The sequence below is a fragment of the Pygocentrus nattereri genome, chromosome 15, assembly GCF_015220715.1.
Source record: "Pygocentrus nattereri isolate fPygNat1 chromosome 15, fPygNat1.pri, whole genome shotgun sequence".
Classification (NCBI taxonomy): domain Eukaryota; kingdom Metazoa; phylum Chordata; class Actinopteri; order Characiformes; family Serrasalmidae; genus Pygocentrus; species Pygocentrus nattereri.
The window spans coordinates 24,245,343-24,367,238 of record NC_051225.1 but is presented as its reverse complement, the minus strand read 5'-3'; the positions used below and the strand labels follow the sequence as shown (position 1 = coordinate 24,367,238).

The window sequence follows — 121,896 nt, the reverse complement described above, 5'->3', positions numbered from 1 at the left end:
AGGCCGATCGATTCCCTGCAGTCCCAAACTGACGGAGAAAGATACCATTTCATCTTTTCCTTTCCTCATACGTTTGAAAACTTTCATTCACGATTCTGTGCATCTGTCAGCAGCTTGCATTCCAAATAAACAGCCTGTCAGATGATTGCAACACCTCAGGTATTTAAGAGGCTTGGGAGTTAGGCAAGCAAGTCATGAATACTCCATGATGTGCAAGCTGGGTTGTTATGCCTTCAGCAACCAATGAGCTTCAACTGTCTCTTCTAATGCAGGGTGTACATTATTACAGGGACAGTTATATGTTAAGGAATCACAGCCTGCCCAGTTCCCCATCGGTGGTGCCAAAGAAGGTGCTCCTGGGAGTGTTAAATCCTTGCTACATGATTCCAGCCTAATTCCAGGCTGCCTTTATCCTGAACTCGCTTAGACTGCAAAGCATCAGTGCATAAAAGGATTGTGCATTTTGTCTGCGTGGTTCGTATTCAAAGTCAACAGACCATCCAAACGCCAATGAAACCATTATTAATAAGTAAATGCTTCACAGCTCTTCAGAAAGCTCCTAGACAGAAAAGAGGCAAAGACAGCAAGGAGAATCGTTCAGATTTGGGCTGAATCAACATAAAACTGGATCATTAAGAATGACCTTGGACCTTAAAAGTAAGAAGTTCTGGTGAGAATAGTGGAACAGGAAGCCATGTCCTCAAATGACATGCCATCACTAAAACTCCTACAGTAAGACACATCTGCTCTTTTCTTCTTCATGCTAATAAAGCAGAACATTCAGAATAAGGTTTTTCCAAAATGAGTTGATTTAAACTGGGGATTGGCATTTCAAGTAAATTTGACATTCGATTTTGTAACCATTGTTTGAAACTCCTCGATGTTACAGACTACTGAACATGTCAGGTGGACTCTGCAAAAGTCTGACACCACTCAGCGTCTCATTATTGCTGCATTATATTAAACCCAGAGCACCAATAAGTGAAAAGTGGCTTGAAATTTACAGAGCCAGGCGTCAAATTCTTTAAGATGAACAGACAAATGCTAATCATGTTTTCAGTTACTGTTCCTAGTCTCATTGTATTTCACCTTATACCTTTTAACAGACAGCAACTTTGTAGAGTTAGCTTTCTGTTATCAAACATGATAAACTCACAATATGACACTGAAAATTTATTTCAGCTTGTTTGGAGTGAAAACCTGCCACACTCACCCCTTTGTGAATAAGATTGGACACCCCTGTTCCAGCGTATTTTATTTTTAAAAAACCTCTTCTAAAAACACGACTTCTAAAGTCTTATAAAGTCTTCACCCAACTGTAGCAACAACATTTGTTAAGCACGGCTTTTTTAATAAAGTGGGGTTTATATGCATGTTGCTGCTGATCGGCTAAAACCTCTAACACACCCATCATATGAGCAAAAATCTACCTCAAACAAGAGAAAACATACCCGTTGAACAAAATGGTGCGCAAAGTTTTGAGATTGAACACGCACCTGGTGTAAAGGGGCTCTTTGTGCTATAGCTGCACAGTGTTTCTCCTCCGATGTGCACTAGCCTTTAGGCAACCACAGTAGTCTTTCTACACTTCCTTCTCTGCTTTGCCTCCTTGTTTGGACCAAACAGATCAACTTCAAACAACCAAAGTGTGAGATGCAGTCTCTACACCGCCTCTGGTGGAAAACAGACTTCAGACATCTCCTGCTTCAGAAAATCTGCACATCAAAAATCCTACTTTACTATTCACTATTTACTAATTACATCTCTGCTTAAAACAACAAAGGATATGTGTAAAATCTGTAACTGCAGAAGCTCACCCACCCAATTTCTGTCCATTTCTGACTGTGAGCTCTTTTAGAAAGTAAGACTGAACCATACTGAACCCATAAGTGTTCTTCATTCCACATTTCAGTTTGCAGACTAAAACCTTAACTGCCTCGATCTTTCTCATCCTCTGCCTATAATCTCAGAACTGGGCTTCTGCACTTGGCTGAGATGGACTAGTTCCAGAGGAGCTTGATGACAGCCTTAGTAATGCAGACTCTGGGCTCTCTTTGCTCATCCGCTGCCTCATTATAGGGGTATCTTCCAGGACAATGGCAGAAAAGGCGGGAGTACATTCACTGAGGCTGGACCCAGCCAGAAGGCCACGGGCAAGCCCAAAATAACGAGCAGTGGAAAACACAGAGGAAGCTTAGTGCTTCCTGTAGTTTGGGGATACAGCTATGTTTTATAGAAGTTAAACTTTGTTCAAAACTGCAAGGTGTTCATCTTCTCACCATTTCCTTTTAGTGTGCTTAAGTGGCACATAGGAAGATAAAAGCAACTCTTACATCTGACTAGTTTCATTCTTTTACTGTCCTGTTGTGGCTTCACAGCAAAATTCAATTTTAAGGTAAAAATAAAATAAATCCTCTTTTGCAGTGAAATAAAGCTCTGCTGATCATTCAAACACAGTTTCAGCAATAAATGGTCATAAACGTTGGAGTTAATGTAGCCTATAACTGCTAATTCAACCTTTAACCTTGAAGGTTGGCATGCAGACTGCTGGTCACCACAGCAACACAGACAACAGTCTCAAGTTAGTAGATAACGACAAGGCAAAGAGAGATTTAAGATGAACATCGATAATTTGGCTTATTTGTTTATAATCACTCTTGCTGGTTTCCTGCTATGTTAATTCTGCAATGAGAAACTGTCGAACACTAGAAAGTCTTGAAGCTGAAGTCGGCTTCTTGTACGCCAGCTTGTCATTTGAATTTGAAATTTGCAACAGTTACATTGACACCTCAGGTACCATTTAACCTTCTATTGCATGAATTATTACTTAAACAGTATAAAAATGTTTTAATGTTTTTTGTTATTTAAATTTGCCACAGTAATCAATTTTTTTAAGTGGGGTATTTGGTAAATGTGCAATCATAAAATCTACCATAAAATCTATGTTCTCTTTAAAACTTCGCCAAAAAATACTTGAATACTTGAATACGAATACTAGTGAAATGTACTATCCAATGTGTACACATGCTGGAAATGAATACAATTTCAATTGGTATTTGGAATCTATGGTAATAACAACTTCACAATAAGAATTCCTGGTCATGTGATGTCAAAGTATTTGCTCTTTCAACATTTTTCCCCAGTTAAATGGGACAGATTTTATATTACTGCTTTTTAGTAAAATTGAGATAAAGTCATTGTTGCCATATGGCAACAGCATGCAATAGAGGGTTATGGTGGAACGGGAAAATTCGAGCAAGAAGCAGGTGAATGAGAAGCGACTTCAGCCTCGTGAAAAGTCGAACACTGAGAGACATTTTACAAGAGACTATTTTACTTTTAAGGAACTGCTTCCTGCCAGAGATGCGAGAAAAGCGGCTGTAGCTGAGCTAAAGCTTAAATCATTCTGTGTTTTCATTTACATTATATTTTTTAGTTTGTACTAGAACATTAGCTAGAACATATTAAGACATATTTTCATCCAAGATGGTAAAACATTACACCTATAAAATGGACAAAATGTGTTGTGGTTCCCAAACAGGTTTGACTTTTGTAAAAAGAACAATATTGCTGTTCTGAACATTTGGGTTGCCGACATCTGACATGCACTTACCACTTCACATGAACAAAAATCTCTGGTCCCCTGTCCCATGTCCTCCTCCTACCTTCAGTCCACAGCTGTGTTATGGAACTCCTGGATCATCACTGTGTAGTTCGTTCTCCTCGCTTTCAGTGCTGGAGTCAAAACAGCATGTTAACATTTACTATCTTGCAGTTTCACCTGTCTCTCTCAGAACTTAGCAAGCTTTAAATCTCAACCAAAAACATCACTGCATCTTTTTTAAGTGGGGGTAAAAGCTTTTCAAAGACATTGCCTGATGGAAGAAGTCACCAATGACATCCCCCATTCCTAAACAAGGCACTTTTGTGACAAAAGAAGCTCCAGAGACATTGCACTGATTGATTTTGCAGGAGCAGGGTGAAGACTGCGAACGGGCCGCCATATATTTTCCACACAGGTCGATCATGACATCCACTTAGAGATTGCACTTTACTGAATTTAGAAGCTGCTTTGTGCACAGATCAGGGTAGAATTTCAACTCCTGATGCAAGACAACCATACAGTTCACATGGAGCATATTTCAAGTTCCTCAAAGTCCTTGATCTTTGGTCATAAGCCTGCCCGTGGCTAGTCAGACTGAGCCTGATGGCGTTCCTTTGATTTCAAGAACATGTCCTTCACTTGCCCCATTACCTGCTTAGGATGCTTACCAAGAATGTTTACTCAACTGTAAAATAAAATGATTTCTGAGATCTGATTAATGTACCAAATCATGTTAGGACTTTGGGGAGCCCCAAATTACTGCCACAACATCAGTAAAATATGAAAACATAACATTTGCTGCAGCAGGAGCAGCAGCAGGAATTAAGGAATACAGAAGAACAGGTGTTCTCTTCAGAGCGAGGGGCTCTGGGAGTCAGTCAGGAAGAAATCCTTTCATTACGCATTCACACTTCAGTGGTTTGCTTGACCAAGTGGAAAACTGTGGAGACTTGCATTGTGTGGAACGACATGCTGGGTGTTTACAAAGGTCCTGACGTACCACATAAAGATACTCTCTCTACTGCTGGAGGATGGCTTTTGCGCACTCAGCCCATACAGAAGTCCAGGTTTAGATAAATTGCCATCATGCTTCCATGTTTTTTGATAAGGACTTTAACTTTATTCCTGAAAGAAGCCCCATACAGAAGCACTGTCCAGGATTATGCTATTTCACTAGTGTTGGAAAATCTTGGTAAATTCAGAGGAGAATGAAAAACATTCTTAACATATGTTAATGTAACTTTAAAAAATGGAAACTTTCTGTTGGGCCACTCATCATGCAATGATGAAACAATGTAAATGAGGTCAAAAACTGAAAAATTATGAGTTACATGGTATTTATATGGCATTTGTTTTCTTTGTCATTTAAATCATATGTCATAGTCATATATCGATTATTGCAGTTAAAATTGCAGAAAAACGTGTTGTTTTTTTTTTTGTTTTACCTCAAAATATGGCCTCAACCTTCACACATGGCTGTGAGAGCAAGGACTTCTTCTGAGGTCCTTTTTAAGTCTAAATAATCCATTTAAAAGACAGTATTGCTGAATTGATTACTCACACTTTCTATGCCGCTTCTCCTTCTGGGTCGCGGGGGGTGCTGGAGTCCATCCCAGCGGTCATCAGGCGGACCCTGGACAGGTCGCCAGTCCATCGCAGGGCAGACAGACACATTCACAACTAGGGGCATTTACCATGTCCACTTGACCTGCCTGTATGTCTTTGGACTGTGGGAGGACGCAGACACGGGGAGAACATGCAAACTCCACACAGAGAAGACCCTGGTCAACCGGATCGACCCCAGGCCCTACTTGCTGTGAGGCGACAGCGCTACCCACCGTGCCGCCGCAATTGATTACACAAGAAGGCGTAAGTGTTAAAATAACGTATTGTTTTATATTAAATTGTCTAACACTAACATGATTTTCAAGTGTAGTTTATCTGTAAGCGCTAGGGACACAAAAATGGACGTTACTGTAGAAGGACTCGTTTCCATTAACAGCTCAAGGGGTTTCTTCGTACCGTGGCGCAGTAATATATAATTCAGCTGCTGTGAGGCGGTCGTAGTGCGTATATGGTGGATTTTACAACGGCTTCAAACGCGGCTCAGCCAATCAGATTTTAGGACGGTTTTATAGTAGTGCATAAAACCTTCATTAGCGCAGATGATGTTTTTTAAAAGGCTGTTTTGGGGTTCAGAACTGGCCTCGGTCTCCGCACACATTTAATCTCTTTACTCCTCAACCTGCGAGAGTTTTAATGAATCATCCCCGAACGGTTTGTGTTAAAATGGGGTCGTGTTGTACTGCGCAGTGATACTCATACAGTAGTGATGGGCCACAGCAAAGGTGATCTCCTTACATCAGCTCTTCTCTTCTCTTCAGAATATCTCTGAAACCTTCAATCCTATCATAAAACAAAGCGTGACTCTAATCCGAGCTCCTTACTTTTTATTTACACATGCTGGAAACACCTCCTCATTTCAAATTCAGATGAGAGTCAGCAGAGAGTGCCCCCACAATAAAGCCTCTCCAGTCAAGGGCGTCCTGGCGGAACCTCGTTTTGTTGTGCTCAATTTTTCGCACTCGTTCAGTTCGATCTATCTGCCGTACGCCCCCCCCCCCCCTCCCCACCCCCCCGGGCCGATAAAAGCTAATGAGTTCCCACCACCACCGCAGTTGGAAAAGAGCTTGAGGATTAAATGAAGTTAAGTAAAGAGGGCAGATCCTTTCAGTGGAAGCAAACGCAATACCAATCTCTGCTTCATTAAGTGTCAACAGTTTTTTTTCCTTCCCAACCCAAACTTAGGCAGTTTAATAGGTAGTCACGTTTTAGCTCCACAAAGCATAGAGGGTAAAGTGGTGTATTGATTTACTGTAAGAGCTCCCAGGGACAATTTAGAACACAATATTGTTTAGTTAGCTAAATCCTCAAAGCTTGTTAGCAGATACCCAGTGTGAGACCACAGTCTTGTATTCCAGATCATTTAAAAAGAGACAAACCACTCAACTATAAAACCATGAAGTCCCTTGAGACACTTTGCACTGATGGGGCGAACAATTCAGCAGGTTGCTGTAAAGAACATCCATGCAAACCAACACAGGCTCAAGTTCGTATTCACCATTTGACCAGCGCAATATTACCAATGTCACATGCTTTTTGTATGAAAGCCTTTTTCTGTCAAGACATTTTTTTGTTTATTAAAAGCAACAAAATAAGTTCAAATGACATTCATCAAAAAGTTGTGTGACTAGTTCATTATAAAAAGGCATTCTTTTGTGAAAACAAATCATTTTGACTTATTACGTCGAAGAAATGAGAAAATAAGTAACTGTTTTGACTTTGTTTTTAGTTTCAGATAGGATGAGCTGAAATCACGGGAACTGTAACATCCCTGCTTAATTTCACAGAGCGTACCCGTGTTGTTTGGGAACTGTATGGTTTTGACCAATGTGCAGTACATCAAAGGATGACTGAAATTTCTGCAAAAGCGCAGTTAGAACCCGCAGTGCACATGAATAACAAAGCAACCAGTACTTGTTGGGACTGCAGAGCCAAACAGTTTACATATGACCTCATTTCCAAAAAAGTTGGGTGCTGAGCAAAATGTAAATAAAAACAAAATGCGACGATGGGCAAATCATTTAAACCCTATATTTAACTGAAAATAAAGACACTATATTAAATGTTCAAACAGATTTTTTTTCATTTACTACTGTGTGCCAACACCTCTTAACTGAGGAGACCAACTGCTATAGTTTTCAAAATATCTTGCTTGATATATGATTTCAGCTGCTCAACAGGGTCTCTTGTCATATTTTTGTTTTGTATTCATTATTTGCAATGGGTTCATCATCCGGACTCTTTACTACAGAACCATGGTGTTGTAATACATGCAGAAAGCGGTTTGGCATTGTCTTGCTGAAATAAACAAGGTCTTCTCTGAAAAAGACATTCAACATTAATGGTGTCTGCACTAATGCACCCATATACCATCACAGCTGCTGGCTTTTGAACTATGTGCTGATAACAAGCAGGATGATCCCACTCCTCTTTAACCCAGGGCATGTAGAGTCCATGTTTTCCCAAAAAGAACTTCAAATATTTAGTTGTTAGACTACAGGACACTTCTCCACTTTGCCTTAGCCCATCTTAAAAGAGCTTGGGCCCAGAGAAGGCAGCAGTATTTCTGGATCCTGTTTATACATGGTGTCTTCTCTGCAAGGTGCACTTTCAGAAAAAAGGTACGACACTGTCACTGGAGCAGTACCCCTCTTGCCACTGTGATGGGACCCTCAGTACTTTTAGTCAGGGAACATAACTCTACCAGAATCCGTTGAAATTATATTTTCTAAACTGTACTGACTCCACACCCCCCGTCTCGTCCCCAGGCTTTTATTTTATTGTTCTGATTTAAAACGTTTGGTTATGAAAAGGTACAAATATCTACTTTTCCACTAGGAAAAACTCATGTAAGGTACACCACTGGACCTTAAAACCACTGTTGTACCTTTGAAGGTAGACTTTCATTGTTTGTACCTTGATGAATGAATCATGTACCTGCATAGTATGTTTATTTCTAACAGTGTAGAGCTTTAACTTTTAACATATGTGGAAGCAGAGATGAACCGTGTTCACAGTGGTTTTTGACGTTCCTGAGCCCATGCAGTGATTTCCACGGCAGAATCATGACTTATTAATGCAGTGGTATTAATAATCTGTGGTACATAATATCATCAGCCCTCAGACGGCTGAGGGCTGATGATATTATGTACAACAGATGACGAAACCCGCAAGTTATTTGCTATTTTGTGTTTAAAAAAAGGTTATTTGAAGTGTTGCGATACTTGTTCATGCAGTCCTTCATAGAGTGGTAAACCCTTCCTCATCGTTCCTTCTGAAAGATGCAGCCTTTTTTTATACCCAGTCATGTTACTGACCTGTTGCCAATTAAGAAATGTTCCACCAGATTTTTTATTTTTTTAAAGCATTACACAACTTTACCATTCCTTTGTTGCCTCGTCCCAACATTTTAAAAATATGTTGCAAATGCAAATTGAAAACGGACGTATATCATTAGACATTTGATATGTTGTCTTTGGACCATTTTCAATTGAATATAGGGTTTAAATGATTCAATGACATCAGCGCATTCTGTCTTTATTCACATTTTTAGAACAGCGTTTTATGTGCTTTCAACAGCTGTTTGGAAAAGAAAACCCCTTTCAATTCATTTTTTTAATTTGCACTCAAATGCTAAATATTTTTTGAAAAGTTTGAGCATAACATACCTAACATTTGTAAATAACTACTTGGCTTGTATATAAACTTTGGCATGGAGCCATGGTGTAGAGCCTTTCTTATTGTTGTTGTTAGCCTGTTAACTTTCCAGCTAGTAAATTGAAGCTGTATCAGCAGTCAGGTATAAACCATGGAGCAGTTTGCAATGTAAAGCCCAGCAAATCAAGTTTTAAAGGTTTTAAATATTAAGCATTATAAAGGACTGTTATGCCATGGCTTATACGCAGCTTCGTATGCCATTGTTTTTGCATGCAATGAGGCAAAAGTGCAAACAGCACTGACCGCCCCTTTGATCTTTTTACTGGCTGCTAAAGGGACGTTTCACCTATTTAGTAATGCCAAAATAGTGTGACTGCATAAAACATTAGTAACCCTGTCCCAGCGCCCCTTCAGTAGCTGAGATAGGCCAATGAGGCTGCACAATGAGCAGCTGCTGTTTCACTGCCTTTGCTTGTGTTTCCTAATTCTCGAGAAACATGTTTTGGTCGCTATGCAAACCCCTCTGTAGGGCAGCCACACTTCTTTAGGTATTCCATGATTGTGGATTGCAGCTGGAGGGCTTCAGCAATCAGCAGCATTTGAGAACTTGGCAGCACTCGTCCCACTGTAATCAAGGTTCCACGTTTTGCATTCTGGCATTTTAATTTCTGCCAATCGACGTGAAACACTGGTGCACTTTGTTTAAGCCACAAATCTAGTGCTGTACTCATCAGAAGATCCAGATAAAAGGGAGACTTAAAGTAAGAAATGCAAAGAGAAGTTTTATTATCTGATGGGGGGAGAAAAAAAAACAGTTCCAGCTGATCAAACAATGATCTGACACCACAGCCCCTCCCTCGCCTACAACCCCCCCGTTACACATACTGCTAGTTAATCCTCAGCAAACATCCACAGCCTAACCCGACAGAGGTGAGAGAATGATCTTGAGCACAATGTGTGCGCACGTAAAACCGTTTCCCTGTCTCGCCAACGGGAGCAGCTGAAACAGAACATTCTTCAAAGGGGAAGTGTTGAGAGGAGGCGCCGGTTATCAGTCCTCTTCCCTCTGCTTAAGATGACGAGACCCGAGACATTTCAGATCTCCATCACAGAACCTAAATGAGTTAACCAGATAAAAATCAAGCCCTGCCTCCGTTTGGAATAGTGTGCCTGCAGAATGTTGATTTTTTTATTTATTTTTTTGGAGGCAGAAAAAAAAAAAGAATGTTTGTTTTTCCCACAAATGAGGTTGTTTGAGATATGTTGCTTCAGGAGAAACAGCACACTACAGAAAAATGTTTGTACAGGTCACACAGAGGGCGGCTTAACAGCAACGAAAGAGGGGGAATGACTTGACAACTCTCGCAGAGGAATATCCATTTTCGGGCAAGTAAGCCAAGATGCACAAGATGATGTTTACGAAGCACTGCACCCAGCACACAACCAGAGTAAAGTCAGAGGCAGTGAAGGTTCAGATCAAAGAGAGGGAAGTCATTCCCACTTGCACTGTTTGGGTGAAGTCAGACATAAAAAAATTAAGACATAGGGGAAAAAAAACCACTCTATTCTACTTTCTTGCTGTGATTTGACTAAATAGCCTATAGTCTCAAAAGGAGAACAGAGACTGTAAGAGCATAGTGGACAAAGGGGAAGGTCTCAGAGCACAACCTGTAGATTAAGATGATGCAAACAGGTGAAATGGATGAAAATCAGATTAAAAAAAAAATGAGAACAGTCAAAAAGCCCAAGTGATTATTTCTTGCCTTATTAATTAATAAGTGTAACTTTTTTGTGTGAGTTTTTATACAATCTACTCCAAAGTACAGCATCAAACCTGGCCTGAATCTTGAAGCTTAAAAATAAATTTATATTGATAACTGCAAAAAAAAAATAAAAACAAACATACTGCACATTGCATTTTCAACAGTGACAATAAAAAATGTCTGAAATGTACAGACATATGCAGAATACCTCCAGTCAAAGTGCATTTCATTGATTTTCTAAGTGAAAATATTGGAAAAAATAAAACCGAACATGTGCCATAACTTTTGCACAAGCCACATTTTATATTTTTTCTCCAATAAGTTTAATTCAGCCAATAAACAGTAACTGCATTCAAATGTGTAGAACTGTGATCTATGAAGAGGATGTGTTCTTATTGTTTTACCTAGAAAACCAATAAAACATGTAATTTGACCCAAACGTCTGCATACGACCGTGTGTGTTAGCTAACATTAGCTTTATATTTTGAACATAACACAGATGAAAAAGTGTCCAGCTGTAAAAAGCAGGTCGGAGGCTTCAAGTGCTGCCTATCCTCTATTAATACATAACATTATACAAAATCTGTTGGACTCAAATTAAGTGACTATTCTGAGCATAAAAAAGGGGTGCCGTCTCAAACAACACAAAATTGTGAAACTAATGATTTTCATACTGTTTGTGAATGAATAATTAATTAAAGTCCCTTTTTTATTCATGGATGTCCACCTTCCAACATGGTACAGCTCATCTCTGCTAAAACAAAGGCATCTCATGAAGGTCCTAATTAGGCTTGGTAAGGAGCTGCGTGGAGAACTCATACAGGTCTTTGTTGATTTTCTTCAGGGTCCTCACCTCTTCTTCCAACTCAGATACGCGAACCTTCGTATTCTCTCCATCACCGAACACACTCTAAAAAGAGACAGAGATAGAATGAGACAAATTCAGTGAAGCCCTCTGTCAATTCCCTTCAGATTACAGACTAGTCCCATTTTTTTTTTCACCCGCACCCCTTGTATTTGATTATCACCTTGGAACCAAGTAATGAAATTGGATCCTCAAATAAAAAGAACATTACTGCATTATCAGCTACTAGCGCTGCTCTGTAGGCGACCCCGTCAGTCTGCAGTGACAGCAGAAGAGGGTAAATTTCAGCTCCTCACTGCTGGGCTCTAGTGAAATATAGGGCATATAGGCCTTCAATTAGGGGGGCATTTATTTATTATTCTTCAGTGATATGAACCTGAAGTCAGCTATTCGCCAGCTTCTTGTTTGAATTTTCCCATTCCACCTTAAATGGAGCAGCAGTTATAATCTGGCACTTCAGGAATAAATACTAATGGACTATTTAAGGTGGAACGGGTAATTTAGCTAGCCCAACATTAGCATATTACTAGCAGCAGTTATAATCTGGCACTTCAGGAATAAATACTAATGGACTATTTAAGGTGGAACGGGTAATTTAGCTAGCCCAACATTAGCATATTACTAGTGATTTTTGATTAATGCTTGTTATGAAGGACCATAATTCATTGAAACGACTTTAAAGACAAAACTTAATTGTAATTTTTAACAGAGAAAATACATTTCTGTTTTTTTTTGGTCACCGACCGTTAGCTCCCCCCACCCCCCACCTCCATCTGTCTAGAGCATGTCTCTGAAATCCCTCGGTTTGGAGGGCCCCAACACTTCACCCTGCCCCTCTATCTCAACAAAGAACAGAACACCCTACCCCTAGACAGGAATGCCAAAAACAGAGGGCTAAGGACTAAGTGGTAGGGGCAAGAAGTGAAATGGAATTAGATGTAGGCTCAATGTTGAGGCTCAGTTCCTCTGTGGAAAGTCCGGAGAGAAATTATGACAAGATTATTATGCACTATTAACTTTTAAAACAGAAGTTTATTTTTCCCTCCATTACTGATCTGCCGAGGGTAAAGGAGCAGATAAAGTGAGCAATAGTTTATTTTCTTCACCCTGGAATCAGGCCTGGTACATAAAAGGTCACTTATATTTCAAGGAAAAGTGGGTAAACCCAGTGTTTGCCTGAACTGTGCCAAGGAGGAAATCTCAAACATATTATTGGATGGGTTTTGAGGGTCCCAAAGACCAATTCAGTACAAATGAGACTTTATTTTTCTATGACGGTGAAGAACTTGGTCCTCCAATTCAATCTCTATGACTTCTTGATGAGGTCATCAAATCTCATTTTAAAACATCCCTAATCTAGTGCGGCAGATATTGACGCTGCTATTGTGGAGAATTTCGCAGTGCAGGCAAACGGTGGATGACAGCGTTGCACATTTCCCACAGATTAAGGAAGAGGGGAGGGAGAGAAAACTCTCGCGTTCGCCATTAATTTATTTATTTACACATTTCTCCCAAATAAACACAGTGGGCTTTGGGCTCGCCTGCAGGATTCAGCTCCCCTTTTGACTGAGTGCAACTAATCCACTTAACAGCACTTCCAAGTTTTGGACAGAGTGGTTGAGGCATCAGAGCTTTTCTAAGTACAGGAGGAGGGGTGGAAGGGTGCACAGAGCCTGTGGTGACCCTGCCGTGCCATGTCACAAAGTGCTTCGACGTGGCCCAAAATGCCTCTTGCTCACACCGGTCAACAGTGAGTGAGGGAATGAGCCATTCTGAGATTTTTGTAAGCGCTCGTCTCTCGAGGAGACGTTGTGTTTCAAGTTTCATAACAGTGTATTTAATGCAGCTGGATTTTCACCCTCCATTATATCATCCTATAATCCTTGTATAGTCAGCAGGTTGGATTTGAAAAGACATACTTCTCATTGCATATGAATGCTTTGAGGGCTTATGTGCATCTTGAAAATGTGCCTTGATGGTAGAGAACAAGCATCATACTTAACTGTCCACTGCCTTATTTTTGTAACTGTTTTGTGCTGGCAATAGTGTCACAGCATTTATTTATGTATGTATGTATCTATCTATATCTATATATATATATATATATATATATCTATATATATATCTATATATATATATATATATATATATATATATATATATATTACACACACACACACACACACACACACTGCATTGCTAAACTTATTCACTCACCCGTCCAAATCATTGAATTCAGGTGTATAAAACCAAGCACCTAGGCCTGCAGACTGCTTCTACAAACATTAGTGAAAGAATGGGTCGCTCTCAGGAGTTCAGTGAATTCCAGCATTGTACATGTACACAGACCTCCATACTTCATGTGGCCTTCATAGAGAACAGCATAGAGAGCTTCACGGAATGGGTTTCCATGGCCGAGCAGCTGCACCCAAGTCTTACATCACCAAGCACAATGCAAAGCGTCAAATGTAGTGATGTAAAGTTCCGCCACTGCATCCTGAGCAGTGGAGACGTGTTCTCTGGAGTGACTAATCATGCTTCTCCGTCTGGCAATCCGATGGATGAGTCTGGTTTTGGTGGTTGCCAGGAGAATGATAATTGTCTGACTGCATTGTGCAAAGTTTGGTGGAGGGGGGGATTATGGTGTGGGCTTGTTTGTCAGGAGTTGGGCTCGGCCCCTTAGTTCCAGTGACAGGAACTCTTAATGCTTCAGCAGACCAAGAGATTTTGGACAATTTCATACTCCTAACTTTATGGGAACTGTTTGGGGAGGCCCCTTCCTGCTCCAACATGACTGCGCACCAGTGCACAAAGCAAGATCCATAAAGACATGGATGAGCGAGTTTGGTGTGGAAAAGCTTGACTGGCCTGCACAGAGTCCTGACCTCAAACTCAATAGAACACCTTTGGGATGAATTAGAGCAGAGAGCAGGCCTTCTTGTCCAACATCAGTGTCTGACCTCAACAAATGGGCTTATGGAAGAATAGTCAAAAATTCCCTTAAACACACTCCTAAAACTTGTGGAAAGCCTTCCCAGAAGAACTGAAGCTGTTATAGCTGCAAAGGCTGGGACGCATCATATTAAACCCTATGGACTAAGAATGGGATGTCACTCAAGTTCATATGTGTGTGGAGGCAGACGAGTGAATACTTTTGGCAATATAGTGTGTGTATATTATACACACACACACACACACACACACACACACACACACACACACACACACACACAATTTAAGTCAACGGAACCACATGTCCAGACGTTTTTCTAAATCATTTTGGTCTGCTTCTTTTGGTCCATTCATCATGTAATTTACATACAAAGTAAAGGGCAGCAGGCATTTTAAAATTATGTCAAAAACTGAAAAATGGAGAGACAAGGTTTTGTTCCGAAAGCATTGATATAAGTGTATAAACAACAGGCAGAGACCATCCTTTGTTTCATTTAATTTGAAGACAAAGGGCTCCCAAGTGGCGCGACCGTCACGAGTTCAATCCCTGGCAATGCTACAGCCATTGGTGGCTGGGAGTTCAAGAGAGCACAACTGGCCTCACTCTCTTGGAGGGTAGAACTGTCCCCCTTGTCCCCCATCACCAAAACATGATGCTAGTCAGCGCAGGCGTCTGTTTACTGACATAACAGAATGGGCGCTTGGCGCTTTCCACCAAGCGCATTTGGCAGTCCAACGACGGTGAGTGGCAGTTCGAAAAGATGGGGTGACACTTCACAAGTGTCGGAGGAAGCCTGTTAGCCTTCGCCCACCCAGCGCTGGTGGTATCGTGTGATTGGGGGAGCCTCAATAAGTACACTTAATATCAAAATTTGCAATCTTTAGTGTATACACTCTTTGCCTTTATTATGTTTTAGAAGAGCTGCAGAGAAGTTGATTGAAGTTTTTGCTTCTCACAGTCACACTAATCCCAAATACATTGTGATGTTGAGGTCTAGTGGTCAGTCCATTGCTCTGAGAACAAAAGCATCTTTTTGCTTTTTTCATCTTTTTTTGTCAATTTTCCTTTTCTTAGTAACGGACAGTTTGGTGGTCCACCAGGTATTGCACAGTTGGTATGAGTCCCATTTTCTCTATAACCTAATAATTTTTTTAACTCAAGTTTTGGACACTCCAGTTTTTTTCACTAATTGTCATTAGATTTTTCCCTTTGATTACATCATATATCTAATCTCATAAATATTTCATGAAAAATGAATAAACCTCTACTTAAGGTCTTTCTTGACTGGAAATAAAACAATCCCTGCCTTGTATCACACTGTATGTTAAATTTAAGAGCATTTCTTCTTCTCCATTTTGAGGATACAAAGTTTTGAGACACTAATGCTGGTTATTCACAGGAGAATGTGGTTGTACAATAAACCCTAAATTTGTGTCTAAATCTTGATTAGACTGTAGCTTCCAGTGCCAGCCGTGTCAGAAGAGGCGTTGCTGATATTTGCCCTCTAGAGTGACTGTGCTGCTTTCAGACGGTGGCAATCCCTACTTCCCTGAGAACTGACTATCATTAAATTGGCAGAAAAAAGGAGGGACACTTAGTTGCGCACTACAGCTGTAAAATGAGGCTGGCATGGTTACAGCTTTGACCCTCCCACTCACCTTGTCTGTGACAGCACACATAAGAGAATGGAGACGGTCTGCCTTCTCCAGATAGGTCTCCTCTGGGTCCTGCATGCATGCCGAGGAAACATAACATGACAAAAAGGTTAAAACACTTCATTATTAAAGCAGAACAATTCCTGTGAATAATGTCTATGAGAGTGTGAAGAATGTGGATGAGACTATAGATGTCCTGCAGGCACAAAGCCTGCATTGAGCGGGTCAATTATGGACCGGGGTTCAATCATGAACTAGCACCTCCATACTGACTGTTACTGACAGTGAGCAAGTGAATTGATTATGGCTGCTATAAAGGTTGACAGTGATTATAAAGACTGACAACACCATTACCAACAAGGTCTTTTTAATAGACCTGTCCAGAGCATACAATCACCCAAGTCTGATTCACAAGGTGTCACTCCAGATAGAGGTGTATTTACAGCTTCCTCCCTTCACTACTGTGTAGGAGTCACTGCTTGTTCAACTGCATGGTCGATAAAGCAGGCACTAATACTCAATGCAGTAAGGCAAGGGTTTCTATCCGTGGTGTGGTCTACATCAGGGTTTCTCAACCGCTGGACCACGAGTGGGCAGAAAGGCACTTTGTAGTGATCCAAAGGTCCAGATTCACGGGTGGCAGCAGTTCGTAGTGGGCCGGTAACAGCACAGTAAATCATGATAACATTTGTAAGTGAAAAACCAACAAGTTAAAAAATAGGCGATTCACTTAATAATAATACATTTTAAAAATAATAATAAATCACTAACACTTTACTGTAGGGTATGGTTCATAAGGCTACATGACACCTACATAAGCTTGTCATGACAACTGATATAACCCTATGTAAATGCTCATTCCAATAGGTGTCATTTGCTATAAGGGCTGCATTTGCAAATTTTGATCAAAGTTAGCTAAAATAGCTTTTATGACAGATAATGCCAATTGGAATAAGCATTAATAAGCATTTATGTAGGTCTATGTCAGTGGTCATGACAAGCTTATGTGGGTATCATGAACTGTACCCAACTACAGTACCTAACTACTGCAGTAAAGTGTTACCAAAAGAAAATCTAACCTCTTTATAAATTACAAACTATGTAAGTAGGAGTAGGCCGATTAAATGTCATCAATTTCAGAGAACACAGCTAGGGCCCACAAGTTAACATTAGCTAGCCAAAGACGGGGAATTTTCTTCAGCGTTTTTATAAATTCCTGGTTCAATGTGGGCTGAACTTTTTCTTTATTTTGGTCTACTCTTATGTGGTCCACCAAAAACTGCGGTTCTCAGTCGACTTCCAGATGAACCTGGTTCAGTTTGCTGCTGTGGGGACAGACGCATTTTTACAGTGATCCGCACCAAACAGAGGAATTCAACATCTTAGCTGCAACATCATAGTACGCTTTCCTTTTCTTGTTCTAATACAGCATCAGCACTGTAGCATGACAGGCCTGTTTTAGCATCTGACTCTTCACAGACGCTTGTATCGTTCATTGAGAGCTGATAATCACAGCAGACAAGAAATATAATAGATCCCCCAATGTTTTTGGCTAAGCATCAGTGACCTGACTTGTTTTCAGAGTGATAAAGCAGTCATAAGTATTTGATGAAAAAAGATTTCTTGTTGACTACTGTGCTTTCAAGTTAACAGGTAGTCTTTGAGGTGGAAAAGTTTGCAAACCCATGGTCTATACCACAGACCAATGGTGACGCTATTATTGGGCCCAGGGGGCCTAGGCTCACCCATTTTTATCACTGGCCCACCCAAAATAACTGCTCAATATGACATATTTAACATTTTTGACACTGACCAATCAAAATTTCACTGTGAGGGGTTTGATGAGCATTGCTCCACCTGAGCCACCAAGACTTCCTCAAACACCCAGCTAAAGGTTTCAGTGCTGAATCTATGCACTTCTCATGCATTTATGAGACGTTTATGCGTATAAGTTCATCAAGTCCTGGATGAGCAGCGAAATGTGGGGAGGACGTTACGTTGATTAAAGCACTTCAAGTGTATTAAGTATATAACACGTCTTGTGTTGAACACAGAAGTAGCTCACAATATAGCATTAGACAAACACAAACTGCAGTCCAAATCAGAACGTGACATTCATTAACCAGCTCATTAACACTGCAGCTATAAATGATTTAAAAAGCAGCATATTGAAATCATTTGTTATTGCTTCAGTGTCTAAAGCAGTACCGTGTTCTGGACGATTAGAAAGCCAGTGCTCTTTTTTCCTACTGCACTGTTTGAACAACACTTAACATGTCAGTTTAGCAGCGTACACACTATCTTGGCAAATGTGCGTTGCGCACTGCCCTGAAGAGCAGCACGACCAGACTGCTCCAGCGCTCAGGCAACAAATTCCTTCTTGGAGTCAAACACCCTAAACCCACATTTTGAATTGATTATTTTATGATAAAGGAAACCTGAAATATAGCATACACACTTTTTGATATTCTGCAGTAACATGGTGCCAAAAAAAAGCCTACAATCACCGACTGTGTGGTCGAAGGTCAATGCTGTGGCAAACTTATAACGATATATTTTAACTTTTTCTGTAATAGTGTGGACAGGTACAGGTACACCACATCTATATCATATGGCCTGCAGTACTGAAATTCAAATTTGGCCCATTGAAAAATTCAAATTTGCCATGCCCACCCAAATCAGCAACCCTGCTGACACTAATGTCATGGACCAACTGGGAAAACGCTAAAATGTGCATTTCCTCACTTAACATCAGAAACGTGGGAAGTATTGTCTGATGTTAGGACTGCAGCTGTTAAAAATAGTAATAATAATACAACCCCAATTCCAATGAAGTTGGGACGTTGTGTAAAATATAAATAAAAACAGAATACAATGATTTGCAAATCCTTTTCAACCTCTATTCAATTGAAAACACTACAAAGACAGAGATATTTAATGTTCAAACGGATAAACTTTGTTTTTTGCAAATATTCACTCATTTTGAATTTGATGCCTGCAACACGTTCCAAAGAAGTTGGGACAGGGGCATGTTTACCACTGTGTTACATCACCTTTCCTTTTAACAACACTCAATAAGCGTTTGGGAACTGAGGTCACTAATTGTTGAAGCTTTGTAGGTGGAATTCTTCCCCATTCTGCATTTTCATTATAATGAGCTGAAAACTCTTGGCCACAACACATGCAGGTTCAGGCTCAAACAGAGAAAGTCTATGCAGAGTTACAGCCCGGTTAAGCTGCCTAATGGTGTTTGTGACTTAAAAATAATCGTCTATCATAATAATGAAGTTTGTATCAACCGTTATATCTCCTGTGTGTGTTTGTGTTAAACCTCACTGTGTGACTGTGGCCACGACACAATACATTACAGCACCACATATCAACAATCTGATTGGACACTGCTCAGTTCATAAAGTTTGTCCAGAAAAAGAGAGCAGAGAAATGTGTGTCAGTGATTTGATGTCAGTTTTGATATCGTTATCTCTCACCTCATTACAGCACTGTATGACGCTTTCTGTTTGATGGAAATTACCTAATAATAATAAATAATCAAATTAAATAAGCCAAATCATCCTGCATAACATCATCAGTCTTGTCATGTATGCTGCTTAAAATTCCAGCACCCCCAATTTAAAACGCCTTCCCGTGTCCCTGCTGAACGTGCACGATGATGTGTAAGAATTTCACGTGAGTTTCTACATGTATATATGTGAAACTGTGAAGCAAGAAAGGAAATTAACAAATTATGCTACAACCCAATTCTGAACAACCATGGAAATGAAACCCTGTTGTCAAACCAACTGAAAACAAAACCTTAATCATAGCTTACAGGTAGTTATGTTAAGTTAGCTAGATGTAAGTATTTTATGCGTTTCAGCTCATCACTGTACACCCATTACTGCACAGGACTACACCATTAGTTTCTACACACACATATGGCTACAAGAGAGCACATTAAACACTGCAGCAGGCACTACAGGCTCATTAACAGCTTGTTCAACTCATTACAAAAATGTCCTGTTTCATTAGCCACCCTGACGATGGGATGTTTATCTGGACAGTCTAGGGAAGAGAATCCGGCATGCAAATAAACAACTGCAGGGTACAGATGCTGAATGAGAAGCTTGCAGTCTCACAGTTCCACCTCACTTATTACCTTCCTGGGAAGATCATAATCAATTCCATCTCCCAAGCAAGGTAATGACTTCATGCAGAGTTATCTACCTGGATTTCTAATTGGTCCCAACTTTGTCTCTGACCCAGGAGACCCTGCTCAATTAGCACAAAGACCCAGAGCAAGTGACCAGGTCAGAGTTGGCACAGTCAGGACCCTTCTACACTTTCCCCCCTGACCCCCATTTGGACAGACTCAGCCAGGCTGGTAATGGAGTTTTCCCCCCGATCGAGATGATGGTTCGTTTGAGGCTGAGCGTTGAGGTGCAGCGACAGCTGGCTGCACTACTGGTGGAGCATGCGGCTCACGCAAACCAAATAATGGAAACTATTCTGGAGGAGAAATTAATTTGGATTTTCAGAGTGACTCGCATTTGCACGCTGCGTGGGGCCCCTGATGAGTGAGCGCGTGTCGTGTGATGTTTGGCACAGCCCCGGGGTCGTTGTGGGAATATTGTTTTTTCCGCACCAGCATTAGTAATAATTCACTTATCTAATCATTTGTTTTAGGCTCTCTCAGCAAGCAAAGGTGAAAAAGCTCATTTTAGGAGAGATGACTGCATATTCCCAGGGACTGAGAGATTAGCCTTAAAGTAAATTTGACACAGAGAGAAAGAGAGAGAGAGAGAGAGAGAGAGAGAGAGAGAGAGAGAGAGAGAGAGAGAGAGAGAGAGAGAGAGAGAGAGAGAGAGAGAGAGAGAACAAGAGAGAGAAAACAAGAGACAGAGAGCGAGTGAGAGACAGAGAACAAGAGAGACAGAGAACAAGAGAGACAGAGAGCGAGAGAGACAGAGAGCGAGAGAGACAGACAGAGAACGAGAGACAGAGTGAGAAAGAGACAGAGAGCAAGAGAGAGACCCAGAGAGACAGACAGAGACAGATAGAGAGAGTGAGAGACAGTGAGACAGAGGGAGAGACAGAGAGCGAGATGGCAAGAGACAAAGAGCGAGAGAGTCCCAGAGAGACAGAGAGAAAGAGACAGAGAGAGTGAGAGACAGACAGAGAGAGTGAGACAGACAGAGCAAGTGAGAGAGAGACAGACAGTGAGAGAGACAGAGCGAGAGAGAGACAGACAGAGAGACAGAGAGAGAGACCGAGAGCGCGAGAGACAGAAGCAGAGAGACAGAGACCGAGAGAATGAGAGAGATAGTGTAAAGGCACTGAGCTGAAGAAATCACAGGAGGGACAGAAATGGAAGGCAGTGTAAACAATGCAAGTGCAATGGCTGGAAGAGTGAAAGGGGAAGTAAAAGAGTGCAAACACACAGCAGGTGGTGGGTAATTTCAACACCCTGAATAACCACTTTATTTATGGGCCTATAATGGATTTTGACATAGGAGGGTTTACCGATTGGCCACGAACAGCTGTTCTTTAACAATACTGTAACGTTTATCATACTCTAGTGCCCTGCTGGAGGTGAAAATGTCCGTATGTGCCATATACATTATAGTAAAACTCTTACACCCACTCTTAAATAAACAAGTATAGACAAACAATACGCTCATAATGATTATTGTCCAAGTTATATTGATCAAAACTGTCCCAGAGATTACTTTGGCTTGCGAGCTACGGGTGATCTACATATGATGCAAGTTTTAAGGGTGAGCTGTAAGGAAGCTCATTCTGTCAACAGGCTGATACTGTAAAACAGTGTTCATTTACTTGACAACCAACTACATGTTGCCAAACTAGCATTTTATATATCTATATTTGATCAATATCAATTATTGGCCCAAGGCCAGTTGTGATCATATTAAAGGCTTTGTTGATCTTCTGCCATTTAATGCTGTGCATTAAAGTGATGTGATCATATCCCACAACATGCCTAACATCACATTTTTTACAGTGAAAAATCGCTGTAATTTAGTCTTAAGTGTTTTACAGCTTTGTTATAGCACTTACGTAATAATAGATAACTATTATTATTAATAACAACACATTATTATTGTTATGGCTCCACTTTACAGTAAGACTACTCTTTATAAAATAAACATTTAAACCAATAGCTAGACAGACAGACCGATAAATATGTAGACTATATAAGAGTCCTCTTAATATAAAGTAGACCCATTATTATTATTCCTATCCAGAAATATTTTAGCAACCAACAGCACACTGTCTATTTCCTTTACCTGGCAGTTGTTGCCCAGTCTCAGACACGCTCCTCCCGTTCCGGTTCCCTCGCCCTGCTCAGAAGGGTTGAGGTGGCGGCTGAAGCGTGGCAGCGGCACAGCAGGCCGGCTATCCGGGAGGAACATGTTGGCAGGAGCAGGAATGATGACAGCGTTGGTGACCTGACCTGTAGGTAACAAAACATGACACATCTTCATATTAGATGGACTTCTGCAGGCCCTCAATTAATTTAAGTGCCAGGCAGGATTCCCATGTTTCATGCTTTCTCCTGTCTATAAATGCTGGCTCAGAATGATGGATTTGTTCTGGGCTCTGGCTTTACAAGGGGCTATGACTGGAGTCACTGATGCAGTGTGGAACTAGACCCAGTCAGGTCTGCACTCTTTCAGTTCAAACCATGAAGACTGGTCTGCTGCTTCTGTTCTGCTGCATAAATTAAGAAAAAAAAGCACAGGCATACAAGGACAAGAAACACCCTGATAGTTTTGCCCAAAAATGGAGCCAAACAACAGTCCTTCCCCTTTTTTGTGTTTCATCAGAGACCACCCTGTCAAAAGAGGTTTAATGGGAAAACAGAGCTGGATTTTTGATTTTCTTCCCTATAAATAAACACTCTAGACGTGGACAAAGTTCCAGAAGGAAAAGGTTAAGTGGAGAGTAAAACCATGGAGAGATGTAGATGTTCAGGTGTGAAACCTTACACACCTCACTGTAAGGAGGATAAATCAGGACAGAACATTACTGCAAAGCAATGCCCTTCAAATTTTATGACTGAAACACTTACACATGCTTTTCAACTGCTGAACTCAAAGTCAGGCTTCCTTTTTATTTGTCCATTACTGCCAGTCCTACATATATAAGCCACATATCATCTAAACTGCCCATCTGTGCAGAAACATCTTTCTCTGATGCTGGCTGCTGGAAAAGTCTCTTTGTCCCCTTCAGAAAGCCAGCACAATGTATCCTGCTCTCTCAGCATCAAGCATTCTGAGGAGATTAATGAACAAAATCTAAATTCTACTGAGATTTTGGCACAGACGGTTTCTCCCATGGGGAAGTTGCCTCATTTCAAAGACGGCATCAAGAACGATTCTCTGCACGCCTCAAAGCAGATCTAATAAAACAGCAACCATGACCTGCCAAAGATTCAAACGCTGCACCTTCAACGACTTCCTTACCGTCAAACAGCCATAATTATCTCTGCACCAGGCAGTAACTGAGAGACGTCCTCATATGAACCCTGGGACATCAAGTCTGTAAGGTCTTATAAAAATAGTAATACCAAGTACATGAGGGCGAATAAAGAGTTTTGGTGTTTGTTTTATTGATGACCCAGCAGTGTGGTGACCATTTGGCTTGTCTCCATTACACATCATACAAACCTTCTGACCACACAGTTTAATTAGAGTTCTACCCTATATTGTCCTTTCAGCGTTTTTTTTTTTTTTGCTTGTTTTTTTTTTTTTTTTTTATCATAACGATATCGGAGATGAGGACTCGACTCAGTTGCTAGGACTCGAGTCACACTCATGTCACATGCTGACTGTGTTTTGACTCTGACTTAACACATAAATAACTCACAAGATGGCTCATATTTAAAGGATAAGACATACAATTTCAGCCTGAATAGGAAAAAAATAGCTTCTTTAGCTTAGAACTGGAGCTGTGAGGCAAACACTACAACTCAATAGTCACCCAAATAATTTCTGTAAAAATACATCTCCAAAGCTTCTCTGAACCCAGTCAAACCAAATCCAGGTCTTCATTTAGGCTGGACAGACTTATCAGTGTGGTTTAGGACAGAGTATGACTTATTGTGAACTATAAAAATAAACAAAACTCCACTGTGTAGCTAAAAGATGTAGGCAGCTAGTTTAGACATCATGGTCTGTACACACAAACAACTAAGTGCTGATCTAGAATCAGTACTGAATCAGCTGGATTTTTGTGGATGTATTTTTACCAAAACTATCTGAACCATTTGGGTGACTATTGAGTTCTAGTATTTGTTAGCAACATTAGCCTTGTAGCTCCAGGTCTGAAGTTAAGAAGGAAAATTTAGACTCTAAGCATAGCTGATCGACTACATCTGGGCTAAATGGAAAAGTGTGTAAATTTGGTTTGGTTAACTTTTCCTTTAAAATAAAATAGGCACCTAAAATGATTGGCTAGCATGTAGTTTAGGTAGAAAGCATGCTAGTTAGCATAATGGCTAATTTAGCTGAAGTGGTCCACTAATATAGCCCAGTTTTAGCATGTTCCAGCTCATAGTCCATTAAAATTTGACATCATATGTACATCATAGGGCGGTACGGTGGCGTGGTGGGTAGCGCTGTCGCCTCACAGCAAGAAGGGCCTGGGTTCGATTCCCCTGCCGGGTGACCAGGGTCCTCTCTGTGTGGAGTTTGCATGTTCTCCCTGTGTCTGTGTGGGTTTCCTCCGGGTTCTCCGGTTTCCTCCCACAGTCCAAAGACATGCAGTCATTCAAATTGGACATGCTAAATTGCCCCTAGGTGTCAGTGTGTGAGTGACTGTCTGTGTCTGTCTGTCTGCCCTGCGATGGACTGGCGACCTGTCCAGGGTGTATCCTACCTTCCGCCCAAGGACTGCTGGGATAGGCTCCAGCACACCCCCGCGACCCTGACGGAGAAGCGGCTTAGAAAATGGATGGATGGATGGATGGATGTACATCATATGGCAGAAGAAATGTACTTAAAGCAATCTATTAAAAAAAAATTAAATCACCAATCATATTTAAAGAAATGTTAAGGTTTCTTTTTTCACTGCAAAACATTATAGCAATAAAATGCATTCGGCTCATGTCCATGACCAAGTAAATATACTTGTATTAGATCAGTCAATAATCTGGTACAACAGTGAACACAATGAAACAAATTCAACAAACACAAACAAAACTAAGATTTAGCCAAACTCATGTCATCATTGACACAAGCCTCTAATCTGGAAAAAGATGAATGAATGAAGTAAAGGAGAAATTAGTTTGGACTTGCGCACTGTGTTTGAGTTGGCTGGAAAAAAAAGAAGCCTGTCCATCACACTAACACACTAGTTTTTAAGGCTGACATCAAAAAGCTAAAATGGACCACATGGGAAGCATCTACAGTCATTAATGCTCCAGCCATACATCTGTGTGTGTGTTTTGGTTTTTATTTTTTTAAAGGAGAGGGGCAACATTAAAAAAAATAACAAACCACAACCAATAAAGATTCCTGTGTCAGTGCCCAAGCGGTCTAATTAGAAAAAGGCACAAACAGCAGCACTCAAAGCGCGTCAAATATGGAGATCTAGTCGAGGCAGCCACTCTTAAATCTAATCTTTTGAAGCCAGATAAAAAACCCATTCCACATGCCTCCAGATACGACTTCTTGCGCAGTTGTGTACTTCTGACATTCTTTATTTAGGATTTAGGCCAAAAAGTACAACGCAAGACAAATTCCACAAAGAAAGACTACAGGTTCTGAGCTATTCCAACAACCTCGGATTAAACCCTAATACAAATGCAGAATGCCTTTTTGTTAAATATATGCTCAGTGTATTTTGGTATGGATCAATTCTTGTTTGGGGGTTTCAAGTCAATGAAGATAAATAGGTAGCCAATAATGCACTAGAGGAAATTTAGAAAGCAGCCTCTGAATAATCTCTATTGTATAGTTTTGGCGAGAAAAACATTCCTTCAGAAACATTATGCTGTTCTCCAGGCCTACTGTTCCATTCTGCTCACGCTCCTTCATTTCTTCCAACAATGTACAGTGACCCACTCAGTCAGAACACAAAATATAATATTCCAAATCCTTGACTGGAATAAGAGTGGAATATATGAATAAGAGTGGAATATATGAAACTGAGGGTCGTTTTTGGAACATTAACAATAAGCAGAGAATCAAATTACCACATGACAAAAGTTATGGTGGAAACTAAGGTTGATACAGCTTTGTTATAATGACAATATTGTGCACAGACGCACTAAATGGATAAAAGTATTGGGACACCTACACATTACTCCCACAGAAGTTTTTATGACATCCCATTCTAAATTCATAGGCACTAACATTCAGTTGGTCATGTGGGCCAGTCAAGTTCTTCCACACTAAATTCCCCTAGTCATGCCTTTATGGACCTTGCTTTGTGCACTGAGGCTCAGTCATACTGGAGCAGAAAATGGCCTTCCCCAAACTGTTCTCACAAAGTTGGAAGCAACAACTGTCCAAGTCCACTGAGCTCATCAGTATGGCCCATTCTACTGCCATTGTTTGTCTATTCAGACTGCAAGCCTATGCACTTAATTTTATCCACCTGTTAATAATGGGTGTGGCTGAAACACCTGAACTCAGTAAGTAGGAGGGGTGTCCCAATACTTTTGTCCATGCAGTGTATTACCCAACATTGCAATATAAGACCTGCTTTTTGTACCCAGTGATACTAAGGCTTCATCTGTAAAATTCCTGCCAACAGAGTATCAAAATTAGGTGGCTTGTCAGATCATAATGAACCACTGCCGTGAAGAAACAATCACAAAAACACTCTTTTGAGATTCTTGCTTACCTGCAATTCTATATGGAGAGTACTACAGTGACTAATGCTTTACACTATGTTTTACACTATTCCAACTGATGCTTGGCATTGCGCACAGTGATCTTTACACACAGTTCTTGTGCTTATAGATGCAGTTTGGAACAGTGTAGTGAGCCAAGCAACAAAGGATTTGTCATTTTTACACCTGACGGCCTCACTGTGAATTTGCATGGTCTGCCACATCATGGCTGACTTGTTCATAGACTCCTACAATTTAAAATCATAGCACTTACAGTTGACTAGGGCAGATCCAGCAGGGCAGAAATTTCATTGACTTGTGGTTAAGGTGGCATGCTATAACAGAGATCTTCAGTGTGACCCATTCTAGCCAGTATATAGCAAGTGTTTGTTTATGGAGACTGCAAGGCTATTTTGTATTTAACTGTTTTTATACATCTTAACAATGGATGAGATCCAAAGACTTGAACTTAATAAATAGGAGGGGTGTCCACATATTTTTGACCATATAGTGTATATACAGAACAACAGATGGAAGCATCACCGCTTAAAATTTTACCTGGTCTTTGGTGACTCTTTTTGCCAGACAAAATTTTAAGGATTTCAATTTGCTGGTCTTGCAGAGTTTTTAACGGTCAGATATTGGTATTTACTGCCTAACAGAAACAGAAGAAAAATGAATAGAACTAATGAATATTTAATCATTAAATAGATGTTGAACCAAAACTACAATATTACAAATAGCAAAACAAATATTTAATGAAAACTATATATAAATATAAATGTACATGAAATAAACAATTATATATGAATAGAAACATATTTATAAATATAAATGTGAAATTATATGGATCTTAATATGTTCATATCTGCCCAACAATTTGAAGGAGTGTAGTTTTCAAATCGCAAGAACTGTAGTTCTAATTATAGCCTACATTATCAAGTTTTAAGCAGTGAAATTTAAACCAATAACACAGTCTGTGTCTGTGTAATGCCTGCATATGAATTAGACCAATGAGGAGAAACCATCATAATCATAACTAGCGGTCTCTCGCACCACATTCTGCATTCGAGCCTCAAGCCAAAAAAGTGAATGTGCTGGTCTTCTTTGCCAAAATAATCTGCCTGGACCTGAAAGTATTCACAATACTGCAAATTGAAATCCGATAAATTCCACCAAATTGTTCAGCCCTACAGGATTATTAATCATTTTTTCAATGTACTTATTATTATAAACACAAACCAAACACTAGAGTAAAAACATGATGACTAACAGTAATCAGCAGGAGTAAATCTGCCCAAACCCCACAGTACTTTTCTACAGTCTGAACCGTCACACCTCCAAAGAAATCCATACATGCAGATCTTCATCCCTGAGGCAAACGAGGCAGGCATCACAAAAGCACAGACATGCAAAGCTGAGCCACATGAAATCAGCAGCTTTAAAAGGAGGATTGCACCACCATTTACATCAGTGCAGGCAACGTCAGAGCAAAGTTACATTCAGAGCAACTGCAGATGATGTAATTCTTTGGTAAGCGTTTTGTTTCAAACACAGATCTACTCAAATCATGACATGTCCCAGAATAACAGCAAATCACAGAGACAACAAACTCAGAAATATTGTATTTCTATTGATTTTTGGTAGAACGTTGGACATCATTGATATAACACAGATGTAATTATGTAATGAACTGCATTTACAATGTTCCATTTATTTTGAATGTCACACAAAAAAGTTTTTTTTCTCTACAAAACTGTATACACAAGAATTACTTTCCTCCTAGATATGAACACAAAAGAGGTCTCAATTAAACAGTACCTGCTCTTTTGACTAGGGCTGAAAACATTTTTTTAAATTGCTAAATTTTAAAGAGTGCGATTTCCAAATCACAAGAGCTACAATTTTATCAATATGATATTCAACATTGTCAAACTTTAAGTGGGGAAATTCAACCTAATTATGAACTTGCAGTTTGGCACAGTACATTTAGGGTTCAAGCCTCAATTCTGAAAAAGGGACAGCTTGAAATATTTGTCTAAATTTATTGGGCACCAAGATCTACAAGGCCCATACAAAAACATTAAATTCAGGAAAGTACATTCCAGTGCAGTTAGAATGTGCGATTTGTTTGACCAAACACTTTTTATATGTTAAACATGTTCTGTGCAACACATTTCATATGCATATTTTTTAGTATTTAATTATTTAGTTATGCAATAAATTGACACCTGGTACTGGAAAGCATCAACTGTTTTTAATGTGCTACAGTGGTGCTTTAAAGTTTGTGAACCCTTTAGAATCTTCTATATTTCTGCATACATTTGACCTAAAACATCATCAGACTGTCACACAAGTCATAATAGTAGATAAAGAGAACCGAATTAAACAAATGATACAAAAATATTAGACTTGGTCAGTTATTTATTGAGGAAAATGATCCAATATTACCTTAATTGAAAGAACATCACTGATAGCACAATGAACTCTAAATTAAACCAGCAAATTCTAAAGGAAAATGTTAGGACATTGGTCCGTGAGCTGGAACTCAACAGAAGATATGCAGCAAGATAATAACCCTAAGCACACAAGTCGTTCTCCCAAAGAACAAATTTAATGTTTAGAAATGGCCAGGTCAAAGTCCTGACCTCAGTCCAACAGAAATGTTGTGAAAGGACCTGATGCAAGCAGGAAACCCACCAACATACTACTATTAGGACTTGTGTAAATATCTGATGAAGTTTTAGGTCAAATGTATGCAGACATATAGAAAATTCTAAATGGTTCATGAACTTTCAAGCAGAGTGCAGCAGTGAAAAATTCATTTTTTGGGCCCCTCACTGTTAGAATGAAGTCTGCAGTGGAGTTCTCGTTCACTGTCGATTCTGCCTTTCAAAAAACACACAAAGTTCCAGGGATGACTGATTCCCTTCAAGTTTTTGGAGGACTGGCGATGATTTATTAATGCCAGGTCCGCCTCTCCGTTTGCCTTCCAGCGGGTTTCCAGTTCAGCTAAATAGCACAGCGAGATGAACACTCATAGCCTTTGCGAATCTGGGAAATCAAATCTCAGCTGCACTCGCAGGTTGAAACATCCCTGTTGCTGATATAGGAGAACCTTTCAGTTGCAAGTGAGGAGGTTTGCTAGTGAGTGGTAGGGACATGTGACATGGACTATGGGACACTAATGGATTGGTTTAGGAGACAGCGAGGAAACTGGGGTAGGGGCAGCCTCTCGCAATATACATCAGAAGGGCCTTAAATTCAATTAAGGTCACATGGCCTGGCGAGGACATGAAAGAGAAGGCAGAAAAAGGAGGATATATCCTAAGTGTGTTCGGCACAACAGCTTTCCCCAGGACATGGCATAACAGCATTAGCTTAAATGTCAACGTCTTGGATCAAGATTAAGTGCAGATTGTGCTGGAAATGGAAAATGTACCATAACACAGGGAATCTGCAGTCTGACTCACTCTGAAACTATGGTGCCTGGCTCAAATACGTTTATATACGTCTGTTCATGTGCATTTGAAGGGAACAGGGGGCATGGAACAGGCGTCGAATGAAGAGGCAGGATTTCCTTCATATGTTAATCGTGGCTGCGGTCTGTAAAAGCCTCCAAATATTTCCCCATCAGGTTTTTCAATCGACAGGGCGTGTGGGCTGGGTGAGGAGCTCTAATTCCTCATCAGCACACTGAGCCGCATGCCAGAACCATTTCACGCCGACGGAAGGTTCAAATTAAAGAAAAAGACCATGTGGGTGTTGATTTAACGCAAGAGAACCTGCAGATGATACCCTCCAACCGTAAAACGTCTTAGTTTGTAAAGGGGGGGGGGACTCGGCAACGGGTAGGGTTTGCTTGGGGAGCATGTGGTTCTCACTCACTCTGACATATTAGTTGGGGGGCAGACACTCAAAACTGTGGACAGCGAGAAAGTCTGCTTGACTCAGCTGCCAGCTTGAGAACTGGTTCTGTGCTGCAAAATGCCTGGGCTTGAATTCCATTTCATGGGTCACTCCACAGGTCAGCTGTATGTGGAACATATGACACTGCAGACCAAGGCAGATCAGAGTACTGCTGGGATATAGTCAAAGTAGTCAGCTTTCATGAAATGTCGAGAGCTGCGTGCACCAACAGGTTGTGATTTTCTGGGCATAAATTTTTGTAGTTTGAGTAAATTTGAGTAATTGTGGAATTACACCTGGTCAGGAGCAGGCATAAAATCAAACTGTGGACCTTTTTTAGGTCTTCCTATTCCTATTCCTTTACATCTGCTACTGTCCTTCTCAAATTTGTAATGCAGTTATGTTTAAATGTCTCTGTGCTGCCTTTATAATTCAATTAATTTGAATAGTTAGGGCCTCTATTTTTGGTCTTTAAGAAAGTGCTTGTAAAATACTTTAGTAACACAAATAATAGTAACACAGCACTTCGCATTCTTTCGACCTAAATGTTTTTCGTACACATCATTGAAAGGAAGAAAAACGGACGCCCACACCAGAAAACCAGACCTTACTTACACAAATATACAGTATATTCTACGTATGCTCAAAGCACTGTTTTAAGATATGATTGTGGCATGTGTACGTCCCCTTGGACCCGACCACGGCCGTGAGTAGCCACACTTTAGGTAGACTTCAGAAATGCAAAAACAAACTAACCAAAAACCCTGTGTTTAGCGCGTACACACCACAACATACACAGAAGTATGACAGGATTCCCACCAAGGAAAACATGCCCAAAAAACTGTAACACTTTTAAAAGTGGAAAAGGCCAGAAATGTTTGATCTTTAAACTGATGTAAACTACTGCTTTTGCATTGTTTGTCAGAATATTTATTTGAGGTGAAAAAGAAGGGGAAAAAAACAGTTCAATTGCTTTGTATGATAGATAATGAGCCAGTTTGTCCACTTCAGACTTGCACTTTAATTTAAAAAGACAAAGTATTAATCATAATTACTTATGAGACCATTTAAAGTCAGCTAATATCTAAACTGTGACAGGCCTGTCACAGAGCCCTATCTGGTTGGTGCAATGGGGGCACTATCTAAAATCTGGTTTTAGCTATGACCCATTTAGTAATTAAAACCCAAGTTAAGACCTGGTGGCACAGCCAGCCCCAGGATCTTGGGAAAGGGGATTAAAAAAAAAAAAAAAAAACTGAACACCACAAAACACAAAAAAGTTGGACTAAGAAAAACTTTACCCTTCAAGGTAACAGACTGTAGTATAATGCTAAAAATGAGAGAATTATTAAATGCAATTATTAAACAAATGCTCACGCACATTACTTATTCCTCAGTGAGCATATAGCAACTAGCATTAATGCAATTTATTAAGTAACGAGGTGACTTTATTAATATTTGAAATTCTGTTTCGGTTTCTTTCGCTGCAGGCTTTTTACACGTAATTCAACACTGCAAAATGCCTATTCATGAAACCAACTGGAAAAATAAGAACATCAGCCACTACGCACTGGAGATGACTAGGGACTGTAAAAATCCCCTGGGCATGCATTTGTATGCCAGAGCTTTTTCTGGCATTCAGCAGTTTGGATTTTGCTGCATAGTTACTTTCATAATATTAAGAAGAAGCAGCAGCAGAAAAAAAAATTAAATGCACTGAAAGTGTTTAATAAGAAGGAACAGTTTATAACCCCACCAAGCCCATCAATATGTCGAGCGTGTAGCTCCCAAAGCGCCTTGCATCGTGTTCCCACAAACTGTGAATAAAGACTCCATATTTGAAGAATCAAGTTGTGTGTCCCAATTTCTGTTTGTCTTCCAGTTGACAAGGGAATTGAATAATGCATTTGCATCAGGGGGAATCTTAAGTAGAACAAGCAGAAAGCTCAGTCTGACTGTCTATGTGAGAGAGAGAGAGAGAGAGAGAGAGAGAGAGAGAGAGAGAGAGAGAGACACAGAAACAGAGAGAGAGAGAGAGAGAGAGAGAGAGACACTGAGAGAGACACAGAAACAGAGAGAGAGAGAGAGAGAGACACAGACAGAGACACAGAAACAGAGAGAGAGAGAGAGACAGAAGAGAGACAGAGAGAGAGAGAAAGAGAGAGACAGAGAGAGAGACACGCAGAGAGAGAGAGATACAGAGAGAGAAAGAGAGAGAGATACACAGAGAGAGAGAGAGAGAGAAAGAGAGATACAGAGAGAGAGAGAGAAAGAGAGATACACAGAGAGAGAGAGAGAAAGAGAGATACACAGAGAGAGAGAGAGAGAGAAAGAGAGATACAGAGAGAGAGAGAGAGAAAGAGAGATACACAGAGAGAGAGAGAGAAAGAAAGAGAGAGAGAAAAAAAAAACGTCTTTTCTAAGAATTTCGGCTAGTCAAGCTAACAGGTTGCTATTTCACTTCACCAATCACCAACAAATAAACAAACAAACAATCTCCAGCTAAACAGCTGAGGATGTTATAAATAATAAAGGCGGATGGACGCAGGGAGCTGAAGACTAGGGCAGCGCTTTGCCTAATTCAGGAGGCCGTAAACTTCACTCTAATCAAGCGAGGAGTAAATAGAATGCAAATTTTCGTGGTGTATCCTTCATCCGTCTCCACGGACATAAGAACCCAAGCCTGGAGCACCGCGCTCTTTTTTCAACCCACACTCTGGAGCAATAACTGCTGGAAATTGCTTCAATTACGAGCTAAGGATTTTCAATACAGCCACAATGTGATTTATTACGCTTCGCTTTCAGTCAAAGCTGCACAGTCGCATCAGTGTGGCAAGCGAGAACCGAAGCACACCTGAGTTAGACAAACAAGTGAACATTCTGAGCTGCTTAAATCGCAGTTTGCACGATCAGGTCACAAGTAGGCAGAGTGTATTTATTCCTTGTTGTGGACGATCAGTGCTGCCTAATTATCTCTCACTCAATTACAGCTATTGATTCCCCCTGCAAGCTGGCTCCTACCCCTGGAATTACACTAATGGCCCGGGCCACTCCAAGCCCAACGTACACTCATAAATCGCACAAACGCTGCCAGGCAGGGTCACGCAAATGCACCGGAACGAAATGACAGCGAGAGCCGTCGGGGAGGGAGGTGGGTTCGATGTTGGCACTGCCAACACAATGCAGATAGAGCCTCTTGGCACCACACGCTACTGTAGGGGGACGGGGACAGGCGGCGAATATAAAACTTGTGTTAGCGAACCCTGCATAGAATACAAAATATATCAGATGTCCAAGCACCACAGCGCTCTAATCCAGCTGAACTGATTAGCGTAGCATCTTTCAGAACAGATTTCCATTCTTATTATGCAGCGCTGTTAGCCTACATTTCACATCAAAACAGTGTTTATTTAGAAGAGAATCATCACCTATTATGATACGGTTGAAGAAAGCATTAAGTACAACCAGCTTTATCAAGTGGACCGTTATCTGACTTGCTTGAACACAATGACAGGCTCAAATCTGAAACAGGCCTCCTTTCCTTAAATATGAGGGAGTTCTCTATGGCTAAGCTTGTCCAGGTAACATGGATACTGAAATTCAGGCACAATAATTATAGGCAGACAGACAATTATGGGAGCATTAGATTGCTTTTCAAAAAGTGGAAAAGGCCAGAAATGTTTGATCTTTAAACTGATGTAAACAACAACAACAAAAAAAAAAACAGTTCAATTGCTTTGTATGATAGATAATGAGCCACTTTGTCCACCTCAGATTTGCACTTTAATTTAAAAAGACGAAGTATTAATCATAATTACTTATGAGACCATTTAAAGTCAGCTAATATCTAAACTGTGACAGGCCTGTCACAGAGCCCTATCTGGTTGGTGCAATGGGGGCACTATCTAATGTCTATGTCTGACAGACAATTAATAACTATACAGATTTTCTCCAAATGTTATCTGTGCAAGATATATATTCATTAAAAACACCTCTTTATAAGCTGGATTAGTTTTATTTGGGGGTACTGTATTATATTACTGACAAAATCCATACCATCAATAGATAGGCCAACCTCTGTGTTGTTACTGTTATTTAGCAGCAGGGACTTCACATAATGCTGACCTACATCTGGGCTATGACATTTCATAGTTGGTTATGTGTTGTTATTTGGGGAAGTTAAATAGTTACTTTATCCCATATGAATCAGCCAGTCACATAGCGTACAATTTACAATACAGAACATGTCGTAAACTGGTGGACCCAGCAAAGCATTTCAGCAGACAGGACCACACAAAAAAGTCTGTAGCAAGCCTGATTTACAGATTAACATTTTCAGTGAAATAAACATAAAGCAGTGCAGCCTCTGTAACAGTCTGTCACTGCAGTTTATCCAATCAGATGCATTTATGAAAACAACTTGACTTAGCTTATCAGAACAGAGACTACAGAGCTACATATCACTAAGTGAATAATTTAACATAAAAAAACTGAAAAAAAGGAAATGACAAAAACTGTGTTTTAAAAGAATATTTAACACAGAACTTTCTATTTTTCTCCCCATTTCAACCAGTTGAAAACTGATGGTGCCTCATCAGAATTTTATCCCATTAAAAAATCTTTTTCTTTCAAAAACATTTTAAACTTTATTTTTACCATAACAGCCAGTAACAATATCATTTTAAAATGCTCATTAGTTTATAAACATGTGTTCAATAGAAAACAATATATCAAAATATATTTGTATTAGTTGCCTCAATTAATCATTAATGCTTAAGCATTTAAAAATTAACCATTGTTGTCATTTATTTAAGTGACTTTGTTTATCCAAACCTTTGCAAATAAGAAATGTGATGTAAATGCACCGATGTTTTAGAACCTACCCTGCTCCATGGACCAAAATGAAGCTTGAATAGTGCTTTATTTGGGTGAAAAAGCACTTTTTAACATGTATCTAAAATTACACTGATACAACCAAGACATTTTGCTTACAAAACAACAACCAAAGTAACAAGCAATTTTATTCTGCAATAAAATGGGGCACAAACTGGTCTAGCTTTTTTTTTTCCTTCTTCTTCTTCTTGGATTGCCTGCATGGTGCACGTAGGCTCATGTTATCAGTTATCACTTCTAGTATCTGTAGTATGACCACGCTGCTGAAACTAGAAATATACATCCAATTCTTTTTGGGTTCTCGTACTGAGGACTCTGCATCAGATACTGCAACTCCAATCTGAGGAGCAGAAAGTAAGACATGAGAGAGGAACTGGTCTGACATCTCCATTAAGTCTTTGGCTATCTCCAAGTCTTCTCCACATTCCAGTTCTGGCCTCGTCGCTGCCTTAAGTCAGTTCGGGTGAAGGGATTAGATGGGTGCTGCCTAATTGAGACAGCAATCAGCTGTGTAATTAACACAGGGGTCAACAACATAGAAAGCCTCTTCTGACATCAGACCGCAGCTTCCTGATTGTCTGAGCGTGAACGCTGCGGTTAATGAATGCCGCCTTCTCACTGAGACGCCATGTTTGCCACCCCATGGCACTGCTGCATGCAATGCTAGCTCAAAATAATTATCCTTTCATCACTGGTTTTAACATTCTGAAAAGTTCTTATAAGTACTGAAGGGCCTTTAATCCTTACAAGACCGACTTACGCAAGTGTTTTCAAATTACGCTCAGGCTACGGCAATACAAAATCCTGAAAAAGAGATTAAATGGGACAAAATTACTGATAAAATGTTCATGTTTTTACTATTTAAAGCCTTGGTATATTCGAGGACCATGCAATTTGGGCTGAATGTTGATTTCCACAATCGATTAATCGATTAGTTATCGCTTTTATTAATCAGCTAAAGTGCAGCTAGTCATCTGGCAATAACTAAATATGTCATACACAATGTTTAACAAAATAAAAATACATAAACCCTCCTTTCTAAATCATATTTATAAGAAACAAACCAAACAAAAAAAATCCCAAGGACATAGTAACCAATCTTATGCACTGCCCTTATAAAAGCTACTTTGCTCAATATGCTTGGTTTGCTTAGCTCCTTTGCTTAGTTTATTTTGCTAAATCAGAACAGCCCTAGCGGAAATTTTTCAGTTTTATCAGTTAGTCTCCATGCTTAGTTTGTCAAAATAAAAAAAAGTTAAAGATAAAAGTAAAATAATTCACCTTTGCAGTAAAATAAAGCTCTGCTGATCATTTCAAGTTTTAACAATAAATGGTCTTAAACACTGGAGTTAAAGTAGCCTATATCTGATAATTCAACCTTTAACCCTGATGGCTGGCACGCAGACTGCTGGTCACTATAGTAACACAAACAACTCTCGCCTAGCTAGTAGCTATTGAAAAGGCAAAGTGAGAGATTTAAGACGAACGGTGATAATTATTTGCCTTTATAGACACTCCAGCTTTCCTGATATGATTAATCTGCAAAAAACGGTCAACAAAAAGTCGTGAAGCTGAAGCCAACCTCTCGTTTGCCAGCTTCTTGTTCGAGTTTTCACTCACACTCAGGCACCATTTAAGGTGGAACGGGGAAATGTGAACAAAAAGCTGGCGAATGAGAAGCAACTTCAGTTTCGTAAAGTCCAACTTTGAGAGACATTTTGCAAGAAACTATTCTACTTTTGAGGAAATGTTTCCTGCTGGAGACGCAAGAAAAGCAATTACAGGTGAGCTACAGCTTAAAAAAAGAGCAAAGTAAGTCTGCATTTTCATTCTTATTATATTTTTTAGCCTATAGTAGGACATTCATATATATGGAGACATATTTACAGCCAAGATGGTATACTGTTATTTCAACAAATTGACAAAATGTTGTGGCTCCCAAGATGGTTTTATTTTTGGTGAAAGGACAAAATGGCTCTTCTTAATATTTGGGTTGCTGACCCCTGACCTAGATGTTTTACACATCTAACAGGATAATGTTTCAGTGAGGTGTTACATTTTTATTTTTTACTTTTCTGAGTTGTGTATAACCCTGTACTGCAGCCTCTATCAGCTGCATCTTCCCTCCTTTATTATCCATGTTACTAATAACATTGGTTAGTTGCAGCAGTACTTAAAATATCATGGACAGTTTCCATTTGAGAGTTTGTGGTCAAGCTGGTGGAACCCCACATGCTGCTAAACTTTTTTTTTTTTTTTAAATCGCAGAATGGGCTGTTACCCAGTGTCTGCAGGTTTGAGTCACACTGTTTTGAAAAAAAGAATAACTCTCTTGCAGTTAGTCCTTTATATATAACTTTCTCCAGGAAAAAAGTTATAATTTGATAAAACCGTATTGGCACAGAGTTCTGCGTTCTACGAGCTCTCTAAGCTATTGGTAACTAGCAAAGATACTTTCTCTAGATTGACAAAGCACTTCTTGTAAGTCGCTCTGGATAAGAGCGTCTGCTAAATGCTGTAAATGTAAATGTATTGTATTGAAATCTTTTTATAAACAAAAAACTAAAATACTCAAAAGGAAATGAAAGAAAAACTAAACTATGTCAACTGCTTGGGCATTACTGACAATTAGCAATAAAACAATAATTCTTCCCACTGTAATTACATTTGTATGAAGGTTTCCCACTCATCACCATCTTAAATGGTAAAACAATATTCAGAAAAATTATAAAATGGGAGAAAATTCTTGCCAAAAAATTAATATTCTACTATTAAAAACCGTGGTATCTTATAATTAGATGCAATCAGAGCTGGATGATGATTTCCACAATCGATTAATCTATTCATTATGACTTTGATTCATTTCTAAAAGCATGAAAAGTCAGTCAGCAGCAGTTTGGTAAACAATCAGGCTTCACTGGCTGGGTCTATTGTTTTTAGCTATGCACAATACTTTTGTTTGTTTTTATAGGTAACTGTTTTCCATACAGTGGCAGAAACATAAGCAAGTTTGTTTTTTGCCAAACTAATCTTTCAACACCATACAACAAAGACGAAGTCACACTAAATACCAGATAGCTTTTAAACTGATGGCAAATTGACAACAATTCCCTCTCTTATTGTTAACTACAATCAAAACACTTAAAACTACACAGCCACCAGTTTATCAGCTTGGTTGTTTGGATCATGCTTGCTCCAATGCACGTGAGTCCAGCTGGAGGCATTAATGAAAACAGATAAAAGTGGGGGGGGCTTAGAGTTCAGCATCGTCTGGGGAAGAGGCGTGAAACTGGACTTAATTGCCTTCATGATCAAGTGCCCCACAGAGACTGCCAGTAACCCTACCTTGCCCACTGAACTCAAAAACACGGTGCAGCCTGGATACCTCATGCACTCCCCTTTCTGTTTAATTACTCTCAGCTTACCATGTCCAGACCATCTGCGGGCAGATCAGGGGAATGCGGTGCAGACAGAGCCGGCAGGGGCTGGATTCTGACAGGTTAAGTCAGGGCCTTAGATGAAAGAGCCCAAGAGACATGAGAATGGAAAAGACACTTTTGTCCAAATGGAAAGCCTTTCCCAACCCCCAAGCAGTTCAGAGTATTCCATACTGATGCCGGTAATGCCGTTTGAAATCTTCAAGGAGCAAGATTAAAAAGAAGAATTTAACGTTACACTATATGGACAAAAGTATTGGGACACCTACATGAGCTTGTATGACATCCCACTCTAAATCCATGGCCATTAATATGGACTTGGTCCCTAATTGCAGCTCTAACAGCTTCCACTTTTCTAGGAAGCTGTCAATAAGATTTGGAGTGTGTGCGTGGGACTTTTTGTTCATTCATCCAGAAGAGCACTTATGAGGTCAGACACTGCTGTTGGACGAGAGGGTCTGGCTCATAATCCATGCTCTAGGTCATCCAGAAGGTGTTTGATGGGGTTGAGGTCAGGGCTCTGTGCGGGCCAGTCAAGTTCTTCCACAGTCATGCCTTTAAGGACCTTGCTTTGTGCACTGGGCTGTCATGCTGGAACAGAAAAAGGCCTTCCCCAAACTGGTCGCACAAAGTTGGAAGCACTGAATTGTCCAAAATGTCTTGGTCTGCCAAAGCATTAAGATTTCCTTTCACTCTAAGGAAAAAAAATAATCAGATATCATTATCCCTCCTCCACCAAACTTTACCTGCCTGACTGCATTGTGCCAACTGTAATGTTCTTGTGGCATTCGCCAAACCCAGACTCATCCATCAGACTGCCAGATAGAGAAGTATGATTCACTACTCCACAGAATACATTTCCACTGCTCCACTACTTTACACCACTCTATCTGACGTTTATGGTTCCTCATCGCTTCCACTTTTCAATAATACCACTCACATTTGAAGGTGGAATATCTAGGAGGAAAGAAATTTCACGAACTGACTTGTTACAACGGTGGCATTGTATTACAGCACCACACTCAAAATCAGTGAGCTCTTTAGAACAACTTTCTTTCACAAATGTGTGTAAAGGCAGAATGCATGGCTAGGTGCTTAATTTTACACATCTGTGGCACTGGGACTGAATGAAATACCTGAATTCAATAATTAGGAGGTGTGCCCCAATACTTTTTCCATATAACGTATTTGTGAAACTGTGTAGTATTCTGTAGAGCAACATTGCACCTCACTAAATTGGCAGAATACATAATTTTGCATTTTATGCTTTTATTGTCAATTTCCTCTGCCAACATCCAAAATGCATTGTGCAAATGTGCAACATAACCAATTGGAATCTCCATCATAATCTCTAAATAGAGATTATGAACCAAATAGAGAGCTAAAACCAAAAACATTTCACTCTTAGCATATATGGTATGTTTATGGAGACTGTCGACACTGAACAGAGACAAGCAGGTCAAACAGCAGTGAGGGACTTAGAGGAACTCATAAACGTGAAGCAGCTCCTCAACTAGAGCTCATAAAGCTCTTTAATTACAGCAGGTATCTTATCAAAGGCCTCATTTTCAATCAGCTATTTAGGACAAGCCAATCCAAATATATTAGGAAAACAACAAAGCCTTATCTCCTATCTCCCATTCATCACATCTTTATCAGTCACTCCAAATCTGTATTACAGATAATGAACTGATCATTTTCCAAGGTAAATTTCTTTTATTTCATGCATCGGGATCTGAAGAAATCCATTCTCCATTGTGATTCCGTAAAGAGGGTGTCATTGACCAGCAGTTAAAAAATGGAACATCCAAAAAAAAAAAAAAAGAATTCATCAGCTTTACCTCAGGGTGGCCTGCTGTTTCTCCATTTGACAAACTGCTTGAGGGCTTTCAGCAGCACATTTTCCCTGCAATATTATATTAACCATAAGAGCACTGCATGGTCAGTGTGATATGACGACACTCATGTAAGACCTTTCTCAGTGGACTCAGCCAATCGAAAATAAATGTAAAAAGGCTTTCATCGTCTTGGCTGCGAGCCACTATGATCTAACTCATCAGTATGTTAGAGCAACGAAGGTAGCTCATTAGGGGGCCAAACACCTAACAGAAGAAAGAGATTTCGACCATCCAGGTGTCAAGGTCTTCACACTTAATCATTCAAAGGCTGACCAGAATACTGCATCAAGACTAGAGCTGGAGTGATAAAGTTGTTTGATATGAAAGCTCCAATGCCAGATGTCAGGCAACAGGGCAAAGTGGTTTTCATCCAAAAAAGCAAGCAAAAAAGTCTGCAATGAACATTAAAATCTAACACTTTACAAATAATCTGAACGTTAAAAAAAAAATCTGTTTTCTTCATAGTCCTACACTAGTCAAAACAGCCAAGTTCAAACAGTTTGAGTAGGAGATCAACAGCGCAACACAAACACTGTCCACTGTGAGTGATGTGGCCTTTAGCTTACATGCTGTTTAGCATTAACTCATTTAATAAACGTCTTTAATGAAAATCACATAAATAATACTGTGTTACTCATTTTCTTTTCATAATAAACTTTTACCTCTCATTTTGAAAGTTCTCGCTACAAAAACATGGGTTTGTTAGATCCTGGCTGTTGCTTCTCTAAACAACGAACACTAAAGCAACTTGCATGCCCCCTGCTGGACAAACTTCAGACTGCTAGGAGGGAGTTACAAAGCCTCATCCACATGTTTTACATATTAAAAAACAAAATGTTTTCCATCATTATAGCAGACATTTTATAATACTTAATATGATTCTGCAAGCTTCTAGTTGTAGTCTTTTAGTTCCTTCAGTTCTATTTCCTAACATGACGATTACTGAAACATCAACATTATGGTATAAATTTCAAGATGTGTTCTTTATTTGATTCCATTTGAAAGCCCTTTCTTTTAGTTTAGGTCCCAAATTTCAGTTTCAGTCAAGAATTTTCATTTCGGAAAATCGCTAAAAAAGTGTTTGTTTTTTTTTAAAGAACTCACGGTTATTCTACAGCTTCACTCCAAAGAACCATTTTTGGCACCTTTGTGATTAACAGTGTATGGAAATGAGCAGAATACATCACTCTTTTATGCCACTGCAACAATAAGGGATGATGTCTTTAGTGTATATCCTGCCCAGAAGGAGAAACACAGAAAACTTTAGCGTTTTACACCACATGCTGTGGCCCATGAAGAGGCAATCTCGGTCACAGTGGAACATAACCCCACTGAGGCACTTGGCCAAGTCAGAGCACAGGCATAGATCCTCGTCTATTTGTGCCACTTGCACTACACGGTCTCATCAGTCATCCCGCAACGGCAGTCAGTCAAAGCCGCGGTGCGAGAAAGAGCAGACGGAAAGCAGCTGAGACGAAGCTGCTCGAAGGCGCTGGCCTTACGCGTCAGCCGAGAGTGTGTCTGCACATAGACAGGTCGTCTGGCAGGGAGGAGAGGAGGCTACAAGCATGGGCAAGCACTGATTGATGTTTGTGGGGGAGGTACAGAGCGTGAATATGGAGACTGGGTTGGTGGAGAAAGGTAGTAGGCCAGAAATCGAGATGCTGTCAGAGATACAGAGCGGCACGCACCTTTGTGGTTGATGCAGCGGATACACTGCTTGCTCTGAATGTCCCACATCCTGACCGTTTCATCGTGGGAACCTGACAGCAGCAGTGTGCCGTCCATGGACACGGAGAGACACATCACCAGGTTCCTGCAACAACATGTGCCAGAGAGTTACAGTGCAATCAGACCAGCATTCATTTATTTATATATTAGATTTCCAGCCAAAATGGCCAGTATGTACAAGATCTTAATTGTTCCAGAGATATTTCTAGGGAGATTAGATGAAAGATAATTACGTTGCAGAAGGAAAGGGAAAGTCAAAAGTGGGGGGGTAAAAAAAAAAAAAAATAAATAAATAAAAATCACAGCATCCAAAAGTGGAGTTCAAAATATTATTAAAACAGAGAAAATGGGACTCCTAACTATCATGGCAAGACCTAGTAGACCACCAGGACTGTCAACATCAGATCAATAGTAGTTTTATCAGTACTTTTACAGTGCTTTTATCCCTGAAAGACAGAAAAGAAGAAAACAGAAGAAAAATCGAGCTCTGCTCTTGCTCCTTTTTAAAATAACATTTAAAAAGGGTTGTAGCCTCATGTAGTCATGTGACTAAACATCCTAGTCACTATTGTTGGGAATCAGTTGAACGAAGGAAAAAAAAAAACAATTTATTAGAACTTGGTTGAATATGTATGTATCTGTCAGTTAATGATTAATCACCATCCCTATGTAATAGGTAATTATATTACCAACTATATTTATGTATAAAGCTGCAACTTATAAATTATATAATGCAAAAAAGTATAACTCAACACATAATAACACATTTTTAATACGACAAGTGATTCCAAGCTTTTGAGTGATAGTGTAAATGCTTAGCATGCACAAGTACAGCATTTTATACTGGATCATCTTCACCTGTATTACAGGTTTTATGCTCACACTGCAAACAGCATAATACACATGCTTGGGTTCACATTCCCTGGATGATCCCTGCTTGGCAGAGTTCAACAGCGTTATCTGGCTCTGTTTACATATGACTGACTGAATAATTACCATATGTGTGCTCTAACAGTCTCATACTTCGGGAGGAAAAGAAGAACTTTCCACTCCAAATTACTATTGCAGTATACTCTGGCTGGATGCTACCACTGTTTACAAATGGCTAGAGTCTGCTTTTGCGCACCCATTGTGCTCTGCCCAAAAATTCATGGCACGGACACATATACTGGCAGCTTCACATACCATGCGGTGGGGTGCGATTAGAATTCTTCACTTCTACAGCAAAGCGCTTCAGCAAAAAAATAAATAAACAAATAAACAAACACTTCCAAACAGAAGCTTTGCATCCACGCTACAGACTCCAAACCAAAGCATCTGACAGTAACGTTTAAAATGGCAGATTCACCTCCAGCCTGAACTTTAAGCTTGCCCTTCCTCTCAGAGACTGATGGGGCTTCCCTCAGCTTTCTGATCTCAGCACAGACACAGAGCAGACCAAAGCAGACATCACCTTACCTGTGGCCTTTGAAGACCTGATTGCCTTCACTGTCCGACTGGAAGGTCTTATCCCGGCTTAAAGTCTGCCAGAAAGAAAGAAGAAAGCAGAGAGAAAGAGGGAAAAGGAAATATTTAGTACAAAACTGGCAAATGTTTGAAGCCCCCAAACAAATTAGCACATCACTCATAATATCACATTGTGATCATACTGCTAGAGACTGGGATATTCTCTACAATTACGGCTGTCATATTATTAAAACACTCATAATTCATTATATTTAAATAAAGGTTTATTTCCAAAAAGAGCAGTACATTTAGTTATAGCTACAGTCATACGCAAACATTTACATTTTACATGCTTTGATAAGTTAATACATTCACATCCTCTGCAAATTACATACATATGGCTTCTTTATATGTGTGTGTTAAATTCAGCAAATAAACTGTAATTGTGCATTAAAATGTGAAATTTGTTCTCTGTAGAGGAGGTGTTAACTTTTTTTTAACTTGCAAAACCAATAAAACAATATCAATTTTAACAGAAGTGCCCAAACTTTTGCTTACAGCTGTATATGAGTGGAGTTTCATTAAACAATTAACATCTGATAAATCAATAGTTCTCTTGTGAGTATCCAGTGTGGTCTGCTAAAGCTGTCCTTCAGTGCTAATGTAACTAATACTAGTGATGCTGTCCGTATCCGTGCTAAATTTTGCTTACTTATAACTTGCTGTCCTTCAGTAATGAATAAATGCATAGCACAGCAGCATCTGGAAATAAAATGAGTTTCTTCAAGAGAGCCATCAATGGAACTTTTTACTTTTTAAAAGCAGTACTTGAACGAGACAGCTGTAGTCGTGGAGTCATGGCAACAGCATGCGAGCAGCTGAACTTCAGGCTGGAACAACGGATGGTTCAGTAATATAAAATAAAATAGCATGACAATTATTTGCATTAATGCGTTAACTTTGACACCGCTACCTACAGTATATCAGTACTACACTGCGTACTGTCAATGTATAAAACTGGGACCACCAGAACTCCAATCCTGTTGTAGATAAAGCTACACAATGACAGGTCTGGGTATTTGGAGACCCCTCTGGTTGAAATGTGTAATTGCATGAAAAACATAACATCGGTTGTGCTTCACACCCCTTCCTCAGGTGGATAAATCTGATGATTTTGAGTGTTCTGAAAGAGAATTCTAAGAGAACTTTGTGAAGGACGTGTCTCCTGAGGATGCAAGTGAATTATCTGCTGTTATCATCATATCTTCTGTACTGTGCTACTGTAGGTCGAAGACCATCAAAGAGGAGAGGAGGAAGGCGGGTTAGAAGGCAGCGAGAGAGAAAGAAAGGCAGGAGTGTGGAGGTTAGAGTAGGGACTCTGAACATAGGGACTGGTAAAGACAGAGAGCTTGCAGACATGATGGAGAGAAGGAAGGTAGATATTCTGTGTGTCCAGGAGACCAGATGGAAAAGAAGCAAGGCCAGGAACATTGGAGGTGGATTCAAACTGTTCTATCATGGTGTAGAGAGAAAGAGAAATGGAGTAGGGATAATCCTAAAGAAGCAGCTTGGGAAAAGTGTTCTGGATGTAAAGAGTGTGTCAGACAGGATCATGAGCCAGAAGTTGGAGGTTGATGGTGTGATTTTGAATGTGGTCAGTTCATATGCACCACAGGTTGGTTGTCAGTTAGAGGAGAAAGAGGAATTTTGGAGTAAGATGGATGAAGTGGTAGATGGTGTCCCTAGAGAGGAGAGATTGGTGATTGGTGCAGACTTCAATGGACATGTTGGTGAAGGGAACAGAGGGGATGAAGAGGTGCTGGGTATGTATGGTGTGAAAGACAGAAATGCGGAAGGTCAGATGGTTGTAGATTTTGCAAAGAGAATGGAAATGGCTGTGGTGAACACATTTTCAGAAGAGGGAAGAACACAGGGTGACATACAAGAGTGGAGGGAGGTGCACACAGGTGGATTACATCCATAGCAGGAGATGCCACCTAAAGAAGATTGGAGATTGTAAAGTGGTTCCAGGGGAAAGTGTAGCAAGGCAGCATAGGGTGGTTGTCTGTAGAATGAGATTAGAAACAAAGAAGAGGAAGAGATTGAAGACAGAGCCAAAGATTAGATGGTGGAAGCTGAAGGAGGAGGATGGTTGCAGGCAGTTCAGGGAAAAATAGCAACAGGCCCTTGGGGGCAGTGAGGAGCTACCTGAGGACTGGGAAACTACAGCTAAGGTGGTGAGAGAAACTGGCAAAAATGTGTTGGGTGTTTCGTCTGGTCAGAGGAAAGAAGACAAGGAAAGTTGGTGGTGGAATGAGGAAGTCCAGGAGAGTATTCAGAAGAAGAAGGCAGCTAAGAAAAAGTGGGATAACCAGAGAGATGAAGGAAGTAGGCAGGAGTACTGTGAGGCTAGTCGCATAGCGAAAAGAATGGTGGCAAAGGCAAAGGCTCAGGCCTATGATGAGCTGTATGAGAGGCTGGACAGTAAAGAAGGAGTAAAGGACTTGTATCGTTTGACTAAACAGAGAGATAGAGCTGGAAAGGATTTACATTGAATTCAGGTGTTCCATTCACTTCCATGGCCACAGGTGTATAAAACCATGCCCCAGGCCTGCAGACTGCTTCTACAGACATTAGTGAAAGAATGGGTCGCTCTCAGGAGCTCAGTGAATTCCAGCATGGTACCATGATGGGACGCCACCTGTGCAACAAGTCCAGTCATGAAATTTCCCCACTACTAAATATTCCCACAGTCAACTGTCAGTGGTATTATAACAAAGTGGAAGTAATTGGGAACGACAGCAACTCCGCCACAAAGTGGTCAGCCACGTAAAATGACAGTGTGATCAACGGATGCTGAGGCACATAGTGCACAGAAATCACCATCTTTCTGCAGAGTCAATCACTACAGGCTGCCAAACTTCATGCATCCTTCAGATTAGCTCAAGAACAGTGCAGAGAGCTTAATGGAATGGGTTTCCATGGGTTTCCAACTTGACTGGCCTGCACAGAGTCTTGAACTCAACCTGACAGAACACCTTTGTGACGAATTCCATCAGTGTCTGACCTCACAAATGCGTTTCTGGAAGAATGGTCAAAAATTCCCATGAACAAACTCCTAAACCTTGTGGAAAGCTGAAGCTGTTATAGCTGCAAAAGGTGGGCCGACATCATATTAAACCCTATGGTTTAGGAATGGGATGTCACTCAAGTTCATATGCGTGTGAAGACATACGAGGGAATAATTTTGGAAATAGTGTATATTCCTGAAATATCGCTTAGCAAATGATATATCGTTCAGCTCTGATTTAGGTACAGACGCTAACACGTCTATCTTATCTTAAGTATACGTTAGAGGGTTTTCTGGCTCTCACCATCTCCTAAATGCTTTGATCCATTGGGTTAATTTCATCAATTAAGGAATAAGTGGCATCAGGCATATGGGTGGTCCACTATTTCTAAACTGGAGCACTGCTGACTCAAACCCTTACATCACTTTTTTAATGGCATGCTTGAGGATTCTCAATTAAACATGACAAGAGAGTTAAGAGAACGGACAGATTACTGGCTGCATGGGGCCAAAATGCATCTATTTCAAATTCATATATGCACACTAATATGCCTTTCAGTATGCAGAGACTGGACTTGCCAGGAAATAAAGAAAATGCATATTTAGAGAAGGGAACTGGAGCAGGAAAGTGTTTTAATTCCAAATTAAAGGATAGAGCATACACTAGAGCCTGACCAATATAGTGCCACACCATGCAACAAAATTTCAAGCACTGAGGAAAACCCTGCCGATGAAGGGTCTATAATCAGTGGCTTGTCTTAGAATTCAATAAACCCAGGGCTACTTCGTTAAATATGAATCATTAGTTTTTTTTTCTTAGAATTAGATCATGATCCCAACATATGATTAACATATCAATTTTGTACGTTTAAATACAAACAATAAAATTACATCATTTTCTACACTAAGATGGTGTGATGGTGTGTTGTGCAAGCTCTTTATCACTGAATATCAATTTAAACCAGCACAAATGAGGCCTGATTATACCTAATTTGATTGGTGTCGTGGAAGTATTGCATAAGTCCCTGTAGTTCCAGATTAAAAACCTTAGTATTTAATAAGTCTGAACATTTTTGAGACCTGCTACTGCAGTTAACGCCTCCTGCTAGTAAAAAGACATCCACAGTGATGAGGTCAGCCAACTCAGGCTTTGATGACAGACAGATGCTCTGAATCCTGAGCAGAACAGGCTACAAGGTGAAGGTAAAACTGTATAAAGAAATAAGTCTATGAAGCTCAAAGCAGCAGTCGTAAATAAGATCAGGTCGACATTATTGACTAATATCAACACATTATTCAAATTCTCAGGTATTTTACAGCTTTGCATTCAATATGGAAATCCTGAATACTAGACAAGATTCCATCTTTTTTCCAGCAGTGAGTGTGTGTGTGTGCGCATGCTGAGGCTGAGGAGAGGAAGCTGCAGGAGCCAAACTGTAATTAATCCACTCTCTACAGGACAGAAAAGGTCTGAAACCCTGTTTAACGGCTCAAATCAAGCGCTTAAAGACACCAAAGGCTGTCCAAGCCATTAGCACCCAAAAATTGGATGTCTGTCTATCGCAGGAGGTCTTTAGCAGGATTAAATTCCGAAAAGTATCGGCTGCAGAATCGGCAGCTGCTTCTCACTGCTCCCTTGGCCCCTGCGGGCAGGAAACCCTCGCCTTCAATCTATCAGATCCTCTTTATGTACTCAAATTTGAGAAATTCCACTCTTGTTCATCTCCAGAAAAACAATCCGAGCCAACAACGTGCAGCAAACCGTTTCAACCTCAGCCTGCTGCAGGTGTTAAAGCCGCACACGCTCAAGCGCTCGACTCCCGGGGCTCCACTGGGCCGTGAGGGGCTCTTCATCATACACTCATTAACGAGTGCATTCTGAGGGAAGACGTGATGAATTAAAAACACCAGCTACTATAGATAACTCCTCTCGCTAATAAAAAAGACATCCACAATGATGAGGTCGGCCTGCTCAGGCTTTGATGAGAAGCTGAGGCTCTGAATTCTGAGCGGGAGATGCTGCGAGGTGAAGGTGAAACCGCAATTTAAAGGGCTCGTATCACAGAAAGTGTTTTTTTAAGTGAAGAGTGTGATGTTATACGTAAAAGCTAAGTTTTATACCACTCACTCGCCATCTCACACTGCCCATATATGCCAACTAAGCTGTAAGTCCTTGTTTTCATGAAGTTTCACAAAAGTAGGTATGTACTCAAATTCTGGGCAATCCAGCTGACAATCAAAACAAACACTTTCCATTTTGGTGGAAGAAAAAAAATATTTTTCATTTATCAAGAAACGAACAATGTATATGTGCCCTAAAAAGGTACAATAGTGGTTTCAAGGTCCAGTTGTGTACCTTAAATAAGGTTTTTCCCCAGAGGAAAAGTACATATTCGAACATTTTCAATCCTAATGTTTAAAAAGAGAACAGTGAAGTAAAAAGCCAGGAGATGAGTCAGGGTGCGGATCAACACAACTTAGAAAAAATTCTTTCAATGAATTGTGGTACAATTTTGTTTCCAGACTAAAGTTACTGAGATGTACCCTTGAGGGGACCACACAAGGGACAAGAGGGGTACTCTTCATACCACTATTTCTGGGAGTGCACAGTGGTGGTGATAGGAGTCAGGGGTCACAATGTCAACAAAATAATATAGCCATCTTGTTTACCATCCAAAATAACCACTGAAGCTACATGAATCTTATAGGTAATGTTTTATATATGATGTTGAAATGGGTACAATAGTAGTAACATTTTCTCTGGGGACTATTTTGCCTCATCACGCCCTGCATGTACCCCTCTACCATAAATGTGCTACCCCAGGGTTCAATTCTTGGGCCACTCTTATTTAATTTATATATGATTCCTCTAGGTGAAATCATGCATACTTATGGGATATCTTACCACAGCTATGCAGATGACACTCAGATCTACATGGCTCTCTGCCCAAATGACTACGGTCCCCTAGACTCACTGTGCAAATGCCTTGAGCACATAAACAAATGGATGAAACACAACTTTCTGCAGTTGAATAAAGATAAAACAGAGATTATTTTATTTGGGAATAGCAATGAAAGACACAGACTAGCTGCCTATCTAGATTCGAGAGGCCTAAAATCTAAAGAACTAGTACGTAACCTTGGTGTACAAATGGACTCTGATCTCACTTTTAACAGTCATGTCAAAGCTGTCACCAAATCAGCTTTCTATCACCTCAAAAACATCAACAAAATCAGAGATTTTCTGGCTAAAGCAGACCTGGAGAAACTCATCCATGCCTTTGTTTCTAGTAGGATTGATTTCTGTAATGGGCTCCTAACTGGACTCCCAAAAAAGACAATCAAACAGCTTCAGCTGATTCAAAACGCAGCTGCCAGAGTTCTCACTAGGAGTAAAAGGGAGCACATCACTCCTATCCTTAAATCCCTACACTGGATACCAGTATGTTACAGGATAGACTTTAAGGTACTATTACTGGTCTATAAATGTCTTAATGGTGCAGGACCAGTATATTTATTAGATGTGCTCCAGCAATATGAGCCGGGCAGAACTCTCAGATCATCAGGAACTGGTCAGTTAGTGCAGCCTAAGGTAAAAACCAAACACGGAGAGGCGGCATTTAGCTACTACGCTGCTCTGAAATGGAACCAGTTGACAGAGAGCATTAGAAGAGTCCCAACACTAGACACTTTTAAATCCAGAATGAAAACCTTCATGTTTGAGCAGGCCTTTAGCTCAGTTTAATCCACTTTTATCCTGTAGCGCCACTCTTATCCTCATTCATTTAACTTCTTTATATCTATTGTTGAGGACAGCTATCAAGGAGGCGAAGAACAAGTACAGGAGGAAGCTGGAGTGGAAACTTCAGCAGAACAACATGAGGGAGGTCTGGAATGGGATGAGGACCATCACCAGCTTCAGGTCCAACAACAACAGAGGAGTAGAGGTCAGTGTGGACAGGGCCAACAAGCTAAATCTGTTCTTTAACAAATTTGACACGGCAGGCTCTGTCCCCCCCCAGCCTGACTCCTCTGCTGCCAGTCCTCAGCAGACCATACCACTCATCCCCCCTCCCCCTCCTGATAGCCTGCCCCCCTCGTGTGATAGCCCATCTCACACCTCCATCCCTCCCCCACCCACCTCCTCTACAGTGTGTCTCACTGCTGACCAGATGAGAAGACAACTGAAGAGACTCCACACAAACAAGGCTGCAGGCCCTGATGGGGTTCCACCCAGGGTGCTTAAAGCCTGTGCTACCCAACTTTGTGGAGTACTTCAACGTGTCTTCAACTTGAGCCTGATTCTCCAGAGGGTCCCCATGATGTGGAAGACATCTTGCATTGTTCCTGTCCCAATGACGCCACGACCCAGTGATGCCAAGGACTACAGGCCAGTGGCACTGACGTCTCATGTCATGAAGACCATGGAGAGGCTCGTCGTGGATCAGCTCCGACCCATAGTCCAGCCTTTTCTAGATCCCCTCCAGTTTGCCTATCAGCCCCGCCTGGGAGTTGAAGACGCCATCATCTACCTGCTCAACAGAGTTTATGCTCACCTGGATAAGCCAGCCAGCTCTGTGAGGGTCATGTTTTTTGACTTCTCCAGCGCATTTAACACCGTCTGGCCTGCTCACAGTGATGCAGGTAGATGCCCCCCTTGTGTCCTGGATTGTTGACTATCTGACCGGCAGACCACAGTATGTACGCCTGCAGCACTGTGTGTCGGACAGAGTAGTCAGCAACACTGGAGTCTCACAAGGTACCGTCCTCTCTCCCTTCCTCTTCACCCTCTACACCACGGACTTCAGCTACTGCACAGAGACTTGCCACCTTCAGACGTTTTCTGATGACTCTGCAATAGTTGGATGTATCAGCAAGGGTGAAGAGGATGAGTACAGGGCAACGGTGAAGGACTTTGTCGCATGGTGCGAGCGGAACCACCTGCAGCGCAATGTGACAAAGACAAAGGAACTGGTGGTGGACCTGAGGAGGGACAAGGCATCGGTGACCCCTGTGTCCATCAGCGGGGTCAGTGTGGACACTGTGGAGGATTACAAATATCTGGGTGTGTATATTGACAATAAACTGGACTGGGCTAAGAACACTGACGCCCTCTACAGGAAGGGCCAAAGTCGTCTCTATTTTCTGAGGCGCCTGAGGTCCTTCAACATCTGCCGGATTATGCTCAGGATCTTCTATGAGTCTGTGGTGGCAAGTGCTATCCTCTATGCTGTCGCATGCTGGGGAAGCAGGCTGAGGGTGGCAGATGCCAACAGACTCAACAAATTGATCCGCAAGGCCGGTGATGTTGTGGGTGTGGAGCTGGACTCGCTGATGGCAGTGTCAGAGAGGAGGATGCTGTCTAAACTGCGGGCCATTATGAACAATGGCTCCCACCCACTCTACGATACGGTGATGAGACACAAGAGCTCATTCAGCTCAAGACTCATCGTACCAAATTGCACCACAGAGCGCCACAGGAAGTCATTCTTACCTGTGGCCATCAAACTCCATAACTCCTCCCTCAGTGTGTGATTCAAAAAACTGTTCATATGTGCAATAACAACAATTGTGTGTGTAGAGTACTTAAATCTGGTGTACATATTGTAAATTCTATATATTGTCTTAAATTATTAGTAAAGTGTCTATTTTTACATAAATGGCTGCAACTGTAACTGCAATTTCCCCCTGGGATCAATAAAGGAATCTGAATAATCATGTTTCTTATTTTTATTCAAATTTATTATGTCCTTCTTTTAAATTTGATTAACTTCTTTTAAATCTATTGTATTATTTATGTTTTTTTATTTCTTTTTTTAATTTACATAAATTTTATTTTATTTACATTAATTACATTTTTCAGTATTTATTCATTTGTAAAGCACTTTGAATGACCGTTGTGTATGAAAGGTGCTATATAAATAAACTTGCCTTGCCTTTCCTTGCCTTAAACACAGTGTTTTAGGCCAAAACTTAATTTCAGAGTTTTTGTAAAACAGTGGATTTGTTTACATGCACCCAATAGTCCGATCTTAATCGGATTTCTGCAGTTATCTGATTATTTAAATGGTCATGTAAACGGTGCGCTCCAATTTCTTAGACTGAAGTAAGGTCTAGACAATCCGATTAAGAAATCAGACAAAGAGAGTTGGATTTTAGCTCAGTAGTCCGATTTCTCAGTGCATGTAAACTCTGATTCTTTGGGGTTTCTCAGTCTGAGTATGTACGCAACAGACTGTGGTACCGGAAATAAGTGAGCAGTGTTGCATCAAATGCAGAAAAACACTTCCGGAGCAACAATAACACTACATTTGTGACTAAATGAAGGACTGAAATATTCTTCATCCTCTAGATGATGGATCTTCATATTTTCAGGTAATGTGGCACCATGTTTTTTTTTTTTTTTTTTTTTTAAATAAGCCACAGCATGAAGTTCCAGTTTTACATTCCGTTTACATCACAAGTTTACTGGCTGGTTTGCAAAGCAGAAATCTGATTACTGTCTGACACATATCCACCCAGAATTTCCCATTATCTGATTACTGAAGTGCACATACACATCGGATTACTGATACAATCTGATTTTCTGCAATGAATGGATTATTAAGTGCATGTAAACGCACTCAGTGCCTCAGGCATCAGATCTGTAACCATCGCATGCATAACCTTTTGTGAGGGAGCTTTTATCGGAGAGGTTAGAAAATGGAGATATAAAAAAAAGAACTGTGACTGTTTTTGGTACATGAAACCACACTAACATTGAAAGTTGACTTCAGGGGAAAAAGAAAAAAAAAAGAAACAAAAATAGGATATGGGCTCCATAAGACAGAGAGATAGAAATTGCTCATGAAGGTCAAAGCTATAGCAGAAACGTAAGCAAGAAAACGTTTACAGGTTTCACTAAAGTTTGCCAATGCAATATACATGCAGCACTGACTTGGATCAACTAACCACCCAAAATCCAGGACATTTCTATCTGCATATTATTCCAAATCAAGTCCCAGTGAAAGCCATTTGAGTTATGCAAGGTAAACATGCTTTACCTTAAAACTACAGGTGGAAGGACACCCGATATTTAATACAACTGTCTGAGTCGAAATTATTTCATACGGACAGAGTGGCTCTCAATTTATTTCTCTTTTAGAACAAGGCATGAAAGAATTAAGGTGTAAATGTGAAAAAAAAAAAATCCACCCCCTCTCCCTGAGGAACTGCTAAAAACTATTATTCTAATCATCAAAGTTACCTTTAAGATGGTGTACCTGAATAATTAAATGTCTAAAGACTGGTCGAAGAAGTCAAAGGGATTTGAATCAATTGGAGAGCAGCCTTTGAAAATCTTTAAAGGCGAGCTTAAGAGACGTGAAAAATAAATAAGTCAGTAAATCCTGCAGACTAATAAGCTTGGCCGCGATTTCAGACATAGCATCGCTGTGGAATGAGAAACTGGGTTCTGTTACACGAGAGGCAGAAAATCCACACACCACACCGTTTCCCAATCTGTTATTACTCTGATTAACGCTTCTCCATGATGATAAATGTATCTGGAGCACGGAGGGCATGAAATACACATTATTCAACCCCAATTTAAATTTTAAATAACATTTTTTGATGGATTTTTTTCTTCACAGCTTTAGACAAATGGTCCATTTCTATTCAGATTAATTACAAGTTTAGCACCCCAAGAATCAAGTATTGAACCATCAAATATCAAGCAACCTTTTTTCCCTAATGATATTTTTATAGCTAATAAAACATGTTACTCATCTGCATTGTCTTGAACTCTATGTTTACTATCCACACTGCAACTCTGTATCAGTGCCAGATTGGGTAATCTGGACACTTGGGAAAATTCCCGATGGGCTGGTAGCATTTTGGGCCAGTTACAGTGAGCTAATAATAATAAATTCTCTCACATGAGCACAAGAAGGCTGTACTAATTTAGGTGGTAAACCAGTGGCCCCCACCTCAGTGGTACAGCCCCGGTTTGCTGAGTCTCAGCACAGTGGACAGAGATTAGAGGAAGCGGAGGTAAGCTCCTTATTCTCATTTCCCGTTCCACCTTAAATGATGTTCAGATGTTTGCAAGCAACTGTTGTACTACTTAAGGCAGAACAGAAATTTGAATAAAAAGCTAACATCAGCCTTGAAAGATTCACTTGAGAGATTAGTGTGTCAAATTCAGTGCGATTGTGTGAAACTGTCGTTTTCTACCCGTCCAAAACAAACAAATGTGAAAAACCTCAAAGGAAATATCTAATATTACTTCACTGCATCGAGTCATTACAGGCAAGACATTAACAGACCATAAACACGTTTCATGCCCACTGTGCCAATAAGCTTTTGCCTACAATGATTTGGCTCAGATTTTTAAGTTTGTTGTGTTTTTTCTTTGTATTTGTACATCAGTTGTCTGATTTTAACTTAGTTTTGTCATCTGCTCCTGGCAGACGTTGCGTCTGTGGTGAACGGATGACTGCTATAGTGAAGTTGCTGCAGTGTTGAATTTATATCAATCCAGCTTTTTTTGATTAATTACTACTGCTTTGGAATAGCCTTTAGCCTGGTATTTGACAATGCAGGAAATTACAGCATTTGGAAATCTAGTTGGCGAAGTTGGCTTACTCCATTTGTGTGGGTGTTTGTGTGTGTGTATGCTGGTATTTAAAAATAGTGTCAACTTTCTATTTCATTTCTATAGATTTTAGTATGCTGAGGTTTTAGTCTCTGCTACTTTTACTTCAATTTCCTTGTATGCAACAGCAGCCCGCAAGGGCAGCACATGTAAAGAAGAGCAAGATAATCAGCCTGCACGTCACGTAACAGCTGCAATTTTTGTACAGACTTTCTCTCATGTTTGTCAGTGGCTCTTTCTCGTCAAAGCTGCAGCGATATCTCAGCAGTAGTCAGAAGTTTGGCTATTGAGACTCAATTTGTGGTAATTATTTTCAATTTAATCGCTCGGAGCAGCCAAAATACTTTACAGATTGCTCTGGATTGCTAGGTAGCATGCTCTCCACTGCATTCATTTCCAAAAATAATTGACAGTGTGCTTGCTAGGGAACCGTTTGTGAAGCAGAAAGACACTAGTTAAAACTGCACCGATTGTTAAGACAAAGGGTGATTTCAGACCTACATTGTTTAGACCGAACATTTGGACTTTTCAATGTGGACCGAACCAAAACAGCAGGTGTGAAAGATGCCTTGGACGACGCTGAAGACAAACATTTCATTCTAATTTGGTCAGTTACGGGAGAGGAAATGTGTCTTCCAAGCACTGACAAGCAGCTGAGATTTTAAACAATAAAATTAAAGATGGAGGATACGCAAGGTTGAAGATAGGCCCAAAACAACTGACTTCATGCACTCCAGGCTGAGGAAAGTGTTCAAGCCGAGCTTGTCGACTCTATTGTAACAGGGAAAAGAGTAAAGAAAAGTAAAATGGAAACGACCTGTGTGCTCACATGATTTTTACTGAGGAAAAGTACATTCGAATTTCATCTGGTCAAACTGTGGATGCATTTTAGTGAACTGTAAATGGAGTTGGAGAAATGGTGCTAACAGACTGAATGTGTGATGTTTCCTCTGCTCTTCTGCAGTGCTCATAACCGACACACTAAACAGTCTCGACAGCCTGGTCAAGGCTACCAGGTCCCCCCGATTAGAATTTTGTTCCACCTGGAATTATAATAATTGTTTATCGGTGATGTTTTTCCATTAGCTTGGTTCATTAAAAGCTTAAATTAAAAAAAAAAGAAAAACAGGATCCCAGCAATCATGAAAAAAATTTAACTGATAAGAACTACTACTACTACCACCACCACCACCACCACCACTACTACTACTACTACCACTACCACCACCACCACCACTAATAATAAATAAGTAAATAAACAATGATACAAGTAAAAAGGACAGTCACTGGTTAAAACATAGATCTTGACCTTTTATTATTCTTATAAAATACTCAGATTGGAATGATAATTTTGAAATAATAAGAAATAATAATAGAACCCCTGGTTCTAAAGCATCCTTAATTCAATTCAATTCAACTTTATTGTCATTATACAACACACAATGTAGTACAGTATAACGAAACACTATAGGGCTACTTTTCCAGTGCAGTAATAAAAGATAAACAACAAACAGTGCAAAGACAAAAGACAGTAAAAGACAAGACAAATACTCTCTTATTCAAACACACACACACACACACACACACACACACACACACACACACACACACACTCTAAGCCGCTTCTCCCTCAGGGTCACGGGGGGTGCTGGAGCCTATCCCAGTTGTCATCTGGTGAAAGGCAGCATACACCCTGCACAGGTCGCCAGTCCATCGCAGGGCAGAGAGACAGACTTACACATTCATTCACACCTAGGGGCAATTTAGCACATCCAAACAGCCTGGCTGCATGTATTTGCACACAGACACAGGGACAACATGCAAACTCCACAAAGAAAGGACCCTGGTCGCCCGGCCGGGGAATTGAACCCAGGCCCTTCTTGCTGCGAGGCGATAGCGCTACCCACTGCGCCACCATGCCTAATAAGCAATATAATATACAAAAATGAAAAAATTCAATAGTTGCAGTCCAAATTATTAGTAGACGCACCTATTTGGATGGTCATCATTTTCTATACTCAAGGGATTCATTCAAAAATTGTACAACAAATCATGAACCCAGTACTAAGAAGCAAATCAAACTGTGAGCTGAATGTGTTGTTACACCTCAAACTACCACAACGGCCATCTGTTCTAATAGGAATGGAGGATCCTGTAGTCCTAATGACCTTGTAGTGCTGATGTGATGCACTGGGTTGAAGTGCATGTTTTGGCTTGTGTACAAGCATACACTAAAGTATGATTTACAGTAGACAGCACTGCCCTGCGTGACCATCTGGACCCAAATGGGTGTTCCTATCTGAAAAAACAAGTTTGTAATTACCACGAGAGTGCAGTCCTGATTTGGAATACAAATGCTGTCTGGTCTAGGCAGGACCATGTTCACATTAATCACAAAGCAGACATCCTCAAAAGATCCTCCCTGACAGAAGGCTTTACATAGGTCCTGATATAAAATGACAATTGGACCCAATGACGTATTTAGATAAAAATTCTGTGGAGACTGAAGAAGGCTCATCTCCCCCCTCCTATCCTCACCATGTTCTACAGGGGGACTGTGGAGAGCTTCCTGAGCAGCTGCATCATCGCCTGGTTTGGGAATTGCACCACCTCTGAGCGCAAGACCCTAAAGCGTATAGTGAGGACAGCTGAGAAGATCATTGGGGTCTCTCTCCCCTCCATCATAGACATCCACACCACACGCTGCATCCACACACACACACACACCCACATACCTCTTTTGATGCTCTACTTGCACTATCTGGAACATTGCTGCTAACACTGTGTTTACACTGCTTACTCAAGTTTTAGTACCTCAGTAACGGCTGTGTTTATGTGTGTTATCTGACTGCGTGAACTCACAGATCACAGCACGTTTAATATCTATGCACCTTATTCTCACTACCTCATGTCCAGAAATGTGTGCTGAGTTGGTGCTGCACTGTCTTGTCTGTTTACTGTGTCTGTCTGTTCATCGTATTTATTGTATTGTTTTTTAGCTTAATCTTTTGTTTGCACACCATGTCTTTGCACTTTGTATTTGTGTTCCTTGTTGCACCATGCTGTTCCTGGAGGAACGTAATCTCACTCCACTGTGTACTTGTACATAGATGGAATGACAATAAAGCCTCTTGACTTAACCTGACTTGACGGTCTTCCTCTGCAAAGGTGGATTCAGGCGAGCTCTTAGAGTAAGGCTTTCTACTGTTTCTGACATTTTTCCACTCTATTGCTATATGAGCTGTACTTCTCATGGCCCTACCTGCCCTAAACTTCACACAATGCATCTGGCTGGGACCAAAAAAAAGAAGGGGGGAAAAAAAAGCCAGCTCAATCCTTCCTTCAAAGCACTGCATCAAGCAGTCTCAGCCACAGCGAATCAAGCACCTCAGAGGGAAAACGTAAAGGAGCTGTCAGCTGATCACAGCCATTCTCCTATAAAATAAAGATTCCCCTCCGAAACCTCAAACCAAACAGCTACTCGAGTTTACAGTACTGGGAGGTTCAGCAGAAAGTTGGAGGACAAATACGGATTTGCAAAAGACCTGACTTGACACAGGATCCATACATCGATGCCAAAGAGTGGAGGCATTGTTAAAACAATAATGAGGCACGCAGCAGCTTGGACTGAAAAACCACTGATGGAACCTCTACTGTTTAAGGTGCAATCTGAAAGATGGGAAGCATTTTTTGGTGGTTGTAAGTATTCACCAGCAGAGCTATAGGGTCTGAAATCAGCTCCTCATTTAATGTATTATACCAATAGCTTCTTGTTTAATTGCGTAAGTGAGCACATGCTGAACATTAACAGGCCTGCACTCAGAGTTAATAGGAACAGAAGGCTTACCGTGCTGCAGAGGGACACCTGAAAGATACTTCCATCACTTCCTCCGCAGAACACAAAGTACTCGCAGGGGTCAAGAGTCACGGACATGATGCTGACATCAAAAAGGACAGACAGAAGCATCTCTCCAGAGGAAATTTCCCACAGCTGTAAGAACATGCAAAAAAACAAACAAAAAAAACATGATCTTGTAGGTATAGATGCACAAAATTCTCATTTCTGGCTCGCAAAAAACAAAAACTCATGCCCAATGATAATTAACCAAATTAACAAGGCAACAATAAACCATTGTTCATTTTAGTGATGCATCCACAACGAACATTCTTGGCCAAAAACTGAAAAAACAAGAGTTTGTTTCTGTTTTTTTTCCTTTCTTTTTTTTATTTTTACATTTTTTAAATGTTTTATTTATGCTTTTGAATAAATGTACTATACATAAAACAAAGTCTTAAAGAAATGTGCCAGGAAATCCAACAGAACTGTCATTCAATGAATTACATTTTTTTTTTTTTAGCTACACTTTGGCACTGTTCGTGATTTTTTTTTTAAACAGAGGATACAGCACTGACATGCTTGCAAAGACTGTTGTTCTGTTGTTTTACTGTACTCTGCATATTGCTCAGGATATTGTGTTTTCAAGTGGTGGTGGTGAAGTTTTTGAGCGTCGTACCGAGTCTTGATTCTCAGCAAGAAGTGTTCTTAATTGTTTGCTTAATGTCTCTTGTAGAAACCATGAAACCAGTTATTCACTGTGTCCAAATGGTTTTCCCTGCTGCTTCACAAACTAGTAATAACTAATAATATTTAGTATTGTCATAGGACACAACCCCTGCCACAAGCCAGTTTGAGAAATTTCTGCCCTGCTAGGTCTGCCCCAAGTCAACTGTAAGTGCTATTATTGGGAAATGGAAGCATCTAGGAGCAACAACGACTCAGCCACGAAGCAGTAGACCACACAAATTCACAGAGTGGGGCCACCAACTGCTGAAGTGTCTGACCTCACAAAAGTTCTTCTGGATCAATGGGCAAAAAGTCACATAGACACACTCCAAAATCTTGGGGAAAGCTGGCCAAAAAAGCGGAAGCTGTCAGAGCTGCAAAGGGGGACCAACTCCATATTAACGCCTATGGATTTAGAATGGGATGTCATAAAAGCTACTGTGGGTGTAATGGGGAGGTGTCTCAATATTTCTGCCCATATAGTGTATATGTGAGCACTGTATGTAATCTAGCAGGAAAAGTGTTTTTTGTTTTTTACAGCTGCATTCAAAACTGCTCCCTATTATAGAAATACTGCCTGTTGTAGAGTTATTCAACTTCTCAATGATAAATCCTTTCACCATTCAACTGTTACTCTCCTTCCCATTCACCACAGTAAATGCAGTGAATGTAGTAAGCTGGATCCTCAGTACACTGAACATTAATTTCAGAAGCATTATTTGAGCCACACATTGTTATGTAGGTACATTTGGCTCTGAACGTACTAAAATTTGTACACCTGGCTTTCATGAATTGAGCTTTCTCGTGTTGGAAAGGTAAAAAAAAAATAAGCACAGCAAGCAGAAGACAAGCGAGGCACAGGCAGTGATAAAGAGAGAGAGAAAGTGTAATACAGAGTTTCCCCACAGAACAGATGGTGAGAAGGATCACTACATTTCTCTGACCTTACAACTTTAAAGGCACTGAACCATCTGAGGACAATAAAAATCAAGTCTGCACAGCATTGCACATTTTTGTTCCATCCTCCAAATTAATGACTTGACAGATCAAGTTATTTAGGACCGACGATAGTTTTGCCAAAAACTTTGATGGTCACTTATTGTGCCCTGAGCCAATGTAATATAGCCTTAGAGGAAAATGCTGAGGGGAAGGTTTTAAAAGCTTCGGAGGGATGAGGCTCATCTTACAGCGAGCCAGGTGAGGCCATTCATCCTGCTTTAATCCAACTTACCGACAGCCTTTTCATAGCTAAATGAAAGCTTACAGGCACCACTTTAACGTTATTTAAAAGGCAAGTAAATGTTTTAAACGGACACGTGAAACATTATAATAAGCTTCATATGCAGTGTAGCGTGCATTAGTGTAGTCCAGTCTGAGGTAGCGAACTAAATGCTAGCAAGGCTAGCTAGCACAGAGCAATGTAGCAACCACCTAGCTAGCTAAACACATTCTGTTCACTCAAGCTTCAGTTTGGTTTAATAGCTATGTGACTCTCAGAACACATTAATGTTTGCTTTTTTCAACCAGCTTGACAAAGTGCTTGAAGCCTTGATTTTCATGGCTGTTCATAATTGGGTTTAAATGTTAATTCAACATTTTTCATTCTTGTGTCAAAACCTGACAGAGAACAGTAGTAACAGCCAAAGAGGTACCACTGTACTTTCCTAGTAATTCACCAGTGGTGTGGTGCAGATTAGTATGGATAAACTTCAATATAACAATATTTTCAGAAGTGTCATGGTTAAGATTAAGTGACCCTTATTGGTCACACAAAGGGGAAATTTCACCTCTGCAATCTAACCCATCCATGCAGAGAAACACCACATACACACTAGTGACGACACCCACTAGGGGGCAGTGAGCACACTTGCATAGAGTGGTGGGCACCCCTATCCACAGCACCAGGGAGCAGATGAGGGTTAGGTGCCTTGCTCAAGGGCACCTCAGTCGGATAGCGTCAGCTCAGGGGATCGAACAGTCAACTTTCTGGTTGCAAGGCTGGTTCCCTAACCTGCAGCCCATGACTGCCCCATGGTAGAAAACAGGAAAAAACAGAAAGAAAAAAAAAAATACAGTCTTCAGCTGACTTTGTGTGTCCACATACAGAAACACATTTTAAAACATATTTAGTGTTTTTAGATCTGTTTCTATTTTTTAGAAATAGCCAAGGGAAATTGGTGGGTTTTCTTGTTGGTTGAGTATTGAATGCTGCCCCTTCCGATGAGCTAATCTATTCAGCATTAAGTAGGGCACCTTGTGTGACCAAATACACAGCACTAAATGTAAATCATACAACAAACGTAATACATTTGGAATCCAATGTGATAAGACAGTGTTTGTAAAGAAGCCATTTGTTGAGTTCTTCTTAAGTGTACATCTTTACACAATGTACATCTTTACACACTGCATCTTTACACACTGCATCTTTACACACTGCAACTTTACACACTGTACACTGATTTTAAAGCTAATAAACAAGCATTGATGGTGTTTCTTTTAAATATAGTAGTGTTCTCACAAAAATGTAAAGGTAACTGTGCGCTAAATACTGACCTTTCTAAAGACGTCATGTCTGTATTCTGAACACGTTTTCCAATAACTAGTATTCCGTTATATCCCAACCCTGGAGTTAAAGGAGATAACCAGTACAATACTGGATGCTGATGACTTGTCATCTTCTTACAGGTGGAAGATGTGCCAAAATGTTCATTTGTCAAGAGAAATATTTTTACTTTTTCTACACCAAACTAACCTCAGCTATAACAGGTTTGCCTACTCAGCAAAATCCCATTTTGTTTGCCTCCTCAGTCACGTCCTTCACAACGTGCTCTTGTTGAGACACTCATAAAATAAGCATTTCACTTAAAGCTTTTACTGTATATTTGTTCTGTCTTTCCAAAGTAAAACAAATCTAGTACCTGAATAATGTTGTTTAAGTAATGACAACTTGAATGGTCAGCAGAGTAGTTGAGTACCTGTGCACATTCCGAGTGTCTTCACTCTCATAGCTGTGCTGGTAGCTCCGGCTGCTATTTCTGGCTTATTTGCAATCAGCACTGCACTTCCGACTGCAAGGATTGCAGACAGTATACGGAAAACCTGTTTCTAGATTGGTATCTGAGAATGCCCTGTCTTTGTGAACATGCTCTTAGGAAGCTGGCCACAAGGATGGACAGCATTATGGCACCCCACCCCTTACTTTTTCCTCCTCAATTCAGTGTGATGGATGTGCCATCATAAAGGAGACAAACTGACCGTAAAATAAAGCTGAGATTGGACCAATAATTGGACAAGATCAGTGTGACGACCTCGTCATAAAACAAAAGTGCTGAAGTCAAAAGGAAGAAGAAACTGTTCGCCATGTTAGAGAGGCATACACATACTGCTGTACATGCTCTCAAACAAAATCTGATTTCTTTTATGATGGACATTTACAAAATATAAAACATGGTGTCCAAAAGTGTGTGGACACCTCATCTTCAATGTTTCGACTGAAATGAAGGGTATTATTAGGGAGCTTGTTCTCCTTTTGCTGCAGAAACAGCCTCTAATCTCCTGAGAGAGCTTTAGACTTGATGTTGAAACAGTATGGCCTATTTATGAAGCTTCTCATGGTGTAGGATCAGATTCCTCTACCATATTTTATGATATTTCTGACAGGAACAGTCCTAGATCACCATTCCTACTCAGGCCAGTGTTGTGAAGATTTGACTGCATTACCAATGCCACTCCAGCTCTTCAAGGTGTTGAACAGAACTTCATAACTCTACAGAATACCGTTGCTCTGCCCCACATTCCAGTGCTGGAGAGGTTTACACTCCTCCTCCACTTAGTGCTTGGCATAATGACCGTACGCCAGGGGCCAGCAACATGTGGCTGTTTTCCTGCCCTGAAATCTGAAATTTTTGGGTAAAAATAAAATCCTCATTTTAAGTAAAATCAAGCTCTGCTGATCGTTCCAACATAGTTTTAACTATAAATGGTCTTAAAAACTGGAGTTGCTAATTTCAGGCACAATTTCTGGTGGAACGGGACATTGAGGGAACATTTTACAAGAAACTGTTCAACTTTTGAGGAAAAGTTGACTGCTAGAGATGTGAGAAAAGCAGCTAGAGCTGAGCAAAAGCTTAAAGATAAGATAAGATAAGATAATCCTTTATTAGTCCCACAGCGGGGAAATTCACAGTAAATCTTTGTTTATATGTATGTATGTATATATATATATATATAAATATATAAATATACACACACACACACACACACACACACACACACACACACACACACACACACACACACACACACACACACACACACATATATATATATATATATATATATATATATATATATATATATATATATAAAATGTTTTGTTTTTTTTTTTTGTTTTTTTTAAACCTATACTAGTACATTAGCACATACTGAGACATTTACAGCCAAGATAGCAAAATGGACATAATATGTTGTGGCTTGATCTTTGTTAAAAGGACAAAATGGCTCCTCTTAATATTTGGGTTGTCAACAGTGCCTTAGGCTCATCTGCAGCTGCTCAAGAGCGTCACATTCTACTGGCAGTGCTTTACTATGGAGATTACACAAGCAGTGTGTACACAGCTGAATGCCTGTAGGCAACCATTAAAGGGTGCCCCCTAAAGTATCTGAACTCACTAATTAAGAATATATGAATCTACCTTGTATTTCAACTCACTGGTATACAATTACCGCCCATGTAGCTGTACTATTTATCACTCTGCTTATACCCCATGCTGAAATGAAGAATGATCAAAAAAGGACCACAGATTACCAGATGAGGGACCATTCTCAGAACAGCATTAATAAAATGGTAAATTATTGTAGCTACAAAGTACAGTAATGAGTTCAGAGATCACCCTTCATCTATTTTTCTAGTCAAAACACCCATTAAGTAAATTTTTCTTTTTTCAGCATTTAAAAAAGCAAATAACTCAATTATACATCACATTTGCCAGTATTTACTAGGCCCACCTTTTGACTATTCCTTTATTTATTTTATTCTTTTTTTCCTTTCAGTTTTTCAAAGAAATCTACAGGGATATTTTAGCACACCTCCGAAGTTCAGTCTTAGAAGTTTGTTATATATTCTGTTTCTCATGATCCAAATAATCGCAACATTTAATGATGTTGAGGTCTGGACTTGGGGGTGGTAACATTTGTCTTTTGCGATTTTTTTGAGATTTATTTCATTGCTCTATATCTTTAATGTTTCGAACTCCAGTTTTAGAGACACTAGTTTATTTTTTCACCTGACTTCTTTATGCAAGTGTATAATCTTTTATCTAACCTCAGAAATATTGGCTCAAAATTAGAACATGTAAATAATGGCTATTTTGAGTGATATTTTAACAAATAAAGGGTTCAATGTGACGTTTCCATGCTACTGTAGGTGTACCTAATACATCGGCAACTCCGTGTATGATTTTTGAGGACAAATTTTGCTGATGCTGCTTCCAGTCAGTCTCTGGGCTGCCATTGAGGCTAATTCTGGTGATTATACCCTGTCCATTAAGTCACCCAATGGTTTGACCTGTGTGACCGCTGCCTCCGATTTAACTAGTAGCATCCTTCCCAATCTGAAGCAGGTAAAAGTCATTTATCTGAAGAAACAGATGGACAGCAATCCAATACAGCTGGTAACACTGAACATCAAGCATCAGGCTGATGACAAATGTCAGGCGGAGGGAATGAATGAAACCCAAAAATTACCAAGCTGATTGATGACAACACTGCAGGTGGTACTGGAGACTAACAAGGAGGGACTGCTTTGAAGAGACCAAGGCATGGCAAAGAGTACACCATCACTATGGGAAAACTGCATACATCCAAGAATAAATTGACATAAGCAAAAGTATTTTTCATTTCAGACTAAATTCATGTAATAAGAAGTCATTTTGGGCTAATTCTATTTGTCTACTGGTCATAAAACCTTAACACAACATAAAAGGAAGTTAACACAGTTGTGAGCAGTACGGCCAAAAATGATTATATATTTAATAATATAACATGGAATAATTGAAAATTCTGATGGTTTCTGTATTTATTACAGTGTATGTATGTATGTATGTATGTATGTATGTATGTATGTATGTATGTATGTGTATATATATATATATATATATATATATATATATATACACACACACACACACACACACACACACACACACACACACACACCTTTACATATATTAGATCAGAGCGTCAATTAAATCACAACAACAGATCAAGAGAACCCAATAAAACAAATAACACAAAAAATCATAGCTTTTATCAAACAAAGCGATCATATATTTCGGTTGGCAAAAGTATGTGAACGTCTAGAATGATCAGTTTCTATAGAGGATAATTAGTCTTAGGAGGTTCAATCAACTGGATGATAATCAATGGTGATGTGAAGCTGAACCTACCCTATTTAAAAATCAACCTGCATCTTCATCATCAAAGTCAGGTCTTTACTACACACAGCTGTCAGTGCATAACAAATCTCAGCCAAATCAGATTTCTAAGAACCTCAGAAAAACATCTGCTCAAGCTCATAAGGCTGGAAGATGTTCCAAACCATTTCTCAAAAGTGTGGAGTTCATTGATCCACTGTCAGGGAGATGGAGGAAATTCAGTCCCATTGTTATCCTTACCATGATCATCCAACAAAAGTGACTCCAAGAGTGAGATGTTTACTAAACTGGGAGACCATAAAAGAACCACAGGGTAACATTTAAGAACCTGCTGCCTCTCTTACACTGGCTGAATTGTCAATGTTCATGAGTCCTCCATCAGGCAAACACTGAACAAGAATAGTACGAATAGAATGACAGCATAAAGGAACACGTCTGCTTCCTTAAGACCACCTACAGCAAGACCAGTAAATTAAAGACTAGTAAAATAAAGTTATGAGGACCAATAAGGCAAAAATAAGTTTTTGTGGCTTAAATGGGAAAAGTTGGGATTGGTGAGGCTCTCCTGAGTTTCCGAGTAAGAACTCTGACTCGTGGAGGCGTTCCAGTTAAAACTTTCCTACTGGGAACTCAGAATTTGAAAAAGCACCATACATGTAAATAACAGTTAATATTTAATTTTCCCTCACAGTAAACAGCAGAAGAGGACCTAAAGCAATCAAAGAGTCTCACAGTGACAGTTTAGTTTAATGTCACAGGCTAAAGATGTTGGTTGTTGTTACAGTACATGAGAACTCATGGGACTGAATGCCCTTCAGTCATAAAGTGTTTGTAGAACACTTTAAACACAGGTTTAAATTTTCAGTCTGGAGAAATAACATTTCCTATAATCAAGTTTGACTATATACACATGTGTGTGTATAATCATTCATTAATTTAGAACCTCAGAGGAGGCTGGAAAAAATTTTAATATTACGAAACTACATAATCAAATACTACAATTTAAACAGCCTGTGTTTATAGTAGCAATCACCATAGTTCAAAAAACCAAAGTAAAACAGCCCCTTCAAGTATAATGATAATGCATGTAAAATTCATAACCAGGCACTAGGTTCAAAAGGAATAGTGAGCGAGGGGCAGGTGTCTAGAGTTGCTTGCCAATCATCAGCAATCAGCCATCTCAGCCTGAAGACAAAGTAGCTTTGACAATATACGAGCACTCTGAACCCCATTTCATCTCTCAACAACTGAGAGAAACATGCAAGCCTGGGGTTGCCTGAAGCTCTGTAGGCTGTGTCAAGAGCACAAGTGAAAAGACAGCTAAAGCCGAAATAGCATGATGCAACTAATTCAGCGGATCTTTTTACATTCAATCAGGATTGCCCAGAGTTTTTTGCCCAGGATTTCTCAAGCATAATTTGATTTAATTTAAGGCTGGAATACACTGCTTTAACTGTGAATATGTGCAAGGGTCATGTGCAGATGGATGTTTGCACAGATGTCTGTCAACGTGCTCACACAAAACAGCGCTGTATGCACTATGGGGCAGCATTCAATAGAATATACAGAAAATAAAGAGGAAAGTCTCACATTTTTTTTCTCTCTTCAAGAATTAATACTTTCCTCACTAAAGATGCTTAGGTCTGAACGAAAGGGCCATCTCTTTGGACACTGAGCATTATTGATGAGTACGATGCTTGACAAATGTCTGTATGTGTATGTGCGTAAATATGGCCCAACAGACATATTAGTTGGCTGGTAATATGGCCATAACTCACCATATTACGTTGATAATTAATTTAATTTAAAAAATTGCTTTTGGGTTGCAGCATCACTGGGATTTGAAGTCATGAACCCCTGATTAGGCAAAATCTTTGATCGCTGGTGCCCAATCCTGGTCCTGCAGTTCAGCCCTGCCTATTTATGCATTAGTCAGTAATTCAGGACTTCACTCACTGGTGAAATGGTTCACTGTGGAAAAACATGCACAACCACTTTCTTTACAGTGGCTGTGGTACAAACTAGAAGTCATTACGTCTGCAACACAAATGTTCATTTACTATTCAGAATGACCAGCAAAGCAACATGTCTCCTCAGTTTTTGTATGTAATAATGAGAATGTTAAAATAGAAGTGAATCTGAAACGTTTTCTTTGGCTACTATTTTGCCTGAAGACACCCTGCATGTAAATCTCTGCCATGACTGTACTTTCGACGAAAACCTTCAAGACCTAAAACTTCGCAAACACTGTCTCAGACATCCGGCAACGTAAAATTCTTGCTATAACTTTCCTTTTGGTAGCTTTAAGTAGCATGAAGCACCTCAGATTTCTGGTACCTGTCACCACCACTGTAAACAATTTTGACTCTAGAATTTTCTCTAGAATGGAGTGTTTCTCACCAAACCTCTCTGAATTACTTATTTTATATCATAGTAATCATTTAATTATGCAGAAATGTGGAAAAAAATTGCTGGACTTTGCCTTAAACTACATAACAGGTTCAATAAAGTCTGAACTAGAGAATCTGAATGAGAATACAAAACACCTTCAATGTGGTGATGCGTAAAATCACTTATCAGAATTTTCTGCCACCTAAAATTGGTATCAGGCACAAAACTTTCCCATTGGTCGAGCCCTAATATGAGCACTGACATATGAGCAGTAGGATGCTCCATGAAGGGAAGCCCCCTCCAGTGAGGTGTAATACTGATCCTATGAACTCTACTGGCAGCAGCGGTGATTCACAACATTCATCACTAAAGCAAACCTGGAGCATTTTCAAGACCTCTATCAGACCCTGCTACAGAATGACATGTCTAACTCAAAGGCTTTACATGTCCACAGGGCAGGATCTGGTCAGAGACATGGTGACTTACCCTGTGGCCAACTTCCTGCTCTCTTTGAAATGACTGCATTTGTATGACCCATAAAAGCCCACTTTCCATCATCCTGACTGCTCCCTTCCAATCATTTCTGCTCCTGTGGGCGCTGCCGTGACCGCTGCTGAGCTCGGGGATACCCCAGGGGGGTTCTGGGTAATGACAGAGTGCAATCGGTGTGACATTGAGCGGCTGGCATGTCACTGTGCGCCGGCCGCGCCTCTAGCTTAAACAGAGAGCGAGCAGCTAGTCATTCGTGACGGCCCTTCAGACCACGGCACGATAGCTTCTGGCCCTCAGATCTGTCATGCCCACTGTTTGGTTAACAGGCTTGATTACTTCACCTAATCCTGTCAGTGCAATGTCAATGACAACGGCCGTGAAGTCCAAACATGACGCGTGACACGACGATGTGACATGTGGCCGGAGTGCACAGCTGCACAGTCAAAGGGCCTGAACAAGTGCGACAGCCTATGGTTTAGTTATGGTTTCTGGATAGAGTTTGAGAACAGAGACAGATTACGGCACTTGAGGAATCATGTCTAAATATGAAGTGGCGTTTTTTTTTGTTTTGAATCAATTTATTAGACAGAAAAAATGACTCCATAGCCTCTCATCACAGAGGTAGAGCCAGCTCAATTAGCTTTAAGATTAATTTATCTGAAAGCGACTCGGGTCGGATTTGGGAAATAGAATCTGATTTGCGTGTCCACAGAACCCTGAAAACATCAGATCTGAGTCACATTAGGGAAAGAAATTGGATTTGTGCCACTTCAGCCTGGTAATGTGAACGTAGTCTAGGACAGGGGTGTCATAAAACACGTTAAAATTCCTTTTTTCTTTTAAGATGTAATGAATTCAACGTAGGTAGATGTTATGCGATAAAATGCGAGATAACAGTGTAATGAATATAGTTGATGCATTTGCAGGGTACATCTGACTAAACTTGCACAAAAAGTTGACACTCGTCTGTGTAGCAGTACAGCTCAACATGCTGTGTTTAGTTAGGCCTGGGAGGAAGACGATATTCTAGTCAAATCTAGCCGGTCATGTAAAAAAGAAGCTTTAATTGATGATGCTGTTGAATATTACTATTATTACTATTCAACAGCAAGAACAGCTGTAACATTACTTTGCCAGTCATCCATACAGCAGTGGTGTACAATAAATTCAGTTACACAAAGGAAGCACAGAGAGCTGTTCAATCAAAACGCATAAATGAATTAATTTTTTTAACTGTTTTAACGGGTCATTCAGAAGTGAGGCGAAATATTTTATACACTGTGGTTCAACTCATAATCCAGCCAGTTCAATGGTAGATAAGATCATTATTTATTAGTCTCACAAAAGGGGTCTACACAGTGCTACAGCAGCAAAGGGATAGCAAAAAAAAAGTAACAGGTAAGAGAATTAAAGTAATTCAACAAGGTTCATTTCTTTGTTAATTCTCTTCTTGTTACTTCTTTCACAGCAGCAACTAACCTTGCCAGCCCATTAACAAATTAACAGTTTGTTACATATTACTGTATAGACAATACACTGTATATACAGTACAGTGCAAAAGTCTTAGACACCCAAGACACATTTTGAAAATCTATTGTGTAGTTTGTGTTTATTGGCTGAGAAAAGTGTTAATAATTGAGTAAACAAAATGTATAGAATATTAATTAATAATGGTCCCAATTAATTAATAATAGGGACCCAAGAAATTCTTGTTAATTTTTATTGTTTTTATGTTTATTTGAATTATGAATGACTTTATTCTAATCTATATTGTGATAAACTCACTGCTGAGGTAAACTGTTTACTTGCCTAAAACTTTCGCACAGTACTGTATAAACACACCAAAAAAAAAAAGAAATATAAACTCTATCCTTCACATAAACTCTATAGACGAGAGTGAGTCTTCTACATGAGGGTTCAATGTCAGATCATGTTGGCTTGTCTAGGGAACGTCTTGGCCAATTTGAGCTACTAAATGCATCTATTAAACGCAGATTAAAGAAGAGGTTGCTAGGCTACACTTGAAGACGTAACTATAGTACCCTGGAACAAATGTTTATACAGTAGCCACTTTTACTGTTTCCAGTTTCACATGAGAAACTGATGTGCTGAGAAATTTGCGTCAGCTTTTAACAGCGTTAACTATTTTCCTCAAACCTGTTAAGGTTTCTACAGTCAATTTAACAGAAGCCATGATATTCTAGGCTTGTCATAGCTATTATATAATCACCTAATTGCAATTTTTTGAGATGACCGCGCTCCAGCTCCACCCAGAAGCAGAAGCGGCTTAGAAGATGTGTGCGCATGTGTGCGTGATATCTGCTGTTATATAACATGAATTCTGTCATTTTCCACAGTCATCAGATTTCCTACATATTATGCAGGCACAAGCATAATGTTCATTTGGTGCTCTGACTTGAGGCTAATAAATGTAAATAATAGAAAGCAATAAATAAACTCAGTTAAACATCATGGAGCTTCTGGGGAAAAAAGCTGCTAACTCCAAAATTGGTGCTCTGACATGTTCAGGGAGTCATTTTTGCTTACTTTTTAGCTGTGTAGGAAATTCTAATGTTTTTAGAATGTATGCTCACAGAATTGAATGTTTTATGCTTATATTTTCACTGTCTTGTCACTTCCTTCACACAACACATTGCGTGACTGTACAGACGTGTACGGCTTCACTAATTGGAAGTATTTATATCACAATTAATCATAAGCTAAAATTTCATGATAGTGAGCCCTATGATACTCCTACAAAAACTCAGAGCTGTGCAGCTCTTTGAACTTGGACAAGTGATTAGCCAAGCTGTTTGAAATGGTGAGCAGAGAGAGTGAGCTTGAGCTCGAACAAGCAAAATCATGCTTGCATGTAAGTGCAGCTCCATTAAAGGAATGGAAAATCTGAATAAGAAACTGGCAAATAGGAATTCAACTTCAGCCTACAGAGAAAACAAGGGTCTCAGCCGCTACTCCACTGACTTCAGCTTTGTAAAAATGGTGCCAAATGTTACTTTATGCCTAAAAGTCATTTGTCTCATATGTGCATCTATTACAGTCTTGCTTTAATCTACGGACGCTGCTGGAAATTAGTAAACATTACAAGCCATTCACATGATCAGTTTTAGCTGAGAAGCTGCGGAGCCTCTTGGCTTGTAGGCTGAGACTACAATGTTGCCTGAAGCAGCTGGCTGGGTGAGGAGCGCTGCACATAAAAGCCACCTGACTGGGTTTTTCTTCCACTGTCTTTTCCCCCTGCTAACTTATTACAATATGAACCGCTACTCTGACAATAAACTGGACTAACTTACCTCAGGCTGCAACTTGTACATAAGAGCTGAGGGAATTGTTTTCACATCACGTGATCTGCATTTATAAGATGAACCAGTATATATGCAAGGAAAATAAAAGAGCACATGCTCCAAATACTCAAAAATGTAATGCAAGCAAGCCAGCCATCTGTTTTGTCCCTTCGGCCTCCAGCCAATCACAAATATTACGATCGGGCCCTCCAAGACGCAAAATTTGGGCACCTAACCCTAAGAAACTTAGAGTCAAATTTGTTCACAGTGGTGGTGATAGGAACTAGACATCTGAAAAGTTTAATGCCTCTAAAAGTTCCCTCACAGAGAGTCATTACATAAAATGACTACAAACTGCCTGATTCCTGAGACATTGTTTTTACAAGAGTTTTGTGATAAGCTTATTTGGAATAAAACACATTTTTAAAAATATGAGCATATAGAGTGAAACAGTACCCAAAGCTAGTACAGCAAAACCAATACCTCCAGGACAACAATAGGTTGATGATGGACTGTATCACACTGATATTTTAACACTGCACCAGAAATCACCTACAGATATCAGATTAATATATAATATTTTCCAGTGAATGACTCAACTGAATCAAGTAAACAAGAAACACCCATTTAATTCGATTATTTCGGCCAGCTATTTAAACACAGCCTTAGTGTCTGATGAGAATTATATGGCTCCGACGCTACACAACAAATTATTACTTTAAAAATATTAAATCTGAGGCAAACGCAAAACAGTGACAGGGAGATACCGCAGAGTTTTTCAGCATCTCTCGTCCCAGGTGTCAGCTAGTTACTCAAAGACAAAGAACTGTAGAGAGGCCTTTAGACCAGTAATAAGAGGATACTAATATCCACAGTCAATCACAGTGGCCTCCCTACCTCCCACTCGGCCATTCAGTCTATCTAGTATTGATCTTTGCCTAAGCAGCCAACAAAAACCCAAGTCACTCAGGAGACCCCTCCATAATGCAGTCCATAAGAAACTGGACAATGACAATTTTTCTTGTTTTAGCTGCGCAGGACAGACGTCGAGTGAAACAATGACTGACATTAAAGTACAAATCTTTGGGTTTAATTTGAGGGAATGTACATGCACATCAGGTGTTTAAGTGTTACAGTATTTTTCGAAATGACCAGCAGTAAATATCCATAAGTCAACATTAATATTGTTGTTGGCTGCAAATCTGTTGCAACCGTTCAGGGCCTAAAGTCTGTGATCCATAAAACTCATCAGAAGCTGGTTGCTTGTTAAAGCTGGGAGCACTTACCAATTTAGCAATAATTAGTAATAGGGGGCTCCCAAGTAGGCACATAAAGACTCATGATAACTTTAGACACCAATACAGAGACCACATTGAGAAAAGAGGGAAAAAAAAAAAAAAAAAAAGTACCCCTTTAATCACTGGGTTGGTTCTCTCAAGGGTACATCTCGGTTCCTTTAGTCAGGGAACATAATCTAGCCTAATCTGGTGAAATTATGTTGTCCAAATTGTGTTGACTACACACACCCGTCTCGTCTCCAGGCTTTTCTATTTTATTGTTCCTTTTTAAAACATTAGATCATGAAAAGATACAATAATGTACTTTTCACCTGGGAAGAACTTATTTAAGGTATGTAATTGGAGCTTAAAACCACTGTTGTACCTTTAATGGAACATTTACCTTTTTTATACCTTGATAAACGAAAAATGTACCTGCACAGAACCTTTATTTCTAACAGTGCATGTGCTTTCAGATGTGTACTGTAATAAGAAAGGTTTTTTTTCTCTTAAGCACACTCTGTGTTAACATGGTAAAGCGCAATAATAGGCAAAGTTATTATCATGATACTAAATTTTGATATCGGCACATGCCTGCTCCCAAGTTGTGCCACCATCTAAGCCAGGCATGTCAAACTGAGTACGTTCCAGGCCAAAGTGCCGTGGAGACAGCGTTTACCCTCATCTAATGCTCTGAATTATGTTCACGTAGGCCTTGCTAATTAGTTGAAGAATATAGCATGTTGAAGTGTTTTGGCCTGCCAGGACTGGAGCTTGACACAAGAGATCTAAGCGTTGGCCCCATTATCAAACCACATCATCAGTAAAGACAACTGAGCCAATGCTCATACCACCATTCACCTAAGAATTGGTGGGCTTTGGATCAGGAGCAGCTCCTGGTTCGAATCTTTTTTTTTTTTTCCCGATGATATTTTCTAGAGACTAGATTTTAACGTGTTTTAAACGTACCCTACCACTGTGGTCTTCTAGGGTCTGCTATGGTGGCAGTTATTGCTAAGCTCACAAATGTGTGCAGTTCATTTTGAAGTACATTGTCTTACCTTTGGTGCCTTTACACACTTCTCTTAAGTATGTCTCTGGTTTAGTCTGATATTTCAGCCTCATGTTAATCTGCTTTGTTGTCACTGACATTGATTCTTTGGTTTTCATTTTGAGAGATAACAGCAGCAGACTACAGATACACAGACCTAGAATTAACTCTAGACCTTTTGTTAGCACTGTTGTGCATGAACTACCAAGAAAACCATATAGAGCTGGCCAAAAAAAAAAAAAAAAAAACTTAGCAGTAAATGCCCTCAAATTAAAGCTGACAGTGGACACTTAACTTTGCCGTGACTGTTTCATTTCAAATGTGCTGGAATACAGAGCCAAAACAACAAAGGTCTCACTGTCAAGTTACTTAGGGACTCCACTTTACTGGCAAACAAACTGTTTAATCGTTACTCAATTTGATTTGATCAGGAGTGCCGACTGCAAGGTCGCATTCATTACACAGTGAAGAGGCTTCGCACAGCATCCCAAACTGGACAAGAAGACTGCTTACGTTCCTGTTCAAGATTAAATTAGCCTACTGAACTGTCTAAACAGCAGGGAGGCTTGTAAATGCCTAGCAAGTTCTCGTTAAAGTCAACAATGAACAAGCCCAAACAATATAAAATTGCTAAGGATGACAGTTAAAGATTTTATTAGCTAATACCCCAAAAGAACAACAGAAGCCTTTTAAATGGAATTCTCAGGTAACTACTTTTTGCACTCGTGTCTTATTAGACTCTTTATGACTATTTTGCAAGTTAAATGAGCTATAAAAACTGGAGTTAAAATACTGATGTGTGTGCATTTCCCCAAAGATTTCTATAAACATTTAAGCACCTTGAACACTACTAAAAACGGCTTTTTATGTCCAGCAAAAAATGAAAACTAGCCCAGGTTCAGTTCATACACTTACACATATAATGTATATATATCATGCACATATGGCAGTAATATGGAGTTGGTCCCTCTTTGCAGCAATAACAGCTTCCACTATTCTAGGAAGCTTTCTACAAGATTTTGTAGATTTTGGGTTTGTGGGAATGTTTGCCCATTCATCCAGAAGAGCATTTGTGACGTCAGATTCCTGGCCTGGCTTGCGATCTCTATTCTAATTCATCCCAAAGTTGTTCAATGGCGCTGAGGTCAGGCCTCTGTGCAGGCTAGTTAAGTTTTTCACAACAAACTCACCCAGCCATACCTTCATGGACCTTTATGCACTGTGCACTGGAGCTCAGTCATGCTGGAACAGAAAGGGTCTTCCCCAAACTGTTCCCACAAAGTTGGAAGCATAGAATTATCCAAAATGTCTTACTATGCTGAAGCACTAAGATTTTCCTTCACTGGACCTGAGGGTCCTAGGCCAACCCCTGAAAAACAACGCCATATCATTATACCTCCTCCACTAAACTTTACAGCTGGCACAGTGCAGTCAGGCAATTAATGTTTTCCTGGCATTTGCCAAACCCAGACTCGCCAGACAAGAAACAAATAAATGGTCAAATTTGTCTTGTTGCTCAATAAAAAAACAATTCTTAAAAGAAGACTGTACATTTGTTTACGATGGACAGCATTCTTACTTGACTAGCTAAAAACCTCCTAACATACTAAAGCAGTTACTACAGTGTATGGTAATGTTTACACAATGAAAAAGAAAAAGAAAAAAACTTTAGTTGCTGCTGTTGCTGCTATAGTTCCAATCCACCTCTGGAAGCAACATCAGCACAAGAACTTAATAATAAATAAAATTAAAAAAAACAGAGCTTAATAAAATGGCTTGCCATGCATGAGCAGTTTTTCAAAATTTGGCAGTCAATATCAGGCAGATTCCATAACCTACTGGAATGTACAGTACCAACAGTAAAGTTTGGTCGAGGATGGATAATGGTCTGGGGCCGTTTTTCAGGTTTTGGGCTCTGCCCTTTAGTTTCAGTTAAGGGTAATGCTAATGCTACAATTACATGCTTTCAGCTTTGGGGCAGCAGTTTGGTGATGGCATTCCTCTTCTGCCATGATTGCACCCTTCTGCACAAAGAGAGGTCCACAAAGACCCGGTTTGGTATGAAAGACTCCAGTGGTCTGCACAGAGCTCTGACCTCAACCTGATGAACTGGAACACTGCTTGTGAGCCATGCCTTCTCCTACAATATGAGTGCCAGATCTCACAAATGCTCTTTTTATTGAATGAGCACAAACTTCCACAGACACCATCTTGAGGAAAGCCTTCCCCGAAGGGTGGAGGCTGTTATATCTGCAAAAGGGAGAGTAGGAGGGGCAACTCCATATGAATGCCTATGGCTTAGGAATGGGACGCCCAACAAGTTCATATACACTGCTCAAAAAAAATAAAGGGAACACTTAAACAACACAATATAACTCCAAGAAAATCAAACTTCTGTGAAAGCAAACTGTCCATTTAGGATCAGGACTTATTGACAATCCATTTCACATGCTGTTGTGCAAATGGAATAGACAACAGGTGGAAATTACTGGCAATTAGCAAGACATACTCAATAAAGGAGTGGTTCTGCAGGTGGAGACCACAGACCACTTCTCAGTACCTTTCTGCTTTCTGGCTGATGTTTTGGTCACTTTTGAATGTTGGTGGTGCTTTCACACTCATGGTAGAATGAGACGGACTCTACAACCCACACAAGTGGCTCAGGTAGTGCAGCTCATCCAGGATGGCACATCAATGCGAGCTGTGGCAAGAAGGTTTGCTGTATCTGTCAGCGTAGTGTCCAGAGGCTGGAGGCGCTACCAGGAGACAGGCCAGTACACCAGGAGACATGGAGGAGGCCGTAGGAGGATAACCCAGCAGCAGGACCGCTACCTCCGCCTTTGTGCAAGGGGGAAAAGGAGGAGCACTGCCAAAGCCCTGCAAAATGACCTCCAGCAGGCCACAATTGTGCATGTGTCTGCAAAAACGGTTAGAAAACGACTTCCTGAGGACGGCCCGACATCCACAGATGGGGGTTGTGCTCACAGCCCAACACCGTGCAGGACGCTTGGCATTTGCCAGAGAACACCAGGATTGGCAAATTCGCCACTGGCGCCCTGTGCTCTTCACAGATGAAAGTAGGTTCACACTGAGCACATGTGACAGACGTGACAGAGTCTGGAGATGCCGTGGAGAGCGATCTGCTGCCTGCAACATCCTACAGCATCACCGGTTTGGCAGTGGGTCAGTAATGGTGTGGGGTGGCATTTCTTTGGAGGGCCGCACAGCCTTCCATGTGCTCGCCAGAGATAGCCTGACTGCCATTAGGTACCGACATGAGATCCTCAGACCCCTTGTGAGACCATATGCTGGTGCGGTTGGCCCTGGGTTCCTCCTAATGCAGGACAATGCTGGACCTCATGTGGCTGGAGTGTGTCAGCAGTTCCTGCAAGATGAAGGCACTGAAGCTATGGACTGGCCCACCCGTTCTCCAGACCTGAATCTGATTGAACACATCTGGGACATCATGTCTCGCTCCATCCACCAATGTCATGTTGCACCACAGACTGTCCAGGAGTTGGCGGATGCTGTAGTCCAGATCTGGGAGGAGATCCCTCAGGAGACCATCCGCCATCTCATTAGGAGCATGCCCAGGCGTTGTAGGGAGGTCATACAGGCACATGGAGGCCACACACACACACACAATACTGAGCCTCATTTTGACTTGTTTTAAGGACATTACATCAGTAAGTTGGATCAGCCTGTAGTGTGTTTTTCCACTTTAATTTTGTGTGTGACTCCAAATCCAGGCCTCCATTGGTTAATAAATTTGACTTCCATTGATGATTTTTGTGTGATTTTGCTGTCAGCACATTCAACTTTGTACAGAACAAAGTATTCAATGAGAATATTTCATTCATTCAGATCTAGGATGTGTTATTTGAGTTTTCCCTTTATTTTTTTGAGCAGTGTAGGTGTGATGTTCTGGTGTCCACATGCTTTTTGGCCAGATAGTGTATGTTCTGTTGATCATCACTACTAAGACAGCGGTACATACAGCAGCTCTCAGACTGTCAACTGCATAAGATGGCTGTATCCTGACTTGAATGTGTTACTGTATCGTACCCTCTTCCTGAACTCCCTCTCAAAAGACTTCTCAAATGCGGCAGAGCCACCATCTGTATAAATGCAGATTTATCACAAAGTCATCTTTATCATACTTCTCCACAAACACACACAAACATCATAAACAAACATTCCTCTTGTGAGCATTCTGGATTCTTAGTATTGTCACAAAGATAAGCAAAAATGTGAAAGATGCTCTTTAGTAATTAGCATATTTATTTTAAAAACACAGATTTTTGCTTGTATTCTCAGGGATGTGCATGAGTTGAATAATTGGTCTGCAAGACAACATGAAAATATACATTCCAACAATTCATGGCTATAAAAGTGATAGAGCTTTGATTGCTCATATTGATGACTGCCTGTTAAAATAGAGGCCTCATTTACAAAAAACAACTTGGATTTTTAATTATTTTCCTAAGAAAGGTTGTCGATATTTGATTAGAAATTATTTATAAAACCAGTGTACACTTGAATATATGCACGCAACCACAGTCATTTATAAATCACAAACAGTCATAGAAATGAAAGCATTAACGAGAATGAGCTTTCCAACTATGCCCATCTTTTCATTTAATTGCTTACAGAAGTTTCCACCAATAAATACTCAAAGGGAGAGAAAAGAATTTAGTTCTCTTCAACATGGATGAATAAATGAGGCAATTAACAATTTATTAATATATTTGCCATGCAGGCTGCACTAGTACACTCTAATTTGCCTGTACAGTTTTTGTAAAGACTAGATTAATTAGAACTGTACAAAGTTTATGTCCTGCTTGTCGGCAGGCATGGCGGAGGGGCATGAGGGGGCACAGTGTCTATCAGCTGACTGCTGCTGTCTCATTTTGTGTCACGAATATAATGTCCTGACTTTACTTTAAATGACTCATAAATCTTATAATCCATGTGACAGAAATGAAGATCTTCATCACATTAGGAAAGGAAAGTGCAGCTTACAACATGGAGGAAAATGAACTAAATGACTGATCCTGCAGCAAACTTTAAGCTTTTTTTTTTTTTATTAATCTTTTAAGAGTTCACTGCTCATCCCTCCTGAGCAGAGACACATGAGGAATCCATTGGTTAAATGTGTTTACATTAATGACTTAATCATCTCATCTATCATGTTTTCTAATTAATTCTTCAACTGAACACTTGGGCAGCTCTGTTGAAGTAAGCTAGATTCCTTATGAGGTAAATCTAGAGAAAATAGCCAGTCAGCCAGGCCTGGCATTAGTACACGCTTCAACAGCGGCAGCAAAAGCAATCAAAGTGAAACAAAAGCACGGTCTATAGTCTAGTTTCACTTGCTTTTGTTCAATGGCTGTCACTGCCTATGGCTACTGAAGCATGTACAAATAGTAGTATAAAAGGCTACACTGATTAACATAGGTTTGAACGCATCACTTTGTATCGACTGCATTATAGGGATGCTGGGGGAAGATCAATCTGCAAATTTACTAAAAGGGAGAGGTATGGTGACTTGCATCTCATTTTATAAATCATTACTTAAAAGGGCTGCAAGTGAAAAATCTGGTTTAAGATCAAATCTGAGCGTACAAATCTTTTATATATGAAGCCCCTGTTACTAAGTTTAGAAAAGTTTAGATAAAAGAAAAAGGTTTTTCCTTCTCTGCCAGATCTGTGCTTTATAATAGAGCAACTATTTTGTTAACAGGTTACACAAAAGGAACACGAAAAGTTGTGTTCCAGCCCTAATTCTGCATATTCTCAGTATATTTACCCCTTTTATTCCTAAGTTACAACACTGCATGTAGGCCTACATACAAAAACTAGTACAGTAACTGCGAGTGGCTGATTACAATAAAGACATTTTCATGATATAATTGCAACCATAACTTCAAAATATTTATCCACATTATTCTGAAGAGGACTACCACCTGATGAGAGATGCAAGATCTAAAAAACAAGTGGTAAGTTTGTAGTTTAGGGCTCTAAAAATATTTAGTTTCAGGTTAACTACAACCTGTAAGTGTGTAAGTACATCACACAGCAGCTGATCATCTAAATACATAACATGTAAGTAACAAAGTGGAAACAAGTAAATTAGCTAGCACTCCATGTTTGAGCATTCATAGCAAATATAATATTTCATTTATCAGAACAAAGTTCTCATATATAACACACACACACACACACAATCTCACAAGTGAGTACACCCCTCACACTTCTGAAAATATTTTATATCTTTTCATGGAACAACGCTATAGAAATGAAACTTGGATATAACTTAAAGTAGTCAGTGTTCAGCTTATATAGCAATATAGATTTACTGTCCTCTGAAAATAACAGCACAGCCATTAATGTCTAAACAGCTGGCAACACAAGTGAGTACACCTCACAATGAAATGTCCAAATTGTGTCGCAATCCCTCTCCTGTGTCATGTGACTCGTTAAGAGTTACAAGGTACCAGGTGTGACTGGGCAGCAGGGCTGTTAAATTTGGTGTTTTGGGTACACTTCGCTCATACTGGCCACTGGATATTCAACATGGCAAAGAACTCTCTGAGGATGTGAGAAATAGAATTGTTGCTCTCCACAAAGATGGCCTAGGTTAGAACAAGATTCCCAACATCCTGAAACTAAGACATAGCATGGTTACCAAGGTCATACAGCGGTTCAGCATACCTTAACAGTTTGGTCTATGGATGCAGTAGCTACTCTGGCCTGAGGCCCCATTAGACCGCAGTGGATGTCCGTGATGGGCAGAGTGTGACGGGATAATACGTGTCGAGGCTCAGGGGTGCGAGATGAATCCAGCTGCACAACACTGCAACACAAAACGTACCAAGGGTAAATTACTGCAGTATTGCAGTGAGCATTTTGGTACAAAATCTGCATTTATAATAAAATTCCTCAACTACATTCATCATAGTGAATTAGAGAGTGGCGACTGAATGAAGACTGATACAAAATGAGGACCAATAAAACATTAAAAAAAAGGAGTAAAATACATCTACTACTTAATCAAAATATAAGGCATTAGAACATTATATGACTCAAATGAAAACACACGCAATGCTCAGCAGGATGGAGTCACTAAGCCCCAGAACAAAACCACTAAACTAGAATGTAAATTATATAGTATTTTGATGGATTAAGAAGAAACTACCTTCTTGAAAGTAACTTATTCAAGATTCTGACCTTCACCAATGTTTTTTTTATTCGGAATTTAGGAAACCATGTTTCCCTGCCTCAAATTTTGTAGAACATGTTGCAGTCATTCATTTTAAAATGAGTGTATATTTACACTAAACAATGAAACATATGGTCAAACGCTTTAAATATGTACCAAAGTGCTTTCTGTTTTTATTTCCATACCACACACTCTCCCAACTTATTTGGAACTGAAATCTGTATACAAGGCACAACACTATTATAAAATCACTGTTTCTTTATCAAGCAGTCCTATATACTAGCGAACTGTTATGTCATGTAAAGAAAAATACAAACGGCAAGACATCAAACATCCTGGCTTATCTCTCAACAGACGTTACAAAAGCACTCGGTTCTGTATGTATGGGGTGTGTGTCAGTTAGTTGAGATATCAGGGCTGAGGTAACTCACAAAAACATCAGATACACCCAGAGCTTTCACCTCTTTTCATTCGGTCCGAGTGCAAGACCCACTGACACCAAAGACAGCAACAGAGAGAAGGAAGAAAAAAGAAACAAAGAATATGTGGAAAAAAAGGACAAACAAAACAGAAGAGAGAAAGAAAATATATTTGTGAGGCAGTGGAGGAGAGAGGGTGGAAGGCAGCGTAACAGACAGAGGGACAGATAAGCAGAGATGAGAAAGAGCCGAGCCCCATTCTGTCAAACCCACCAGGCGAGGCGCTACCCCTGGCAGAGCAGACCTGTCTGCTGTAACATCTGTGACGAGCATCACCCGCGCCACAGCGAGCCCCTCCACCATCACCTCCATTCTCGGCCCCATCACATCAGTCAAAACTTATCTATCTGCAGACCTGCAGAGCCAGCAGCACATCTACACCTGCAGTTTCAAACCTGCTTATTCAGGGCATGATGTGGCTTAATGCTTGTGTACACTAACATCTTATGTAATACACATACAGGATAAAATAATGAGGGTTGTAACGGAACACAAGTGTTGGGAATATAGACTCAGAATACAGAAATGTAGCATCTGCTTTTGCTCCACATTACATTCTGAACAGGCAGAAGACAATTTACACTTTTAGGAGAATTCTTTCAGAAAACTTAGCCACTAAATTCTTTAAAATCATTGAATGAGACACCATATATGTTCATCTTTGTGATTTCTTTACAAACAGCTGGAGTAGACTGATGAATCCATGTGATGATCAGTTATTCATCTCAGTGATACTGAGCTCTGATAAAGCCTGAGTAGACTGATAAATCAATGTGATGATCAGTTATTCATCTCAGTGTTACTGAGCTTCACTAAAGCCTTTGCATTTTTCATTAAATAGATATAAAACAAAGAAGAATTACATAAAGAGAATTGTGAGGAACATAGAGAATTATGTAAAAATTACACAGGTTTTCCTCAATCTGTATTATCAAAATGTATTCTACATACATTCTGAATACGTTACTCTAAGTATTGTAATGGAATACGGTACTGAATACATTTAGGTTAGTTTATTCAGTAGTCAGTTATCACTTGCTATTCAAAGTATTCTGCCCAACCCTGAAACTGTTGACAGTGTGATATGTCTCATTAGTACATTGTCATTTAGTAGGGAAAAATATAATGAAATGTGTCATAATGATGAAAAACAATTAGCCATCCTAATCCTAGCCACAATAACCTTAACTGCTAAGGAAATCTCAACCATGTCATTCCTTGAAACTGTAAGCCTAAAAGAGCTCTGGCTCTCCAGAGCTGCAGGTGGAGTCCAATAAAGAAAGACAGTCCCAGACTTGCCCTTGCCTCGGGAGAATCCCTGCTGCTATTTTGAAGCCCATTCAGATTCTCCAAAGGGTCAAAGGAAGTTTCTACTTCCACTAGAGCTGCAACTAGTGATCATCTCAGGAATGGATTAATCATTAGAAAATTAATCATGATTAACCATGATTAATCAGTTAGTTGAGACATTGTCTTCTACAGTTTCCTCTCATGATGCCCCATCACAGTGCAGCAATTTCTCATCATTGTTTGGATGGGAGTGAGTGTAAATGAACAATTCTGAGTAAAAGTATCACAGTTTAAACTACACTATATAAAATCTGGTAATTTGAAGACCTCTCTGGTGAAAATAGAGGCTACATACATAAGAACATTTTGTAACGTCATTTGTACATCAGTCCCCTTCCCTAAGCAGAGGAGTCTGATAATTGCAACTGTGTAAAGATGCATGATGTGGTCTGAAAAACTACTGCCCAATTAGACCTGGCACCTCTGACTTCTTAAATTATTATTTCAGGTTTTACAGGGAGACTCATGGCAGCAAGCACCATATTTTTGCTTGAGTCAGTAATGCAAGTTCTTTCAACATTAACAAAAAACTTCATGCAGCTTTACAGAAGCATTTTTTCCCTAAATGAGATACATAATTATGGCAATCTTTCTAAACCTCCAGATAATGTTCATAATGTTAACAGTTTTACATCAAATAAAAGTTTTTTCTCCTAAAACTGCACATCCAAGCTTAGAGGCAACCTTTATTTTTAAGAGTACAGTGTGAATAACTGTCCTGACACCATGCTTGCAAGCGGGGTTGATCAGCTCCATTTATAAGCTTTCCGTGCCCCACACGTTCAATACGTTACTACTTGCATAACTCAACAAGAAAAAGAAACAGAATTGGAGTTCTACCAAATCAACATGACCCAGAGTTCTTCAGTCCCTCGTTATCCACTAGTAAATACTCCAGCAGTCCCGACTCCTAACGTGTGGGCGAGAGGTTACACACAGTCCATTTCACATTCAACTGCAAAATGCATTCTGCTCATGCTTGACTAATGAATAGTTATATCAATATTGAGTACATGGAACTTCGCTTCGGCTGACTAACACAGTCAACAACGCTGAAATTTTTGAGAAAGTCCCTTAGCTTAGCGACAATGTCATCCAGCTTTTCTCCCGGAGGGAGGTGGCCACTGCAGTCCATTTTCTTTCCTTTTACTTGAAGCCTTCTCAGGTGAAAGGGCCATTATCAACCACTGGCAGTCTCCATGCTTTAAATTCCCCTCATACTCCTCATCGCTTAATTCTTCATGCTACATTGCACTCAACATTGTCACTTAAGCGGCAAGGTCACGGTAAGCAAGAGAGCTAAGAGGACGCATTTACTTCAAACTTCACCCAGGAATCGCAGCACATGATATAGGAGGCAAGGACTTAAAACAGTATAATGCTGCATCACGTACACAACATATTGGAATGGGCACTAGTAATGACCAACGTAAACGTCTAAAAGCAAATATATTCTTAAATCTGACTGGATGGCCAGTCTTGGGTGACAGCGGGCCTCAATAGACAACAGAGGTGGGTGATGTCATGATATGGTATCACTGTCACAATAAGATTTTTTTGAGCATATTATATCATAGGTACCGTCTAGGGCTGTACCCAAAGCCACATTTATCAAGTCAACACTAAAATGGGCCAGGACAAAGTCAAGAGCGAGATTAGAACAAGATCAAGAGCCAAAGTGTCTTAAATTGCTTGGTGGGGTCTTTTAAAATTGAGCAAAACCCCTACAGATTCCTGTGAAACAACAAGATTAATTGGGAATTCTACTGATTTCTCTAAATTTCTGCATAATTCAATCGTTGAGATGTAAACAAAGCGATTCAGAGTGATTTAAGGTGAAACGGTCCCCTGTACAGAAGCTCATCATTTCTGGTTTCTTTGCAGTGCTGGTGATAGGAACCAGGAGTCGCAAAGCCTACAACACAAATTTAGCCCTTTTATTTACTATCCAAAACCACCAGTGAATCAACATGAGTCTTCTGAGTTTGTATATGTTAATAAGGTTAAGGGTTCCCTTTAGGGGATTTTTGGCCTTAAAATGGCCTGCATGCATTTCTCAGCCTTGAAAGGATTTTAAAACACTAATACATACACAGCAAAACACTTTCAAAAGTGACACCAGGCAATGCATTCATAATAATTTAATCTAATAGCATTCTGTGAGGGCTTTTAGAGGTATTGAACTCAGACAAATTCTCACTCAGTAAGTTTCTCTAGAATGGAGCATTTCAATCAAACCACTCTGAATGACTTTGCTTATGTCTTAATGATTGCACAGAAATCCTGAAAAAAAACAGCGGAACTAAGAGTCCTAGTCATTACTTTCATTTTACTTCACAGTTTAAATGAAATTACATGATTACATAATTCAATACATAGTTATGTAACAAAGTTCATTTACATTCTGTATTGATATTCCAAGACCTCCAGCTCTTCTGACACTGTTCAGTTGTTTCAATGTCAGTAAGTGATACAGACCAGGTTTCTAAACATGGTTAGATGTGGGGAAGTTTTTCTATTTTTCTGAAGACGACTGTATAGTAGCGCCCCAAACAACTTGGTGCTCAGTGTTGGCTCTGGTTAAACCCAGCCAGTGCCACAAACAGATGAAATGCAGATTTGAGTAGCTCAAGTATGATTTTGGTGCATGTTGGTTCCAATTTAAAAGAGGGGGTGAGAGGGAGAGACGGAGAGAGAACTTGAAATCTTGAGCATTATGGCACTAATATGGTCAGTAGGGGTGGGCATTATAACATTTTTCATTACTGTGATACACAATATGCATTTCTGAGTATACTGTGACTATTACCAGTACTTAAACAACCCTGAACAACAACGTGTTTAATTACATTTACTGCAGTGCAGTAAGTAAAATACTGAATAATAATATATTTATAGTTTTGATGGCAGTTTGTAAATGTGAGACTACCAGTGCATTTTGTCTGTGCATATATTGCGATATGACAGTTTCTCTAAAGTAACGTGATACATAACTTCTTCCCATATTGCCCACCTCTAAGGAACACTGAGCAGCTTCATGCATTATTGAAGAAAGAAGTTCAGGACAGACTTCCAAGTGACACGGCTGTCTGAGGCCTCATCCTGTTGTCAGGTCGATGCAAATCCCAAAAGTGCCAAGAGCATGAGCTGACTGGATGTACAGTGTCCTCCATAATGATTAGTACAAAGACAAAGACACACACACACACACACACACACACATTAACACTTACTTTATTTTAATAGAGTATTTTTAGACATTTTAGTTTCATCATGTAGCAATTACAGCACTTTTTATACATTGTGACAGAAGAACTCTCAGCACAGTGAAGAAAAATCCCCATACACTTGTCTAACAGCTCAGAAACACTCTTCAGAGGCAACACTGCAAGATGTGAACCACTAGCTACCACATGCTTTTTAGTTTGCTAAAAAGTATTTAAAAGAGCCTGCTGAGTTCTGGAAAAAGGTCTTGTGGACAGGCAAGACTGTACCTTGTATCGAGCAATGTCAAGAGCTTCCCAAGATCCAAAGACCACATTGTCAGTAAAACATAGTGGGGCTGGACCCTATCTGGCTGCTACATGTAATGGTTCACTCATCTTCACTGATAATTTTACAGGTGATGGCAGAAGCAAAATCAATTCTGAGATGTACAGAAACCAGCCAAGTCCAGGAAACTGCCTCCAAACTCATTGCACAGTACTTCATCCTTCATCAAGACAATGATCCCAAACACACTGTCAAAGCAACAAATGAAATTTCAGCTTAAAGCTGGAAAAATCTTGACTGCCCAAAGTCAGTCACCTGAGTCCCATTGGGCACATCTTTCATATGCTGAAGAAACAGGGGGTTGTAAGCAGGGTTATGTTGGCCTATTGTTCACCAATTCACCAACATCTACTGCAAAGATGAACCTGAAACCTTCAACAGTGAAGTAGAGACAAACGCTGAGATTAGAGGTGCTTCTGAGCCACAGATCCAAAGCCAAGTTCACCCACCACTGTTTGAATTTTAAGCCAAGACCTTGTGGCTCTTTGAAACAGCCTAGGAATTTTGATTCTGGGGTCTGGCCTGGCAGAGAGCCCATTTTGCGGACGGTTATGGAGACAGAATAAAAGATGCACATCATCTCCTTTCAAAAACGCCACCGAATGAGTGATACTGAATTATTTATTCCTCTCATGGCAAGACCGGTTCACTTCCTATATTCCCCCATATATTACTGCCCAAGGTCCAAATCCATGGAGTGGTAAAGCATATTATAAAACGCTATCAAACAAACATGACATACGCATTCATTCCACATTCAAGGGAAGTTCACACCTTGAAAAACCTACTAGCCTTCTCCTTCAACCTTCCGTTCATGGAAACTCCCACTCAGAAATCAATCAACCTCCGTCCAAGATTCCATTAGAGCGAAGCACTTTGTGTTTTCCAGTGAGTGTAATCCCTTGAACTTCTGGCATTCATCAAATTAACAGTGGATCGGAGCTGTCCAGCAAAACATTCGACTCCAGCAGTCTCTGAGGCTCCACTGTGTAATGACCTGTGATTATTAGAGAACAAGTTGGCACAGAAGACCATCACTACCAGTGGAGTGGAGTGCCTGGATGAGCCGCCAACTGACAAACAGCCTGCAAGGCATCCTCACACTTAATTCACCAGTCCATAACTTGCACTACCTGTTGGAACTGGACCCTAAAAACCTAAAAATCTTTCATTCATGTATTCTTACAGCTTCCTCCAGCAACCGGCAATGAACACTAATATTCTTTTTGGAATAACAATATTCAGCTGCATTTACATTTCTCCTTCGCTCATTATTATGTAGTTGAGGTCTTCTCAAAGACACAGAGAAAAGACTACATCCGTTTCTCTCTCTCTCTCACTCTCTCTCTCTCTCAGCCATTACTTATATTGTGAAAAGACATACATTGCCACCTACTGGGCAAGATCTATCACTGGGAGCTGCACACTCTACTGAGCCTCAAGAGGAAGGACATTCTGGAATATTGGATCCAAAATACAGCGCATAGCTGATCTGTATTCAAAGTGCAGAGTCGAAAAAAACTACTATGATCATTACAGCGCCCTTAATGGCAAAGTAGATTTACTCTTCAGCTGTACATCTTTAGGGATATTCATTCTAATTACACTAAAAAGAGCCAAGTCATCATGACTTCAAGCTGCTGATCGGTTCATAGCAGACATGTTTTACATATATTAAACAGAAACAAGCTGTTGCTGTGACCTCTGGAGGATAAAAGAAACTGAAGAAATGCTAACAGAAATCAAACCATGGATCAAATTGTGGATGTAGTGCATTTTTGAAACAAATTTGCATATGCAAAATATGTTTTGGTGATCAGATCACATTTGGATTTCACTTGACTGGATGAAGAGCCAGGTTTAAACACCCACTGGACGCATCGTGATGGGATCAGAGTTGGACCATTCACAGCACAGAGGCGCTTAGAGATTTCGGCCAATTTTTATACATATAAAATACATATACTTATAAACAGAAGGCATTTTCGTTATTTCATTTTATTTTATTATCTACAATTCGTGACTCATGATGTAGTGGGAAAATGGTAAACAAAAAGAATATTGGAAACTCAGGAAAAGTACAATCAGATCTCATCTGATCTCACTGGGGACGCGTTTCAGTGAAAAGTGTACATATCCAGATTCGATCCCAACATGTTAAGGCAAGGTCTGAACGGTCCCTTAGTGTTAAGGTTATCTTAACTTATAGTGGGAGTGTTCATTGTGATGCTTGCTCTGCCATCAAAGAAACGTCTTTGATAAGACGTTTTTGGGAAGGCAAGCCATATTTAAAAATTATGCTCAGTGACAGGTTGCTCCCATAGAAAAAGGGAAAAAAGCAGAGCCAGGAAAAACCTCATGAAAGCATGACTGTAGCTCAGCGATCACAAAACATGATCAATTTCAGCTCTCATGAAGGCCGTAACACACCAAATTCAAAGCAAAAAAATCACAAAAAATCAAAAATGTGAAATGCTTGTGGGACACAGTTTTGTTTTTCGCATCAAAACTATACTCACTGGATGAGACGCGATTTTGTTCGGAATTTCACTGTGTTGTTTGCACTTGAGAGAAATAACAGGGAGAATATCTATCAAAAACATTCCCATTTCAACTCATCACATAGGCAGCTGTGCCTCACAGAACAAGCAAATGGTGACACTAGACAGGCTACTTTCCATTTTGGAAGAGTGAAAGGAGCACGGAGAGCTTTACTGAGTCTTTCAGTAGGTGAAACGTTGAGTTCTTCAATATATTAACTGCTCGATTCATGATGTTTGAAGCCAGAGACCCTGTCGTAGGGGCAGACAGGAATCTTTAGTCTAAAAGGTATCATGGTGTGTGAGCAGGGAGACCAGAGGCTCCGAGTGAGTGACTGGGAGTAAAGAGGAAATGCCTGAACACCCTGAACAAACTGCTGTTTTGTGCACATAACATCATGTCCTGTTTGTCATCTACAATGTTTTCTAACCTCTGTCCATATTTCTAACGAGCCATGAAGTGTCTAATACAAAAAAACAAAGCTTTCGTGAGATAAGTAACAGCAGGATGGAGCTGCGACGGTTAGGGATCATTTACAGCACTGGGCCAGAGTGTCAGAAAACTAGCTTTTTTACATCGTCTGACCAGAAAAAGACAAAAGACAAAATGGAAAAGTATGTGATAAACAACTTGCACATACCTGTACACTCTTCCTTTAAGCAAGAAAATAGCTGGAAATGGTTGCCGTGTGTTGTTTCTCATATATTAAGCCATCTTAAACACTTGAGTGAAACAATTAATGAATCTCAAAAATATAACTTAGCTAGCCAAAATGGACCTGCTCATGTCATGTACACTTCACTGATAGCAATTTTATTGTTGCACACAATAAAGTTGAGCTGAAGCAAGACAGTAAACATTCAAACATTCAGTAAACATTTATTTCACAAATTTCAGACAATAAAAGGCATGTGCACTCTACACTTGTAGCAGACACTACAAGAGGCAACCAAAGTGTTTATGACAGCGTCCCGAAATGCTAATAAGTTTAGTTATAGCAGCAATACAAACACTCCACTGCAGCACAAATGACTAAAGAACTAAATGGCTGTAGTTTGTAACCATTGGTACTTTAGTGTATTGTAATAGCAGTGATCAGTAATGGTTTATTCCAAACTAACTCAAGTTTGTAAATGTTGATGATTCTGTGCGGTCAGTACTGAAGAGCGCTTTCGTAACACTGGGATGAGATCTGATTTGATTGGCCAAGCCAGGCGTTCTGCTTTCCTCCAACACCGAAGAGCACTGAACTGCCATCTCATCTTATATTAGCACAGCTGACAGCACCGTCTTGGTTAAAGCTACATTACCAAGTACCACAGCACATGTTTGATTTTGGCTTTCAGCCAGTCCAACAACACTCACTCAACTCCTGCTCACTCAGACATTAGCTATCATCTACACATGTGTCAGCAGAGCACAAGAGAGTCCAATTAAATCTGAACTGTAATGCGTTGCACTAATTAGTCAAATGTAAGACAGATAATTTGACATTTATTGAATGAAGACTTGAAAAGTACGCAACGTGTTCACTTACTTGGTAACCAAGTGAGCAAAGTTTGTGTCCTACGCAGGACGAGAAGCCAACCCCATCCCACACACACTATTGTGTTGCTAGCAAAAGTCTTTTTTCTATAATATTTGTAGAGTAACGGGTGATCTAAACAATACTGCCTTCATCTATACTCTTCAATTCCATATAAACAGAAGAAAAGTTAGGAACTCTCATATATACGGGCCCTGGTTTCATCTCACGTTAGAGCTCATCTAATCACAACAGAAAGACTTGCACAAGGCCTAATAGGAAATTACGAGATGAAACATATCAGATTCAATAAACATCACACAAATCAAAAAGCATGACACATCCAATTGCACACCGCAATATCTGTGGGATCGTTTCTGCAAAGCTGTTGTAATCTTAGTGATAAACGGGGACCCGAAGGCTTATATCGGCTGTATGAGCTGGATGAGTGGATGGAAAAAGCATGAAATTGGCTCCTACTGAGTACTGCCAATATGACCCCATTAACAGGCATTCAAAAATGTATTGACATTGGAAATAATAAAAGGAGAAGGGGTAAATTAGCCAACATACCTGGCAAGATTCCACACAAGTGCTAGATTGTCCTTTCCTCCTGACACAAAATGGCTGCTGTCATCCGTGAAACGCAGACAGCTCAAGTCTTGATAGTGTCGATTCAAAATAACCAGCAGGTTTCCTGTTGAGACCTATAGCAAATGTCCAGCAATTAAAATGTGAAAACAAATGGGAAAAAAGAGCTAAGACGTCCAGAGAGCTGAATGTAGCTGGTATTGCACAACTGCACTAAAAGAATGCAAAGTACACAACAGGCAGGTTATTCCTACACTTCAAAAGAACTAGATTCCACGCAGATGATCAGTCAGCCTTGCACAGGCTCCCTTAAGAACTCCATTTCTCTTGTTCAAAAACTCTGCTTTGTTTTCAGTATGAATGTTTATTGGGGTAAAATAGTTGACCTGTATCACTTCGTACATAGCTTGCCTTCTGAAATTTGAAATTTCTCCCTGTTGCTCTTTAATTAGATAAGAAAAAATACCTTAAAATGTTTTGTGAATGTAAAACAATCAATATGTTGGGTTTACTTTGCAGCCCACATTCTCATGATCACCAGAGTACCTTCCTTGGTAGGAAGAGTAGCCTAAATAATGATGAAACATTGTTTAAACAGCTGAAAGATTTGAATGCTGATGAGCTGATGAGCTATGAACATCACAACAAGGCACTAAAATGCATCAAGTGCCACTTTATTTCCAGGACAGTACAGTAATTACTGTGCCTGTGTTCTACATACTAAGCCTGTTTCAGCTCCTCAAACCCAAAGACAACCGTGGTTAACTTTCAGTTAGTCGACTGGCTTAATTTTGTGAGTTAATATGCTGAAAGTAGGAATGTAAGAACATTATTTTTATTTAACTTTTTAGTAGTTTTACAACATCGAATGTTATAATGAAAAACATTTTCAGCCAAAAATGTATCAAATCATAATACCACCATATCATTTCAGCAAGCAAATTCTGAATGATGTCAAATCAGGTTAGCGCTAACTGAAGGAATAACTGCTTTAAAATCTTAATAAAAATCCCTCCATCAGAAGGATGTCCCTGACTGGTCAGAAGTTCAAGCTGATCCAAAATCTCAGAATTTAACTTGCCCTGAACGTTACACATGCAGAATAAGTTATCATGGTGATGCATCCTGGTAAAAACTAGCCAAACTAAGCATAAAGTTAAATATCTTAGATAAAGAGACAAACCCCCAGATATTTCAGTCTTTCAACGTTAAGTTATTGCAGATCAATATTGATGATCACTTGTATTAAAACTTTATAAAATATTGTGTGTCCTCAAAAATATGACGGGTAGTGTATGCTCAGATGAAAAGCAAAGGGAAAAATAAATTAGATCATTCTCTTCAAGCCCTGTTACTTGCATGGATCCATCAGAATTCATATGTTTCCAGTCTTGATTCCAAGCCCACTAATGACTCCTGAAAACTTGTGACTGAAAGTTTTGAGTTGGCTGGTTGCTCACCTCCCACAGGTATATAGCTTCAGCAATGCCTGCCAGCACATAGAGGCCGTTGGGAGATGCCGTTAGGCAGGTTACAATCCCAGGACACACAATTTTCTGCTGCAGCTGATCCTAAGTAGGAACACAGAAAAGAGAAAGAGGGAATGGGTTGAGAGACACTGAAGGTGGACTTCATTTTATATTTAGACTACTGAGATTCAAAGCCACACTTTTTTTGAAACGACACTTTCAGTGACTTTGTATTGCAGCCCTTTAGAATGATACAATGACCAAAGATCACTCAGATGTATTGTTATCAAAATTATATTTTGTACCTCAACTTTTTTATTCTATCGCAACAAAAAACAGATTTATGTTAAATAGTCAATGATTCATTATTCTTTATTATACACTGCTGAGTTAATCAATCCTGGACCTTGAATCCGAATCTTTATCTTGTAATCACTGGAAAATATGCCACTAGGTAGCCAATACGTCACATTAAAAGTTCAATTAAGCAACATTTAATTATTCACCAAATTAACTGTCATGGCCTGGAAACTGGATCCAAGGCCCAGAATTGAAGATCTCTGACGTACTGCTTTTTGAATGACAGTGAAAAGCCATTCAGCTCTTGCAACCATTGCTAAATTCTACTTAGAAATCTTGCATAAAAGTCTACTTATAATGGAATTTACTACAATGTAGGGCTGAACGATTACTCTTATATTGAAATCTGAACTTAAAAGAATGCAACTTTGACAATTACTGCATAGGAATCCAAAGGCAAGGGTGTCAATTTTAATTAATTTACATTTTTCAACACCATCTTAACAAGTTTTAGGTGAGGAAATAATTGGTCAGAAAATTACAATTATGTATTTTCCTCAGATCACTCAGCCACACTGTAATGACTACTGATTTATCATTCATCACTGTAATTATTTAATATATGCATCCCTAATGTCCACAGAAAAACATTGTGTTTTGGTAAGGATGCCATGTTTGCATGCCATGTGTCTGATTTAACAAGATGAGGTCTCACCAGATGTCTGACTTAAGTGGTTTCACAGCAGTTACATCATGCATAAAGATCAATATGGGTCAATAACAAAAAGTTTCAAAAATCACAAATTTTTAAAGGGACATGATGTGCATTTTTATATCTGCATATATATTTGGTTTTATATCTGTGTGCTTTTCATATCTTATTGCCAGTCAGTGTTATTAAGGCTTTTAATTGCTTATTTCAATTATTAAAAGTGTGCTGGTCTAGTTGCACCATTTGACTATTACTGGTTGTGCCACCAGAAAAGAGAGCTGAGCCAGAAGGCAAAGCTGTCAATTTACCGGTCAATCTACGTTCCGACTCTCACCTATGGTCACGAGCTCCGGGTAGTGACCGAAAGAACGAGATTGCGGATACAAGCAGCCGAAATGAGCTTTCTCCACAGGGTCGCCGGGCTCTCCCTTAGTGATAGGGTGAGAAGTTCGGCAAATCGGGAGAGGCTTGGAGTAGAGCCACTGCTCCTCCACGTTGAGAGAAGTCAGTTGAGGTGGTTCAGGTATCTGGTATGGGTGGCCTCTGGACGCCTCGCTTGGGAGGTGTTCCAGATATGTCAAACGGGGAGGAGACCCCGGGGAAGACCCAGGACACTGAGGGATTCTATCTCTCGACTGTCTTGGGAACGCCTCAGTATCCCTCCAGAAGAGCTAGATGAGGTGGCGGGGGAGAGGAAGGCCTGGGGCTCTTTGCTTAGGCTGCTGGCCCCGTGACCCAGACTCGGAGAAGCGGATGATGATGGATGGATGGATGGATGGATGGATGGATGTTTGTGCCACCTGACTTTTCAGACTATTTTTAAATTAAACAGGCATGTACTTAGACACCTGTAGAAATCTTTGTCCTTGAACTTGAGTTCACACTTAGTTCTTTTTTTCAAATATATGAACTATATATGATATATATAATAATCATAATAATAATAATAATAATTACACATCATTGTTTTCCAGAGGTCAGACATAGTGAACTGAACCTTTCTAACCATGATGCAAAAACCACAATATCTCCAAAATTTATGAAAGGACTACTGACCTTGGCATTGAACCAAGAAAGGCACCTGAGATTTCTTTATAATGCAATACCACTCTTTCATAAAAGCATTCTAAAATAAAAGTCCTTTATTTTTGGTTGCTCCACCTGAATTTGTGGAAGTAAGAACTTACGGGAAAAGGGATGTTCAGTGAGTGGAGTACTTCACATTGGCATTATTTAGCGAGACGGTATTTATTTTAAAGTTTTCAAGCATAAAATCTTGCCAAACTTTTTTATTTAGAATTTTTTTAAACGTACTTTTTTTTTGATAGAACATTACTTTTTTTTGAAAATGTATGGCTGTTCAGTTGTACCATCCAACATCTTTAGGCTTTTAGAGGCAAAAAAAAAAAGCAAAATAAATTTTATATAGATGCTATTAAAATTGTTTCACATAGGTATTATTGAATAACAGAAAAAATGCATGTCATGTCAATAACATCCATAACACACATGCCATCAATGCTGTAATGCTACCTACACCATGTTTCATAAATCAAGTGCTGAAAATGGGACTGCTGGGAACACAAACTGAACGAACTGTCTCTATCTTCAGGGAGAGCTTTACACGAGATATTCGAACACTGCTGTGAGGATTTGATTGTATTCAACCACAACAGCAACAGTGAGGTCAGATACTGATGTTGGACGATTAGTTCTGGATCATAAATGCTGTTCTACTGGAATGAACTCCTGTGTGGCTAATCCAGTGTGTCCTATTCTATTGACAGTGCTTGGTTACTACTACTTAAGTGCCAATTCCATGTTCCGTCCAAATCTTTTGACAGCTTAAAGTCAATGTATGTTCGCACTGGCATTTTTTTTTAAACTCCACTGTTCTTAACTCCAAAGTTGGGGGTCTGCACTTTATTCCCTACCATAACAAAACCAAATGAACTCTTCATGTAGCTGTCTATAGATTATTTAGTGAATTCAGTAGAGTTAGAGCAGGGAAAGCACAGCAAGTGTTTGTATATGTGGGGAGTTGGGCAGCCCAAAGCAGTCTTTGGAAAGCACTGAAATCCAAGCATTTGTGCAGAGATTGCCCAATATGTAAGACCCCATGTGGTCAATACCCACCTTTCCAGCTGAAAATCTGTGTGAAGCGTAAAGAATGAAATCTTTACTCCACTGAATTCCTTCCTTAACACTATAATGCTCACTTTTTCTCTCCTTTACCGCTAAGCAGCCATGGAACAGGACTGTGAGAGTATTATTGACTTTATGGGCTTTATTTATCAAACTAGCGACTACTATTTCTCTCTCTTTGTGATTATTATGTCGCCCAGCTGTGTAAACTGGGTAACGTTTCGACAAATATTCGCCCAGTGGTGTTCCTCAGCTTCTCCTACCTTTCTTTGTATCTCCCACACGTTGATGAAGTTCTTCCCCAGCTGAGCTCCCAGGATGTACTCTCCGCTCAGGACGGTTAATGAGCGGGCAGACGAGTTTCCCCCTCGGTAGGATAAGAGGTTCGTTCCAGTGTGAGGGTCGAAAACCGCGCAGTTCCAAAGCTGACCAGCCGAATCGGCTGATAACACAACCTCCATGGGTGCCGACATGTTGGCCGTACAAAGCGCGATTATTTTGGAAGAAGAGAGCCGCCTGTAAAAACGTCATTTCCGAGCTGCGATGCATTATGGGTTATGTAGTTGTTGGGAGAATTAGCGTCACTGCCATTTTTACCTGTTTGCCGTGTTACATCAGACATTTTATAGGGGTGGCATACCCCTAAACAAAAAACAAAAATAGCATAGTTTTTTTTTCTCCATATGTCCGTAATTTATACATGAATAAATATATCAATTGAATAAATTAATTAAAATATATTGATATATAATATCAATACAACTACTGCCAAAAGTGAACTGAAAACAAAACTGTGTTGATGTAACGGATTTGAGCCATTCTTAAGGAAGTGATGTTTTTACATAAAATAATTAAATGCACCATTTTAATGGTTAAATTCAAAAGAAATGAACATAATACATAATTATAGCTGACAAAATTGTGATGATTAATGTATCTTACCATCACAGAACATTGAAGGGACCCAATGCACACTGATTCGCCTGTTTGTCGAATAAATTATCCTGAAATGACTTACTGATTGGTAGATTTTCACCATAAAGTATAACTGATGCTTTATTAATGATGGCTGAGATGGCTGACCGTCTCACTTTCAATAACTGGGGTGCCCAGAAGAGTGGCTGTGCTTCGTTCTAGGATGATAATGGCCACCCCTTGGCTATGCCTCTGTTGAATTTCATTTTAAACAAAGACTAAGGATATATGACATGTTATGGTATATGGATTTACCTTATATCTAAGTTACATTAGACACACACAGACATATATGTAACATATATGCCAACTTCTTTGAAGTATGGGACACTTACACCAGCCTTTTATCAACATATACATATACAGTATGTGTATCATACATATTTAACATGTGATAGAAAACATCATTCGTATATATATATATCTTCTTCTTCTTTCGGCTGCTCCCTTTAGGGGTCGCCACAGAGGATCATCTGCCTCCATCTTGCCCTATCCATTGCCTCCTCTACTTTCACACCAACCATCTCCATGTCCACCTTCACTACATCCATAAACCTTCTCTGAGGTCTATCTCTTCTATTTCTACCCGGCAGCTCCATCTCCAACATTCTTTGCCCAATATATCCACTATTCCTCCTCAACACATGTCCAAACCATCTCAACCTGGCCTCTCCGGCTTTATCTCCAAACTGCTCCATCTTCACTGTCCCTCTGATCTGCTCATTTCTAATCTTGTCCAGCCTTGTCACTCCAAACAAAAATCTCAGCATCTTCATCTCTGCCACCTCCAGCTCAGCCTCCTGTCTTTTAGACAGAGCCACAGTCTCCAAACCATACATCATAGCAGGACGCACTACTGTCTTGTAAACCTTCCCTTTCACTCTTGCTGCTATCCTTCTGTCACACATCAGCCCTGACATCCGTCTCCACCCACACCATCCTGCCTGCACCCTCTTCTTCACCTCTTTTCTACACTGTCCATTGCTCTGGATGGTTGACCCAAGATATTTGAAGTCATCCACCTTTACAACCTCTACTCCTTGCATCTTCACCTTTCCACCTGCCTCCCTCTCATTCACACACATGTATTCCGTCTTATCTCTACTGACCTTCATTCCTCTCCTCTACAGTGCAAACCTCCACCTCTCCAGATTCTCTTCCACCTGCTCTCCACTCTCACCACAGATTACAATGTCACCTGCAAACATCATGGTCCATGGAGCCTCCTGCCTGACCTCATCTGTCAACCTGTCCATCACCATTGCAAACAAGAAGGGGCTCAAAGCTGATCCCTGATGTAACCCTACCTTCACCTTGAAACCATTTGTCACTCCAACTGCACACCTCACCACTGTCTCACTATCCTCATACATGTCCTGCACCACCCTAACATACTTTTCAGCTACACCTGACTTCCTCATACAGTACCACAATTCCTGTCTTGGCACCCTATCATATGCCTTCTCTAGATCCACAAAGACACAATGTAGCTCCTTCTGACCTTCTCTGTACTTCTCTACCAACACTCTCAACGCAAAAATTGCATCTGTGGTACTCTTTCTGGGCATGAAACCAAACTGCTGCTCACTGATCTGAACCTCTTGCCTTAGCCTTGCTTCAACAACTCTTTCCCATATCTTCATGGTGTGGCTCATCAACTTTATACCTCTGTAGTTACTGCAGCTCTGCACATCACCCTTTTTCTTAAAAATGGGGACCAGTACACTACTTCTCCACTCATCAGGCATCCTCTCACTCTCCAGGATTTTGTTAAACAACCTGGTTAAAAAGTCCACTGCCTTCTCTCCTAAACATCTCCATACCTCCACAGGTATGTCATCTGGACCAACTGCCTTTCCATTCTTCATCCTTTTTAAAGCTGCCCTCACTTCCACCTTACTAATTCTCTGCACTTCCTGATCCACTATCTCTCCCCCCGTTGTCCTCCTCTCTCTCTCGCTTTCCTCATTCATTAGTTCTTCAAAGTACTCCTTCCATCTACTCATCACTCTCTGTTCACTCACTAGTACATTTCCCTCTCTATCCTTTATCAGCCTAACCTGCTGTACATCCTTTCCAGCTCTATCTCTCTGTTTAGCCAAACGATACAAGTGCTTTACTCCTTCTTTAATGTCCAGCCTCTCATACAGCTCATCATAGGCCTGAGCCTTTGCCTTTGCCACCATTCTTTTTGCTATGCGACCAGCCTCACAGTACTCCTGCCTACTTCCTTCATCTCTGGTTATCCCACATTTTCTTAGCTGCCTTCTTCTTCTGAATACTCTCCTGGACTTCCTCATTCCACCACCAACTTTCCTTGTCTTCTTTCCTCTGACCAGACGAAACACCCAACACATTCTTGCCAGTTTCTCTCACCACCTTAGCTGTATATATATATATATATATATATATGAACATATATATATATATATATATATATATATATATATATATATATATATATATATATATATATATATATATGAACAATTGTATACAATTTACAAAGCTAAACTCTAAGTACATTCTTATAAGCTATGCAGTAACATGAAATTTCTTCATGAAACAAAAATATTGTTCCCTGACACATTTAAATCATTTAATGTTTAAAAGCAAACAGATAAAACTGTAACACTTAAAGCTGTACTGGTCTGTATTTAACCATTTATAAAAGACATATATATGTATGATCCATATATCTACATATTTGATACTTTCATATATGTACATATATTTTGAAATATATGCCTGATACTTTATTATGTATATCCACTGTCACCGTTTCCCCAGGTCCCCTCTGAGTGTGCCTGGTTCTTCCCCTGTGTTGTGGCCATGTGCTTTTGTTACAGTTCCTTTGCTCCGCCCCTTGGTTCATTTCCCCTACCTTCCCTGTTATTTCCACCTGCTTTAAGTATCTCCTCCCTCTCCCAGGTGATCCCTATTGTTTCTAGCTGTGTCTACCCGTTTGCTTCAGTCCTTTGTTGTCTAGTCTGTGTTATGCTGTGTGTAGTGGTTATGTGGCTCCGCATTTGGTTCTTTTTCTTGGAGAAAAGCTTTATAGTTTGTTACTTGGTATCATTCTCAGTATTTGTACTCGTTCATTTTTGTTTATTAATGCAACTACATCCAGCCTCATCACTCTCCAAACATGACATCCATATATGCGCATATATTCAGTTTAATAAGCCATCTGGAATATTCCCCAAATCACTTGCTCAACAGGAAGCGGCACCACTGAGATGTCTGGAAGGTCATGGGAAAAATAAAAAATTCTCTCATTATTTTGATTTATTTTCTTTGGTAATGTGGCATTGACTGATGAGGTCACTTTGAAAGCTCAACCCTTTTACCCAAATCATAGATTGAAAGTAAATTATGAATTAAAAATGTATGTATGCTATCAGAATGTTATTAATGACCTCATGCCAGTGGCATCAATGCTGTAACCACATTATGCATTTGCTAATTCTGTGCTTTAAACTCAACCCCTATTATTTTTCTGAGCCACTGTTTTAAAGAACCTATGTAAAGAAAATCAGATATTGTGAGATGTGTTAATATATGTTCTGATTGATTGTGTTTACCTAGATGTTAATTGTTTAATTCCTAGACACGATGATAATATTTGTACTTTGGAACCATGTTTATCTCAAATAATTCCACTTCCAGTAAAATAAACACAATTTATGTGCTATTTTGCTTACAGTAAAGATCAGAGGAAAATATGTGCTGCTTGCATAATGAGCCTTTTTTTTTCAGTAAAAAATTAAGTGACCAGTATCATTTTGTCTGCATAGAAGAGATGGAGAAAATAATGTAAACTGTACATTTACAGCATTTGGCAGACGCTCTTATCCAGAGCAACTTACAATTTGATCATTTTACACAGGTAGGCGAAGGTGGTGTTAAGAATCTTGCCCAAGGACTCTTATTGGTATAGTGTAGGGTGCTTATCCAGGTGGGGGATTGAACCCTACTCTACAGCGTAGAAGGCAGAGGTGTTACCCACTACAGTATATACCAACCACTGTGTTTTGAATGCACTTTACAAACTTAAAAATACAGTTTGGTTTCCCCCTTATATTATCTTTGACCCCACTCGCTGATTGACATCAAATGATTGACATAATTTTTTTTTCTTTGTATTTCATGCACGCATGATTTCCCCTCAGGCTGTTATAGCTTTACAAAGCATGAGAAATATGAACATTTATTGAGGTCACTAACATGCAATTTTATAATCTTAAAAAAATGTCCCTTTACTTTAGAAGAAGCGAAGAGAACCACTGATAGTTCACATAAACTGGAAGGCGGAGGGGGCAAGTCTCACCAGACCAATATTTCTGGGAGGTTAACATTTCTGGGGTCAAATTGACCTCAAGGATAAAAGATGTCAGTAAATTTTAAGATGACAGGAGGGTTCAGCTAAAAGAAGAAAACAATTCTCTTTGTTCATGCACACAAGTGGGAAAGAATCTTGGAAAGGAGTGCAACTCCCTCCCCGGCTCTTCCAGGAAGAGCTTCCTTTTCTTGGTCTTCCCCTGGCTCCAGGCTATGTTGACTTCTGTCCACACCACAACAGGCATTATAAGCAGAGGCGTCAAAGATCTAGAAAGAAATGCTGAAGACTTTCTTTAGAACATCCATAGTCAGAAGCTTTGGCTAAGAACATATAAAGTAAAAGACAGCTGCACATGTCTATAAGCACTGCACTTGCACATTCCTGACTCTTTTCTGGCTGCCCACCAACAGATCTGCCTGGTGTATGCCAGAATCTTTTGTTTCCACATGCTTTCCAGAGTTTTAGGCCATATTTAACCAATTAGTTTGGGTGTATTTTAGGACAGCAGTCTCTGTGTTTTTCTCTGATCACATCTTTGGTCCATGTGGGGCAAACAGTGAATGAGAATCTTGATCCCCAATGACATCCTACAGTGTACATCAATATGTAGGGAACAAGCATGCTGTAAGGGTGGCCAAATTATTAATCAGTCCAACATTCATATAAAGTTATCAATTGCATTTAAAGGGGGAATCCAATGGTTTTTCAAATATGTTCTCATAATTCATTGAAGGTTCATTGAAGAGAAATGTACAGAGTCAGATTTCTTTACAGTAAAGGTGACAGGAACCATATGTCGCGATATCAACAGCACAAATACTGCCTCCTCATGTGTCTTCTGTGGTTGTATGTTGACAATGGTAAAATGCAAAAAAAAAATAAAATAAAATATATATATATATATATATATATATATATATATTTGGAGAGTACTTTTCTTCACAAGACTCTGCATGTACTCTAGAGCTCTAGCATTTAGTGGGTCCAGTGTATATGCCCCCAATTCTTGCTAGCTGATGTGGTGTCAAATTAGAGGCTAACTAATAATAGTGACTTCCACAAGCTGTCAAAATGTTATACATTTATAACTGGCTAATTACTTATTACTCATGATTTGAGGGTCCTAATAAGTTATGATTCAGGTTCCAGTTCAGCATTCTCCATCCAGGGGTCTGTCTGACGGCACAGTATTTCTTGATTAGCAACTAACTTTAAGCTTAGTTCAATTTAATGACAGCAGTGTTGCTTTTGTACTATTATAAATGCTTTACTTATGACTTATTTTTCTTTCTTTTGTGACTCCTTTTCGTGTTTCACATGATTGGCTGCATGTCATATACATCATACCTTCATGTGATGTCTGCATGCACAAGGATTTATCACAGCCTGAGCGTCTAAACCTGGATTAACAGAGAAAGTGGTTAACTGCTGTTGTAGAGCAAGTTATCAGCATCTGCGCTTTTTAGGTTTTGTGAAGCTAGAATTTCACTTCATGCATCTTGAGTATCAGGATTGTATCTGGATAAGGCCAGGCCACATAAAGTGTCAATGCATCCAAACGCATTTAAAACAGATACAAATCCAATCATTTAAACCACTGCAGAAGGTGGTCTGAGAAGCATTTGAGCCACATTTTAGCAGTGTAAAAGCATCTGTCTCTCCAAGTCACATTCGACAACTAAAACCCCTCCCATTACTACCGAAACTCCTCCCCATGCAGTAAGTCACTGGGTACACGATTCATGATTCAAGAGCACACACAATCATAACCACTACACACTGCTACAAAGGTGAACACACACAAACAGAAGCAAAGAAAGTCAACATTTACAGTACCAACATCTGTATATGCCAACTTTATTCTGTTTGACTGAACTGAATGATGAGATAATAAATAAATAAATATGGTGATTTTTATTGTCTTTGTAAAACTGTCAGTAGAGCACCATGGTTTTAGTTTCAGTGCACAGTGTGGCACAAGCAAGCAAAGCTGTTGTAGCACGGCTTGTTAATGGCTGAATCTCAAATGGCCCCCTCCTTCCTATGTAGTGCACTATGTAAGTTCGGGCTTCTACACCAAATTTGTGCACTATTTGTCCAGTACAGAATTGTGCACATGACCAAATCCCAAATGGCTGTTTATTAGACATAAAATCCACTGTTTGGGTGCAGAAACCACTATTTTAATTCCTGCATAGTGCACTATGTAGGGAGCAGGGAGTCATTTGAGACTCTCCCAGTGTTTTTGCACAAGTTTTGAATGAAAATGACAGCTTTATGGAAATTGTCTGTAGCCAGAGTTGTCTAGGGGCTGTGTTTCATGTGCATTGAGAGTGCCAATGTTCCATCATGCCATTTTCACACAGTGTGAGCATGTAAATCACAGGCTTTGTCTGTACATGATGGGCAATTCAAATGTACAATGTGAGTTGTCACCAAAGAACAAGATTTCTAAAATTGCACAGTGTATGCCTAGCTTAAGCAGCTGTGTATGTCGCTTATTATGTAGAGCTCTCCACCATGAATTGATTTAAACTATAGCCCAATGTGTTTATAACCATCTTATAATGGCTTACTACAATGTACCTTTTAGAGGCATTAAACACTTCATACTGGTTATCTCCACTGCTGTGAACAATTCTAGCTTTTTAAGTTTCTCTAGAAATGAGCACTTGACACAAACCACTCTGAATGACTTTGTTTACATCTGAATGATTGCATAAATAGCAGGAATGTTGAAAGTCCATGGAGTACCATGTAAAAATGTATTTAACTTACACTCAGAACTTCATGTTTGCAAGTCATTAGCAGGTAGACTAGGTAGAAAAGGTACACATTATCGTCAAGTTCATAATATGTTTACATCTGATGTCACAGGTTATCTGGAAGTGTTAACTTACCCAGTGCTTCTGCAGACTAAAGCTAGTCTTCTACAAGACCTGATCAGGTCACTTGCTTTTCTTCTACAGATAATAGTTCACTCTGTGTGGAACTACAGACACAAGATCCAGGCGTTCATCCTGAACTGTAATTGAGTAGTCTAGTAGAATCTCTGATTGCAGCATGTTTGTCTCAATGATGTTGAGCAAGGCATGTGTCCCAATGACTCCTCAGAGAATTTAAAAGAATGTGGAGCAGTAGCGTGAAAAATTACCCAACCAGACTTGACGTGCCATAAGCTAGAGGTGAAATGTGAGATGTAGCTGAGAGCTGAACCATGCCATGCATGTATGTAAAAGAACAAATGTTACCGTAACTACAATGCATCACAATGTCCTTTGAATGCGGAGGCACCTTTAAAAAGAGATGCTAAGCTGCAAAAATATATTTGAATTGGTATTTTCATGATGTTATGTTGTTTCTGCTACAGTGCATTCAAAAAATAATAACAAAAAAATAAGATAGTGGTATGTGGCCTATATGAAGAAGGTGACTGGCTTTTTTACTGATGGGTGAGACTTTTTGTAATACAGCAGGCATACTGAGCATTACAGACTACCCCATTCACTTTTAACCAGCAAACCAGTGGAAAAGTCTTATGATTGACATACACAGATAAATATCACTGTTGTCGGATCAAAACCTCGTATCTCCAAAATGATAAGTCTATAGGAGAAGGGAAAACACACTTTTTATGTAAGTCAGTGGAACCAGACTTGTTTCCTAGTCATTTTGGGTCATTTCTTTTGGTCCAATCATCATGAAATCCAAATACAAGGTAAAGACAACAGGCCCTTTCAAAAAGTCAAAAACTGAAAATCAACAAAAATGGAGATATGAGGTTTTGTTCCAACAGCAGCATTATATATGTACCTACAGTCATATACAAAAAAATTGACCACCTTACAAAAAAATATATGTTTAGTGTATTTTCTAGGCACACAAGTATGATATTTTTAGTCTATTTATTTGCTAAGTTTAAAGCTACACTATGGTTTGGATTTCCACCTCTCTGGTGGAAATGTGTAATTGCACACAGTATATAGAAGAATGGTTTCAGAATTGTGGTTCAGATGTAAACAAAAAATATGCCAGAAGTGCCAGAACTTTTGCAAAGGCAATATTTTATGTGTTATTTGTCCCCCAATATGTTAAATTCAGCAAATAAATATTTTGGATATTGCTGTCTATTATTGTCCATTAGGATGTGTTAACTTATTTTCACTTCAGCAAAACATGTAATTTGACCAGGGTACACAAAGCTTTGTATACGACATCACACACACACACACACACACACACACACACACACACACACACACACACACACACACACACACACACACACATTTGGTCAAATTCTGGAAGGTTAGATTCATGGCTCTAATTTAATTGAGCTGTATATCACATACAGATACAAGGATAAACTCAAAGAGTTAAAATCATGATCATTTTATTTCTCTGTCAAAATGTCCAAATACATTTCAAACATATATCTGCCAACACAGCCCATTTTCCCAGGTTATACCCATAATTTCACCCCTTCGGCTGACTTTCATCTCCCATTACTTTCACAAAGTCAGTGCAGTGAATTAGGCATGGTGTAACTCAGTGAGCTCAGCTCTTCCAGGAAATATCAGATTTTGATAGTATCCCAGTCTATATGCTCCGGGAAACGCTTCAAAAGAACCGGCCAATAATCTGCATATTTATGATTTATGAGGTTGAAGGGGCCTGTAGTGGAAAGAATTCTCAATATTATGTTCAGTTCATGTTTTAAAGAAAATAACGTAACCTGAAGTCTACGTAATGCCAACTGCATTTACAGTACAGTGTGAAAGTGATTAAAGAATGAATAAAGACATATTCATAATTCAAATAAACATAAAAACAATAAAAAGTAACAAGAATTTCTTGGGACCATATTTCTTTTACTGCCTGTTGTGGCACCACAGCAGAATTGATTCTAGGTAAAAATTAAATAATCCTCCTTTACCATAAAATAAAGATCTGCTGATCGTTCTTACACAGTTTTACAACTATAAATCATCTTAAATGTAGGAGCCAATGTAGCCTACAACTGCCATTTCACTAACCTTTCACCCTGAAGGTTGGTATGCAGACTGCTGGTCACCATAGCAATGCACACAACTATCTCGCCCACCTAGTAGCTAACAAAAAGCCAAAGAAAAAAATTCAAAGCGACCATCCATAATTTGGTGACAAATGGACTTATTTGCATTTATAAGCACTCAGCTGGTTTCTCGATAGATCTAATCTGCAACGAGAAACATTAAAAAATCAAAACCCTAAAAAGTGGTGAAGCTTCTCATCCGCCAGCTTCCCAGTTAAATGGTATAGCAGCTACAATCTGGTGCTTCAGGCACTATATAAGGTGGAATGGGAAAATTTGAACAAGAAGCTGATGAATGAAAAGCAACTTCTGCCTCATAAAAAGTTGAACGTTGAGAGATTTTACAAGAAATTTTCCTGCTTTTGAGGAGAAAAGCAGTTAAAGCTGAGCTAAAGCTTAAAGCAGAGCAAAGTAAGCCTGTGTTTTTGTTTATATTCTGTTTTCAGCCTATAGTCAACTACACTGAAAAATATATTAGCACATAGCGCTCCAGCACAACCAGCCCCCCCGCACGTGAGACATGTTTACAGCCAAGATGATAAAATGGACACTAAATACTGTGGCTCCCAAAGTGGTTTGATTTTTGTTAAAATGGAAAAATGGCTCTTCTTCACATTTAGGTTGCTGACCCCTGACATAGACTAATATCATTATCTTGATAAAACAATGTGTATTATATTGTGATAATGATATAAATATCATAAGGGCTTGAGATAATAATGGTAAATAACTCGTTGTCATGGAAAGATGGAGTAAAAAAGCCAAATCCATGGCCTTTTTTCTGTGCTTCATAAACTCAATTAATTTTAGCACAATTTATGGAGAGAATGTAGCAGTTAGGTAGACAGTAAGTAGACACTTCAGTTCAGTTTGATACCTCTTTTCTTTGTCATCCTTTTTGGCCACACCATTTGCAAATTCCAGTCGGCACCAAACGAAATGAGCCTGTCTCAAAAGCAATACTGGATGTTCCCACATTCTTAACAATTCAAGAGAACTGGCTTTTTTGCCAGACAATTTTTACTGTAGGTAAAAGGGTGTCAAACTGTATTCCTTCCAGGACAAAGCTCTGCAGAGCTTTGCAATCTGCCTCATTAAAAAGACCTAAATTTGGTCCCCCGAGTGGCACAACCATCTAAACATTGGCACTATCATTAGGAGATCATGAGTTCGATCCCTGGGGATGCTACAGCCATCCATAGCCGGGAGTCCAAGAGAGCACAATTGGCCTCGCTCTCTGTGTGTGGGTAGAATGGCCCTCCTTCTCCCTCCACCACTCAACGTGATGCTAGTCAGTGCAGGCGTCTGTTAGCTGACGTAACAGATTTGGCGGTTGGTGCTTTCCTCCGAGCGCATTTGGCTGACGTTGCGTGAGCGGCGAAAAGAAAAGAAGCGGTGGCTGGTTTCACAGGAAGCCTGTGAAGCCTTCAACCTCCTCGTGTTGGTAGCATTGTGTGATTGGGGGAGTCTTAACTAGTGGGTGGAATTGGAGGTGATTAAATTGGGGAGAAAAATCGGGTAAAAATTATTAAAAAAAAAAAAAAGACCTGATTTGACTCATTACCATATCCCTTCAGAGTTTTGGCTTTGAAGAAACCCAGTCTGACACCCATGTCCTAAAACCTCTCTGGTCAGATGCTGTTGTACATCGTTCTTGTTTCTTCATTTCTGAATAAGAAATAAGCACTGGAGTAGCTCTCTTACCTCTATTGATGCTACTGCTTGAGGTGTAAATGAACAGACCTTCATAATCATCCCAGTAGGTCATAAATCTGCTGCAGGCCAACTCATGCCCTTAAGCACTCTCAATATTTTAGAAGAGTGCATCCTAAGTTCAGGATACCTCTTACAAATAGATAGCTTTAGGGTTTGCCAGAGAAGCAATTGATCTAGTCATGTCAGATGAAGGTCATACAGCCTGATAAAGAGACTCGTCACTAGGCACCACTTATGACTAACTCACTGCACTGGTTTGTTTTAAGGTAATGGGAACTCTTCCATTTAGGCCTAATGCCCTGGTCAACAAGAAACATTTACTCCACCCAACTCACAAACCCTACCATATCAGCGCAAATAAAAGCTCAACAGGTCATGGTATACACTGGTGATCTGTGAATGAGGCTAGTTCTTTGGAATGGAATGGTCTGTGTTTTGGCAGACATATAGAACCTGAAGATGTGGTCCTAAATCTCAAGAGTTATTGAAATTAATGTTACCTTTACAGTATCTCCAGCATGAATAAATAGCCTAAACTGCAGGCCAACAAGCAAACCATTGTTTCTTCTAAGCTTAGACCAAAACAAAACAAAGACTGGGTTCGAATTAGAATGGTAAAAGACAGCTGGTCTAATTATATTTCACTGTTTTGTTTTCAAATAGAAATACATATAGGGATCCTTATTTAGTAACAGAACATTTCCATCTATTTTACAGCAGTGCTTTTCCATACGAAAGTAAAAGAGTGCTTCAAGTCCAGGTTATACGTGCACCTTGTACTGGTGTCTTGAAACAGTGTTGTACTGAAATATGTACCCAATCACCTTGTTATCTCTTCAGCTCCGCTCTGAAATCCAAAAAGAAATCACATCAACATCAATGTTAGCCATATCGTTTACTGTAATGTCTAAAAAATAATTATTTTAAGGGGGAGTATATTGAATTCCACTCAGTACTTACAAGGTATCAAAAGCAGACTGATGCAAACAATCACGACCATGGCAGTACCACTTGTTGGTCCAGGGGGTCCATCATTAACGGTCTGAGATTCATGGGTAGATTCCGTCTTGGACTGTTGTTTGCACTTTGTCCTACAATTCAAAACAGAATGTTCAGAGCTTCTAAAACTGCTTGTAGTTTTGCAGCGAGGCATTCTGATAAAGAAGACTCCTCTTCCAGTTCATTTTTTGATAACAGCTGACAAATGGCTTTGTACAATGGCAATTCACTGCTGTTTCAGTAAAGAAAAGTGAATTATGATGTAATAAATAACAAACAACATATGACTCACACTTGTTTTTCTAAGTGCTGATTTCTGGTCTGGCAGGCCTGCTGTTGTTTCTCAGCTGATAACTGGAGAAGCTGAGCAGCTTTGGTCTGTGCAGAACAGGACTCCAGTTTACTGACCACCTGGGTCAGGTTAAGCTGTAGGTTTTCAATCAGATCTAAAAACAAGAGTGGAGAGAAATACTCATTTAATCAGATGTGTTATTTGATATGATTACAATGTATAATACTATGCAAGGATTTTCAAGGTTACTCAAAATTTACTAAAAAGTTCACTGATTTAAATCAACCATTTATTTGTTGCATGAGGTCTTTTGTTAGCACGTCTTACACATGTACTTTCACGCACAGTTATTAAAAGGAAAGTCAAATGTGAACACAAACTGGAGTCTGAATCCTTGTTAGACTGACACAGCAGTTTACCTCCATGGGACCTAGTATGATTCCTGGGAAATTAGCAGGAGGGCTTGTGTATGAAACTTACTGGGGGTGTTAAGCAATAGCTTTTGTCGTTTTACTTTTGAGTGTTCAGTTTTTTTTACTGAAAAGTCACATTTATGTAGTTTGCTCATGATCCTGCCCCTCATGTTTGCTGGCCACTACTGTTCAAAAGCAATGTACAGTCATGTTTCCAATTTGCATGAGTGAAAATTGTTGCAGGAGAATATATTGTACATTTTGTTGAAGACAGTTAAATGTCTGAAATGTGTTTTACACTTTGAACTATTTCAGTAGAGTGAGAAATATATTTGAATCAAGTCTTTTTAAAGGCTTTCTTAACTAATTTAGATTTACATGAGGCCCTGGAGAAATTTCATATTTCCACTTTTACAGGTGATTTTATTTCTGGATCAGTTGTGTCGGTGTTTTCTTCCTTCTTCCCTGAGAAAATGATCTGTTTCAACAGTCAGCATTTCATCTACATTTAGCCCTGTCCATATGCAAATATCTACAGTGCCCTGCTGGTGACATCCCATGTAAATACTACAAACAATGAGTGCCCATGCCTAATTAACATGTGGAAATGAACTTCTAATGCATGGCAACCACCTTGTAAGACAAAGGAACAAGATCATGCCTTACTAATTTGTGGCCATGCACTAGAATCTTGATCCCATGCCTTACTAAGTTGTGGCCATGGATTAGTTTGATTTATACAGGATGCCAACAGCCAGGCTCAATAAATCTCTATGATTTGGGTAAATTTTCCAGGCGAATATTGCATCATAATAGAAAAAAAATATCAGTAGGAGGAGAAACAAAATAAAAAGCCTATCAGAGAAGCAAGATCCCACCAACTGATTAAAAGGGTTATTATAATAGCAGCTACTTGCATACACAACATCATCAAAACAGAATTTTATATGCACGTCATCAACTTTTTATGTATGATCAATTAATGACATTTTTTGTCCCCTTGATAAACTAATACAATCTGAACAGGGCTCTTGTTTATCATTTCTGAGTAAATCTTTTGGAATGGGGCTCCCAAGTCTTGCGATCAACTAGGTGTTGGGCCTATCGTCAGATCCCTGATGTTGCCATAGCCATCCGTGGCTGGAAATCATAGTGCATAACAGGTTTTGCTCTGTCTGAGTGGATGTGATGCCCCCCCCATCCCACCACAGTGCGATGGAAGCCAGTGGAGGCATCTAAAAGCTGGCAATAGAATTTGCAATTAGTGCTCTTCTCCATGCCTGTGGAGCTGACCACTGATGTTGCATTAGTGGCAGTTGGAAAACGTGCAATGGCTGGATCAAATGACTTAGAGGAGGCACATGTTAGCCTTCATGCTAGCCTTCAGTTGGTAGCAGCCTGTTATAGAGATATATGTGATATATTTTGGAATCTTTGAATGGCTTTTCATGATGTGTTATTGTTCTGTCCATTTCATCATTTGGCCATTTATAAAAACTAACCAGTAGATTAATATCATAATTAATTGTGACAGCCCTCTACTATGAAAGCTGGAAAGGCACCCAGAAATACCAGAATTCAGTCAATAAAACAAAAGCTAAAACATTATTGGCAAAAATAACAATATAATTCCACTAGCTTATAAGACAACGTCTTGCCAGGCAATGACTTATCAGTGTGTTTCGTGCTAGGGCCTCCCATGATGTCACTCTGCTATTTTGGGCAAGACCAAGCAGCAGTAGATGTCCTGTTCTTTTCAACATTGTTTCATGCTTGGCACTGCTGTTGAGCATTACCACTACAAGAAATTACACCTATCCGGGTTTGGATCAGATTTTCCAAACCAGCTAACACAGTAGCAGCGAGACGGCTGATCTCAGTCAGCACCCACAGTGCTTTTTTTCTCTCTGTATTCACCGTATCTCGAGCATACAGGAGCAAATTATTTCCTGTGGTTGTTTATTTGGTCAGGAAATCCGTTAGCAAGAGAGAGAAAAATTTTTTTTATCAAGATATAGAGGTGCAGTGTGAAATGTGGCTTTTGATTTTAGCAAAGCGCAACTCCCTCTTTATTAATTCAGCAATGAAGAACAAGGATTAACTCACAGCAGAGTGTCTACAGTTCAGGGAATTAAGGGGATTTCCAACAGTGTGGTTTTACATCACTTATCACTCACTTAGGTAGGGTCACTCTAAGCAGGTCACTCAGATTCTAACATCAACCGATTCTGCTACGAAGTGCACAGCATTGACCTTATCTGGGCAAAGTATGAACAATTTGACATGAAGCTTTCCTTTACAAGCCAGGCCCTTGAATACACCACATGTCATAACACTATAATCACGGCATTTTAGGTAAAAAGGCATAACCAACAAATATGGCCTATTTGTTTGCTTTTCCCGGTTTCTATGGTTACTTGGGGGAAAAAATCCTCTAAGAATATCGTCAGTGAGAGAGTGTGCCTTTCATGGAAGCCTGGAAGGGGAGGGGAATTCAAGACTGACTTGAATTTTCCTACCTTGTTGCTGGGAGATTTGTGCTGTTAGGTTTGCCTCGATAGCCTTGTGAAACTCAATATCGTTCTCCAGTGAAGTGATGTTTGCATTCAGAGCGGCCTGAAAACACGCACACACAGATACACATGCACAAGAAAATTAATTGAGTAATCTCACAAGTTTGTTAAGAGTTGGCGTCAAACTGTTTTGGCATCGTCCTGCCAAGGAGTGTCCCACTTCGCAAGAGGCTGTGAACTGCAACTCCAGCCCCAGCCACAGCCCCTCTGGGCCTCTGGATATCAGAATCTGGGAACTCTTGCTAGAATCCAGTGCTTTGCTTTCAAACTGTGCAGAACAATATCACTGTCCGCAGAGCTGATGCAAAACTACTTTTGCTACTATTATAAAATCGCCATTATTCAAAGCACAGAGGGATAAGCATTTCTCAAGGCTAGGATACTCGTTATCAGCACTGCTTTTACCAGGAAGAGTACACCTCAACCTTCCACCCAGAGCTATTTTAAATGTTGAGATCATTTTAATCTATAGACATTTGCATAACTTCTCCACAGGTCAACTGCGCCTGCCTGTTCGCTGCTCACCACAATGGTCTGTTATGTAAATGCACTAAAGGTGAATCTGTTAACCTACCAAATTGTGTTTAATTGCTGTTTATCCAACTCTGGTCATTAGGAGACCGAGCTAAGGATGCTTAGACAGCAATGTCAGCAGGACAAATGTTCAAACAACAAGGCCAATGTAATCAGAGGTCAGGTTCAACTGCATAGCACATAAAAACAACACAGGTTGACCAAACACAAGACAAAACATTGTACTACATATTAAATACAACTATGAGCAGTAAATACAGACTGCTTGTTTTCAGTTCTTAGTTTCTTTGGAGAGTCTAAACATTAAGAAAAGAGGTGAAATGAAAGAAAAGGCTAATCAAAAGAATAATAAGTAAGCAAGCACAAAAATGCATGGAAGACATTGTTTGACTTGGCACTGAAAAAGTAGTGCATTGAACTTAACCACAACTGAAATATGTGGCTCATTTCTACTCAATGAAATAAGAGCACAATTTTGCCTCACTATAGATGAGAGCTGGGTAAAAAGTGGTGTGATGATATAGAATCAATATAGAAGTGAAGGAATGTTTTCAGAAAAAAATATCCAGAAGCACTCACGTTCTCCTGCTGGCACGCCTCCAGGGACAGGTTAAGTTGCTTCAGCTGGTCGTTCAGCTGGTCAATGCGGGACAGCAACTTAGTCTGGTTGGCCCAGCCATGCCTCACCATCTCCTCCAGCGCCAGCTTGTTTTTAGCCTGCACCGCCTTTTCCGTGTCAAAAGTGTTCTGCAGGGCCTGCAGTTCGGCTCTGCACTGGCTGGCCCCCTTCATGTCTGGCGAGGTTGCCCACACCACAATGGTAATGAGTGAGATGATGGACCACAGAGCCAGGCAGGCAATGATGATGTTGCGCGTTGTCTGTGAAGACTTGGAGCTGGCCATCCTCATAAAGAAAAATAGTCCTTTCACGACTACTTACTGTGGCTGGAACTTAGTGATGCAGCTCAGGCTGAAGGTGTCCAAGGGGGTGTGCGTGTATGTGAGGGCGGTGGCTGACTGCTCCCAAAAAGTAGAGGGAGGCTTTTAAAGGCTGAACTTCCCCTCAAACCTCTGCCCACCGCTGGGCAGGAAAGGGGTGTGGCCAGATTCTGCAATGGGATGTGTCCTGGGCAAACCTGCTCATTCCTGTAGGCAAAACAGACGATCTTTGGCAAAGAGGAGCAGCAGCAGAGCGAAGGCAAACCTCTTTTGCGGAAAGTGAAAGTCACAAGCACTCACTGTTTCCTCTAAAAGAAAGTATGTGACTCTGTGTGCGCGTGTGAGTGTTTTAGTTTCCATTTCCCAATCTCAGGGAGAGCTCTGGCAGGCCTCCCAGCCCCACTGGAGAGGACGAGAGGCCTTGAGTGCTGCTATAGAGAGAAAGAGAGAGAGAGAAAAAGGAGAGATGAGAGGAGAGGCGGAGCAGCCCCCTGTTTGCTCCTTCAGCTATGTCTTGTTTAGAACACTTTCACGAGCAACTCAGCGCTGCAGCGACTCAGTGTTTCCTGACTGCTTGCCAGGTCTTGAGAGGACACACATACAGTCCACGCCCGCCTCAGCCCTGCCTGCCCCCAACCCCCCACCCCCAACAGCTCCTCAAAGACCTTTCCGAAATTTTCTTCTGTCAGTGGACAAAACTGTATGAAACTTTCTGAACTCCAAGAATCACGCCCATTAAACTGCACAAAGGACAATTCATTCTTTTCCATGATAGAAACATCTGTTAAATAACTGCACATATTTGTATGAGGGTTATGCTACTGAATTGGTTCAAAGTCAGAATCACATTTTGGACTTTAGACTGAAGTCCTTTTGTTTTAAGTGACCTTGTACCTTAGTTATGCTTATTTTATTAAAACAAATGACTCAACATTCCATTTTATCACTACCAAAACAATAATAACATCTCTGAAGGTTTAGCAAATGTTTCGGTAATGACTGTTTTATTCAATTTTGAGCATAACTTAAAAACATAGGCCAGTACATGACTAGCAAACATATTTTTATTAAAACACAAAACAGTTTACTTACAATTTTGTGTTTTGGTTGTGACAATTCTTAATGTTACACACTGATTTTCAGACTTTGGGACACATTTACTTCTAACAATGGGATCTAACTGCTCACACATGGCCATGAGGGACAGGGATGCAGTCTACCAACTCTAAAATTCAGGGGTGTGGCTAAAATAAGGCTCCACTTATGTAATAAAATTTGTTGTGCTTCAGTAGTGACAAGAAAATTTGTGACAGCATTTTTATTTAAACATTAAAATCATGATAAATCAAAACCTTTAAACAAAATCTCTAGAATTTAAAAGAAATCTAAAAAAAGATCTAAAAACAAAAAAGTATAAATCTTATTTCTACACATTGATATTTAGGGGTGAGGGTTTGGGGCAGACACCTCGCAATACAAAAATAAAATCATGATTTTGTATATGTATATACACTGCTCAAAAAAATAAAGGTAACACTAAAATAACACATCCTAGATCTGAATGAATGAAATATTCTCATTGAATATTTTGTTCTGTACAAAATTGAATGTGCTGACAACAAAATCACATAAAAATCTTCAATGGAAATTAAATTTATTAACCAATGGAGGCCTGGATTTGGAGTCACACACAAAATTAAAGTGGAAAAACACACGACAGGCTGATCCAACTTTGATGTAATGTCCTTAAAACAAGTCAAAATGAGGCTCAGTACTGTGTGTGTGTGGCCTCCACGTGCCTATATGACCTCCCTACAACACCTGGGCATGCTCCTGATGAGGTGGCGGATGGTCTCCAGAGAGATCTCCCAGACCTGGACTAAATCATCCGCCAACTCCTGGACAGTCTGGTGCAACGTGGCGTTGGTGGACGGAACGAGACATGATGTCCCAGATGTGCTCAATCGGATTCAGGTTTGGGAAATGGGCGGGCCAGTCCATAGCTTCAATGCCTTCATCTTGCAGGAACTGCTGACACACTCCAGCCACATGAGGTCCAGCATTGTCCTGCATTAGGAGGAACCGAGGGCCAACCGCACCAGCATATGGTCTCACAAGGGGTCTGAGGATCTCATCTCAGTACCTAATGGCAGTCAGGCTACCTCTGGTGAGCACAAGGAGGGCTGTGCGGCCCTCCAAAGAAATGCCACCCCACACCATTACTGACCCACTGCCAAACCGGTCATGCTGAAGGATGTTGCAGGCAGCAGATCGCTCTCCATGGCATCTCCAGACTCTGTCACGTCTGTCACATGTGCTCAGTGTGAACCTGCTTTCATCTGTGAAGAGCACAGGGCGCCAGTGGTGAATTTGCCAATCCTGGTGTTCTCTGCCTAATGCCAAGTGTCCTGCACAGTGTTGGGCTGTGAGCACAACCCCCATCTGTGGACGTCGGCCCTCATACCATCCTCATGGAGTCGGTTTCTAACCGTTTGTGCAGACACGTGCACATTTGTGGCCTGGTGGAGGTCATTTTGCAGGGCTCTGGCAGTGCTCCTCCTGTTCCTCCTTGCACAAAGGCGGAGGTAGCGGTCCTGCTGCTGGGTTGTTGCCCTCCTACGGCCTCCTCCACGTCTTCTGGTGTACTGGCCTGTCTCCTGGTAGCGCCTCCAGCCTCTGGACACTACGCTGACAGACACAGCAAACCTTCTTGCCACAGCTCGCATTGATGTGCCATCCTGGATGAGCTGCACTACCTGAGCCACTTGTGTGGGTTGTAGAGTCCGTCTCATTCTACCACGAGTGTGAAAGCACCACCAACATTCAAAAGTGGCCAAAACATCAGCCAGAAAGCAGAAAGGTACTGAGAAGTGGTCTGTGGTCTCCACCTGCAGAACCACTCCTTTATTGAGTGTGTCTTGCTAATTGTCAATAATTTCCACCTGTTGTCTATTCCATTCGTACAACAGCTGTGAAATTGATTGCCAGTCAGTGTTGCTTCCTAAGTGGACAGTTTGATTTCACAGAAGTTTGATTTACTTGGAGTTATATTGTGTTGTTTAAGTGTTCCCTTTATTTTTTTGAGCAGTAGGCCTATATATATTTGCTTTTTACTATCTCAAATAATGTCTAAATAGGTTCATAGCATAACCACTTTTTTATATGTCAGGTTGATGCTGGTAAACTAAATCTGAAAAGGTAAGTTTTCTCCGTAGATTTTTTGCCTTACAACACCCTGCATGTACCCCTCCACCATTAGTTAATATGATTTAAAAGTCTTATCTCCAAACTTTCTTTAAGGAAGCCTTTGGAGGTATACAAGTCTACAGATGCCTGGTTCCTATCACCTCCACTGTGAACCATTTATACGTAGCTTGGTGAATTTCACCTCAAACCATTCTGAATGACTTTGTTGACATCTTAACCTCTTAATTACGCAAAAATGTAAAAAAAAAAAAAAAAGTGAAAATCTTTTTCAAGGCTGATGCTACAATGTGCTGCTTTTCTCCTTTAATAATACAATTTCACAGAAGATTTATTTCTAAAGAATGTGGATTTACAAAGACTAATTGCTTTAGTTTAGTTGAGCTCACAAACTATCTAGTCATAACTATTCACCTATCTAGTCGTTAATCTAAAACAAAACAATAATATCTGCTTACTGATCCAAATTGTACTCTGAAAGTGCTTTCATGCACGTTCAGAACATAATCTCAATACAACCAATAATATATGAAACCTCACTCATCTTTTATATGGTGATAGTAAACATGTTAGCACACAGACACCTCCCGATTCTTCATACTGATGCTCTATGACAAATATGAACAGCCATACACTGGATACAGAAAATTCTCTTTCATACATCACAGACAAAAAAGAATAGGGCATTTCTTATCAATAAAGCATCATAGAATATTGTAGGCAGTGACAATTCTTATTAAAGGTGAACCAGATACTAGAGATCAAATCATCGCCTTTAAAATAAATAAATCACACAAACACCAGTGAGCCTAAATATTGGGACCAGCCTAAAATGCAGTTGGTTAAGCATGAGACACGGACCCTACAAGACCTCTAAAGGTTCCCTGTGGTATCTGGCACCACGACGCTAGCAGCAGATCCTTTAAGTCCTGTAAGTTGTGAAGTGAAGCCGCTGAAAGAGGCCACTGCCATTGGGGAATACTTTTACCACGAAGAAGTGAATCCTCAGCAATGTTTAGATAAGTTTCTCATATTAAATTGAAATCCACATGAATGCCCAGGCTCAGGGTTTCCTTGCAGAACACTGTCCAGAGCATCACACTCCCTCCTCAAACTCACCAAACTGGTGACATGAATTTCCCAGGTAAATGACGCACACATACTACACTGTCCACGTGATGGACAGATGCTTTGTTCAGAAGGATAAATAACACTGTTTTATTTACATGTTCATGACTATATGGCCAACAAATGAAAAGGTCATGAAAAGCAGTACAAGGTTCGTTCTTTGTTTACATGCTGCAAATACTCCCATGCACTGTGAGAGCTCAAAGAGTTGCCTTATTGATGGCCTGATCCACACAAACTCCCATTCAACGACTGAAGTCAATCATTTTTCCTAGCTGGTATGAGCTTAAGTGCCTTTTCCTTAAGTATGTATAAAGTTTTAAGTCACTGAAAGCCCAGCTTACAAATGGTTATTTCCCTCATCTACAAGCAAATTTAACTTTGAAAACTTATCGTTGTATTTCCCTCAGCCACTGGAAGATTTCACTCAAGTTAGCTAGCTAGTTAGCTTACTGCCTCATCAGCAACTGACATATTTGTTTACCTCACTATTACTGTATTGTACAATATTAAGACCAACAAAAATCCATATTAGATCACTTCTACAATCTTACATTTATAATGAAGAGGTAGGCAACCTAAAGTCAGAAAAACAGACAAGTAAATGCTAATCATCTGACAGCTCAGCTAGCTAATGTTACTAGTCCAATCACAGCTTAACTTAATAAATCTCAGACCTTTTGGCTGCTGCATTTTAGCTCTAAACAGCCCATTTTGAAAGGTGATTGTTATGTTAGTCAGTATTTGTAATATCACTGCACATGCCACCACAATGCTGTAATTTGCTTCTTATTTGCCAGCTTCCTATTCCAATTTTCCATACCACCTTAAATGGAGCTGCAGTTTCAGCCTGGCATCCATGAGGTGTTTGTCTTCACCAGTTATGGTGCATTCCATTTAAACTGGGAAGTCAGAATTTCTAAGTTCCCAGTAAGAAGTTTCAACTCAGAACAGCCTCACCAACCCCAGTGAGGATGGCTGCCCTGCACTTCAACAGTAAGTTAAAGCTGTAGTTTTATACTGCTCATTAACACTTATGTCTATTTGTGTCTAATTAAATCAGTCATATATACAGCACTGTCCAACTCTCTGGACAGTGTTTGGATTCGCAAAATACTACATAATGCATAGTTATCAACTTCCTCAACAAATGTTTTCTTGGAGGTGTACATTTTGGTTTTCTGAGTGTTTTTATGTGATCAGCTCTGGTGTGACATCATTCCCACCTCCGACATCTGAACTCACCACTAGTTAGCTGCTTCCATACTGAAAATTCCACTAAATTATGTTTTTTTTTTTTAGATAAAATTTACATGATTGGATCTATAAAATAAGCTTGAGCTTGATGTTTATCTCTATTCTCACTATGGTGCTTCTTATGTGCTGTTTAATCAGAGCTGCTCCTGAACAGCTGATTAAACCTTCCTTTCTGATCTGTTTTAGCCTGTTCAAGATATTTATGGACCTTAAATTCCTAAATTTAAGATGATTTAAGACTGATTAAGTTTCTGATTAAAGACTGATTATGAGATCCGGTTAAAGTAAAAGTACAACCCCATTTCCAAAAAAGTTGGGACGCTGTGCAAAATGTAAATGAAAACAAAATGCAATTATGTGCAAATCATTTAAACTCTACTTTTATTTGAAAATAGCACAAAGATGGCATATCAAACACTGATACTATAAAATATATGCCCATTTTGAATTTGATGGCAGCAACACATTCCGAAAAGGTTGGGACAGGAGCAACAAAAGACTAGTAAAGTTGTGTAATGCTAAAAAAAAAAACTCCTGAAAGTTAATTGGCAACAGGTCAGTAACATCACTGGGTAGAAAAAGAGTCTTTCAGAAGTTAAGATGGGGAGGGGTTGAACACTCTGTGAAAGACTGTGTGGTCAATTACCGCAAGTGTAAAATAGCAAAGAATGTAGGGATTTCATCATCTATAGTGCATAACATCATTAAAAGATTTAGACAATCCAAAGGAATCTTTGTATGCAATGACATGGCTGAAAACCAGTATTGACTAGCCAGGATCTTTGGGCCTTCAAGCGGCACTGCATTAAAAACAGACTGATTTTGTAGTGAAAATCACTGCATGGACTCAGAAACAGTTCTGAAAACCACTGTCCGTGCACACAGTTCATCTTTGCATTCTTGAATGCAAGTTAAAACTCTAAAACACAAAGAAGAAACCGTACATAAACAGAATCCAGAAACACTGCTGTCTTCTCTGGGTCCGAGCTCATTTAAAATGGACAGAGGCAAAGTGGAAAAGTGTTCTGTGGTCTGACGAATCAACGTTTTAAATCC

At 39.9% G+C, this 121,896-nt stretch overlaps 3 protein-coding genes across 3 annotated transcripts in view; 1 reads left to right on the top strand and 2 right to left on the bottom strand.

The window, feature by feature from the left end:
• Positions 1–9,646: 9,646 nt before the first annotated feature.
• wdr18 (WD repeat domain 18) lies at positions 9,647–97,890 on the bottom strand. Its single transcript, XM_017714256.2, has 10 exons — positions 97,658–97,890; positions 94,229–94,339; positions 92,751–92,884; positions 82,223–82,364; positions 59,845–59,988; positions 44,305–44,369; positions 42,807–42,931; positions 22,426–22,592; positions 16,124–16,192; positions 9,647–11,557 (listed from the first exon to the last, which is right to left on the bottom strand). The coding sequence occupies exons 1-10, from the start codon at positions 97,865–97,867 to the stop codon at positions 11,429–11,431; spliced, it is 1,296 nt and encodes a 431-aa protein (XP_017569745.1). The 5' UTR covers positions 97,868–97,890; the 3' UTR covers positions 9,647–11,428.
• An 11,180-nt stretch (positions 97,891–109,070) lies between these two features.
• On the bottom strand, positions 109,071–115,633 carry si:ch211-1a19.3. The gene is made up of 5 exons (XM_017714255.2): positions 114,892–115,633; positions 113,725–113,821; positions 110,793–110,946; positions 110,462–110,592; positions 109,071–110,348 (listed from the first exon to the last, which is right to left on the bottom strand). Coding segments are annotated over exons 1-5 (714 nt in total). The 5' UTR covers positions 115,222–115,633; the 3' UTR covers positions 109,071–110,346.
• Positions 115,634–120,533: 4,900 nt separating this feature from the next.
• Positions 120,534–121,896, top strand: part of sid1 (secreted immunoglobulin domain 1) — a 16,313-nt gene continuing 14,950 nt past the window's right edge. Inside the window, exon 1 of the mRNA XM_037545093.1 lies at positions 120,534–120,579. Coding sequence (XP_037400990.1) covers positions 120,558–120,579 — 22 coding nt within the window. The 5' untranslated portion in view covers positions 120,534–120,557. The remainder of the gene's footprint in view (positions 120,580–121,896) is intronic.

What these genes read in the sequence shown, in the direction of transcription:
- wdr18 (XM_017714256.2), bottom strand. Translation starts at nt 97,867, where the DNA reads ATGTCGGCACCCATGGAGGTTGTGTTATCAGCCGATTCGGCTGGTCAG. An exon ending in TGTGGGAGATACAAAGAAAG is followed by an intron (nt 94,340 to 97,657) that starts GTAGGAGAAGCT and finishes GTTCCTACTTAG; the next exon opens with GATCAGCTGCAGCAGAAAAT. An exon ending in CTTGTGTGGAATCTTGCCAG is followed by an intron (nt 82,365 to 92,750) that starts GTATGTTGGCTA and finishes TTTGTGTTGCAG; the next exon opens with TGTTGTGCAGCTGGATTCAT.
- si:ch211-1a19.3 (XM_017714255.2), bottom strand. Translation starts at nt 115,221, where the DNA reads ATGAGGATGGCCAGCTCCAAGTCTTCACAGACAACGCGCAACATCATC. An exon ending in AGGCGTGCCAGCAGGAGAAC is followed by an intron (nt 113,822 to 114,891) that starts GTGAGTGCTTCT and finishes GCGTGTTTTCAG; the next exon opens with GCCGCTCTGAATGCAAACAT. An exon ending in ACAAATCTCCCAGCAACAAG is followed by an intron (nt 110,947 to 113,724) that starts GTAGGAAAATTC and finishes TCTTGTTTTTAG; the next exon opens with ATCTGATTGAAAACCTACAG.